The following is a 144,179-nucleotide window of genomic DNA, read 5'->3' on the forward strand; positions in this document are numbered from 1 at the left end:
GATATTTTCGTGTAATGGACTCTTTATTTTTTATTACAAACTATATTTATGTACTGTACAGGTAGCATCTATTTTCTACCTATTATGCTATTTGCAATTTATTTAAATTTTGCAATATACAGGGTGTTTCATTAATAATTGGAAATAATTTAATTGTAGATTCCTGGGCTCAAAATTTGTATTAAGATTTAATCAAAATCACCTAGTCTGAAAAAGGCGTCTTGTAATTCGCTTTTTTTTAAAATACCTTCAGAACGCTTCTATTTAGAGAAACCAAAACTGGTACGTCTGTTTAGCTTCATTTTTTATCTTTAACTTTTAAGCCTTTTTGACACTAGATTATTAAATTGTGAGACATTCTAGTAATAAAAGGTACTCTTGCTTCAAGTCGGTAGGATTAGGTTTTATAGAAATGTCGATTTAAAAATTTTGTGTTTTTTTTAATGTAAGAAAATTTTTCAGAAAAAACTGTGAAAACAAGAAATGAAAACTGGTACGTTTATTTCAGAGATGAATCGATTTCATCAATATTATTGCGAATTTCTAGTACTGGTCATATGCGTCCGTTCTGAGTAGGTCAACGGTTATTTTATCGCATTATTTTTTGTGTCTTTAATTTTGAAACATTTTTGACACTAGATTATTAAATTATAAGGTATTCTAGTACTAAAAGTTACTCTTGCTTTAGGTCGGTAATATATACTGATTTTTTGAAAATTTTGTTACATTTTGATCAAGTTCAAAGAACGAAAAAATTTCAAATAGATTTTTCTAGAAAACGGTGTATCCTACCGACTTAAAGTAAGAGTAACTTTTAGTACTAGAATACCACACAATTTAATAATCCAGTGTCAAAATTGCTTAAAAATTAAAGACAAAAAGACCGGTACTAGAAATTCGCAATTTATGAAATAGATTTATCTCTGGAAGATAAATAGCCGTACCAGTTTTAGTTTTTCTAAATAGATGTGTTCTGAAGGTATTTCAAAAAAACTAATTAAAAGACACCATCTTCAAAGACCTCCAGATCCCTTACGAAGACTTTTTGGAGTAGGTGATTTGGGTTAAACCGTAATATTTTGAGTCCAGCAATGAAACACCCTGTATTGTTTTGTTTTATTTCATTATCTTTTATTTTGTAGTAATATTGACGATTTCCGTAATTTCAGTAAACTGTATTTGTTGTTGTTTTTTCCTACTTTCTGTACCTACGTTTTGTCCATAAAATTGTAAAATTTTCAGTAACAGTAAAGTATATTTCTATTCTATGCTATGCACGCTTTTTTGCTGCTTTTGTTGAACATTTTTTAGCACTATTCCATATCATTCGTGGAAAAGGGCCCCGCGACAAACTTTGATAGGGGGCCCCTGTGGGGCTAGCTACGCCACTGGTGCAGTCAGCCAAGATACAGGCCAAGACCTACTCAGAACTGAAGTGCTACGAAAACAAGAAGAATAAGTACAGTGGAACCCCGATAAGTCGGCCTTAGATAACCCGAAAGTCCGGCTAACCCGGACCGATTTTCGTCAGACAACACAAACATTTTTTCACTTTGACTGAGTTTTTTACCAAGAAACAAACAATACTGTATACAACTGTATGTAATTTAAAATAGATGTACTAACTGTGCATGTGTATTTCATGTTTTTGCAATTTTAATGTGTATTTATTTATTATTTATATATATTTTATTAATTTTTACCATATTTTTTTGGCTAACCCGGATTTTCGATAACCCGGACCGGCCGCGGTCCTTATTAATCCGACTTATCGAGGTTCCACTGTATTTTAATACAATGAGTGAATGAGATTCTTTACTATTGATAGCTAGAGCTACTAAAGATTGTTAAAAGTTTGTCAAGGTAAGTATTGTTAAAAGTAATTCACATAAAATTAATAAAATCAATGATAAGCAACACCTGTTGAATGGTTTATTAATAAAACATAATTCATTTTAGGCCCTAATGAATTTTAATGAATACGCTGTATACCACAATGCATTACAACGTGAAATGAGCTTTAATTGGAGAACTCACTTTTGGTATTATGACAATCACCGTCCCTTCATATTGAATTACAACATATATATCTATTTCAACCGAATGGGGACACATTGATTCAGTGGTTGCCAAACTTCTTTTGGTTCTATATTTATGAAAAAATTGGTATATGTAATCCAACAATTTCCTTAACAACTTACTAACATTAAATCATAATACTTTTACTTACGTAATATTATAATATATTTAATGGACTAAAAAATAAATGTAATTTATTATAAGTAATAATAGTTTTAAGTGCAATAAAAACAGATCATATACATACATAAGATAAACGGAATACTTTAGCCATGCGTTATCAGTTTACGAGATGCATTACATACTCTTATTTCAGCATTATTGTTTTAAAATATTATACGCATTATATATAGAGTGGGTCAGTCAAAAGAGCCCACCCTGAGATTTAGCAATATTTTAAGTCGACTTTTATTCCGATGGGGCTTATTTTAACGATATAGGTAGACATCTCAATACCGCCCCCTCCAGTGTGTGTCGCATCATTAGACAGGTATTTCGCTGCAAAATTCTGCATAAGTATCTGATTTTTAAAAATTTAATGAATGTATTACAGCTCATTAACCTTTGTTGAATGGGTTGCATATGTGAGTTCATTTTAAATGAAGTAAAGAAACACAAACTTACTTACAATCATTTAATAATACTTCGACGACCGGTTTAGATCTCTACACTATTCAGATCATCTTCAGGTCGGCGTTACAAGTAGTTAAATGATGCCGTTACAAGGGATGCTTTGTAAGTTCATCGATAACATGTTTAAATGTCCAAATTATGCTAATAGGATAGCTAGGTGAGCGACTGGGTAAGCGGACAAGCTTCGTAGGTCAAAACACAGTGAATTGGAATGGATCCTGATTCCTGAAGGCAGATGTGTGTTGTGAAACAGAGACAGATGTATTAGTTATGAGAAAGACAACGTTCGGGTGGGAATGTAGCTGAGGTGGAAATAGACTTATTGTAAACACTTGTACCGGGTGTCCCAATAAGAATGGCTCTCGGCCATATCTCAGGAACCGTTTATAGTAGAGCTTTGAAATAAAATTTTTTTAACAAAAGTTGCCTCAGGAAAAGCCTGGAAATTATTTTCATAATTGTGGGTCCACCGCTAGAGGGCGTAATTGAATATCAAAAATAAAAAAATCTAAATTTTACAAAATTTTCCTAATGAAGGGGCACTGGAAATCCGATTATTGTATTCTTCGTGAAATTCTGCGCATATTTGATTTAACAAGTTTAACTCTACCTTTGCAAATAAGAGGTGGGGGTGAGTGGGAACCTTGTTATGAAAAAATGACTGTAAGTCCGGTTCTGCTAAATCAAATTTTGAAAACTGGGTCTTGTTGAAGACAGATCTTTTTCTTCAATGTAAGCGTGATAATTTTGAACCATCCTAATAAGTAATAAGCCAGCTGGGAGGCGTTATTTAATTTTTTTCAGAAATCTAGTTTTCTTTGGAAAATATTAAATACAAGTATGCATTTTTAATCATACTTTATAAAATTAGATTAAATTAGCAATAGAATAGCGAAAACCGCAGGTCGATACCTTTTTTCTATCTCAAGATATCTCGAGAAACGTGTAAATTTTATACATAACTGTTACTATCACCGGTAAGCTAAGTTAATGAAAAGTAGTGTGCTGTGGAAAAAAACAAAATAACGTTTTCCAGATGTCAACGTATAAAAATATAATTAATTAAAACAACAATATAAAGAGAAACAATACTATTAAAATTAAATAAAACACAGAAAAAAAAGAACTACTTAGTGACGACCTAAATATTCAAATTGTTGTCCATCATACACTACTCTAGAATACATTATTCAGAGAATAATAAACGCCATTCAAAGCATATCGAGAGCAGAAATTGAGACTGCTTTTCAATCTAATCTTGAAAGAGTAAATGTTTGCAACGAAAATGATGGGCAAAAATTTGAACGTTTATGTCATCACTAAATAGTTGTTTTTATTTCTTTGTAATAGGGCTTTTCAACGCTTCTCATTTGTTTCGAGCCTCTGTCATATGCCGTATAATCCGTGTATAATATTAATATACGAGATATGCACGAGGCTTGAAACAAATGAGAAGCGTTGAAAAGACCTAATATACGTTGACAGCTGGAAAATGTTTCTTTGTTGTTTCCATAGCACACTACTTTTAATGAATTTCGTTTACCGGTGACAGTAACAGTTATGTTTTTAAATTTACACGTTTTGTAAGATATCTCGAGATAGAAAAAAGGTATTAACATGCGGTTTTCGCTATTCTGTTGCTAATTTTGTCTAATTTTGTAATATGGTATTAAAAATGCATGTTTGTATTTAATATTTTCCAAGGAACACTAGATTTCTGAAAAAAATTAAATAACGCCTTCTAGCTGGCATATTACTGAGTAAGTTGGTTCGAAATCATAACTTTTACGTTGACGAAAAAGATCTGTCTTCAACAAGACCAAGTTTGCAAAATTTGATTAAGTAGAACCGGACTCACAGCCAGTTTTTCATAACAAGGTTCCCACTCACCCCCACCTCTTATTTCTAAAGGTAGACCTAAACTTGTTAAATCAAATATGCGTAGAATTTTATGAAGAATACGACGATCGGATTTCCAGTGCCCCTTCATTAGGAAAATTTTGTAAAATTTAGATTTTTTAATTTTTGATATTCAATTACGCCCTCTAGCGGCGGTCCCACAATTATGAAAATAATTTCCAGGCTTTTCCTGAGGCAACTTTTGTTATAAAATTTTTTATTTCAAAGCTCTACTATAAACGGTTCCTGAGATATAGCCGAGAGCCATTCTTATTGGGACACCCGGTACGATTGTGAAGGCCTTTGCTCTTAGGTGTTTTGAGCTATGGGCAAAGGTCGAAGTAAGGAAAATGACAAATAGGAATAAATATTCAAGTTTGTATTGTTTCCGGTCACAGGACTACGGGATATCAGTTATTATGTATCATTGTAGGTGCCTAACACTTGGAAATCTATGAAATGTAGAGGATTATACAATAATTAATTAGATAAAAAAGTTTGTCAAATTAAAAATTGGTTGAAAAACTGTAGAAAATTAAAGGTGATCTGAGAAAAGAAGGGGTTTGTTTAAGCTATTGTATGATAGTGTATGTTCAGAAAGAAATATTGAATAAATAATTAAGTACAGGGTGCAGCCACTTACATTGAGAAATTATTAAAATAAATAAATAAATTAACACAGAACACATAGGATTTTTATAACTACACAGATAAAACACCAAGTGGTTTAAATTTTGATGGGAAGTAGCACTACATTTGTAAAATTCACTGGAGGGGAATACCCCCTGTCGAAGGTGAAAAATATGCATTTAAAATAAGTCCGGAATTAGATAAAATGACCAATTCTAAGCAACTTTTGTTCTATAGAGTTTTTTCCCTAATTCAATACTTTTCGAGTTATTTACAAGTGAATATGTTCATTTTTAACAGAAAAAAACATGTTTTCGGGCGGTTTTTCGGAGACAACTCAAAAAGTAAGTATTTCAGCGAAAAAATATTCTTAGCAAAAATATAGCTTATAAAAAACTGACAAAAATGGTGTCTGCTTGAGGTCTGTAGACCCAGTAGAAGCAGAGTTGCAGCTGATGAAAAGTAGGTTCTTCTTCATCAAATTCCAAATCGAATATTTCAATGTGAAATAACCCAAAAACGGAGCACTTTTCGGGAAAACTTCATTTCAACTTTTCTAAAATATTTAAAAAAGTTTATTTTTGTTTTTTAAAAAAATTTGTAACATTAAAAGTAAGTGAGTTACGCTCAAAATATTGTTGGTCCCTTTTATTTTTTGGTAAAAAAATCGCGAAAATCACCCCCTAATTAGCATCACAAATAAATTTTATCATTACCACTTCACAAGTTACTTTGCGTATGTATTATTTATATGATCTGTAAGTTTCATCGATTCTAAGGGCTTATTTTTGAAAAATCTGTAGTTATAATGACTTGAACGAGTAACTAATCACGAGTTTAAGCAAATTTTGAACTGCCATAGCATAACCAATTTTTGTCTAACAAGAAAACAAAAAATAAAAAATATTCGGAAAAGCAAAACGTACATTTTATTACTCTTTAAGATTTTTGGTATTACTAATAATTTTTAAGTTAATTCCATGAACATTCCATTTTTTTTTTCAAAATAAAAAAAAAATGTTTTATTTTAGACCCAATTTTTTTTCAAAAATGAGCACTTTAAACCAATGAAACTTATAGATAATATAAATAATACATAAGTAAAGTAACTTGTAAAGCGGTAACGATTAATTTTATTTGGAAAGCTAATTAGGGGGTGATTTTCGCGATTTTTGTACCAAAAAATAAAAGGGACCAACAATATTTTGAGCGTAACTCACATATTTTTAATGTTAGAAGCTTTTTTAAAAAACAAAAATAAACCTTTTTTAAACACTTTAAAAAAGTCAAAATGAATTTTCCCCGAAAAATGCTCTGTTTTTTGGTTATTTCACATTGAAATATTCGATTTGGAATTTGACGAAGAAGAACTTATTTTCATTAGCTTCAACTCTGCTTCTACTCGGTCTACAGACCTCACGCGTACACCATTTTTTAAAATTTTTTATAAGCTATATTTTCACTAAGAATATTTTTTTCGCTAGAATACTTACTTTTTGAGTTATCTGCGAAAAACCGTCCAAAAACATGCTTTTTTTTTGTTAAAAATGAACATATTCACTCGAAAATAACTCGAAAAGTATTAACTTAGTGAAAAAACTCGATAGAACACAAGTTGCTTAGAATTAGTCATTTTATCCAATTTCGGGCCTATTTTTAACGTATATTTTTTTACTCCCGAGAAAATATTTTTCACCCCGTATTTCCCAATTTTTGTAAAATGGTGAGGATGTAGAATTGTAAACTTTTTCTTATATAATAATAGACAATTTCAACTACCTATTCCCAAATTTTCATCCTTCCTCTATTGTTTTGGAGGTTTTCGTAAAATTTTGTGTTCCCTAATCGGGCTATAATTCTTTTCGCATTTTTACGAGCATAAACTGGTTTTTGATGCTGAGACATAGTCTTGTAACGAGTAGAAAGATAGTAGGTAACGAGAACCTGCCAATCCATCAAGATATAGATGCCGCCAACGGTAACCGTCTACGCTCCAGCCGACCACCAATAAAAACAGCAAAGGTTGCTGTGGAGGGTGAGTTCAATTTAACGACAACGTGGACTCGAGAATGGATGGAACAACAAAATAGCAACTTACCCTGCATCACACAAAAACCACCAGGCTTTGACTTACCACGCAACACATGGTCTGTGCTGAACCGAATCAGAACCCAACACGGCAGATGTGGTTACATGATGCACAAATGGGGTAAACGACCATCCCCACTCTGTGACTGTGGACAACCACAAACCATCTATCACATCACAGAACAGTGTCCCACAAGATTATATCATGGCAGGTCAGAGGATTTCCTGATGGCGACTCCAGAGTCGATAGACTATGTAAATAAGTTAGATGTGCGTTTGTGAACCTATCTATTGTCTTATACAAAGTATATGTAAATGTAAATAAAAAAATAGTCTTGTAGCATGGGCTGCACCTTTTTCTGGTAATCCTCGTTTGTCCATGGTATTCTTTCAATAAGTGTTTTATCCTGGAAGTGGAGGGCCTTGATACTATTGTATTTAAATTTTGATAAACCAGAGCTTCGACGATATTTTCTTTGAATTCTATTATACCCAATTTCTTGTTATTAATTTTGTTATACAGATGCAGAACATTTACCATAGTTGTTGAAGTAGCAAAATGAAAAACGAGTCGCTTATACCACTTGATGGTTCTTCTCACGTATGGTGCATAAGATGCCATCTGGTTAGAAATGTCGGCAAAAGCTTTTCCTTTGGTGTAATCTACAGCCATCGCTGCTTTATGAACTTCTTGTCCTCTGCGATTTACTGTCACCATCGAGTCGTCATGTTTGGCACTGATCATTTTTACCTAAAACATCGTTTTGTTTTATTTTCTTTTTGTTGGGCCACGACTTCAACCTTTCAGAATTTAGCTTTTTCCACTCCTGGGGGATTATATTTTCTGTTTGTTGTTTAGGGTTTCCACTAAGGAAATGCGTGACCACTGGTGGACATTTGGTCCAACACTGCAAAATTAAAACCTGGAACGCGTGACTACCGGTGGACACTAAAAAAATCACAAAAACAAAACTGAAAAGAAAAAAGTGTGGTTTAAAATATAATAATAAACATTTAAAAAGCAGGTTTCTCGAAAAAAAAAAAAGGAATTTTTTATATTTGTTCCCAGGGAGTAAATAACCAATAATTACAGCGTGGCGCTAAATGTGTTCCACATAAAATAGTTTTTTCTACGAGCGTGCAAAAATGTCTACTTTCGCGCACGCGTTTTAGTTTAGAAAGTTTCACTTTTCCGCACGCGTTTTACTTTTCTGCACGCGTTTTACTTTTCCGCACGCGTGTAGATATTTTAATATGGCCTTAAAATAATTATTATAATACATGCTTTAAACTAATATTTAGATATTATTTACTATTTTATTTCAAATGTATCTTATTGTGTTCCTGTTTTAATGAAATTAACGTGATTATTTCATTCATAGGAGATTCTGACCAATAGAAAGCTACAGACATGCAAATTAAGGTGATAATTTTTGATAATCTCCCGTCGTTAAGCATATTACGTCAGATGCCCTTCGTTGCTACGAAAAAATACATTCAGTGACATTAATGACAAATGTTTTAAAAATTATAAAAGTGATGACTTTCAACCGTCAAATACATATTTATAACAACTGTGTGTTTAATTTCACTAATTGGTACTTACATATATAAATTACAATAAAATTTTGGTTTTGAACAGTTTTATTCATGAAATAATCGCAACAAATTGCACTCGAATTCTAAAATTAATATAGAATTTTTGCCCTCGTGACACTTTGACAAAATTTCACTCGCCTTCGGCTCGTGAAATTAAAACTGCCAAAGTGACACTCGGGAAAAATTCAATAATTTTAGAGCTCTTGTGCAATTACTACTGATAATTCGATGAAATAAAATTATTTTGACATAATATTCGAAAGTCAAATCGGTAGACAATAACAGTACAGTCGTTTTGAATCATCGTTATGGAAAACAAGATTGTCGTCATGCTAACTAATTATATTGAAAGTTTGGTTTTGACAACCTTATCAAAGACTTAATTTTTGTATGTATTTTCACTAGTAATACCACTAGAGGTCAAATTATTTCCGGAAATTTTTTTGAGATCATGAAATTTTCTAAAAATATTCATGATCAAAAAAAAATTTCCGGATATTAATTTGACTTCGCGTGGTATTCGGTAAGAAAATTCCACACCAAATTTGCATTTGAAAATCCAAAGCTGCATGAACAGATTAATAGCGCGCCATAGCTTTGTCAGCAATTATTTAGGCTTTCAAATTCGTAATTTCTACTCATTGTAGTTGCATGGGAATACCATTTCAAGATAGAAAATAGTATATTCTTCAATTTTACATAAGTTTTGAGTAACTACAAGTGATAGAAAATGAATCAAAACTAAATTATGTAAACAAATAAAAACCAGTCTGTCAAAAATGTTCTGTTATTGTAAACGTCAAAAAATTTCCACTATAATTCGCTGTTGGGTACCCCACGAGCAAAAAATTTCCGATAAAATACCTCCGTTGCCATGGTGATCTGTCAAAATAACGTATTTTGATTGGTTCAAAATTACAGGTGTGGAATTTTCATATTAATTAAATTAATTCATTAAGATTTGGTCCTTTTTTAAAGACTCGTAGAAAAAATATTGTTCCTAACTCTTGCAGAAAGTCTCTTTTCCGCACTCGACTGCTTGCGAACTCCCGCTTCGCGTCGTTTGGCAACTGCAGTTGCGTGCGGAAAAGTATGACTTTCTGCACTTGTTAGGAAAATAACTACACTTGAGAGCAAAATAATGGACTTGTATTCACTTGCTGAATAATTGTACAAGTGGAATTTCCTAAACCTGTTGTCCGATTTGAGTGATTTTTTTAGTATGTTATAGCCTTATTATTTAAGAAAATCGATGTAATATTATTGTTGCTATACAGGTAAAGGTCATTTTATACTGGGTGTAACAATCATACTGTGTTTTTTCTTAAAGTTCGGAACACGCTGTGGAGCATTCTAGCATATAAAAAATATTTAAATTAAAATTCAATTGTAGGCTTAGGCTTTATTAACATTTTCTTTTTTGACTCATTTGCTTATGTTGGTAATAAAAAAGTTAGCTACGTTTAAGAAAAAAAAAACACCCTATGATTGTTACACCTGGTATAAAATGACCTTTACCTGTCTAGCAATAATAATATTAGATCGATCTTCTTAAATAATAAGGCTGTAACATACTAAAAAAATCACTCGAATCGGACAACAGGTTTAGGAAATTCGAGACTTCTAACGTGTACAATTCAGGAAGTGAGTCCATTATTTTGTTCTCAAGTGTATTTTAAACTCTTATCAGAAAATAAGTGAATGCAGTTAATTGCTTTGCTGTCTGGAGATCAAAATCACTACATTTTTCAATCAGCATCTTATTTTCAAGCGTTTTTTATTCATATTTTGAATTGTCGAGATCTTGAGAGTAAAACAATAACTACTATAGATTAGTTACGTGCCAATAATATTTACTTCCTTTCATTTTCTTTGTAGAGGCGATTGTTAACACATTCTTTAAAAAGAGAGAAACTCAACTTATTACATACAAAAGTGGACATCAATCCCAAATAGACTACTTCATGATAAGGAAAGAAGACATACGTGAATGCAAGGACTGCAAGGTAATAGTTAGTGAGACAGTAAGCCAATACAACATAAGCTGCTTGTTCTGGACATCGAAGTAAAAAGCGAAACTAAACAAAAATATCGGAGAGGACCACAAAAAATCAAGTGGTGGCTGCTGAAAGATGAGAAAGAAGGTCTATTCAGGAGAAGAATAGTAGAAAAAATATGTTGGAACTGGAAGAAAGCCCTAATACAATTTGGAGAAAAATGGCCAGTAGTATTAGAGAGAATGCTATTGAAATACTTGGGAAAATATGAGGAAAATAGTTTGAGGATAAAGAGACTTGGTGGTGGTCAAACGAAGTACAAGGAAAAATAAAAGAGAAAAAAAAATTATATAAAAAGTGGCAAGAAACCAGATCCGACACAGATCTTCAAAACTATATGGTGTCGAAAAAGGAAGCGAAAGTAGCAGTAGCAAAAGCCAAAGTAGAAGCGTATTCAAACCTATATGATCAACTTGATACCAAGGAAGGGGAAACGAAGATATATAAAATAGCCAAACAGAGAGCAAAGAAAGCAAAAGATTTTAATCAGATTAGATGTATCCGAGATGAAAATAATAAAATACTAGTTCACGAAAGGGATGTCAAAAAGAGGTGGAGAAAGTACTTTGACAGCTTATTAAATGAAGAATTTGACAGACAGCCTGTAGAGTCAACGGAGACAGTAGCAGCAATGGTCACCAAAATAACCAACGAGAAAGTGGCTCAAGCGCTTCAAAAAATAAAGAAAGGCAAAGCGGTAGGACCAGATGATATTCCTGGGGAAGTATGGAGAGCATTGGGAGAGACAGGAACAAGGTGACTAGCAGGTCTATTTAATAGAATTATGGAAGTCGGACAAATGCCAGACGAATGGAGAAGCAGTATACTGGTACCTGTTTACAAAAACAAGGGAGATATACAACAATATACAAACTACAGGGCTATAAAACTGGCTAAGCCACACCATGAAAATATGGGAAAGAGTAATTGATAGACGGATACGTGAAGAGACCGAAATATCGGAGAATCAATTTGGCTTTATATTTAGGTAGATCAACAACATATGCAATTTTCATTATAAGGCAGTTGATGGAAAAATACAGGAGTAAAGAAACAAACGCTCATATGGTATTGATTGATCTTGAGAAAGCATATGATAGAGTTCCTCGAGAGATTGTGTGGTGGGCACTCAATAAGAAAGGAGTCCCTGGTGAATATGTAAAGATTGTGAGGGATATGTATGAGGGAGTAACGACTAGTGTAAGGACAGGTGTGGGAGAGACTGATAAATTTCATGTGAAAGTAGGATTGCACCAAGACTCTGTGTTTAGTCCGTATTTATTCTCATTAGTTTTGGACCAGATAACAGCGAAACTACAGGGTAACATTCCATGGTGCTTAATGTATGCTGATGATGTCGTGTTAGTAGGAAATAGTGAAAGAGACTTAGAACAAAAACTGGAACAGTGGAGACAAACTCTGGAGGAAAAAGGTTTAAAACTTAGTAGGACAAAAACATAGTATTTGGAATGTTCATTTAAAGATGGAGCTACTACAAATAAAATGGTATCTTTGGATGGTGAAATGATTGTGAAAAGCAAAAGTTTTAAGTACCTAGGATCGGTGTTACAGAGTAATGGAGAAATAGATGGAGATGCATGCAGTAGAATTAGGACTGGATGGATGAAGTGAAAAGAAGCGAGTGGTGTGTTGTGTGACAGAAAAATTCCAATGAAGCTGAAGGGAAAATTCTATAAAACAGCCATAAGACCGGCTATGATGTACGGAACTGAATGTTGGGCAGTGAAAAAGAAAGAGGAACAACGAATGCATGTGGCGGAAATGAGAATGCTTAGATGGATGAGTGGAGTGACAAAGAAGGATAAAATTAGAAATGAGTATATTAGGGGAAGTCTAGATGTGACACCAATTGATGCCAAAATGAGAGAGCATAGCTTAAGATGGTTTGGTGATGTTCAACGTCGAGACGTTAATCACCCAATACGAAGAATAGCTGAAGTGCAGATTCCTGGAAGGAGTAGGAGGGGAAGACCAAAGAAGACCTGGGGGGAGGCGATAAGGCAGGACATGTTGGTAAAGGGGATTAACATTGATATGACCTAAGATAGAATTGTGTGGAGAAATGCAATTAGGGAAGCCGACCCCGCATAGGGATAAAGCAAAAAGAATGATGATGATTTCATTTTCTTTGTAGAATATTTTTCAAACTTCAAACTTGCGCTCTTTTAAAGGATGCATCCGCAGTTTTGAAACCACTGTACTTCTCTTTTTAATTCAATTGTTTATGTTGAATATAATCCAAATATATTTAGTCGAATATAAATTGATATTTCCCGTCTCATATAGCACTTTAGCAATCTGCATAATATGACCCTTGCATTAGAAGATAAAACATTTTTAAAGCGACACGATCTGTGACCAAGTAACCCCAAAAGAATTATTGATATATGCAACAAAAGTCCTTGTTGTGTGATTGAAAAAGAAACTAAACGACTTTTATGGATAAAAGTTATCATTTGGGATAAATAATTCACTTAACATATATGTTATCATACGTTAATCTTTATTGGTGTATATTTTATCTATTGGAGTATCGACAATTATTTGAAGTTCACAATACACAAACTAAAAATATAGTTTTATTAGTTGGTTATTAGATTTTGACTGTGCAAATGTCATAACATTATGGCAGCAGTAAGTATGAATAAATTTATTTTTTTTTCTAAATAATATCTTTTCGTTATAAAATGACAATTTCTTAACAGAAGAATCTGGCTAGTGACATAAATACTGTTTTACTCTAACTTAAATATCAAATTATTGTCGCCTTTTTTCATTAGCCAAAAACTTATTTTTTTTTCTACTTGTTGCACTGCTGTTTTCCAGAGAATTAGTTTAGGAAAATGTTACCTTTAGGACCGCTGTAGGTATTCGATAAGTTTCCCATTAATATACATATAATATATACCTATACCTAGTAAGTAACCTATACCTAATAATATGATTTCTTTAGAAATCTCCTCGTAGTTTTATAGGTAATTATTAAACATTTAGTGCGAAACATGATTTTTCGAATTTTCGCTTATTAATAAAAATATATCTAGACTTAAAGTTTTATCTATTAAGTAATAGAAAAACCTTCAAAATAAGTTATTCTAAAATTTTCTAAATTAATTTATTATTCCAAAAACAGTTAAGTAAATTGTTTATGAATTTTGTAAAAATAACTTACATTTTTGTGATTGCTCAAATGGGGGCCTCATAATGCTTGAATCAAAAACGTCATTTTTGGTTTTTATTTTTTTGGTGGGATGCAATCAATTTTAAAATTTCAAAAAATTCTAACGGATATTTGAAGCTTTTACAAAACATGTCTCTTTTTTTATATACCCTTAATGATAATAGGGGTCGTGTTAATAATAATCCATTCAAATAATTCATTTCTCTATCAAGCAATATAAACATTAGCATAATTGTTTATAAAGAGGGTCCACATCTTTTTATATTAAATTAATTGACATAAAAAATAATCTGCGTTATTTATTAAATTGAAAATACATTTTACTGCTAACAGAAAACAGAAATAAAATGTTTATTTGACAAATAAACATTGCGTTTCACTTAAATTAAATTTTCGAACTGTCAAGACGCAGGTGGGTGAGAGCTTGAACATTTAATTTAAGCAAAAAGCACTGTTTTGTTGTCAATTTTTTTTCTCTTTATAGTGTAGGAAACAGAGGTTGAACCTCGCAAAATGGACACAAGTCAGGTTTTATTTTTTTTCTGGTATATCAAGGGGTGCTTATTATAAGACTAACATTGTCTTAAAAAATTTCGCCTTGGAACCCCCCTTTTCTTTCCTTTACAGGGGGTAATTTGTGGTTTTTGCAAAACGTAGCCCTTCCTGTACGTTTTGAAAAAAATTTACTTAATAGTAAAATACTATTTATTTCCTGTCAGCATATGTCTATCACCCTCCGTTTAGCGGGGTGGTGCCCCAAACTTAACAAGTTTTTAAAAAATAGGTTTTTAAAAAAAATTATTTTTCCTTAACTGTAATGAAACTTAAGAAGAAACCCTGGGGAGATTAATCACAAATAAGCAGCTGATTTTTTGGTATAGGCTTCATTTAGGAACAATTGCCCATTTTTTAATTACGGGGTGTTACATTTAAAAAAGCCCCTTTTTATACCATCTGAACCGCCTATGCTAGAGTAAAAAGACATTCAGCGATTATCCATATACTGGTGTTATTTACAAATTTCTATAATGTACCCCCTTTTTTCACCGAACCACCCCAGAAAAAAAAGAGAATTAATAAAGAAAGTGATTTTCTTGGAATCCTTCACACACCATGCCCTTTCTTAAAATGCTTCATATATCGTTTTTTCCACGTTCTTATTACCCATGCATGGACACCAAAAGCGATTTCTTAATGCAACTCCTGTAGCCAAAAAAAAATAAAGGGGGGTTTAACGATTCAAAATGTATGTTTGCAGTAGGTGGCCTACAATTCGAACATAATTGTAAATAATATTAATTAGTTAATTGTTATTTTTATGCATTTTTTCCCGTGTAGTTTTTGTTATTTGTATTTTTATTGTTTCCCATGTAACCGTGGGTATCTCACCTTTGATTTTAAAAAAATTAAGTTATTTAAAAGATTAAATTTAACGCGTTTGAATAGCCTTTGGAATTATCTTTCAAATCGTTTTTAGGTGAACCTAATATCTTAAAAATTATTAAAAAAAAAACGATAATATTTTTTGGAAAATTTTTTAAAAGATAAAGTTTGAAAAATTTTTGGCGTATAAATTTTAATGCCATCAACCTGTTCGGGATCTCATTTGATAGATATTTCTAAGTACTTTCACAAACATTTTATTCAGTTAATAAATATGATTATTTCATTCATAGGAGATTCTGACCAATAGAAAGCTACAGAAATCTAAATTAAACTGATAATTTTTGATCATTTTGATCAGTGGCATTAATGACAATTAATGTTTTAAAAATTATAAAAGTGATGACTTTAAACCGTCAAATATTTATAAAAACTGTGTGTTTAATTGTACTAATTTGTACTTACATAAATAAATTACAATAAAATTTTGGTTTTGAACAGTTTTATTCATGAAATAATCGCAACAAATTGCACTCGATCTCTAAAATTAATATGGAATTTTAGAGCTCTTGTGCAATTACTACTGATAATTTTTTCACTAATTATGTATTCAGTGATTGTAATAATTTATATACTGTACAACAAAAACTAATACTCAATCGAGAAAAGAGGAACAGTGTTGAAGTGATTTTTTAATAATACAGTCGAGCCCGCTTATTCGAGTACCGGTTATAGGAATATCCCGGTTTAAGGAATAGAAATTTGAGGTTCCGAAACGTTTCTATTTACTCTTTAATAAATTTATCCGCTTATAAGAATGCGTTTTAATGAATTAATATCGCTTAATCGAATGTTATTCAAGTGGACGAGCAACTTTTTATTCATATTTTCCAAAAAAATTAAAATTATGTCTGGTTTATTATATTTTCAGATAATAAATACTTTATTACGCACCAGTTGGACCCTTTTACGAAATACAACAGGCTATAAAATACCTACTTTTAGTTGTCTCACAAAGTAAAAATTTCTATTGCAGTTCTACCTCGTTGCAGTTATAAATTTTATTGGTTAATGGTTTATTGACTTCGACAATACAATGGCAGACAAGAATAGAAATGTTCTCTTTTATTGATAACCGCCCTGTCCATAAACCCGACATGAGTTTGAATATTTTAACAATCCGTTTTTGTCTGCCAATTCATCAAAACACAGAATTCGACAAAATAAAGGACGAATATTTTTAAAGGTTGTTTCTTTTGACGATAATTTATCGGTTTTCGAAGATACTGAAGATTTAGAACAAAACAATGAAACCACCCAACTCAATCTTAAAGCGAAAGATGAGGCAAAAGATGAAGATTTTTTCGATTTTGTGGATATTTCGCAAGTCCTAACCGTTTGTAATATTATAAGAAGATTTCTGGAGGGCCAATTCAATGTAATTTTTTCTAATTTGTATAACTTAAAGATTTTTCAAAAAAAATGAGAAGTAATTTTGGCGTATGCATTTTAAATAAGATAATATTATATACATGTTTACATATTGCACACATTTTATGCTTATTAATGGATTTATGCACAGAAGATGTAATTTGGTTCTTTAATAAAATAAGTTACACTGCTGTATCATTGACATAAACGAGCCTAAAACCATATAAATATAATGTAAATGTAGGTACATACATAGTATGTACTATTACTATGTAGGTCTATTCAGTAGGTACACTTATTTCTACCAGCCATCAATGATCGGGTATTAGAATATCCCGGTTATATGAATATTTTTGATTGGCACGAAGGCTATTCCAATAAGCGGGTTCGACTGTATATTGTTACTATGGAACGCTTACAATTTTGAACATCTTTAACAACAAAATACTTGGATCACAGAATCTGGTCAATTCTCTGCTTAGATCGTCCATAAATAACAAACAATTAGCTTTTTATTAAGTTCACGTCTTAAATTAATTATTTATCAAATACACTATCAATATTATTTAACCAACAACTGAAATTTATTATTCCCGATGCCATGTCAAATATTTAAAATTGTCACTGTCTTGTCATCATATTCTATTTGACTCAGTGCGTTGTATGACAAAGATAGCGAATGCTCGATTTGGAAAATATCCTGTAAAATCTAATAAATATTTTTACAAATATTCTCAAATTTCAATATGTTTTGACCTACGAAGCATGTGCGCTTACCCTGTCCCTCACCTAGCTATCCTATTAGCATAAGTTGGACGTTTAAACATGTTATCGATGAACTTGCAACGCATCCCTTGTAACGGCATGTAAGTGGATCAAAATGATATTATTATTTATTTTTTGAATTTTGAAAGCATTATTGATAGAAAAACTTGTAATAAGGTTTTTTAATAATTTTAATTGTTTTTTAAAATTTTTTTAAAATTTCAACTCGTTCAACAAATAGTCATAAACCGCATGCATCCATGTGCGTATGCATGCTTATGAGTATGTATCAGTTGTTCTGAAATGTCAACAGTTGCATACTTTTCAAATTTTGGCTTTTTATTAGAATTTGTACAACCAGACAATGTTCTAACTCTGGCTCTCTTTAATTGTAGCATTTAACTACTTGTAACGCCGACCTGAAGATGATCTGAATAGTGTAGAGATCGAAACCGGTCGTCAAAGTATTATTAAATGATTGTGAGTAAGTCTGTGTTTCTTTACTTCATTTAATATGGACTCACATATGCAACCCATTCAATATTTTTATTTTTTTAAAAATTTAAACGCAGAATGAAAGACTAAATTATACTCGAGGGTCGAAAGTCCCTTAGAATAAATAAAAAGTTTCTTTTGAACGAGATATTTGAAATTAAAAATCACACTACATTTTCTCTTAGTTTTTCACCCCTGCAACGTATTAAAATAATCATTACATAAGTTTTCAGGGACTGTTGGCCCTCGGTAAGAACGTAATATTTCATTCTGCGTTTAATTTTTTCAAAAATACTTATGTATTAGTTTTCTCAGGATTTGAAAAAAATTAATCCCATAAATAGCATAAAGTCGAAACTACGTACCCATCCCCTTAAGCTTTACGGCTTTCTTGATTAATTTAACAAATTAATTAATTTAACAAATTCTTAAATTTTGCTAGCAGTTGCCGCTAGGGCATCCCTGCCATTTCGTTCGTTGCAATCCGTGACTGCACGCCGGGGTTTGTCCTAGTTGGATCAGAGAGAGCAGCATATGCGCCTTCTGATGAGAGACTAAAAAGTTTCGAAACCGGTAGAGGTGCTTGCTGCACTCTCTGATTGAACTGGAATAATGATGCGGCTGTAGTTTCGTGCTGCAACGAAATTGAAAATGGTTATTCATTTTTGATTTACATGTTTACTCTGATTGCAGTACGAAGGAAACCATTCTCGTTGGAACTTTACCGCGCTGAGCAGATGGGATGTGAATTATAAATTGTAAAATTCCCTCATCTTCCTTAGTCTCAGCTTCCGTTATAGCTTGCAAATTGTAGAAGCCTCGGAGGTGTAACCAGAAAAGGTCCCCATTGTTTTCAGTCTGGTGGGATGTAGAGTAACATTATGTTGCTTTACATGCCATTATATCGAAAACTTAGTCTATTGCTAGCAGTTGCCGCTAGGACATCTCTGCCATTTCGTTCGTTGCAATCCGTGACTGCACGCTTACCAAAATTGAAGATAATAAAAAATTGAATACACTCTTCTTTTAAAGAACCAAACTTGTGTTAATTCAAAGTGAGTTGAATCTATATTTTTTTCGACGATTACTCAAATCTAAATATTCAAGCTTAAATAACGGAAAAACGATGCATTTTATAAAATATACCTGCTAAACACTTGTCAAAGTAATTCATAATACCTATCAAATGAGCTCCAGAAGAAGTTAATTGCATCAAAATTAAGCAAGTTATGTTCATAATAAGAGAACCCTTTCGAATTTTTTTAGGACAAAGTGAAAAATAACATACGCCATTTCCACAAAAATTAAAATGTATACTAAATCCTTACAAGAATTTCTTTGTACTAGCATAAGTAATGATTTCAACAATTTTTACCAGTTTAGAATATATAATAAAAAAAAGATATAATTTAAAAGAATCATAATTTTTAAAAGTATCGTCATTTTCATCTTCTTTTGATAATAACTCCAAAAATACTCAATATACCTAAAAAATTATATATAACCAAATGTTAATTTTCAAATATTCTTCCTTTTTTGCTATTTCTGTAGGGTGAAAAATAACCGAGATAGAAACGTTTAAAGCTTAAATTTTGCTGTGAGAACCATGTAACCGTGGGTATCTCACCTTTGATTTTAAAAAAATTAAGTTATTTAAAAGATTAAATTTAACGCGTTTGAATAGCCTTTGGAATTATCTTTCAAATCGTTTTTAGGTGAACCTAATATCTTAAAAATTATTAAAAAAAAACGATAATATTTTTTGGAAAATTTTTTAAAAGATAAAGTTTGAAAAATTTTTGGAGTATAAATTTTAATGCCATCAACCTGTTCGGGATCTCATTTGATAGATATTTCTAAGTACTTTCACGAACGTTTTATAAATTTATGTTATGAAATGTATCATTTTCCCGTAATTTAAACTTAAATACTTAGCTTTGGGTATTCGCCGAAAAAAATATACATTCAATTACCTATAACTCACTTTTAGTTAACATTAAAAGGTTTTTTAGTAAGGAGTTTATTTCGTTTTTTATCAGCTTCAATAATGGTAATGTTAACTTTTTTGTGAAAACTTATAGTTTTTGAGTTATTTATAAAAAATCGGTGAAAAACATTGATTTTTCTTATGAAAAATTAAAATTTTTGATCTTGAGTACTTAACTCAAAAAGTTTTGATTTATTTTAATAACTTTATATAACACATTTTGCTTAGAATTTGCCCCCCTATCTAATCATGGGGTTATTTTTAATAAAATAATTTTCACCCCCGAGAAGAAGTGACATCCACCCTTGGGGTAAAAGCGCAAGTTGGCATCATGTTACCTTTGTTTCTTGAGATATCTTCTAATCACTCACCAATTTTCATGCAAATCGATGAAGATTGAACGAAATCGGAGGTAATAGCTCATCCACCATCAGTGACTGCACTACATGTTATCATACATTATCTCTACATATTTGCGTAGGTAAATTTTATCGATTAGGATCGACAAATTATTTGCGGTAGGTCGAGTAGGTATATATTTTTAAATGCATTTAAAAAATATATTTTTTGGTTGGTTATTAGATTGTGAATATACAATAGCTGTAACATTATGGTAGACGTAAGTATCAATAAATTTATATTTTCTCTTCTAAACAACAATTCCTTATCGATTGAATTAGATTGAATTCATTTCAATATCATTGAATTCCTTTTTTTGCCTATTCCGGTATAAACCCTTATACCATCTTTTCAAGGTTTGTCCTACACTTCTTTTTCTGTTTGGTCTGTAATTTAATATTTAATACTTATTTGACATTCGTCAATATTGTTTCCAATTTGTTCTGTATTCTTATATTTTCTTATTGATCGGGTATACATTTAATTGTTGTTTTATGCCTTCTTAAATCTTGTAATTGTATTTCTAAGAAATATTATTTTGCTAGCTCGGATTCTATAGTGATCTCTTTACGTCCTTACTAAAAAAACATGCCAATTTGTGATAAATGTTACTAGGCCAAGCAAGTTAGGTTTTTACTTGACATAACGGAAAAGACGAGGTTTGACAGTCGAAATGTAGTACGAGATATTACAAAAAGACTACCTTGGGATTCATCAATTTTTTAGTGGAACAATTTTTAAATAAACAATCATAATGTCAAACTTAGTTTTTTGCTCATAACTTAAAAACTTGTTTATTTAGAGATTTGACGTCCACAGGTCACTTTTTTATAAAAAAAGATACATCGAATGAGATACACTAAATAAAAATCGGTTAATAAACAAAAAAGTTATTGCAAAACGGACGACAAAATCGCTGTTTTTGAATTGTTAATAACAATTTTACTGTTTATTAAAATATGTTTAAATATACCTAAACTTGAGGGCATTATGGTGTTTGAATGGTGAGCAAAAAATGGTCCAGATCTGTTAAATAGTTTTTGCAAAATTGAATTTGTTTATAAATTTTTTTTTTAAAACGAGCTAATTTCTGAGGCTGGTCCAGTTAATTTGGCTAAATGGATCTCAATAATTCGGAGCTCATTTACTTCGTCAAGATGTATACTAATAGCCTATGAAAAAAAAAGTAAAAAAAAATACATGTACGTACACAAAATTATTTGTTAATAAATAGCAGTTTTTAAGCTCATAAACAATTACAATAATTCCGTATAAATTAGATAAAATTAAATGGCAATAAAAATACGGAAAGCTGGTTAAAATACACAACCTACTAAAAAAAATTTTAGGTCCTACGACCCTTGGGGGCTTAGATGGCCCCTTTTTTTTTGAAAAAATCGCTGTTACGTTAATTAACAACACTAAGAGATGAAATTAGCCAATCTTTTATAAGAAAAGTCAAAGTTTTTAACAAAGTTTTTAGCAAGAAAAAATGTTAAAACTTGTTTAAACAGGACTGTTATAAACAAAGAGTATTTTGCGTTCCGACTAAAGTAAAAAATAGCGGGCGTAGTCGACTGACTGAATCGTGGGCGCGGCTGGCGAGCGCCAGCAACCACAAAAATCAACTTTAAGGTGAATGACAAATTTTCGGTCATTCCTTATGTTTTCGAGGTCTCTGAATCCGAATATGGAGTTTATTTTTTTCTAGAATTAGTGGAACATGTTCAAAATCAAATGTTATGCAAAAATGTGAAAAATAAATTTTGATGATTTTTCAATTTTACCTCGCTGTATTTTTGGTCGCTGTAAATATTTCTTTTTGAAAATTTTACTGTGTCATATTTGAACATTTAGATAACAATGAGATTTGTCCGAGATATTTAAACAAATTAAAGTTGTTAATTTTTAAACATTTTGTCGTCAGATTTCGTTAGTTTCATGTTTGCTTAAAAAAGTTGAGTGACAAACTTTTTAGTTTATAATTTTAATCAAAACAGCAATAAAATATAATTCATTAAGAAGTTTTTCAAAAAAATTTAATTCAAAATATGAAATAGAAAAAAATGTTATGTGACTTTATAGACAAGCGGCGCACTCCAAAAAAGCTTATTTCTCGAGATACTGACCACGGTGTGGTGAATGGCTAATTTTGGTCATACTTTATATTTTTGATGGTGCTGAAAACGAAATTTAGGGTTGTTTTGAATTTTACGTGGGAGAACATTGTCAAAATCGCAATTTTACCCTAAAAATAAAAAAAAATAAAATCACGTTTTTTGCGTTTAACTTGCTACAACTCTGTTCCATTTTAATATTTTTTTCTGAAATTTTTATAGTATATATTTCTCACCTTTCTGAAGACAATGGGACCAGCTTCAATCTTTTTGTCCTACTATAAAAAAAGTTATAAATTGTTTGAAGTAAAAGGTGCAGATTCTTGAATTGCAAAGTTTAATCGCACAAGTTGAGTGACAAAATTTGAAATTTAGCTGTTTAATCAAGTTACGTGACATGCAGAAAACTTCTTCATGACCTATGTTTTAATGCTGCGTTGATTAAAATTATAAACTAAACAATTTGTCACCCAACTTTTATAAGTAAACATGAAACTAATGAAATCTGACAAAAATTGTTTAAACAATTTTCCGACCGCGGTACCTCTTGGTACCATCTGGATTTGTTATAAGGATTTTTTTTTGAGTAAGTTTGTGCAAAAAATAAGAATCGGAATAATTTACCTAACGGGGTCGCCGATACAGCCTGGACTACACACGGATTCAAAATAGAGCGCCCGGAAAAAATAGCCTTTACCTATCGGGTTCTACTGTACCAAGTTTACTAATTTTTTTATCTATGGTACCAAATTAAAATAATAACGTTTATCTTATTTTCATCGCAAAATTATTCAAAACAAAGCAGCTAATGGGATGCATAAACCTTTTTTGAAATGGCCTCTTTATTGTTACTTTTTAAATTTATTTATTTCAAATATAATTCTACTAAATAAATGTGCAACAGAATAATATTCATAAAATTCAAGTCTCTACCAAATATAATATTAAGCTTCAAATCCGGTATACGGTCAATGTTAAAAATGAGCTGCAACGGTCTAGCGAATGGTAGTGCACGAATTTATTTTCATTCGGCTACGCCCCCTATTTTTTTACTTTAGTCGGAACGCAAAATACTTTTTTTTAAACCCTCCTGTTTAAACAATTTTTAACATTTTTTCTTGCCAAAAACTTTGTTAAAAACTTTGACTTTTCTTATAAAAGATTCGTTAGTTTCAGCTCTTAGTGTTGTTAATTAACGTAACAGTGATTTTTCCAAAAAAGGGGCCATCTCAGACCCCATGGGTCGTAGGACCTAAAAATTTTTTTTAGAAGTTGTGTATTTTAATCAGCTTTCCGTATTTTTATTGCCATTTAATTTGATCTAATTTCTACGAAATTATTGTAATTGTTTATAAGCTTAAAAACTGCTATTTATTAACAAATAATTTTGTGTACGTACATGTAATTTTTTGTACTTTTTTTTCATAGGCTATTAGTATACATCTTAACGAAGGAAATGAGCCCCGGATTATTGAGATACATTCAGCCAAATTAACTGGACCAGCCTCAGAAATTAGCTCGTTTTTCAAAAAATTTTATAAACAAATTCAATTTTGCAAAAACTATTTAACAGATCTGGACCATTTTTTGCACACCATTCAAACACCATAATGCCCCCAAGTTTAAGTATATTTAAACATATTTTAATAAACAATAAAATTCTTATTAACAATATTCAAAAACAGCGATTTTGTCGTCCGCCCGTTTTGCAATAACTTTTTTGTTTATTAACCGATTTTCATTTGGCGCATCTCATTCGATGTATCTTTTTTTCTAAAAAAGTTACCTGTGGACGTCAAATCTCTAAATAAACAAGTTTTTAAGTTATGATCACAAAACTAAGTTTGACGTTTTGATTGTTTTGTTTTGACTATATATCAAACACAACTGGTTAATTCTTTTACCTGTAACTAACTGAAATATAATGCGAAATTAGCAATACATGAGCGTTGCGAGTGAGGTTTATAATTACATCACCCCACCCTAAAAATCTACTTATCACAAAAGTTAGGAACACAACAAAACTAAATATTGCATTTCGAATTCAAAACGTTTTGGTTCTTTTCTAGATATTACTGGACATCTATGTGGGATGCCTGGCTCTTGGATAACATCACTATCATTTTGAGAGTCTAGCTGAGGCTCCCCACTTAGATTTCCTGTTGAGTTTGTAGCGGCTTGGATAACATTTTCCTCGTTATTTGGAATATCATTTTCCTCTGAACTATCGTGCATCCTCTCCGCAAATGTAATACCTTCTAAATTACTATTAAAAACTGTTTTAATTTGATTACAATGTCCTTTTCACGTAAGTTTACTACCTAACGGATTTACCAAATATGCTCTTCTACCTAAAATTTGCAAAATCTTTGCTTTGCACCACGACACCTTTGTGTTTCTATAATCTTTAACTAAAACGATATCCCCCACTACAAACTCTACCTGTCTCCTTCCTCTATAATATTTCTTATTATTTTCTTGCGCTTGCATCAAGTTATGTCTATTTTCTGTTAAATCAACTGGATTCGATTGTTGCTTTTGTAAATCATCAGGTTTAATTAAATCTAGACGCGTTCGCAACGGCCTTCCAAAAAATATCATAGCAGGAGAAGTACCTGTCGACAGGTGCACTGTGTTCCTATATGTTAATAAAAATTTAGACAATGATAAATTAATATTTATTTGATCAATATCTTTTAACAAAAAATGCTTTACTGTTTTAACGCTATTTTCAGCAGTACCGTTGCAATGTGTTTATATATATTGTTATAAGTTTAATACCATTAATTAAAGTAAAATAATTAAATTCTTGCGATGTTAGCTGCGGGCAGTTATCGCTGACAAGTACTTCCGGTAAACCATAACGAGCAAAACACTCCCTAAGTTTAGCAATCGTAGCCATTGAGGTGATTGAAGACATTGGACAAACTTCCACCCATTTAGAAAAAGCATCCAAAATTATAAGAAAATTAGTTTTTCGTGTTTCGGCAAAATCTATAGGCACGCGTGACCAAACATTTTGAGGAATGCTCCAGCCTTGCAAAGGAACCTTAGGTGGATCTGCCTACATGATCTGACAAGGAATGCAATTCTTGCTGAAAACTTCAATTTCTGTATTTAATGATGGCCACCAAATATAAGACCTAGCTAATAATTTCATCTTAACTATACCAAAGTGAGCTGAATGCAATTCATTCAGTAATTTATTTCGTAGTTTACTAGGAACAATTACTCTTTGTCCCCACAATAAGACGCCATCTTCAATAGATATTTCATTTCGTTTAAGGAAGTAGGGTTTAATTTCTAATTCAACATTTGTTTTTTATTTGGCCATAACATATTTAGTTACACGAGACAAAATCGGGTCTAATTCTGTTTCTTTCCTTATATCATTCACATTAATAGGAATTTCTTCGCTTTCTGCTAAATAATGTAAATTAACAGTTTCCTCTATATTAAACTTAGAAGAATTTAGCCTTATCGACTTATTTGAAGGCAATCTACTTAAAGAGTCAGCTACATTTTTTTGTGTCGATACATTTATATTAAAATTGAAACCACTTAAAAATAGGTACTGCATATTAGTCCAGAAAGCCACTGCGCATCCGCTAGGAAAAATATTCTAATTCGGATTTTTTGCGCAATCTTACTCGAAAAGGACTCCTTTTAACAAATTTGCATGTTGCCAGGACCAAAAGGTGGTCAAACATTTTTTAAACGTTTTTTTTTTGTTTTTTTCCTAAAATTATTTTTTTTGCATGGAAAAAAGTTTTTTAGGTTTTTTGGATCATTCCAAACAGAAAAGGTCTTTAGTAACTTTTCTCTAAAAATTATAGTTTTTGACATATAAGCGATTAAAAATTGAAAAATTGCGAAATCGGCCATTTTTAACCCTCAAAAACTATGTGAAAAACTAAAAATTTTAATGTTGCCGAGGTAGGCAGATATTCTTTAAACATCGATTGATGAAATGCCGAAGAGTTTTTTGCAATACAATATTCAAAACTCCTTTGTTTTTTAATTGCTAATCAAGCGTGCGCGACACTATTTTCCACCGACAGTATGGTGCAAATGAAAGGAATAAATTCGATATTTCGTAAACCGGCGATTTTAAGGAAAAATCCCGAAACAGGTCGATTTTTATTTTTAAATTATGATATTGTGGCATATATGGTATACTAGAGACGTCATCCATCTGGACGTGATGACGTAATCGATGATTTTTTTAAACGAGAATAGGGGTCGTATGCTAGCTCATTTGAAAGGTTCTTAAATTCTCTATTCAGTAATATAAACATTTACATAATTGTTTATACAGGGTGTCCAAAATTTTTTTATTAAATTTAATTATTTTACAAAAAAAGAGGTTGAACGACACCCTGTATAAATAATTATGTAAATGTTTACATTACTGAATAGAGAATTGAAGAACCTTTCAAATGAGCTACTACACGACCCCTATTCTCATTTAAAAATATCATCGATTACGTCATCACGCCCAGAGGGATGACGTCACTAGTATACCATATATGCCACAATATCATAACTTAAAAATAAAAATCGAACTGTTTCTGGATTTTTCCTTAAAGTCGCCGGTTCACGAAATAACGAATTTATTCCTTTCATTTGCACCATACTGTCGGTGGAAAATAGTGTCGCGCACGCTTGATTACCAATTAAAAAACAAAGGAGTTTTGAATATTGTATTGCAAAAAACTATTTGAGATTTCATCAATTGATGTTTAAAGAATATCTACCTACCTTGGAAACATTAAAATTTTCAGTTTTTCACATAGTTTTTGAGGGTTAAAAATGGCCGATTTGGCAATTTTTCAATTTTTAATCGCTTATATGTCAAAAACTATCATTTTTAGAGAAAAGTCACTAAATACCTTTTCTGTTTGGAATGATCCAAAAAATCTAAAAAAACTTTTTTCCATGCAAAAAAAATAATTTTAGGAAAAAAAAAACAAAAAAAAAAACGTTTAAAAAATTTTTGACCACCTTTTGGTCCTGGCAACATGCAAATTTGTTAAAAGGAGTCCTTTTTGAGTAAGATTGTGCAGAAAATCCGAATTAGAATATTTTTCCTAGCGGATGCGCAGTGGCTTTCTGGACTATATCGCTGCAATCTATTGGCCGCCGTAACCGGTATCCCATTTTTAGGGCCAAAAATGGATACTAACGCCTTGTTGTCTGTGATTAAATTGAACTTCTTCCCATATAAAAATTGGTAAAAACGTTTGATTTCCCACACTATGTATAGCCGTTGCTTCTTTATCTAGAGTCGAATAAGCTTTTTCGGCATCTCTGAGCGTTCTACTAGCAAAATATATTGGTTTTTCGCTACCATCTTTAAAACTATGTGAGAGAACAGCCCCGATCCCATAATCTGAACTATCAACCGTCAAATTTAATTCTAGGGTTGGGTCGTAATGAACTAATACTAGATCTGAAGCCAATGGCGGATCCAGCAACCTTGCAAGGAGGGTGCAATGAAATAAAAATTTTCTCGTCACTCGCGTACGCAGGATTCTCTTTCGGTATGGGCTGTTACTTTATTTTTCTTCATGTACCTACCATGTCCTTTCAGAACGTTGGTTATTATCATAGCTATCTTAATTTTATTCACTGCCACCCTAAATCAACCACGAAGTGCTTTTTCGTCCTGGACTGCGTTTGCCTTCTATTTTCACTTGCATAATATTTTGCAGCAACCTATATTTGAAACTTCTCATTACATGTCCAAAATATACTCCACTTTTCTCTTCTTGATGCCTTCTATAATCTCAGTAGTCTTGCTGAGACATTCTAGTATTGTGGAGTTTTGAATTTTCTTCACCCAAGATACTTTTTCTTCTATAGAACCACATTTCGAAAGCCTCAAGGCGATTTAGGTAAGTAGATCGATTTTATTCACAGTCCAAGACTCGACACCATACAGTAAGACCGAGAACACGTACTTTGGAGAAAGAATTCTGTTTTATGTTACATTCCGTTATTCAGTTGTCAACAGGACACAAAACTCACTATTTATTTTCAATCGTAATGATCTCTTTCTTAAAAAAAGGCGACACCAGGCGAAGTCTCAAGGAGGGGGCAATTGACCCCATTGACCCTCCTTGGATCCGCGCCTGTCTGAAGCTAACATTTGTTTAATAGTGTCAAAAGCTAATAGGGAACTTGCACTAAAAAATTTTTTGCATAAAATTGTTAATTTATGTTTTAAAATGTTATATTCAAAATATTACGTCTTAACAATGAATAATAGTATACGTACAACATCTAATCAAAGTTTCGCGCCTAAAATTTCCGTTTTAAACAACTTCAAAAGCGAGACCTGGGGTCTGACGTCACAGGCCACTCGTATCGTTTGCCCGTTCGGGGTGGGCTATTGTATTTAATGCAGTTTGCCCATAGATAAATAATATAGTTGAAATATCTTGTTTTACTCGGTGGCAAAAATGATTTATTCTGTGACAGGCAAAATATTAACATTTTATCTCTGTTGACATGTATCAAAAAGTTCTTTTTTATGAAATTACTTTTGTCGTTTCTTGTGTTGAAGAACAAAGAAGAAACAAGTAACTCAAAAATAAACAAAACTTTTAGTAATAAAAGTAAGAGTAATTAAAAAGTATTGGTGCTACTATAGTATGCCGTCTACAGTCGGGTTTCTACTATAGCTTGCGGTCTACCGACGGATGCGGTGTAAGTATAAGCTGAGATGATAAAGATATTAACTTGTAAAATTACAATAATGATTCTTCTTATTTATGCGTATTATTAACTTTGTAAAGAAGGATTTTGTTGGCTATGTACACGTTCTATCGGTACGTCTGCTAATCACCATAATATTTTCTCAGAAGGCTTTGAACACAATAATGAAAGGCTCCAGTAGGTACTAATAAACATTACAATAAAATATAATCTTTATTATAATGCAAATTACACCGTAATCTTTTCCAGGATATACGAAATCCTTCGATTAGAGGTAGGTAGATCAAACCCACGGGGTAAACCGTATACTATAATATAATGGTACCAAACTATTGTTATAAACGGTTTAAACATGCTTATTAATAACTCTTACTTATTTGCCTTGACACCTCGCATTTCTCCAATAGAATAGCTTTTACTACTTTTTACATGTTCAACAGGCGAACTTTGCACTCGCTAAACTTTACATACAAGATCATTAAAACAAAAACACCCAAGTATCTGTACAATAAATTAAACTTCAGTAATGAAATGCACCGAAGAAACTTGAGACCTACAACCTTACTTAGAACTCCCCAGCATAATATGCAAATCTTTAAGAAAATATTTTCTTATATCGCTCCATCACTTATTAATAAATATAAAATTTTTAATTATAATTTATCTCCTATTACTTTCAAAAAGAAAATTAAAGCTCTACTATTAAATTATCAGTAAAAAATGTGTAAACAGCTCTTTTCTTTCTTCTTCTCGTTTATTTTTCTCTTTCTCATCTTTTCTTTTCTTGTACTTTTCCTTTCCTTTTTTTCTTCTTCTTCCTTCTATGTGAATTTAGAATTAGATTTTTTCTTTTTGTTTAGGTTAGGTTATTAGATTAATTATTATTATAAAGTAACAATTTTTTTTATTTAGATAGTTGGCGTTCAACAGCCCTGTATTTTCTGGTAAAGTACAGATGCTGGTATCAAAACGCATTGTTCCTACCACATTTCAAATCTATGTTTTTTTTTGTAAATTTATATATTTTTTTTTTGGAACAATAAACGTCTTATTATTATTATTATTATTATTATAAAAGTTGCCACGATGAAGACATCAACGGTAGGTAAGTTAGTCAGATTGACCTTTTGAAAAACCCTCGTCCATCATATTATGCGTTTTAAACTCTACAAAGTAGCACTCAACTTTATTAATTTCAGTTTAAAACTAAGCTGATTGGGGAACTACTTATTACAATATATAAGATGAACATAAATAATACCTAGGAATTTTCCATTAAAGACGATTAAAATGTAATATACCCGTGATACCTACCCTAATCTTGTTGTTTCTGACTAGCTAGCCCGGTTGACGTCGAACCAATAGAAGGACGTTCAAGAGCCTGCTAAGATATTTGAATTTTATAGCATTTTCAAAGCGTCGTAATTAGCGTACGGGTTAAATTTGTTTTTTTCGCATGCAAGCATTTTAAGATCATGTTACCTTATGTTTTTTAATATCATTTTAATATTTAAAAATTTATGCAAGTGCCCTATTGACATTCTTCATCCCAGTGCCAAACTACATGTTGTTTTAAAAGCTTATATAAACAATGAAAAATGTTTGGGAGATTCGGAATGAATCGATTATAATTTATACTTCCCAAAAACGATTTTAGTTGTGTCACATTCGTAGGTTCCGGGATTTCCTCAATAGCGCGAATTTTATCTTGACTTTTATGCAAGCTCTTTTTATCGATTATAAATTCGAGATAAGATACTGATTCCGCGAAAAACGTACATTTTTCTTTTTTACTGTAAGACCACATTCTTGTAAAATCGCTAAAACTTTACACAAATTCTTAGTGTGTTCTTCCCTATTCCTTCCCGTAATTAGAATATCATCTAAAAAATAGATATACTTGGCATATTGAGAAATATTTGTTCCATAATACGTTGGAACTGGAATGGACCTAATACATTTCCGTACGGTAGACGATTAAATGCAAATAATCCCTTATGAGTACTAATAACCGTATATTTCCGAAAATCTGGATGAATCACAACTTGCTGATAAGCTTGACTCAGGTCAATTTTAGAAAACTCTTGACCTAAAGGATTGATAGTTATTTTGAAATCACCACAAATCCTAACACCTCCATCATTTTTTAAAATCGGTACTATGAGCGTTTCCCATTCCGAAAATTCAACTGCAGATATAATGCCCTCCTGGACCATTTTATTTAATTTCATCTCTATCTTGTTCTTTAAAGAAAAAGGAACCACTCTGGGTTTAAAAAATTTAGGTCTAGCATCTGGTTTAATATTAAATTTTAACTGAAATTTATTAAATGTGCCCAATTTGTCAGAAACTACAGTGGGAAAATCTTTCATTAACCACCCCATTATTTCATTATTTTTATCTGCTTCAATAAAATTTAGTTCCCTGAAACCCATATTATAACACCTAATAAAATTTCTACCTAGCAAGGCTGGAGTTTCTCGATGCATAACATAAAAATCTAAATTATTTGTTTGTTTTGAAAAAGTTACTGGTAAGTAAGTTAATTTTGCCCTTGGGATTAACCTTGCCTCCCGAAAAATTAACTAACGATACATTAACTTGAGATAATGGTTGTGTATTGAAATATTTGTTATATACACTAAAAGGTAGGACAGAAACCGCGGCGCCCGAATCTAATTCAAATTTAAACATTTTACCCATAATATTAATATCAATGTAAATTGGCGGATCATTATTTGATGATATAAATAATACAGGTGATTCAGTTCCTTCTTCCAATAAATTTAAAAATCTATTTCTACATACCAGTTTTAAGTGTCCTCGAACGTTACATAGACTGCTTAATAGCTTCCCTAATTATTTTACATCAAAAGTCATGAGAGAATACTTGTAGAGAATTAAAATCTGTATTAAAATCAAAAGTTAAAATTGTTCTACGATTTAAATGCATTCCAAAATTTTGAAAAATATGATACCTTTGCCACAATAGGTATGCGTGTAAAAACTAGGCCACACGTTACTATTTAACTGACAGTGCTCACACCATTGACTGAATAAAAAATCTTTATTCATAATACTTTCTCCGCAACTGAGGGTATCTTATCAACTGTATTGTTTTTAAACAATAGATGATAAAATAAAAATATTGACAGTTCAAAAATGTGAACATTATTGCATTGTGTGTGGCCTAAGTTTGGGCTGAAAACTAAAATGTATTACATTTTTACAAAATTTTGGAATATGTTTAATTACGTAGACCAATTTTAACAGTTGTTTTCAATACAGATTGCAATCCTCTACAAATAGTTTCTAATGTCTTTTGATGTAAAATAATTAGGGAAGCTGGAATTCAACAGTTTAGAATTTTACATTGAGTTAATACAAAATTTTGACGCATGCCAAAATTCTCAATGTGTTTTAATTGTATTCATTTTTTAATCAATAAATAAATAAATAATTAATTGTATTCATTCAATAAAGACTACATTATTAATGAGGGCCGAAAGTCCACGGAAACTTCTATAATGTTTATTTTAATAAGTTACAGGGCTGAAAATAAAAGAGAAGTGTGATATTTAATTTCAAATATTTTATTCAATAGAAACTGCTTGTTTATTCTAAGGGGCTTTCCGCCCTCGGTAATAATGTGATCTTTCATCCTGCGTTTAAATTTTTCTAAAATATTTGGTTTTCTCAGGATTCGAAAAAAATCATATTACGATTCAAATGACAGTACACTCTCGTGACGTAATCGCACCCTTAATGTTCATTGGTTAGTCGATCTAGGCAACCGTAGTAATGTCTAAGAACCGTGATCAAAAACAATAATTTTTATACACATAGGCGCGAAATGTTGCCAAGTCAGTGACGTCGGATTTCTTGTTATAAAAAAATTGATTTTTAGTAGTTCCAATGTGACCCAAAATCTAGGCACGGGATAAAAAAGTTTATTTGAAGAAAGTGTATTTTTTGTCTTTCTTAATGGCGGTACAGGCTCCTTTTTTCAATATTCTATTTAGTTATAGAGTAATTTCCACATATTAACATATTTCTGAAATTGGGCTCTGTACCGCCATTCTTTATTATATTACGAATATGTGTGCCAAATATCTCGACAAATATTCAAAATTAGAGCCGCAATCTTGGAACGAGTTTGTTGCTACCTGTTGATCGGTACTGTTTGCTCTTAACCAATTTCAGAAAGGCACCTTTAATTAATCTTTAAAGAAACTTTTACTGATACAGTTACTATTTTCCATTTAAATCAAATTGTAACAGCTTTGTGTATTCCTTTATATTCAAATGTATAATTACTTAGAAAAATGGGTGCTATTATGCGGTCTACCATCGTGTTTCTGCTATAGCTTGCGGTCTACCGAGAGAATTGGTGTGTAAGCTGTAATATTACTATGCCGATAAAAAAATGTTTCGAAATATTCAAAATGACATATGAGAGTTTTATCAGTATAGTGTTATTTTTAAACAATTTAATATCTTTGACATAGGTATATGGTATATCAATATAAAATACAATGTGATCACTATTTGCAAATACAATTTTTTTTTTCATTTTTTTAAGTGGTACACCCTGTATATTGTATATTAGTATTGCATTTTGTAGTAAATATTACAGGCTTTCTTTTAATATCAGGTTGTATGTACCTAGCATGTTTCGTTTTGTAGATATTTAAAAAAGAACTATACATTTTACGTTTTTGTGGATTTTTTATTACTAAACAGATACATTAAAATATTTTCCAACAAAATCTTTAATTTTCAACTAAACTTTTAGATAAGTAATTGTTAATCAATAATTAAATAACATGGTAATTTAAAAGCCATTTTTGTATAGATTATAATTCCAGAAGTCGATGGAAATTGAATGAATAGTTTAGTAACAATTGAATTGTTAATTAAAAATTTATGGTCGCTATAATAATGACAATAATTATGATACATAAGAATAATTATGATTTTTTCATAAAAAGATACTATACCTATCTAATGTACTTTACAAAATTGAAATTGGACTATTTAAGCGGCCTCAGGAATATTTTAAAATTATAAAGAATTTTTTGGCTTATAAACAAATAGAATATCTCGGGAAATATTAAACTAAATTAAATTATGAAAACGGTACTCGACAAACAGCGGAAGGACGCTTCTTCTAAAAGAAAAAACGTTTAATTACGACGAGTGGTTTCTGAGATACAACCGGTGAAAGTTGACTGGAATTTACGGCAAAGATATAAACAATAGGATCATAATTTTCAAACCATCACCTTTTTATTTTTGTCCTCTTTCTCCACACCAATTTTCATATCCTTAAAATACTCATAACATATATTATTATAATAAAAACTATCGATAATACGTGTGAAAATTGCCAAAAATAGCAAAATTCCAATCAAAAATTAGGTTGGAGAAAATGTAACCCTCAAAGTTCAAAATCGGTATACGTTAAAAAAATGCATTTTCTCGGTTTCCCATGGAGCAATTTCCTTCATTCTTTTTTTGTTCCCAAGTAACTCGAGTAGAGCCATCGAACTAATGCATTGTTAAATGTCAGACTTGCTTTTGTTTTGTTATAATAATTTAATTTATTTATTATAACACAAAATTTTAATTTGTTTAAATAAAAATTGTTTAAATAATTATACAGCTTTCAAATGAGAATATTTATGTTTTTAACTTTAAAAGGTACACTTGTAGTAAGTTTATCTAAAAAAAGCCTACAACTGGAAAAAATATGTAGTTTTCTGTTCTTATAAATAAATTAATCTATTATAACAAAACAAAAGCAAGTTTGACATTTAATAATGAGTTAGTTCGATGGCTCTACTCGAGTTATTAGGGAACAAAAAAAGAATGAAGGAAATTGCTCCATGGGAAGCAGAGAAAATGCATTTTTTTAACGTATACCGATTTTGAACTTTGAGGGTTACATTTTCTCCAACCTAATTTTTGATTGGAATTTAGCTATTTTTGGCAATTTTCACACGTATTATCGATAGTTTTTATTATAATAATATATGTTATGAGTATTTTAAGGATATGAAAATTGGTGTGGAGAAAGAGGACAAAAATAAAAAGGTGATGGTTTGAAAACTATGATCCTATTGTTTATATCTTTGCCGTAAATTCCGGTCAATTTTCACCGATTGTATCTCAGGAATCACTCGTCGTAATTAAACGTTTTTTCTTTTAAAAGAAGCGTCCTGCCGCTGTTTTCGAATACCGTTTTCACAATTTAATTTAGTTTAATATTTCCAGAGATATTCCATTTGTTTATAAGCCAAAAAATTGTTTATAATTTTAAAATATTCCTGAGGCCGCTTAAATAGTCCAATTTCAATTCTGTAAAGTACATTAGATAGGTATAGTGTTTTTTTATGAAAAAATGGTAGTTATTCTTATGCATCATAATTATTGTAGTTATTATAGCGACCGTAAATTTTTAATTAAAAATTCCATTGTTTCTAAACTGTTCATTCAATTTCCATCGGCTTCTGGAATTATAATCTATATGACAAGGTCTTTTATACTACCAAGTTATTTAATTATTGATTAACAATTACATATCTAAAATTTTAGTTGAAAATTAAAGATTTTGTTGGAAAAACCCGCTTTTTCCGGGGAAGGTTTTCGTCGAAGTGAATCGGGAAAAACACGTCTCTATGCAGAATTTAATTGCAGTGAATTTTTATTTGGGTATTTTTGGAGTAAAGTTAAAATATTTGGAGTTATAGAGCAAAAATTGAATAAAACACGATTTTCGGGCGCCATTTTGTTTATAAAAAAAGTAGCACACTATCTGCGGACTTTGCATACCTATATTATTAATACATACAATAATAAGATTCGATTCCAGCAATAAAATTGCTGGTAAATAACTTTTCCTTATATTTTGCTAATTAGCCCAGAGTAACGAATAAATGTAGTTAATATGCATAAATTAATTATTAAATTAAATAAACAACCAACTAATAAACAACCAATAAATAAATAAACAACCAATTTTAAAGTCTACCTTAGTAATTTTTCTACCCTAGCAGGTAGTGCCATCGGCAATCCGATCGCTGTCGATACAGTGGACGCAGTTTTAAAAATTAATCCGATGCGTACGATGCGTCCGATGCGTACAAAACTTTTTTATTATCAATTTTACGAAAAAAAAACTTATTCTTTATAAAATGCTCTGGATAGTCAAAAATTTAAAACTCAGCCGTCATATATCAAATTTTATCAATTTTATACGAGTTATGTCAAAAATATGAATTTCGTTAAAGAGTACCTTCATATTCCAGAATATCAAAAAATGCTATTAGGAAACGTTGTTTGAAATTAAAAACTATGTAAAAATAAAATAAAATTTTTATTTTTAATTCAGTTTCAATGTGAAGGCAAAACAATCTTACTTTTCAATTAGAATACGGAGCGCAGTCCAGTCTCTTGAATCGCGATTTTCGGCTCTTATTGGAGCTTCATCGGAAAGAACGTAGGCTTGTTCTCCATATCCAAATTGATCCGTACTGAGAGGTTTTTCCACCCATTGAAACTGAAGTGAAAATATTAGGTGACTAGCGTCATCTGGCAATTAAAAGATGAAGTTTTCGATCCTAATAGCATTATTAATAATATTTAGAAAATATTAAAATATTACTAAAAGATTTAAAAAAAAATCAATTGGGATATGGAGAACAAGACTACGTTCTTTCCGATGAGGCTCCAATAAGAGCCGAAAATCGCGATTCAAGGGACTGGACTGCGCTCCGTATTCTAATTGAAAAGTAAGATTGTTTTGCCTTCGCATTGCAACTGAATTAAAAATAAAATTTTTATTTTATTTTTATATTGGTCTTTACTCCTTCGAGTAACTAGGTCCATTTTCTGTTGGAATTTACCAGCTGAACAGACGGGGTCGTGAATTGTAAGTTTTTTGAATTCCCTCTTGTCTTCTTCGCTTCAGCATCCATTGGGCTTGCAAATTTTAGAAGCCTTGGAGGTGTTGCCAAGGAAATGGACCAATAAGTTTTCGATTTAAAAATCTTTTAGTAATATTTTAATATTTTCTAAATATTATTAATAACGCTATTAGGATCGAAAACTTCATCTTAAAAACTATGTTTTATTATACAATTACATCATTCTAATTGAAAAATTTTTTTTTCAATTTTTTTAAATTACTATTAAATACTAGTACTATACTACTACTACTCTCAAATAACTAGTTTATTATAAATTTTACGAAAAAAGTTATTCTTCAAAAAATGCTCTACCTGGTCTAAAATCTAAGATACAACAAACAGATATCAAACTTTTGCAATTTTATACGAGGTATGTAAAAAATGTGAATTTTACTTAAGAGTTAGTGCCTTTATTATTCACAATATTTTAATTAGAAGGATGTAATTGAACACTGAAACATATTTTTTAATTCCAAACAACTTTTCTTAATAACAATTTTCCAGATTGTGAAATATAAAGGTACTTTACTCTTGAGTGAAATTCATATTTTTTGACATACCTCGTATAAAATTAATAAAAGCTGACATTTGATGGTTGCTTCTTAGATTACATACGATGCAAAGTATTTTATAAAGAATAAATTTTTTTCGTAAAACTGATAATAAAAAAGTTATCAATAGGTTTCAAGTTACGCAGACATACTGTATGAGCTAAAAAAAATTTTTTGTTGAACAGTTATTATTGTCGAAGCTTATTATTAAATGTATTTTAGGTAAGTTTTATACAAAAAAGTTTTGATCACTTTGTATAAACATTTTTTTAACTGGTAATTTTCGGATTTTGTATTACATTTTTGTTATCTTTCTTAATTTTCTCAAAAAGAAATAGTGTATTTCATTTCTAAAGTAAAATAATTCAGTGCATTTCAAAGATTGCATCATAAGCTTTAAAAAAGCACCTATAAAACTGTAATAAATCTGTTCAAACTTGAGTAATACCGTCTTAAATTGGTGGCAATTCTGTAAAACTACGAAGTTTTCAAAAATTACATTTTTTGAGACGTCGTATCATTTGAATTAAATTTTTGAGAGAAACATCGTTTAGTGAGATGTCTGAAAGGTAAGCTGTGCAAAATTGAGAGTTTTATAAGAAAAATTGTATTAGTTACACATTTTTAAATCATTTTTAAACCAAATTCATGTAAGTCTCAATTTCCGTCCACACCATACTTATGCCCATACATTTTATTTCTTTGTATTACAACCATAAGATAGCTAAATTATTCTTTTTTCATAATCAATTTGTAAAATTTTATTTGATCCATTAGTTAAAGAATTACATTAAAATAACTCAACCCTGCACTTCGCCGTACGCTAGTTTACCAATGTTTGTGAGAAGGGTGACTTTAGAGTTATAAATAAAAAATTATAGAAGCTACAGATTTAATTTTAGAAAAATCTTTACAAAAGGTTTTTTTTGTAAAATTTTCTGAATTTTTCAACGGTCAATTCAGTTTTTTTCTACAATTTATATTTTCGGACTTATTTAAAAAACATCTAATTTCGCAGTTCATTTGTTTAATAAAAAATGAAGCACCCACTTCTCGAGTAGAACTTTTTAATATGTTGTTTATTAAACATTTCTTAATGAAATTACAAAAAGTTCTATCTTGTTTGATTTTTTCCGAAGTAAAAATCTATATGCACTCCCCTATACTAGGAGTTGTACATTTTAAAACGTTATATTTTTTGTACGCTCTTATGACGTTAAAAATTAAAAAATACGGCTTATACACATTATGTTTAGGAAAAATGTAAGTAAAATAACAATTTTACGTAGATATACCATTACCATATATTGGTAATACGTTGTGTACTTTGTGTTTTCTATATTTATTAACATATAAATGCACAAGTTTAATTATTAATAAAAAACATAAAAAATGAATAACGAAACCTACAGCCGTATTATACTTTAGTTCAATCAGAGAGGCCGCAAGCACCCTTACCGGTTTCGAAACTTATTAGTCTCTCGGAAGAGAGTGCATAAGCAGCCTTCTCTGACTGAATCAAAATAATCCTCGGCCTCCAGTCTCGGATTGCAACAAACCAAATGGCAGGAAGCGACATCTATTAGAAAAAAGTCCAAGTTTTAATCTACTGGCATATAAAATAAAATTTAAAATATTATATTATATTTCACCAGATTAACTAACATTACTCCTACTGAGTACGGGGATCCATCTTTCGTTGGAACTTTCCGCGCTGAGCAGATGGGACGGGATTTGCAAATTTTAGAAATCCCTTATCTTCTTTTGTCTCATCATCCGTTATGGCTTGCATTTTTAGAAGCCTCGAAGGAGTAACTAGAAATATTGTCCCAGTAGGTTTTAATCTGGTGGAATATAAAATAATATTTTTAATTTTATTTTATGTGCTATTTAATACAAACTTGATTAAGACTAAAAAAAAAAAACAATTTGCTTACACTAGCACACATACATTATTACGCGGGATAAACAATTACACTAAGGCTGCAATTCAAACAATTGCACTAGGCAGTCGACTACTAACGTTTTGTCATATAGTTTGGTCGGGACTTGTGTAGAGCTGACCCCGACAAGAATGGTCGGAGAATTCTGTGGTGTCAGGAGGTTAGTTAGGTCGGGATGTATGTAGGCCTTTTAAAATAACAGCTAATAGATTTGACATAATAATTGTCGTAAATTCTTTCTTTAACTTCATGTTCTGATTTATTTCTATTTTGTTTAAAAAAATTTCATTTTTTTAATATTTAATAATATTTTTTAGAATGATGTCAATATCAGACTTGTTCGTCCAGATGAACAGGAAGCAGTTCGAGATCATCTCAGAAAATTTTTCTACAGACAGGAACCTTGCAATGAATCTGTACAAATCATAACAGAAGAACGACCAATTTGCCACGATTTAGAGTCGTTTACGCTGCAATTTTTCAATAATGGTTTAAATCTTGTTGCAGAATATAATGAAAAGATTGTGGGAGTTTGCCTTAATGTAATGTTGGAAAGAGGTACTTTTTTTATTTAGATAGACATACACAGAGATATATCGAAACTAGAACTTAAGTTAGCTTCAAAAGAGTATTTTACATACCTATTAGTTATACAGTTGCTTATTACTTAGTTTTGACATAAAACATGCCCACACAAGAATATTTTAACCTTCTTCTTCTTCTGGTGCCACTCCTATCGGAGATTGGAAATCATCAAGGCTACCCTGATCTTGTTTACAGCTGACCTAAAAAGTTCATTAGTGGTGCAGTCAAACCACCCTCTCATATTCCGCAACCATGACATTCTTCTACGGCCTGGATTCCGTTTTCCTTCTATTTTTCCTTGCATTATATTTTGAAGTAATGTGTATTTATGACCTCTCATCAGTTGACCCAATTATTCGAGTTTTCTTCGTTTTATCGTTAACAAAATCTCTGGGTCTTTTCCTATCCTTCGTATTACTTTAAGGTTTGTGATTCTTTCAACCCAACTTATCTTCAGCATTCGACGGTAGCACCACATCTCGAAACTTTTAATATTTCTTATGTTGTTCTGTTTGAGAGTCCAGGCTCTACACCGTATAATAGCGTGTTAAATACGTAGCCTCTTAAGGAGCCCACGCACTGAATCGGCATAGAGCAGTGGGCTCGGAACGGTACGATCGGCAAAGTGTATCCGCACTGACTCGGTCACCTCGGCGTCCTCGGTATCGGCAGTTTCTCACCGCGACTGCAGTTTCGTCTCAGCAACAGTGTGATATAGACTTCAGTCATTTTAAAAATGAGTTCTAATAGTTCATCAGATTATGAAGAAGATGTTATGATTGTCTTAGAGTACAATGAATTACAAAAACGAAATCCAATGCGGCAAAATTTAGGTCCAATGCTTTTTAAATGCATCCATTTTTTGAATCCTGAGAAAACTAATAAGAATTTTTGAAAAAATTAAACGCAGAATGAAAGATTGCATTATTACCGAGGGCCGAAAGTCCCTAACAAATTCCATAACGTTTCATTTTAATAAGTTATAGAGATGAAAACGAAGAGAAAATTTAGCATGATTTTTAATTTCAAATATATTATTATAAATTTTTGTAATCAGTATTTCAAAAGCTTTTAAATGAGGTGTCACATGATGTACTTTCCTATTTAAAAAAATCAAAGTTATGACTGTCACCTGAAGAAGAATCGAGTAAAGTTCGAAACATTGATGCTATAATATACTATGATTATTTTAAAAATCGGCCTGTCTGAGCGTTTTGCTTATGTGCTAAAAATAAATAAGTTAATATGGAGGTATGTAGCACTTATTCTAGCGCACTGTATAAGTACAATAAAATTGGCACATTTTCAATTAATCAGTCAAACTTTGAAGTTAGATAAATGTATCTAGTACTAAGGGAACATCCATAAACTGGAATAAGGGGGAGGGGGACTTTGTTTATTACGACGGTGCACGTCGTATATTTTTATTATTTGTGGGATTGTCTGGTATATTTAAATTTAATTTAATTTAAACAAAAGGTTTACGGATATAATTATACCCAATTTTAGAATAAACAAGAATTTATATTACTTTTATCGCATACTTTTCATTGCGTTTCATATTTCCTTTTTATCAGTCACAGTCATAATGTTACCATATAGCACTTTTGTACCGAACGTCTGGCAGCAATAGATAAATATTAAACTATTGTTCATTTATTTACTGAATATTCTGTATGAAACAATTCTTAAAAGAATGAATAGAAATAAAATATTATATTCTATTTAGTTAGTAGGTACATACATTGTATTTCTATAATGAAAGAAATGGCGTTGTTATCAAAACAACATAAGTATCAAGATTTGTATGATGCAGTTAATAAAGCATAGGAATTTGCGTTTCTTAAAAATTATAGACGTGTACCTTGCGATGCATAAAACACTACTAAAACTAAAACATACACAACGGCGGCAACGGCATCGGATCATTCGGCGGGTTTTGCCTCTGCTATCATTCTCCGCCGAAGCCGAAGCGATCTGACCGTTCCGAGTCGAACGTTCGCGGTGGCTCATTTATTTCAATGGATAGCAAAGGCTGCCGATTGGCCTTAGCCGAGCCGATCGCTCTATGCCGATTCAGTGCGCGGCTTGCTTTAGCATTCTTAATCGTAGAGGGATGCTTATATCTCTGTTGCAGATGAATTTTATTATCTTTATGAAGGTGGCCCTGGCAATTTCGATACGCCTTTTTATTTCATTGTTTTGGTCTCCAGTTTCGTTTATTAAAGTTCCCAAGTATTTGTAACTTGATACTTTTTCAATTTGAATGCCGTTTATACTAATATGTGCTGGTTGTGTCATGATTTTACTGAAGACCATATACTTGTTTTTTTATGTTTTAATCTTTATGCCATAATTGTTGCAAGCAATATTTATGATTGTAATTAATCGTTGTAATTCTTCTGCTGTTCTTGCAACTAGTACAGTGTCGTCCGCGTATCGAATATTATTTACAACCTATCCATTGATTACGATTCTTTCATTTGCTTTCAAAAGGGCTTCCTGGCAGATGCTTTCACTATATACATTAAATAGCAATGGTGACAAAACGCATCACTGTCGTACTCCTCTACGACTTTCTATTTCTTTTGATATCTCATTTTCTATTTTGATGTTAGCTTTCTGATTCCAATATAAGTTGAGAATAAGTTGAGAATTAACTAATGAGACAATTAATTAATTTTAACCTAGTAGTTTAGAAAAGCAAATATGAGTTTATTAACACTAATGTTGTTACCTAATGTATCCAGTGTCACTACAGCCCAAGTCGGATCTTGGTCTTCTTCACTAAGCTTTTCCAAACCCAAGTAGCAATTTCACGACCTGAAATCAATTTTGTCCTAATGGGACGTTAAATTTAAGGACAACATTGGTTCACAATAAGCCTTAACCAAGGACAACGTTTGTTTTTCCTATGGACCAACGTTGCTGCTAATAAGTAATATAATCTGATGACCAACCGACATCGGGAATAACGACGTCAATTATTAGGATAAGGTTTGACGTTAAGCTGACGTCGGTCTTAACCTATCTGTAGTATAAGTGCAATTAAGTGGAATACATCAACGACTACTCAACGTCGGGAATTACAACGTATTTTTTAGGATAGATGCCAACGTTCAGAGGACGTTGGTGTTTTAACTTAAGTAAAGTTGTATACGTTAACCTGACGTCAAAGTTTTTTTATTCATAAAGGGATTTTTCATGAAGGGCTCCAATTCATGAAGGGACTTAATGTAAATGATTTTGAACGTTGGTTTCTGCGACATTATATAGCCAGAGCTTAGCTTCTATTTTTTATTAAATTTACTGTTGTTATTAAAAACTGGAAAATTAGTTTATTTTTGTTTATAAAAATCACAAAAGAAAATGCAAGTCACCCGTCAAATGTCAATCTCAAATCGTCCACCAGATTAAGGCGTGTTCACGACGACCGGTCGTCGTCAAGACCAGGTTGTTTGCGCTTACTTTAGGACGTATTAGGTATACCAATAGGTAAATTCGAGGTGTGCAAGGTAAAAATAGGTTATACTAAAGGTCGGTAGGGGTGTCGCGAGTCAAATCCGCCATTAATGAAAGATCGCCATGGTTCAGCCATTTTTTGAAACATAATATTTGGCAATTTTTTTGCTAGATTTTAGTGAATATTTGATTTTAATTAACGAATTTTGTTTATATATAAATCAAGGATAATTTTGTATGGGTCTAGACATAATAATATGTTTTTTTAATTACGATGGTTATTTCTATTTTTACCGTTTTTTTCGATTTAACCTGTAAATTTCTGAGGCGCTTTCAGTTTTTAGCAATTTTTATACCTAGTTTAACAGTACACTTCCTTGCTTTTGTAAATTTTCGTCCGCATTATGTAATGAGACAGATGATTAATAAAATAATTATACAAGTCACTTAGGTTATATTCTGAATAGAGTACGAACCTACTTAAATAAGTATCAACAGGCCGTCATGCATCTTAGTTTCTGATGATTTAATATCCTCCAAGATTATTAACCTATTTGGTAAAAATGAAGTGTGTCGGCCGTACTTTTGTGGTAGAGAATTTTATACTATTACTTTGCAAGACCAAAGTCCTAAATACTAACGTAATGTGACGATAAAATATCTCGAGCTGAGAAGTCGAGAGGGGGACGTCGCGGCAACCCGTATTTCTATTCCCCACTTAGGTGCAAATAGCGGTTTTCTGACCGTCGTCGCAACGTCGAGTATTAACGTTGGGGCATTTAATCCAACGTTAAGACGTCGTAATATTACGTCCAATTGCTTCTTGGGAAGATTTTTGACATATCATCATGTACTTCATTCTCCTATCTCTTTTTTGGTCTTCCAACAGGTGTTTTCTCTTACATTCTTGCGTTTAGTAATTTTCTGGAGATTATGGTCTGATGCATCCAGATCCAGCTGGAGATAGTATATGATAATGCGCCAAAAAATGACATCAAGATTATAATGGGTGATATGCATGCTAAAATAGGCAAGGAGCCGTAGTTCTATGGCACAATAGGAAAACACTCACTGCACAATGAAACAAGCGAGAATGGGGACTTTTTGATAAATTTTGCCACCAGTAAAAACATGGCTATAAGTTCCACATGCTTCCCACATAAAGACATACATAAAATGACATGAATTTCACCAGATGGAATCACAACCAATAAAACTGACCATGTGCTGATAGACAAAAGGGCAACCAGTAGTATCTCCGATGTGAGAACACGACGAGCAGCATGCTGTGGATCACACCATCTTTTACTACAAACAAAATTTAGATGCAGAGTTAACAGAGAAAGAAACGAAAGACAACAAACAACAAACAAACTGGACCTGAAAAAACTGAAGATCCAGGAATGTAAAGAGAAGTTCGAACAAGAAGTCGTTATGAGTTAAGGACGCTAGAACTGCACTCCATAGAGGGCAAATGGAGTAAGCAGTACTGACAGCAGCAGCGTCCACCCTGGGAAACAAGAAAAATAAGAGAAGAGGAGCATGGTTTGATGACGAGTGCAGACAAGCAATAGAGGAAAGAAATGAAGCACACAAAATGTACATAACAAGAAGAACACGGGAAAGACGAACATTATTTAAAGTCGCAAGACGGAATGCAGACAAGATATGTAGAAAGAAAAAGAGAGCCTATGAAAATGGGCAAATAGAAAAAATGGAAAAAATTTCAAAAACAACGAAATTAGAGGGGCATACGAATACCTTAAAGAGATAAGAAGTGGGTATAAACCTCAAACAAGTCTATGTAAAGATAAAAGTGGGCAAATAATCAGTGTGCAAAATCTGGAAGCATTATTTTCAGACCCTACTTGGAACACAAGTAGACATGGAAGATGAAATGGGTATGAACTACGTAGAAGAGAATTAAATAGATAATGGAGTAGAACCGCCAATTATAGAGGAAGTTTTCGAAACTATTAAGGCCGAGAAAAACCATAAAGCTCCTGAAGTTGACGAAATACCAGCAGAACTGTATAAACTATAACACAAGATCTGTAAAAACACAAACCAAAATGCTAGGTCTGGAAATTAACACAGAAAAACAAAAATAATGACTCAGACGAGAAGAAATATAGTTTCAAAAAACATTATACATGAAGATGACATTGAAACGGTTGGAAAGTTTACATACCTGGGAGTAGAAATATATGCCGACGGATCAGAAGATGGAGAAATACGGAAGAGAATAACGCAAGCAAACAGAGCTTATTTTGCTCTCTCCCATATATTTCGGTCTAATAGTGCCCACGGAAATACAAAGATGAGAATCTATAAAACTTTAATTCGACCAATAACAGGCTATGGTAGTGAAGCCTGGGTCCTAAAAGAAACATCCAAAAACAAACTCGACAGGACGTCGGGGTTTGTCCTAGTTGAGTCAAAGAGAGCAGCGTATGTGCCTCCTGATGAGAGACTAATAAGTTTCGAAACCGGTAGAGGTGCTTGCTGCACTCTCTGATTGAACTGGAATAATGATGCGGTTGTAGTTTCGTATTGCAATGAAATTGAAAATGGTTATTCATTTTTGATGAAAAATATGTTTCAAAAATATATCGAATGACACCAAACACGACCCCCCAACTCCATCTCCTGGAGGTGGGGTTTGAGGTAATTTTAAAAACTTAAATAGGAACCCACATTTTTATTGCAGATTTAGATTCCTTACATAAAAATCAGCAAATTTTATTTCAGACATTTATCGAATCGTGGATATATGGCGCTATAATCGCAAAAAACGGTTTATCAAAGTCCAACAGAGCAAGATTTTTTCGTGGATGGGTTGGCAGTAATTTTTTGTGCTGTGGTTCCAAACGAATATCAATTGCCATGTAATGTCTTCAACAGTTCTCTATTTACCGAGTAGTTCAGTTTTTTTATTATTTATTAAATTAACAATGCACCTAATCCTAAGACTAAACAGCATTTTACATTTAACTTAATCTACAGTCGGAAAAATGAAAGATTACCCATGAACGATGACATCAATCACTTATTTTGTATTTGCTGTCTTTTTCTATAAATTACAAACGTCTGTTATAGAAAAAGACAGCAAATACAAAATAAGTGATTGATGTGACCGTTCATGGGTAATCTTTCATTTTTACGACTGTACTACTGTATTGTCCTAGGTATTCCTAAAGGCGCATTTAAATCAAAGCGAACACGAACGAACGAACGAAGGAACGAATTCGTAGGTGTTCACTTGGTCATTCGTTCGCTACAAAGTAGGGCCATTTACATTGAAGCGAACGTTCGCATTCGTTGATGATCCGGAGTGCATATTGCCCGCAGATGTTTTTAAGATGGGCTGATGGGCCAGTGCCAGTCACACATTGTGTTTAAGTTTATTTTCGTGTTTCTTGCTGGGTAAATTTTAATACAATAATAGCTTACAAAAATAGCAGGTAGCAGGTATTATACGCTGTTTGAGGGAGCTTAGAAAATAACATATGTAATAAAGAACCAGCTCTCTTAAAATTCTTCCTCGAAAAAGTTACTTGCTCTTGATATTATGACTATAGTATGTTCAAATAATAAATTGTAAAATTGGTGTATCAAAATAAATTTGCTTTTAATTAATTTTAGCAATTAATTTGATTTGGTTACCTCATTAGTGTTTCTGGGTTGAAATTTATCCAATAAAAACATTAGGTTTTTAAAAGCAAACCACTTCGAACCCTTTTTTTGTCTTTCTCGTCTAAATGATGCCAGAAGCTAATTCATTTTTTTAGTTCAGAGACATCACAACCCATTCCTATAGAAATGTTAAAACAAGTATCAGTTTTTCTGTTCATTATTTTATATATCTTCGATTTTGGGTTTCATAGGCATATTCCATAATGCAAAATTATGTTTTCACAACTACACAATAAACAACCCTCTCAAACTAATGTTTGTAAATAAATTAAATCAGTACTTCTAAACGAATTCGTTCGCTACCGTCTACCCACTGTCCACATTGAACAACGATTTCCTTTGATGATTCGCTCACTTACCGACATCGGTTGGAACATGTGCGAATGCGAACGAATTCGTTCGGTCGTGCTCGATTCGCTGTACAAATACAATAAAGTTAACGAAAGAATTCGTTCGTTCGTTCGTGTTCGCTTTGATTTAAATGCGCCTTAATGGTTTACCTTAGAATTTAATAATAATAATTATATAGTGAGGACGTTTGAGTTGGAATAAATTCATTATCTCGAGAATGGACGAATCTAGAGAGACATCCTGAGACAGGGTGATTTTTATTTTTAAATTATGACTTTTTGGCATATATCTCATAATAATGACGTCATGCATCTGGGCGTGATGACGTAATCGATCATTTTTTTGTTGTGTGGTTGTGTGATAGCTCATTTGAAAGGTTATTTAAATCTCTATTCAGTAATATAAATGTTAACATAATACTTTATAGAGGATGTCAAGAAAAATTAATTTTGAATTAAATTAATTTAGACAAAAAGAAGAAGGTATGCAATTCATTGAATTTAAAATACATTTTAGTGCTGTCAGACAACAGAAAGAAATGTTGATTTCACAAATAAACATTGCTTTTCGCTTAAATTCAATGTTAAAGCTGCCACCCACCTGTCTCTTAGCAGTTTGAACATTGAATTTAAGCGAAAAGCAATGTTTATTTGTGAAATAAATATTTTTACCTGTTTTCTAACAGCAGTAAAATGCATTTTGAATTAAATAAATTGCTTTCATTCTTCTTTTTGTGTCAAATAATTTAATCAAAAAAAAATTTTTGGTCCACCCGTATAAATAATTAAGTTATTTTTTATATTAGTGAATAGGGAATTGAACAGCCTTTCAAATGAGCTATCACACAACCCTTACTCTGATTTAAAAAAATCATCGATTACGTCATCACGCCTAGATGGATGACATCACTTGTATGATATAGTATGCCAAAAAGTCCAAATTTAAAAATAAAAATCGACCTGTCTCAGGATTTTTTTCCAAATTCAGCCATTCTCGAGATAATGAATTTATTCCAACTCAAACAACGTCCTCACTGTAATGTCCAACTGGTATAGGTACATTCCATGTCAAATCACTCAGGCAAAAAATTTTGGATCTCCGATTTGTCTGAAAATTGGTATATAGCTTCTGCGGGACGTAAAAATAAGATATTTAAGGTCAAAAAATCTTCTTTTTCTTTTTTTCTCAAAATGTTATTTTATGCGATTTTACAGTGATTTGGTGTTTATTTAAACAAATTTGCATTTTCTGTCGTAAAGTATCAATGAAAAACATAATATTTTAATAGAAAGGACTCAAAAATGTCATTATATGGCATTATAACAAGTTATTTTGAATCAAAACAAGTTTTTGATCAAATTTTATAGTGTAAAAAACGTTAAAATACCGTTTTTTACATTTTCCTCCATTCCCAAAATACATCATCATCGATTTGGCTGAAAATTTGCCCACAGATAGCCAAAAGATAGGACTTTAAGTGGTTAGAAGGATTTGAATTATATTACAATACCAAAAAAGTTACATGTAGTAATATCAGACTCAAAAGTATATATTAGTCCAGTCGGAATAGCATTTGACCTTGAATGCCGAGCTGCCCAAAATTTTATTTTTCTGATCTTTAGGGAAGTCAATAGTAGCCTAAATTTAAAATCACGAATGAATTACTCCGTTACGTTAGCCGCCATCTTGATTTTAAAGGAGAACTTGTTTTGCTCAATATCTCCGCCATTTTTAACTTTTCGACAAAAATGGTAGGAACTGAAATTGTTCCAAATAAATCGTATTTACAATTATTACAATTTCTTTTTAACAATTTTTGTCGTGAGGTCGATATTTTCGAGTTAATTTTACGTACAGTAGACGCCTATATTTTTGAATATAATATTGCGTGTAACTTTTTTAGTATTGTAATATAATTCAAATTCTTCTCACCACTAAAAGTCCTATGTTTTGTCTATCTGTCGGCAAATTTTCAGCCAAATCAATTATGATGTATTTTGGGAATGAAGAAAAATGTAAAAAAACGGTATTTTAACGTTTTCTACACTATAAAATTTGATCAAAAGCTTGTTTTGAATCAAAGTAACTTGTTATAATGCCATATAATGACATTTTTGAGTCCCTTCTATTAAAATATGTTTTCCATTGATACTTTACGATAGAAAATGCAAATTTGTATAAATAAACACCAAATCACTGTAAAATCGCATAAAATAACATTTTGAGAAAAAAAAAGAAGAAGAAGATTTTTTGACCTTAAATATCTTATTTTTACGTCCCGCAGAAGCTATATAACAATTTTCAGACAAATCGGAGGTCCAAAATTTTTTTTGCTCCAAAATTGAGTGATTTGAAATGGAATGACGCTATATTATTTGACAAATAATGGCGTGATTTCGAAGTCAGTTAAATATGATATAATGCCATAGGACGTTATTTTGAAAAATAACGCCCTTGGGCGTTAAATTTAAAAAACTAGTTAAATACTGTCAAGTTGACAAATAAAACCCTAAGTAAAACGTAAAACTATGGATACCACAATTACGTTACGACTATTGCTGCTAAATGTACTTATTTAAAACTAATTCATTTAAATTTTTTGCATATAAAGAAGAATTTAGTCGAACATTAAACGTTGAAGGCACCACGGGTATTATAGAGAATAACGCTTTCGGTCAACGTATATACCTCAAGCGTTATTATCCTTATAATACCCTTGGTACTTTAATAACTATTGTTGCACACATCACTGTTGTGGGTAGATTTATTACCTGAACTTAATCTGACACTGACATTTATAGATTTATCACTATCACACAAGTTCAAAAGGTTTGGTGCGTTTGAGCCTGCGGACTAGGTGTTGATTATCTAAAAGTTCTAACACTTTGCTGTTTGTATGGTTGTGGAGTTGGTTTTCGTGACCCTTGACAATCTTCTTTATTTCTTCTTTGATTGTTGCTATACGAAGTTCCCGATGTAGGTCTTTGTTGCGGATATACCATGGAGCGTTGACTATGTTTCTTAATATTCGGTTTTGAACTCTTTGAAGGCAAGCATAGTTACTCTCACTATAGTACAGCCCCATAACTGTAAACTATAGGACCATACTGGTTGGTGCATTTGTTTGTAAACTAATACTTTGTTTTTGATTGTAAGTTGTGAGCTTCTATCTAATAACCAATATAACTTCTTGTACTTCAGTTTTAGTTCTTCAGTTTTTTCTGATATGTTCCTGTCACTTTAATTTGCTCTCCAAATGTAGCCCTAGATATTTAATTGTTTTCTTGTACGGAACGATTTTATTGTTTATTGTGACTGGGTGACTATTTATTTTCTTGTAAGTGAAATCGATATGGGCAGATTTCCCTTCATTGATTTTTATGCGCCAATTAGTATTCCAAGTGTTTATTTTGTTCACTGCATTTTGGAGGTATCTAGTTATTTCTTCGAATGTTTCAACAACTGCTAGTATTGCAGTGTCATCTGCAAATATTCCCAGTTTAATATTTTCTGTAACAGGGATGTCACAAGTATATAATAAATATAGTATGGGTCCCAGAACACTGCCCTGTGTGATTCCTGCTTTAATTGGTCGCGATTCTGAATATTCGCCTTCGTGTTTAAGTTTAGAAGGTCTGTCTTCCAAATATGATTGTATTAGATGTACATATTGGATGGGAAGATATCTATTTAATTTCAGTAACAAGCCTTTGTGCCACACTTTGTCAATGCTTTTGCTACGACTAGGAAAATAGCTGAGAATATTTTATTCTCTTCTAGAGATCTGTCTATAATATCTGTTATGCGATGTATTTGGTCTATTGTTGAATGTTTATTGCGAAATCCAAATTGGCAGGGATAAATAATTTCTTTGTGGTCGAGTATAGGTTATAGTTCAGTAGTTCAATAAGCAGAAAAATCGTAGTGACACCTTTGATAAATAGTGATGATAGTTTGAATTACTTTTATCTGTTTTATCTATTTCTCGCTGGTTTCTTGGTCATTGTAGTTTGACACTTCATATCTATTGAATATCGAAGTTTAACTGATATTACGTTGTTTTTGAAAGAGTCGGTTTAACATTTTGTTTCTTGTTTTTAAATAAATTAATGATCGGTAATTAATCAATTACTTTTAATATATTAAATATTTAATATAAAAAATACGTTATTTACTATAAAGAATATTTCATCCAGTTTCCAACTTACATATAAGTTATACTTGCCTACATAATTTATTTCCATTTTTAGACAAGTTTGAGTTCGAAGAATATCCTGTAAAGGACGAAAGATTTGTAAAAGTTGTACGATTGTTAGAGTATGCAGAAAGGAAAGTAGATCTCTTTAAGAGATATCCCGAAGTTAATAAAATACTCTCTATTTTTGTCTTATCGGTGGATGCGTCTCTTAGAGGCAAAGGAATTGCAAAGAAGCTTACCAATAAATCAAAGTAAGTACAGCATATTTACGTCGTAATGGTTATTTGTCTTTTTCTTTTTAGTATTATAATATATATGTTCCTAAGAAAAAATTCTAAGAAGAACGAGTCTCGGGAAAGAAGCTTCTTCTTTTTGCAGTACCGTCTCCTATCGGAGGTTGGCTACCATCACAGCAATCTTAACTTTGTTGGCTGCAGCTCTGAACAACTGTATTGAACTGCACCCATACCACTCCCTTAAATTTCGCAACCAGGAAATCCTCCTACGTCCCACATTTCTCTTTCCCTAGATTTTTCCTTGGATTATGAGTCTTAGCAGAGAGTACTTTTCTCCTCTCACTACGTGGAAAGAAGCTGCCAATGAATAAATACTTACCTAGAAGGAACCAGAAGCACAGAAAGCTGTAAATTGATGAAAAATTTGAGAAAATAAAACAAATAAGATATAATATAAAACATAAAACCTGAAGACTGGGAAGTATTTCAAAGAACTTTTGGTAGAGAATAAAGTCGAAATTCAAGAACGTGGAAACCAAGACCAAGACGGAATTGCAATAGTCGGCCTGCCAATAATATTAACAACACAAGAAATTAAAAATGTATGTAAACAGCTGAAGAGGAATAAAGCACCTGGACCAGGAGATATACCCGGAGAATTGTTTAAGTACAAATTGTTTAAGGGCGATAAATAAGATGTGAAAATTACCGAGGAATAGCTGTAACCGGATCTATTAGTCGAATATATGAAAAGGTTTAAAATAATCGAATCGAGAGAGAATACTTAGATTCTGAAGCAAAAGAACAAGCAGGATTTCATACGGGTCGATCCACTATTGACCACATTTTCTCCTCAACCCAGATAATAGAAAAAAGATGGCACGAAATCAAGAAATTCATATGTTGTTCGTCGATCTACGGAAAGCCTACGATAGCGTTCCACTGAAGAAGCTGTGGCAATCAATGGAAAGCACGAACATTAATAATGAATTAACAAAAGCCGTCAAACTGGTATACAATCAACCCATAACAACAATAAAAACAGGGACACAAATAACAACAGGATTTGTAACATCAAAGGATTAACGCAAGGACGTTGCCTGTCCCCCACTTTTTTAAAATGTACCTCGAAAGTGCTTTAAAAGATTGAAAGTCATGTACACATCTAATTCAACACATCTCCGTATAGTTTTTCCATATTACTTATCACGCACAAAATCCGCTCCCAGATCTTAGACTATTCTGCCCTGTAACAAGTCCATTCAGAGATTCCGTCCCGCATAGTTTAAGACAGGCACTGGAAACACGTTCATTATAGATAGCATATAAGAATGGATAATGGAAGTTCATACAGTATACTATAATAAAGCTGTTCCAATGCTATATATTTGTTTTCTATTTTTTTAAGTTTGTTTTTAGAAAATCTTTCAAATTATAGTCTGATAAAACTCCATCATTACTTAAACCATTTTTATATAGTTTACTTTCTTGTCTAAAAGCTTCAAAATAAGATTAATTTTTTTTAATAAGATTATCATTAGCTTTTCTCGTTATCAATAAATATTTGATCTTTTAGAGAACTTGCCAAAGAACACGGAGCCCAAATGGTGTTTCTGGAATGTACCAGTTTCTTTTCAGCCGCTGTGGCCAAATCTTTAGGATATGAGTTAGTATGGTCACTGGATTATGAAAACTACAAAGTTAATGGTGAAGTAGTATTAAAACCTGTCCATCCGCATAAGTCATTGCAACTTTTTGTGTACAAACTGTGATATATTTAATTTAAAGTTAGAAAGTCAAGTAGAATGTATTTTATAAAAAACTGAATATATATTTTATCAGTAACTGAAAAATATTAAATAATAAAAGAATATTCGAAATTTTCGTCAATTATTATTATCCAACAATTTGGATATTTTGGTATCTATAAAAAATAAGACTGATATTGAAAAGGGTTAAAAGGACGAATATGCAAACAGTTACTATTGCTAGAGAAAATATGTCAAATGATACCGTAAAAAAATAAATACATGGTCTATTAGAACAAAAAGTAAAGTTGACATCAATCAAAGAGGAAAGTACTGAGGAAAACTGAACGAGCATTAATGATATTAAAAACTGTTCGAGAAACAAAATTAAGTGCAGTAAAAACAAGAAGAAAACAAAGGTGGATGACAGAAGAAATACTGAGACTCATGAAACAAAGAAGAGGTCAGATATAAACTGAGTCACTCCATAATAAGGCAGAAGAGAAGATATGCGAAAACACAATTTCATAGTAGAAAATGTAATGAAGTTGAACACTATGAAAAAACGCAACTTATGCACAAGAAATTAAAAGAGATCACCGGAAACAGACGGAAACAATTATCCTAAAGTTTAGAAGAGAAAAACGGATACAGAATATTAGATATCAATAAACAGTTAAAATAATGAAAAAACTACATTTCTTAATTGTTTGAAGATGAAATAGTAGAATGCAGTCGTATAATTGAAAAATCACCTAGCTCTAGCTCCGAAGAAGTGAGTGCTGAAATATCAAAGTATTTGACAGAAATTGGAGTTAAAGCACTGTGTTGTCTCTTTAACAGAATTTACGACAGTGGGATATTACCAATTGATAAGTCGACCAAACAAGAGATAAACGTACCGATCTGATCAACAGATCTTCTTGTACCAGATATTTTATTAGAATAAATTGAGGCTTCTTTCTTTAATCTGTATGTACTCTTTGCGTACGTTACGAATATACAGTCTGTTCCAACGAAAATTTGACCCCCTCAGAAACCAAGAGCTTCTTCAAAATTTAAAAAAACACGTCAGTTTTTAATGGAAGGAGGACGAATTTTCATGCAAAATTCATGCCCTTAAATGTAACCCCCTACAGCCCCGCATCGACCGCCACTTTTTTTTTTAATAGCAAGTGTGGTCGAGTGGCACATCATTTAAAAAAGGTAATTTTTGAAGTTATACTTCTTTAGGCGCGATTGAGAGTAAAATTTCATAATTCTGCGCGCATGCGCACACAGACAGTATGGTATAAACGTTAAACGGGATCTGATTGGGTGTTAAAATCATCTGTCAATAATTGTTCAATATGGAGATTTTGGATAAACAAATTAATGTTGTGTATATTAGTTTTTATTGTTGTGATGGCAGAGAAAAATGCAAGTTTATAATATTGTAGTGACTTTTTAAATAGTTTTTAAAAACGACAGGTACGTAATAATTGTAAATGTTTCAGTATCCTAATAAAAAATTTCATAGGTTTGACCTACCTATTTGGAAAATTTAAAAAGAACCTACTAAAATAGTATGTAATGCTTTTATTTACATAATTTGATTACCATCAAAATTTCTATCAATATTCACCTAATATATTGTTTTCTTACTCTATGTTTTGTTGTATTCTAATATTTCTTTCAATTCTAAATAATTTCAATTCAAAATCAAAATAATTTGGTTAAATTCAGAACCGTCAAAAGTTTAATCAGTTTAGTTAGTTGATCTTCGCACATGATGACACATGGTCTCCGTGGGTAAAAGTTTAAAGTGAATGAATTTCAATACTAACTGCGCTGATAAGCGGGTTCGGACCCCAATGGAAACTTTAATTTTTTTACTTTTTGAAGTTATACTTCTTTACGATCGGGGTAAAATTTTATAATTCCCTGGCGCATGCGTAGACACACAGGGTCAGGGACAGGGACAGGGACAGACGCGTTGCTAATCTTTCAAATTATGTATGTATCAGCGCAAATAAGTCATTAAAAGAATATATTAGTGTTATTATTCTTCTTATTTTCTTCCTTCTTTTATGTAGGCTTTAAAGCCTGTTTCTTCTTCAATATTAACCTCCTAAGTTGTTTAAGATATCGCACCATCTTTTTCTTGGTCTGCCAGTACTTCTTCGTCTATTTGGTGACTTATCTCGTGGTATTTGTAATATCCTATCCTCTGCCATTCTACTAATGTGTTCGTTCCACTCCTGTTTCCGTTTTGTCACCCATCCATTTATGTCTTCTACATTGCATGATCTTATGTTTTCGCTTCTCTCCCTATCCAACAGACTTTTCCCTGATATTCGCCGAAGTATTTTCATCTCTGTTGTTTCTAGTAGTCGTCTCGTTTGAGATGTGTCAGGTCTTGTCTCCGACGTGTATGTCAATATAGGTCTAATTGCTGCTTTATAGATTCTTAGTAAATGTTCTTAGTATAGTGTTCTTAGTAAATGTATTATTTATTATAATTTTTGTGTCTTTAGATTTGTCTTCCTCGGGCGTAAGATAATAAAATATCTATTTTTATACTTCACTTTGATCTATTTGTCACCGTGATGTGTAATTATATCCGACACGTTATTAGCACAGGGCTTCATAGCTCGGTTGGTATAGCATTGGACCAGAGATCGAGAGATCGCGGGTTCGAATCCCGGATGATTCATATTCATATTCATTTTTTTTGGTATTGTCAAGTTTTGGTTAATTTTTGGTAATTATTGTTAATTTTTGGTATTGTAACTGTTAAGTATATTTATTTCGTTGAAATTATAAAATATGATAGAAGTATAACTTCGTACGTGCGTACAAAGTACACACACATTCTTTTTTCTCTAAACGACGCTCTATTTTTTTTATTTACGTAATACGTTTGAAGATCATTTTGGACTTTAATTTATTATAATTTATTATAAATTTATTATAAATTAGTTAAATCCAAAATTATCTTTAAAGTTATTCCGCAAATTAAAAAAATTAGAGGGTCCTGTAGAGAAAATAAACACCTTTCAAATAATGTGCCACTTGACTACACTTGATATTAAAAAAAACTGTGGTTGATGCGGGGTAGGGAAAGGGGGACGAATTTTGCATGAAAATTCGTCCCCCTTTCAATACAAATTGACATGTTTTTTTTAATTCTGAAGAAATTCGTGGTTTCTGAGTTTCTGGGGGAGGCGTCCAATTTTCGTTGAACACTCTGTATATATGTGTTTTGTTAATAAAGTTAATATTTAATTAATTATGGAAATTTTTTTACGATAATTTTAGCATGACTTTGTAGGCAATCATATAAGTGGATCATTTACACTTGAGTTTACAATAACTTTAATAAATTAACAATAATAAATAATTGATAATTGTTATGTTTTTCATAAAAATACAATTAATAGGTACTAGGTAAATCTTCTTTGTTGTTGATTTATTTTTTGGCCTCCACAACTCCAAGCAGACTGAATTGGAGCTCCGCATTTTGAGGCTTTGTCGACTGTTCATAGACAATATTTTACAAACTTCGTACATTAAAACTTCAGTCCTTAATATTTTAAATGCCGTTAATCAGTTTTCTTAATTTTTATGAATAAATAAGCTATGAATTTAAAAATAAGTGACTAACTTCTTTCCTAATTGCCATACGACAATTTTAAATTTTTTTTTAATTGTGTAAAAATGCCAGCTTTTCTAATATAAAAAAAAAAGAATGTGTGTGTACTTTGTACGCACTTAAGAAGTTATACTTCTATTATATGATTTCTTAAAAATAAATATACTTTAAACAGTTTGTTTTAATTTTTTTTAAACACCAAACTAATTTTTTGCTTACCGCTTTCAAAAAAAAAAAAAATAAACAAAGTATAGGATTGCACTGGATTCGAACTCAAGACCTCTCGATCTCTGGCCGAATGCTATACCAAACACGCTACGGCGATTGTGTCTGTATCGGTTCGGACGTACACTTCGCGTCATATTAAACTGGTACACTTTTATTTCCCAATGTAAATCTGTATTCAGACTGACAATTATTGTTCGTGAATCACTTCGTTGTTGCCATCACAGACAACGGAATTGCACTAAATCTAAATACAAAAAAATAACGTTTAAAATGTATATTTCCAATTGTAATACATATATTTAAATTCCACACTTGTTCACCGTAAAAGTTATTCATTTTGTATTAATTTCAAATTAAATTTTTAATTTTTCCAATGTGTTTTATTTATTCTACACAGCTTAATGCAGTTTTTCCTACAATTTACGAGAAACCAATCACACCTCTCGATTTGACATTAAACATAATAATTTAAAGTCATGTCAAGATTTATTATCTCTCATTATTTTTGAATTGAAATATTTTCATAAATTATAATAAAACACGAATCAATGTATGAATACTTAATTGAGATGACGGAAAATTACAATTGTATTAGTTTTTCGTATATTAAAAAATTCGGTCTGTCGCACAGCCCTGTTTTTACCTAGTTTGATATAATATTTTCGTTGAACTGGCAACGTTGCCCTAGAAATTAGAATGACACTTGTGACAAGATCAAATTACACAACTTGAAAAACACGATTTTCGGTTATAAGAGTTGTACCAGTTTTTTTTGACGCGAAGTGTACCTAATGACAATTCACGGTAACAAACAGACAAGGTAAATAAATATACAATAAAATGTTTTAATAATACTCATCTTACTCGTGAGGAAGACAAATCCAAAGACACAAAAATTATAATAAATATATTTACTAAAAACACTAATATATTCTTTTCACACCTTTTTTTGCACTGATATATTTATACATAACTTGAAAGATTCAGCAACTAAACGCCATACTGTCTGTGTGTGCATGCGCGCTGTATTATGAAATTTTACTCTCAATCGCGCCTAAAGAAGTATAACTTCAAAAATTATTTTTACAGATGTAACAGCAAAATTGTAAGCTTATTTCTCATTTGTGTAAAAATACAAGCTTTTTAAATTAAAAAAATATTTTTACAGGGCCAATAGCAAAAAAGTTATTTTAATTGTTTATAGGCAAAATCACTTTTTTATAAATTCTTTTGATATAATAACTCTTTGTCTTGCTTTTGATACACGTATTATGCTTGTAAGCTAATTTTTTCTAGCTCATATTATGGCAAAATAGTATATTGCACTACAAGTGTTTTTGATCTTGAATAACTCAAAAAGTTTTGATTTATTTTAATAACTTTAGATATAAAATTTTGCTTATAATTTGCCCCCTATCTAATTATGGGGTTATTTTTAATAAAATAATTTTCATCCCCCAGAAGGGGTGACATCCACCATTAAGGTAAAAGCGCAAGTTGGCATCATGTCACCTTTGTTTCTTGAGATATCTTTTAACCACTCACCAATTTTCATGCAAATCGACGAAGGTTGAACGAAATCGGAGGTAATAACTCATATCCACCTGCGACTGCACTACATGTTATCATACACTATCTCTATTTGCGTAGGTAAATTTTATCGATTAGTATCGACAAATTATTTGCGGTGGGTCGAGTAGGTATATATTTTCAAATACAATTAAAAAAATATTTTTTGGTTGGTTATTAGATTGTGAATATACAAGAGCTGTAACATTATGGTAGACGTAAGTATCAATAAATTTATATTTTCTTTTCTAAATAACAATTCCTTATCGATTGAATTAGATTGAATTCATTTCAATATTATTGAATTATTTTTTTGCTTATTCGGGTATAAACCCTTATACCATCTTTTCAAGGTTTGTCCTACACTTCTTTTTCTCTTTGGTCTGTAATTTAATATTTAATACTTATCTGACATTCGTCCATATTGTTTCCAATTTGTTCTGTATTCTTATATTTTCTTATTGATCGGGTATACATTTAATTGTTGTTTTATGCCTTCTTAAATCTTGTAATTGTATTTCTTCTTCTTCTTCTACGCCACTACAGCCCAAATTGAGCCTTGGCCTCCTTTATTTTTTGCCTCCACCCTTGCCTGTCTGTGGCTGCTCTTCTCCATACACGGACTCCTAAAAGGGCTTGTGCGTCGCTGTTTACTGTGTTTTCCCAGCGCTTTCGTGGCTTCCCAACCGGTCTCTTTCCTTGCATTCTAGCATTCAGTGCTCGTTTTGGTAGCCTATCCTCTCCCATTCTTATCACATGTCCGGCCCATTGCAATCTTTGTAATCTAATGAAATCTGACAGGGGCGTTTCCTTATAAAGTTGATAAAGCTCGTTGTTGTATCGACTTCTGAAGATTCCGTTTTCCCTCACAGGTCCTAGTATTCTCCTAAGTACTTTCCTTTCGAATGTGTCGAGTTTGTTTTTGGATGTTTCTTTCAGCACCCAGACTTCACTGCCATAGCATGTTATTGGTCGAATTAAGGTTTTATAGATTCTCATCTTTGTATTTCGGTGGACACTTTTTGACCGAAATATATGGGAGAGGGCAAAATAAGCTCTGTTTGCCTGCGTTATTCTCTTCCTTATTTCTCCATCTTCTGATCCGTCGGCATATATTTCTACTCCCAGGTATGTAAACTTTTCAACCGTTTCAATGTCATCTTCATGTATAATGTTTTCTGGGAATATATTTCTTCTCGTCTGAGTCATTATTTTTGTTTTTTCTGTGTTAATTTCCAGACCTAGCATTTTTGTTTGTGTTTTTAACTCTGCATATGTTTCCTGTGCTCCTGTTGATGTTCTACTCATAATATTAATATCATCAGCATAAGCGGCCAGTTGAACCGTTCGGTTGGTCAGTAGATTTCCTCGTCCAGTTTGCATTTGCCTAACCGCATACTCCAGTGCCAGGTTAAACAATGTTGGGGCCAGCCCATCTCCCTGTTTTAGTCCCTGCGAAATGTTAAAAAAGTCTGTCCGGTGGTTTTGTATTCGTACACATGCCTGAGTTTCATCCATTGTGGCTTTAATGAGTCTTATTAACTTGTGTGGTATTGCCAATTCAGCCAATATATAGTATAGTTTGTTCCTTTTGACTGAGTCGTATGCCTGTTTGAAGTCTACAAACACGTTGTGAACATCAATATTGTGTTCCCATGCTTTGCTCAAGATCTGTTTTACTGTGAATATTTGATCCAGTGTCGATCTTCCCCGTCGGAAGCCCGTCTGATACTCTCCAATAATATTTTCTGCTAGTGGTTGGAGCCGCTGGTTTATAATATACGTGAGGACTTTATATGCTGTACATAGTAGAGAGATTCCACGGTAGTTTTTGCACTGGAGTTTGTCTCCTTTTTTATAGATCGGGCATACTATACTTTTCTTCCAGTCGTCGGGTATTTTCTCTTCTTGTCATACGTCTCTGATGAGCGCGTGGATGTGACTTGCTAGGTGGTCGCCACCTACCTTATATAGTTCTGCTGGTATTTCATCAACTCCCGGAGCTTTATTGTTTTTCTGGGCCTTAATGGCTTCAAAAACTTCCTCTATGGTTGGAGCTTCTACTCCATTCTCTTCTACGTAGATCATACCCATTTCATCTTCCATGTCTACTTGAGTTCCAAGTAGTGCCTGAAAATAATGCTTCCAGGTTTCTGTGACTTTCTGTTGGTCACTGATTATTTGCCCACTTTCATCTTTACATAGACTTGTTTGAGGTTTATACCCACTTTTTATCTTTTTTAGGTATTCGTAAGCCCCGCTAATTTCGTTGTTTTTGAAATGTTCTTCCATTTTTTCTATTTGTCCATTTTCATAGGCTCTCTTTTTCTGAAATTGTATTTCTGGGAAATCTTATTTTGCTAGCTCGGATTCTATAGTGATCTCTTTACGTCCTTACTCAAAAAACCTGCCAATTTGTGATAAAATATTACTATCTTTTTAGTACGTTCTGCTTCCTCTTCTCGCCTATTCTAGTGTAAGAAAGCAAAATAAAAAAGTAGCGTATGACTATAACAAAGTAAATTAGACGTATCTGAAAGGAAAACAATAAAATACTAGCTTAAGTATGTAAGTATGTCAAAAAGCGATGGAAAAAGAAGTCCATGAACTGAAGAATTTGATGGAAAATTGGTCCAACCAAGGCAGTAACAACAATGGCCAAAAAATAACAAACAAGGAAGATGCTCAAGTACTTCAAAAAATAAAGACTAGTAAAGAAGTAAACGCAGAGTCTAACTGGATGCAGAGTCATATTTTGCGCCTACTACCCATGCACTATATTGAGATGCATGCAGTAGAGTTAGAGCGGAAAGTATAAAGGGAAAGGAAGCTATTTTTTGTAGTGGTGTGCTATCTAAGAGAAATATTTCAATGAAAGTGAAAGAAAAATTCTATAAAATTGCCATAAAGAGCGAAATTATGGGGCGGAAATAAGAAAGCTTGGATCAGATGAGTCAATTGGCAAAAAAGACAAATATTACAAAATTATTATACTCAGTAAATAAAGTAAGTCTAGGGATGGCACCAATTAGAAAGTTTCTGGAATTAACAAATTAGCAAAATTGGGAGAGGAAGCCTATATACATAGGTAAGACATGGAGGAAGATGTAACAATTGTTCATGTTGAAAACAGATGTTCATTTTGAAAATACAATGTTACATTTCTTGAAGTTCTAACCAATACAAATTATTTATTTTTCTTCTTTAGGTGCCGTGCCCGTATTGGCCGTCATCATGTTTACGATTTCTTGAAACCTGTCTCTATCGGCTGCTGAGAAAAATAATTCTTCTACTGTGGAACCACATCATTGTTGTCTAATATTACGCAACCATAAAAGTTTCATTCGACCAATCCATCTCTTTCCCTCCACTTTTACTTGTATTATAAGGAAAAGTAGATGGTATTTAATATTCGTAATATTAGACAATGGTGTTGTTCCACGGTAGAAGAATTATTTCGCGCAGCAGCAGATAGAGAAAGGGTTCAGAAACTTGTAAACATAATGACGGCCAATTTCTGAATCCGGACACGGCATTTAAAGAAGAAGAGATGGTATTTATATCCTTTAACTATATGGCCGAATAGACCAGGGCGCATCTGTAAAAATATTAGTAGGTACATTTGGATGTTGAGAGGTGACTCATATTTTTTTGCAAGAATTGCTTGAAAATAACTATATCATAATATTTGAGTTATCCTCCCACTCAAAAAGGTCCGGAACATTGTTTAAATAATCAAAATGTCAAAAAATGAACGAAAAATTCGATTTTGTTCTTCGTTTTTTAATTATAACTTTAAAAGTATTCATTTTCGAGAAAAGTTGTACTGACATAAAAGTTGCGTAATTAAATTTGCTACAATATAGGATTAGTTAAAAATTTTAAAAATTGTCACTATTGTTGCAAAATAGCAATAATTGCAAAAAAAGCATAAAAAAACAAGTATTCGCATTTTACGTTTTTCAACCGTTTATGCTACACTTAGGACCCTCATATTTTACCCAGAAAAACTTAAAGACATATTAAAATAATACTGTAAATTTTATTTATTTCCGTTAAATAGATTTCGCAAAATAAATTTTGAAATCCAGCTTTCGCAAAAAAATTCATTTTTTCAAAATGTTACAGGACTGAAAATAACGCAGACAGAAGTTAAATTTTTTTCACATACAGAAGAATATTGTACATTTCACTTGCAATTTGCAAAATTAAAATCAGTTAACTACCACGACGTCAGGATTTTTTTTAAATAAACATTAATTTTTGGTGCTACGCGCAGGACAGCGGATACGTTTGCTTTGATTGGGCATTTGGGACCTTTGATAATGATTGATAAATTTTAGTTTTTAGCACATTACGATATAAATAAATAAATTTGTTTATTGCAAAATAAAAACACATACTGTGTCCTTTGAAATAACACATTTTTAGCAAAAACTTTCTTTGTTCATATATTTTAACTTAGATTTCTTTTATTTTTAAACTTATGCAATTGTTTAAACAATATTTCACAAACAATTATCAAATTAGTTTGATTTTTGTGGAAATAAAATATTAAAATACAACAAAATATAGAGCAAGAAAATAATATATTAGATAAATATTGGAAAAATTTCTGGTGGAAATCAACTTCACTTTGGTGTGAATCGAACACCGCTGCCCTGCGCGTAGCACCAAAAATTAATGTTTATTTAAAAAAATTCCTGACGTCGGTGGTAGTTAACCGATTTTAATTTTGAATATTGCAAATGAAAGGTAAGGTATATTCTTTTAATTAATTATTTAAATTAATTTTTTTTGAGAACGCTGGATTGCAAAATTTATTTTGCAAAATTTGTTAAACCGATCTTAATAAAATTTACAGTATTGTTTTATTATATCAGAAAGTTTTTCTGGATAAAATATGAAGTTCCTAAGTGTAGAATAAAATTTATTCTACACTTAGGAACTTTTATCACTTATACACTTAGGAAATCATTTAATGATTGAAAAACGTAAAATGCGAATACTTGTTTTTTTTATGGTTTTTTCGCAATTATTGCTATTTTGCAACAAGGGTGACAATTTTTAAAATTTTTAACCAATCCTATATTGCAGGAAATTTAATTACGCAACTTTTATGTCAGTACAACTTTTCTTGGAAGTGAATACTTTTAAAGTTATACTTAATCAAAAAACGAAGAAAAAAATCGAATTTTTGTTTTATTTTTTGACATTTTGATTATTTAGACAATGTTCTGGACCTTCTTGAGTGAGAGGAAAACTCAATTATTATTATATGACTTAATTCTAAGCAATTTCTGCAAAAAATATTAGTCACCTCTCAACGTCTATTTTAAAACAGATCCGCCCTGGACTAGAAGTATTTTGTTTTTCTACTCTTTATGATGTTTATGAGCAGACGTTCTGAATTCATCATTATTGAAGAACATATTCATTGGAAGTATGCTAAACTCAAGATATCTTTAGGATTTGTCGATAGCACCACAATTCGAATCCTTCTAATTTGTCTGGCATTGTGATATTTAACGTAAATGTCTCATAACCATAAAATAATAAGATAGATCACATAATATTTCAGGACCGTCTTGCGAATATTCATCGACAGGTTTCTAGACAGTTTCATACAACTGGTTTCCAGGTCATAATAGCCTTATAGTCCAGAAAGCCAGTGCGCACCCGCTAGGGAAAATTTAGATTTTTTGCACAATCTTAATCAAAAAGGACCCCTTTTAACAAATTTGCATGTTGCCAGGTCCAAAAGTGGGTCAAAAATTTTTTAAACGTTTTTTTTATGTTTTTCCTAAAATTATTTTTTTGCATGGAATAGTTTTTTTAGGTTTTTTGGATCATTCCAAACAGAAAAGGTTTTTAGTGACTTTTCTCTAAAGCTGATAGTTTTTGACATATAAGCGATTAAAAATTGAAAAATTGCAAAATCGGCCATTTTTAACCCTCAAGAACTATGTGAAAAACTGAAAATTTGAATGTTGCCAAGGTAGGTGGATATTCTTTAAACATCGATTGATAAAATCCCGAAGAGTTTTTTGCAATACAATATTCAAAACTCCTTTGTTTTTAAATTGTTAATCAAGCGTGCGCGGCACTATTTTCCACCGTTGCATGTTTATACAGTATGGTGCAAATGAAAGGAATAAATTCGTTATTTCGTAAACCGGCGACTTTAAAGAAAAATCCCGAAACAGGTCGATTTTTATTTTTAAGTTGTGATATTGTGGCATATATGGAATACTAGTGACGACATCCATCTGGGCGTGATGACGTAATAGATGATTTTTGTAAATGTGAATAGGGGTCGTGTGCTAGCTCATTTGAAAGGTTCTTAAATTCTCTATTCAGTAATATAAACATTTACATAATTATTTATACAGGGTGTCCAAAAAATTTTATTAAATTAAATTATTTGACAAAAAAAGAAGAATGTATGTAATTTATTTAATTCAAAATAAAATTTACTGCCTTCACAAATCAGAAAACAATGTTTATTTCACAAATAAACATTGCTTTTCGCTTAAATTAAATGTTCAAACTTCCAAGAGGCAGGTGGCTGGCGGGAGCTGGCTTGAACATTGAATTTAATCGAAAAGCAATGTTTATTTGTGAAATAAACATTTTTTAGTTTTCGGGTAACAGTAAAATGTATTTTGAATTAAATAAGTTACATACATTCTTCTTTTTTTGTCAAATAATTTAATTAAATAAATTTTTTTTGGACACCCTGTATAAATAATTATGTAAATGTTTATATTATTGAATAGAGAGTTGAAGAACCTTTCAAATGAGCTAGCACGTGACCCCTATTCTTATTTAAAAAAATCATCGATTACGTCATCACGCCCAGATGGATGACGTCACTAGTATACCATATATTCCACAATATCATAACTTAAATATAAAAATCGACCTGTTTTGGGATTTATCCTTAAAGTCACCGGTTTACGAAATAACGAATTTATTCCTTTCATTTGCACCACACTGTATGCACATGCAACGGTGGAAAATAGTGTCGCGCACCCTTGATTAGCAATTAAAAAACAGTTTTTGAAGTTGTATGGCAACGAGTTGTATTGAAACAAGTTTTGAATATTGTATTGCAAAAAACTCTTCGAGATTTCATCAATAGATGTTTAAAGAATATCTACCTACCTAACATTTAAATTTTCAGTTTTTCACATAGTTTTTTAAATGGGTTAAAAATGGCCGATTTCGCAATTTTTCAATTTTCAATCTTATATGTCAAAAACTATCAACGTTAGAGAAAACTCACTAAAGACCTTTGTTCCATGAACCTAAAAAACTTTGTTCCATGCAAAAAAAAAATTTAGGAAAAAAACAAAAAAAAAAAAAAACGTTAAGAAAAATTTTGACCCACTTTTGGAGCTGGCAACATGCAAATTTGTTAAAGGGGGTCCTTTTTGAGTAAGATTTTGCAAAAAATCCGAATCGGAATATTTTTCCTAGCGGATGCGCAGTGGCTTTCTGGACTATTACGTGATATTTCGATCCTAAAAATTATTTATAACTTATCCTACAATTGCCGTAACTTATTTTTTTCATTTAAGAAAACATTTTTTTTATTAATATTTTTAGAAGGAAGATATCAAGATTAGACGGGCGCGTGCTGATGAAGAAAACGCAGTTCGAGATCGTCTTCGAGCATCCTTTTACAAACAAGAACCTACTTGTGCATCTCTTGGAGTAGTAACGGAAGAACGACCAATTTGTCCCGATTTGGAGTCGTATACACTACAGTATTTTAATAAAGGTTTAAATCTTATTGCAGAATATAATGGACGGATTGTGGGAGTTTGTCTTACTGCACTATTGGAAAAAGGTAACTTTCGATTTAGCTATACCGAAACTCGTAGATTTGGACACTAGAACAATGAGTATTTAGAATTTTGAGTCGCTCTCAAAAGATTTTTTTACATATTAGGTAGGTAGTTATTTAGTTGCGTACTATTTAATTACAATTTGAGAGTAGAATATTTAAGTATAATATGAGAGTAGTAAGATAGAAAGCAGAAAGCGGAATAGAGTACCGAAAGATCGCTTTTCCAAAGAGCTGGCTTTAAAATTTTCTGTTTGATTTTTAAACAAGCTATTGTTTTATTCGCCTTGGTTTGGAACCTTTAGCCACAACAAGCCATTGTTGGATAGTTAAGCAATTAGTATTATTTCATCATATATCGGTATTTACTATACAAAACATTTATTCCACTTTCACATATTTAGTTTCCCAGCATATAATATACTTCCATTTTTAGATAAATATGAGTTCGAAGAATACCCTGTAACGGACAAAAAATTTGAAAAAATCTTACGAATGTTAGAGTACGCAGAAAGGAAAGGTGATCTCTTCAACAGATTTCCCGAAGTTAATAAAATACTCTCTATTGTTGTCCTATCTGTTGATGCATCTCTTAGAGGCAAAGGAATTGCAAAGAAGCTTACCAATGAATCAAAGTAAGTCCAAAGCTGATGATTATTTCCAATTTTATTATTTTTGTGTGTAAATATATATCGGGTTTATAGTGTCTTAACCCTTTGCGGTCGAACGAAATGACAAGAAAAGTGCCGTACAAGTCGTTAGCATGTACTACATGCTTACTGAACTAAGGGTCTCTCTTTGACATATGAAAGTACACTGAGGTCGTCGTGGCCATTTGATCAATCCAATATTTCTGACATTATGTAAAATAACTTTATCTTTTTCTATTTATTCTAAAGTATTCGCATTTGGTGGTACTGAACAAAACATATTAAACAAACTTCTTCTTCTTGTGCCGTCTTCTTAACGAAAGTTGGCGATCACTTTTTTAAACGCTTCTCTGTCTTTTACAACGTAAAATATCTGCTCGACACTGAGGTTAGTCCAATCTCTGACATTCCTCAGCCAAGATTTTTTTCTTTCTTCCCAAGCCTTTTTTTCCCTCTACTCTTCCTTGCATGATGACGTGTAGCAGAGAGTTATTATCGTTACGAAGTATGTAGCCCAGACACGATGTTTTTCTTATTTTAATTGTGCTCATAAGCTTTCTGCCACGTCCAATTCGTCTTAACACTTCTTCGTTTGAGACTTCTACAGTTCAAGGAATTTTCAGAATACGCTTATATAGCCCCATTCGAATGCCTCCAATTTTTTTACGGATTGAGCTTTTAGAGTCTAAGCTTCTACACATGGTAATTGCGACCAAACATAACATTCGAAGACCTCAATCAAATGGCCATACTCAATTTCTTATTTGTAAACATTGACTTGTATTTTATAAATCCTTTTCGAGCTATTTCTATTCTGACTTTTATCTCCTTAATTGTAAGTTTATAGTTGCTCCGGGGTATTTATACTTGTCGACCCTCTCTAGCGGTTTACCCTCCAATATCAGATGTATATTGTCAAAAGGGTTTTTTGAGATCACCATGTACCTATTTGGTTTTATTTATATTCATTGTTATAGTCGGAGAGATAGAAGCGGATTTTGTGCGTGATAAGTAATATGGAAAAACTATACGGGGCTATGTTGAATTAGTTGTGTACAAGTCTTTCACCAATGGACGGAAACCAGAGTTGGGGCCGAGGGTAGTTATAAGGGGTCAAATTCGCGGTTTTTATTATTTTTTTTGTGACGCTCATGATCGAGATAGTGCACCAAAATTTGGGAATAAGTAGGTCATGACGTAATTAAGTAAAATCTCTAGGGGCGGAACGCTGCGTGTCCGACAAAGGAGTGGGGGTAGGGGTGAATATAAAAAATATAAAGGGTTTTTTGCGACGTTCGTGATTGAGATAGTGGACCAAAATTTGGGAATAAGTAGACCATAACATTACTAAGTAAAATACCCAGAGCCGGAAACCAGAGTGGGGGACGAGGGTCGTTATAAGGGGTCAAAATCACCGTATTTATTATTTTTTTTTGTGACGCTCATGATCGAGATAGTGTACCAAAATTTAGGAATAAGTAGATCATAACGTAACTAAGTAAAATCTCCAGGGGTGGCACGCTGCGTGGCCGAGAAAGGGGTGGGGCAGGGGTGAATGCAAAAAATATAAGGGGTTTTTTGCGACGTTCGTGATTGAGTGCACCAAAATTTGGGAATAAGTAGACCATGACAAAGCTAAGTAAAATCCTGAGAGCCGAAAACCAGAGGTGGGGGACGAGGGTAGTTATAAGGGGACAAAGTTGCCGTTTTTATAATTTTTTTTTGTGACGCTCATGATCGAGACGACGCACCAAAATTTGGGAATAAGTAGGTCATGAGGTAACTAAGTGTAATCTCCAGGGGCGGAACGCTGCGTGGCCGATAAAGGGGTGGGGCTAGGTGTGAATATAAAAAATATAAGGGGTTCTTTGCGACGTTCTAGATTGAGATAGTGCACCAAAATTTGGGAATAAGTAGACCATGACTAAGCTAAGTAAAATCCCCAGAGCCGGAAACCAGAGTTGAAGACGAGGGCAGTTTTAAGGGCTCAAAGTCGCAGTGTGTATTATTTTTTTTGACCTTGCACAACATTTGTCGTCCACGCAGCGTTCCGCCCCTGGAGTTTTTGATTAGTAATATCATGATCTACTTATTCCCAAATTTTGGTGTACTATCTCGATCACGAACGGCAAAAAAACCCCCATATATTTTTATACTCACCCCTGCCTACCACCCCTCTATACCCCAAGCAGCGTTCCGCCCCTGTAGATTTTACTTAGTTACGTCATGACCTACTTACTCCCAAATTTTGGTGCACTATCTCCATCGTGTGCGTCACAAAAAAAATAATAAAAACTGCGAATTTTACTCCTTATAACTACCCTCGTCCGCCACTCTCGTTTCCGCCTCTGGGGATATTACTTAGTTATGTCATGGTCTACGTATTCCCAAATTTTGGTGCACTATCTCAATCACGAACGTCGCAAAAAACCCCTTACATTTTTTTATATTCACCCCTGCCCCACCCTTTTGTCGGCCACGCAGCGTTCCGCCCCTGGAGTTTTTGATTAGTAATATCATGATATACTTATTCCCAAATTTTGGTGTACTATCTCGATCACAAACGGCAAAAAAACCCCCATATATTTTTATACTCACCCCTGCCTACCACCCCTCTGTACCCCAAGCAGCGTTCCGCCCCTGTAGATTTTGCTTAGTTACGTCATGACCTACTTATTCCCAAATTTTGGTGCACTATTTCGATCATGAGCGTCACAAAAAAAATAATAAAAAAAGGGAATTTGACCCCTTATAACTACCTTCCTTCCCCACTCTGGTTTCCGGGTCTGGGGATTTTACTTACTTATATCATGGTCTACTTATATCCAAATTTTGGTGTACTATCTCAATCACGAACGTCGCAAAAAGAACCTTATATTTTTTATATTCACCCCTACCCCCACCCCTTTGTCGGCCACACAGCGTTGCGCCCCTAGAGATTTTACTTAGGTACGTGATGACCTACTTTTTTCCAAATTTTGGTGCACTATCTCTATCATTAGCGTCACAAAAAAAAATAATAAAAACCGCGATTTTGACCCCTTATAACTACCCTCGGCCCCAACTCTGGTTTCCGGCCATTGGTGAAAGACTTGTACACAACTAATTCAACATATCCCCGTATAGTTTTTCCATATTACTTATCACGCACAAAATCCACTCCTAGCTCTTAGACTATTAGTCTCATCTTTTTGCTTTAGGACATTTGCGAGCATACGTGTATAAAGCAAACTCTCATTATTTTTTTTATGCAGAATTACCCCTTAAGGTTTATCATACTTATTTTAAAACCCCCTATATTGTTAAGAAACATGGCTAAATAGTTGTTAAAGTATGTACTTAACTTTTTTATTATCCAAGATAAGCGAATAAATAAAAAAAACACAATGTTAAGATAACCTGAAGCTATAGTTGGGCTTTAATTTCAGTATTTTATAAATGCTCCAATATTCCAAGGCTGTTGCGAACATTGAGAAAAAACACAGTGATTGGTACACCCGGTATACAATGACAATTTTCCTGTCTAGCAACAACATTATTACAGGGACGTTCTTAAAGAATAATATCACTTAAATCTGACAATAGGTTTAGACAATTCGAGACATCAAAAATTACCGATTTTTACGGTGGTGCGTTAATTTCTTGGAGAAGTGTATATACTAGAATATTACAATTAAGAGTAGAAATTGAAAAAAACCTAGAAGAACTAGCTGACTTCAGACAACAAAGATAAACAAGAGATCATATTTTTGTAATGAGAAACACAGAGAGAAAATGGAGACAGGGGAGGAACTAACTAGGTACTAGAATTCGTAGACTTATGTAATATCTGCAACTGACATAATAGAAAAATATTTGACAAATGTTTAAAAAAGCTAAAAACCCAGAGAAAACTAATGCAAGTAGTAAAATCAATATAAAAAACACTAAAGCGAAAATACAAATCACGGAAGAAAGATCAGAAGAGGTCTTTTTAGAAACAAGAGTGAAATAAGAAGATAGCCTGAACCCTCTACAATTAATAATAATCATAGATTAAAAAAGAATACAAGTTTTAGAACGAAGACCATAACCAACAGTTTGAAACAATCGACTACCCTTAAACCAATCGCAGACGACAAAGTTCTTAAAAACAAAATAAGTTCTCAATCCAGTAGCACAGAAAAAGACAATAAATATCGTTCTCATATCACTAGATTGACAACAGGTGGAAGTTCTCTGGTTACTACCCCCTTGACTTTCAAAAATTATAAGCCATACGGGTGCCGAGACGAACATTAAGATGAGGGAATTTTAAATAATTCACGTCCCATCTGCTCAGCGTGGTAAAGTGCCAACGAGAAAGCTTCCTAAGTACTCCACAAAAGAGTAAATAAATTAATAATGTATAAACATTTTCAATTTCTTTGCAATCCGAAAATGTTGGAGCATTATATTTTAGTTAAATCGGAGAGTGCAGGAAGAGTCTATACCGGTTTCGGGGATTTTTTCCCCTCATCAGTAGGCCCATACCCTCTTCTCTCCAATTCAACCAAGTACCTTGCTTTAAGCCTTTCCGGAGTGCAAAGAAAGAAATGCCACTGATATCGTAGAGACATCTACCAAGAAATAAAATAAGTTACCAATCCAGTAGCACAGAAAACGACAATAAATATCGTTCCCATACCACTAGATGGAAGTTCTCTGGTTACTACTCACGTGACTTTAAGAAATCATAAGCCATACGGGTACTGAGACGAACATTAAGATGAGGGAATTTTAAATAATTCACGTCCCATCTGCTCAGCGTGGTAAAGTGCCAACTAGAACAACAAAGTTCTTATTAGTGCACAATCACAACAAGATGCAAAAATGAGTAAACATAATATTGAGACATAATAATGAGTAACATAATGAGATAAAAATTTGAATTGAAAGTATTAAGGAAAATAACACGCAGCACCAGGAAAGACAGAATCAAGACACAATCCATAACATTTAAAAGAAAAGAAAGACAGAAAGACACAATCTATAATAAGTAAAATAACCAGAAAAAAATTGGAATGGTTTGGGCAAGTAGAGAGGCAGAGAATATTAGAAACTAAAAGAATAAAAAAAACGAAGGACGGACGAAGTGAGGACGGCCAAGAAAAAGTTGGATAAATGAAATTATAAAAGCAGATAAAGCCAGAGGGATGAACTACACAGAAATGAAAATGATATCGAGAAATAAAGAAAAACGTAAAATAGAATATACACCAACACAACAAATTCCTCACCCTAAGGGTGACGAATAAGGAGTTCAGAGAAGAAGAGAAGAAAAAGGTTGCTCCTACAAATATTAAAAGAAGAAATCAGTAATATATCGAGGATATAACATGTAAGTTTTAAAGTCTTCTTCTTCTTTAAGTGCCGTCTCCCAATCGGAGGTTGGATATCATCATCACTATCTACAGGGTGATTGATTAGTGGAATTAAGCTCAATAGATTCGCTATAGTAATAGATAGCAATAAAAGTTAATAACAAAAATTGTAGCCGACTTTGAGCTTCACATTACAAAATTAGTAAGAATGTTACAGGGTATTCGATAACACAGTGGCAGACCAAACTTATGTTTTTTTAAATGGAACACCCTGTATTTTATGTTATATTCGAAATCTTCTTAACTTCTCCATTATAAAAATATAAAGGTTTGTTATGTTACACAGGGTATTTACAAAGTTATAACCAATTTTGTATTAAAATCGTAACAAGTTCAACTCCCTGTATAAATAAAAATAGGTAAAACAGCAATGGTTAATTAATGCCTTTTTTATTTATTGTCAAAATTTTCAAGAATTATTGACATTGCTAATTTTCTTTATATCAAATACAGGGTGAGTCAAAACGCAAGTACATTATTTTCTCAGTAATGTTAAATGAAACACCCTGTATTTTATATCATTATTGAAAAGTAACATTACCGTACTTAATTTTTATGTAACATTCTCTATGTCCAAATTTATTAGTTTTCGAGATATTTTCAATTCTCAGAGTTTTAGGTGTCTAAATTTATCTAAATTTTAAGTAAGCCATAACTGAATTGACAATTGACCATTACTGATTATCAATCCGGTATCAGTGTAACAATGTAGCAAATAAAGAAATAAAAATAATTTATTAGTAATACATTTTACAAAAACAAAACACAATCACCACATGCAACATTTTTGAAACAATTAAAAACTACTTTTTTATGTAAATGTAACAAATAAAGAAAGAAAATTAGTGATAAATTTTACAAAAAACACACAAACATAAAATACAACATTTTGTGAAGACAATTAAACACTACTTTTGTATGTAAATGTAACAATGTAACAAATAAAGAACGAACAATAATTTATCAGTAATACATTTTGCAAAAAAACATGTTTAAAAAAATTAGGAGCTACTTTTAATAAAATATTTTTAATATTAAATTACATAAGGTGTTCAAAATTACCTCCTAACACATTTATGCACGCCTAAAAACGATTATTGAATAAGCTACTTACTCTACGAAATATTTGTAATTTAACACATCGAAATAAACGTTGTATTCTATTTTTCATCTCATCCCTTGTTGTTGAAGGTATTTTACAGACTTCATTATTAACGTAACCCCAAAAAAATCGGTCCGGTTTATTAAATTCTGGTGATTTGGGTGGCCACGCTATTGATCCATTGAAAAATGAAAATATCTCGAAAACTAATAAATTTAGACATAGGAACTGTTATCTAAAAATTAAAGTACGGTAATGGTACTTTTCAATAGTGATAGTGGCATAAAATACAGGGTGTTCCATTTAAAATTACTGAGAAAATAATGTACTTGCGTTTTGACTCACCCTGTATTTGATATAAAGAAAATTAGCAATATCAATAATTCTTGAAAATTTTGATAATACGAAAAAAATATGGCATTAATAAACCATTGCTGTTTTGCTTATTTTTTTGTATATGGAGTTGAACTTTTTACGATTTTCATATAAAATTGGTTATAACTTTGTAAATACCCTGTATACCATAACAAACCTTTATATCTTTGTCATGGAGAAGTTACCAGGATTTCGAATTTAAAATAAAATACAGTCGAACCCGCTTATTGGAATAGCCTTTGTACCAGGCAAAAATATTCTTATAACCGGGATATTCTAATAACTGATCATTGGTGGCTAGTCGAAATAAGTGTACCGAATATACGTAATAATATTATTTACATACTATGCCAATGTGTAGTTTTACATACTATGCCAATATGTAGTTTTACATACTATGCCAATATGTATATCATATATATACCTACATAATCAGTATATGTAAATGTTTTTAGGTCTTTTTACGTCAATAATACAGTAGTGTAACATATTCTTATCTATATATGTGTTAAATAGCAAATTACATTATATTATGTATGTGAATAAATACAGTAGCAGTAGGTAATTAATATAAAATGTATGCAATATGTAGATATGTAAATATTTTCTTATTAAAATGCATATAACAAAATTACTTATTTTTTCTTGAGAAATTATCGGTAATTATAGTTTTTTATTGTTAATCCATGTGGTCATCCTTAATCCATTGGTTGAATGGAACTTTTATTGGCGGCAAGAAATGGATGAATTTAACAAAGCCATAATTCACATCTTGCAAACAAGTAGGTAAATACTCTCTGGGTGAATTCTAAATAAACTGCTTCTAACAATTTTATAGCAGGCAACAGTGCCTTTGTGTCGACAAATAAAAACTACTTTATGACCCATGCATTTTGCACCCGGCTAAAGATCGAATTGGTAGGTACTCGTAACAAAGTAATAAATATTTATTACCCTAATAATATCTAATCCAGCACTACAGGCCTTGACGACTGACCATAATACCAAACATAATTTAAATTTTTAGTAAATAGTGTAGGAAACAGAGGTTGAACCTTGCAAAATGGACACAAGTCCGGTTTTATTTTTTTTCTGGCATATCAAGGGGTGCTTATTATAAGACAAACTTTTTCTGAAAAAATTTCGCCCCGGAACCCCCCTTTTCACCCCTTTAAAGGGGGTAATTTATGGTTTTTGCAGAACGTAGCCCTTCCTGTACCTTTTACAAAAAATTTCTTTTATAGAAATATGAGGAGGACTATATTTTCTACGATTTATTTCCGACAGCATCTCTCTATCATCCGACGTTTAGCAAGGGTGGCGCCCCAAAGTTGACAAGTTTTTAAGAAAGATGTTTTTAAAAAATATATATTTTTCCCTAACTGCAACGGAAATTAAAAAGAAATGCTGCGGAGATTATTCACAAATAGATGATTGATTTTTTGGTATAGGTTTCACTTAAGGGTAATTGCCCTTTTTTTAATTACAGGGTGTTACATTTTAAAAAACCCCTCTTTATACCATCTGAACCGTTTATGCTAGAGTAAAAAGACTTTCAGCGATTACCCATGTACTGGTGTTATTTACAAATTTGTATAATGCACCCCATTTTTTCCCCGGAACCACCCAAACAAAAAGAAGAATTAATAAATAAAGTGATTTTCTTGGAATCCTTCACACACAATGCCCTTCATTAATATGCTTCATATATCATTTTGTGCAAGTTATTATTACCCATGCATGGACACTAAAAGCGATTTCCTAGTGCAACCACTGTAGCCAAAAACAATAAATAAAATGGGGGGTTGAAATTTTTTCTTTGTTTTTTGCTTTTTGATCCATATGGGCATATGCTTCATCAATAGTGCTTTTCAAAAATATATATGGTTATTGCAACATCCCTGCGCAAACCACCCCTATCCTTGAAAATATACTGCAGAAACTACCCCTATACCTTATCCAGCATGTTTTTACGATTTTCTCATTACCTATTCATTTTTTTTTTAAAAAACTTATACAAGGTTAAAGACCACTATTTACTCTAAAAATTAGGTCCTATTCATTTTTTTCGTTTAAGCAACCGTTACGGCACAGTGGCGCCGTAAACCTCATATATGCTTTGACTGGCTCCAGTTTTTGTTGATTTTTTCGTCATCTGTTTGTTTTATTGATAAAGTACTTATGTAAAATAAAACAACACAGTGTAACCTACAAATCATGACCTATGCACATTTTACATTCTTTGCTCCCCAAAGCTACAGTGGTGGCCCAAAATAAATTTTTTCATATTTTCGCCACCTACACGCATTTTATTGCGTTAATGCTACCTTAATAGCACAATATTCACCCCTAAGTGGTCGCTAAGCAGTGGCGGATCCAGGGAGGGGTGATGGGGGCGATCACCCCCACCGCTCTCAAACCAAGTGATATTATATTTGAAGATTATAAAAATATTCATTTATTTTTATAGAAATACTTATATTATATTAATATTATTTTTATAAGAATGACTTTTTATGCTTTAGCGACAGTGGCGGATCCAGCATCGTTAAGAGGGGGGTGCCAATGGGTTAAATTTCTATAAAAATAAATGAATATTTTTATAATCTTTGAATATAATATCACTTGGTTTGAGAGGGGGGGAGGTGATCACCCCCATCACCCCTCCCTGGATCCGCCACTGCGTAGCGACCACCTAAGGGTAAACATTGTGCTGTTAAGGTAGCATTAATGCAATAAAATGCATGTAGGTGGCGAAAATATGCAAAAATTTATTTTGGGCCACCACTGTGGCTTTGGGGAGCAAAGAATGTAAAATGTGCATAAGTCATAATTTGTAGGTTACACTGTGTTGTTTTATTTTGCATAAGTACTTTATCAATAAAACGAACAGATGACGAAAAAAAAACAAAAACTGGAGCCCGCCAAAGCATATATGAGGTTTACGGCGCCACTGTGCTGTAACGGTTGCTTATACGAAAAAATGAATAGGACATAATTTTTAGAGTAAATAGTGGTCTTTAACCCTGTATAAGTTTTGTTTAAAAAGAACACATAGGTAATAAGAAAATCGTAAAAACATGCTCGTCAAGGGATAGGGGTAGTTTCTGCAGTATATTTTCAAGGATAGGGGTGGTTTTCGCAGAGATGTTGCAATAACCATATATATTTTTGAAAAGCACTATTGATGAAGCATGTGCCCATATGGATCGAAAAAGCAAAAAACAAAAAAAAAATTTCAATCCCCCATTTTATTTATTTTTTTTGCTACAGGGGTTGCACTAGGAAATTGCTTTTGGTGTCCATGCATGGGTAATAATAACGTCCACAAAATGATATATTAAGCATATTAATAAAGGGCAATGTGTGTGAAGGATTCCAAGAAAATCAATTTATTTATTAATTCTTCTTTTTTTTGGGGTGGTTCCAGGGAAAAATTGGGGGTGCATTATACAAATTTATAAATAGCACCAGTACATGGGTAATCGCTGAAAGTCTTTTTACTCTAGCATAAACGGTTCAGATGGTATAAAAAGAGGTTTTTTAAAATGTAACACCCTGTAATTAAAAAACGGGCAATTACCCTTAAGTAAAAGCTATACCAAAAATCAGTCAATTATTTGTGAATAATTGTCGCAGGATTTCTTCCTAATTTCCGTTAAAGTTAGGGAAAAATATATTTTTTTTAAAAACATCTTTTTTAAAAACTTGTCAACTTTAGGGCGCCACCCCTGCTAAACGGTGGATGGTAGAGAGATGCTGTTGAAAATAAATCGTAGAAAATATAGTCTTCTTCATATTTCTCTAAAAGAAATTTTTTGTAAAAGTTACAGGAAGGGCTACGTTCCGCAAAAACCACAAATTACCCCCTTTAAAGGGGTGAAAAGGGAGGTTCCGGGGCGAAATTTTTTCAGAAAAAGTTAGTCTTATAATAAGCACCCCTTGATATACCAGAAAAAAAATAAAACCGGACTTGTGTCCATTTTGCAAGGTTCAACCTTTGTTTCCTACACTAAAATTGTAAAAAAAAATATTCGTTGACCTGCAAAATATGCTAATAAGCGGTATTATTTAATTAAAACCTATTCCAATAAAAGGATAAATTTATTAAGGAGTAAATCGAAACGTTTCGGGAACTCGAATTTATATTCCATTAACCGGAATATTCCTATAATAGGGATTCTAATAAGCGGGTTCGACTGTATAGGGTGTTCCATTTAAAAAAACATAACTTTGGTCTGCCACTGTGTCATCGAACACCCTGTAACATTCTAACTAATTTTGTAATGTGAAGCTCAAAGGTGGCTAAAATTTTTGTTATTAACTTTTATTGCTATCTATTACTATAGCGCATCTATTGAGCTTTACCCCACTAATCAATCACCCTGTAGACTCTATCTACCGTTGCTCTGAAGAGTTCCATAGAACTGCATTTAAACCAGTCCCTTAAATTTTTCAACTGTGACACTCTCCTTCTTCCTATACTCCTTCCTCCTCTTATCTTTCCCTGTATTATCAGTCTTAACATGTCATATCGCCGTCCTCTCATTATGGTAGGGGAGCCCAAGCGGGGATTTTTGCAGTTACTCGAGCGCGTCAGATTAGCATATGGGGAGAAACCTGGTACCCTGCAGATGTACCTCTACCATATATTGGCTCTTAACACAGGGGAGTTCGTTAAGGGGGGCCCGAAAAAAAAAATTATCCTTAAAAAAAACTCGAAATTGTCAGATTAAGATAAGGTAAGTTAAGTACCTGCAAAAGAGTGTATATTTCAAAAATCTGACGATTTGAGCCGGGCGTAAGGAAATGGGTGAGTCCCAAAGTTTCACAGAAAAAAAAAGGGAATATTTCGCGAAATGAATGACAGATCGAAAAACTAAAAAATATGTGCCCAATATTTTTTAAAAATCTATCGAATGATACCAAACACGACTTCCCACGGAGAGGGGTGGGGGGTAAATTTAATATTTTAAATACTAATCCCACGATATTTCGCAAAATGAACATCAGATCGAAAAAGTGTAAAATACACTTATTCAATATTTTTGAAAAATATATCGAATGGCACCAAACACGTCCCCCGTAGATGTGGGGTGGGGGGTTACTTTAAAATCTTAAATAGGAGGCCTCATTTTTTATTGCAGATTTGGATTCCTTACGTAAAAATAAGTAACTTTTATTCGAAACATTTTTTCGAATTATGGATAGATGGCGTTATAATCGGAAAAAACGATTATTGAAAATGGAAAATTAAATTAAAAAATGACAAGCGCCCACTATAATGGAAAATTTTACTTAACTTTTTTTGGTTTTAGGACCTACTCTTCACCACCCAGAAGGTCCCCAAAGCGCTCGAGTGACTGCACATTTAGCATACTTTGCTCCCCTACCATTACGTGTCCCAGATATTGTAACTTTCTTATTTTTATTGTGTCTATTATTTCGTAGTCTTTGATCATTTCTCGCAATATTTCCGTGTTCGTTTTCTTCTGTGTCCATGCTATTCTAAGCATCCTTCTGTAACACCACATTTGAAATGACTGTAGCTTATTTATGTGTTCTTGTTTCAATGTCCAGCTTTAAGGTTCATATTGCTGTATCGAAAACACCTAGCTAAAATAACAACAAATAAACAGTTTTGAGTCCCTTCTCTAAATGGTAAATTGTCATCATCATCATCATTGGCGCTACAACTCTTCGTGAGTCTTTGCCGCGTTAACTATTGCCTTCCATGTTTGTCGGTCTTGTGCCACTAATTCCCATTGTTGCACTCCCATTTTCTCTAGATCTTCTTTGACTGCATCTTTCCACCTTTTTCTAGGCCGCCCTACAGACCTTCTTCCATCTGGCCTTTCTCAGAACAAATTGTTTATAAGGCGATTGTCGTTACTGCGTATCACATGCCCTGTCCATCTGAGTCTATTAGCCTTTATATATCTGACCAGATTTTCTTTTCCAAATAGAGACTCTAGCTCGTTATTGTATCTGCGCCTCCATTCGTTTGTCACGCTGTCTCTGCAAAGGCCATAAAACAATTGAAGGATTTTACGTTCCCACATCAGCAATTTATTTACTTCTCTTTTTGTTAGCGTTTATGTTTCGCTTCCATACGCGACTGCTGGTCGTATTATGGTCTTATATATCTGGATTTTTGCACCTCGTGAAAGAAGTTTTGACTTCATTAGATGTTTCATTGCAAAGAAAGATCTGTTTCCTGCCATTATTCGCGTTTCAACTTCTCGCTCTAATTTGTTGTCATTTGTGATTGTTGCTCCTAGATATTTAAATTCTTTAACCACTTCGAAGTTATGATCGTTTATAGTAATATTTTGCCTTATTCGCCGTCGTTCTTGTTTTGAGACGACCATGTATTTTGTTTTGTCTTCATTTGTTTTTAGACCGATGTTTAATGCAGCTTCTTCAAAACTCGAGAAAATATCCTCAATTTCTAATGTTGATTGTGCTACTGCGTCTACGTCATCGGCAAAGGCGAGTATGATTTTGCACCCCGAGCAGTTATGTCTGGTTTGATTTTTGGATACATTTTTCGCATGACATATTCTAAGGCCAGGTTAAACAACAATGGGGAAAACGGATCTCCCTGTCTCAGTCCAGAATTTACGCAGAAATCATTTGATATTTTACCCCTATTCTAACTTGTGCAAAGTAGTTACTTACACACATTTGTGTTACCGCAGCTAGTTTCTTGGGTACGCCATAGGCGTAACCAGGATGATCCTAAGGGGGGGGGTTAAACTACCTGAAAGGGGGGGGGGTTACAACTACTGGAAGGTCTCTGAGGGCTATGGTGTTAAGCGTATAGAGCTCAAAGTACATCTCAATGGGGTTACAACCCCCAAAACCCCCCCTGGTTACGCCTATGGGGTACGCCGTCCTTCCATAATGTTGCACGATTAATTTAATCATAAGCCTGTTTGAAGTCTATAAAGATCTGATGAACGTCCTGATTATATTCCCAATACTTTTCAAGCATTTGTCGTATTGTAAATATTTGATCAATAGTCGATCTGCCAGGCCTGAAACCACACTGGTAGTCACCAACTATTTCTTCGGCGTATGGTACTAATCTTTTTAATAATATCGAAGTCAATATTTTGACTTCGAAATGGTAAATTGATACTTAACATATTGTACATGCAATATTGCATTCTATTGTAAAGATTTTAAAAATGTGTAAAATCGTGTAAAGTTGTTTAAATAGCTTAGGTAAATTAAACCACAAGAACAGAAAGTATTTCCGAGAATTTTATTAGATAATAATAGTTACTAAACATGGTAATTTCATCTTGTATATCTTTCATTAAGTTACAATAATTAGTGAACGTTTTTCTTCTATATAATTTGTATCTATTGGTGGTAAAATATAGGTAATAAATGCATATAAGGAAATATTTTATCACGCATGGATTTTATTACTTCAAATTAATTGTTTTATATTAATACAATATTCCATCTTATTTATTTCTCTTTCAATGTTTACATTGTTTTCACTTTCTGCCAAATGTATTGACTTCAGTTCCTCTGCGGAAATAAGAATTATCTCCTAAATTTTATGTCCATTAGATTGTTAAGATGTAAAAGTTGATTAATTAATCTGATACAATTGTTCGAACGCTAATCAACAATGATCATTATCAAATATTTAATTACTGTCACCAACTGTCAATGTCAACTTTGTTTGGGTTGCTGGAAACATAATTGATTACAATTATGAAACTACTTAATCAATTATGTTAATAATTGTTATGTTAATTGATTAACTAATCTCATAATTACAGGGTGTTTCATTAATAATTGTCCATACAGTAACTGGAGAAACCTTAGCACAAAATACGAAGATTTAACCTAAAACACTTAAATAAAATGTGGTTCCTTACTGAGTTACAGGGTGTTTTTTATAAAAATTTAAAAATTATTTTTGCTCAGAATTTTAAAACTATTCGACGTATCTTTTTCATACTTGGCAGAAAGTATAGGTACGGTACAAACTACTAAATTACGTTAAACAAACGTTTCTGGCTATTACCAGAGGCGTACGACGTGGGAAAGTGAATGGTTGAACCTTTCCAAATTCTACGCCACTGGCGGAATTGCTATTTTAGTTAAATTTTTGGATTCTCCAATACTTTCTATGAAAATAATATACTCTTCATTCGTAACGATAAAGTCATTAGTTTTCGAGATCTTTGAAGTTAAAAATGAAACGACACGGTTATTTTGATTAATGTATTGTGTCGCTTCATTTTTGATTTCAAATATCTCGAAAACTAATCATTTTATCGTTACGAATGAAGAGTATATTATTTACATAAAAAGTATTGGAAAATCAAAAAATTACACTAAAATAGCAATTTCGTCAGTTGCGTAGAATTTGGGAAGGGTCAACCAGGCACTATCCCCTGTCGTACGCCTCTGGTAGTAGCTAGAAACGTTTATTTATCTTAATTTAGTAGGGTGTACAGTGCCTACACTTTCTGTCAAGTATGATAAGGATACGCCAAATAGTTTTAAAGTACTGGGTACAAATCATTTTTAAATTTTAATCATATGAATCATATCATAAATTAATTAAAATAACTGCGCCGTTTCATATTTAACTTCAAATATCTCGAAAACTAATAACTTTATCGTTACCAACGAAGACTATATTATTTACATAGAAAGTATTGGAGAATCTAAAAATGGAACTAAAATAGTAATTCCTCCAGTGGCGTAGAATTTGAGAAGGGTCAACCATTCTCTATCCCCTGTCGTACGCCTCTGGTAGTAGCTAGAAACCTTTGTTTATCACAATTTAGTAACTTGTATAGTGTCTATACTTCCTGACAAGTATGAAAACGATACGTCGAATAGTTTTAAAATGCTGAGCAAAAACAGTTTTTAAATTTTTAGATAAAACACCCTGTGTTATATCCTGTAACTCAGTAAGGAACCACATTTTATTTAAGTGTTTTAGGTTAAACCTTCGTATTTTGTGCTAAGGTTTCTCCAGTTACTATGGACAATTATTAATGAAACACCCTGTATAATCAATTATCTTTTCAGCAACCCAATAAAAGTTGACATTGACAGTTTTGGTGACAGTAATTAAATATTTGATAGTGATCATTGTTGATTAGCGTTCGAACAACCGGCCCTAGTCTCTTTTAATTTAAGTAGGTACAACAAATTTGAGAATATCATGAAATAAATTACATATTTCCAATTGTATGAAATAATACTGTTATAACTGTTTTCCCGTGTCATATCAATTTCTTGAAATATTTGGAGTAAACTATATAGTCCAAGAGGCAGCGCTGAAAAATGTCTTTGAATTTACTAAAGCTAGATTTTTCACAGTTGATTACTGTGATTGTGCAGAGAAACATACGGCAGTCGGTCAAGCTAAACGTAGAACAGGATTTACTGATAGGGTATCAAAGTTGTTTTCCTACGAAGGTAATTAACTCCATTTACTAAGGCTGAAAATCAGTACACACATTCTAAATTAAATATAAATGAAAGTTATTATAGTCAGTTAGCTGTATGACGGGACAGAGGCGGTCGGTCGGCCCCAGTGAATGTACAGGGTTATTCACTATATTTTGACCCCCTTGTAAACTGTTTTATTTACAGAATTAGAAAAAAATGTAAACTATAAAAGTTATTTTCGATTTTTAAATTATTATTTTTTGACATATATCGTACTAGTGACGTCATCCATTTGGGTGTGATGACGTAATCGACTATTTTTTTAAATGGGAATAGGGGTCGAGTGCTAGCTCATTTGAAAGGTTATTCAATTCCCTATTCAGTAATATAAACATTAACATGATTAATTTTACAGGGTGTCCAAAATTTTTTTTTAATTAAATTAATTGTTTAATTAATAATTCAAAAAATTTTTTTGGACACCCTGTATAAGTAATGATCTTAATGTTTACAGTACTGTATAGAGAATTGAACAACCTTTCAAATGAGTTAGCACACGACCCCTATTCTCATTTAAAAAAATAGTCGATTACGTCATCATATATACGTCAATAAATCATAATTAAAAAATAGAATAACTTTTGTATTTTACATTTTTTTCTAATTCTGTAAATAAAGCAGTTTACAAGGGGGTCAAAATATAGTGAATAACCCTGTACATTCATTGGGGCCGACCGACCGGCTCTGTCCCGTCATACAGCTGACCGACTATAATAACTATTATTTATATTCAATTTAGAATGTGTGTACTGATTTTGAGCCTTAGTAAATGGATTTAATTACCTTCGTAGGAAAGCAGCTTTGATACCCTCTCAGTAACCCCTGTTCTACGATTCGCTTGACCGATCGCAGTATGTTTCTCTACACAATCACAGTAATCAACTGTGAAAAATTTAGCTTTAGTAAATTCAAAGAGATTTTTTAGCGCTGCCTCTCCGTCTAATACTAAGCTGCAAAATTAACGGAACACCTTAAAATGGGACATGTTAAATGGCTCGAATTTCCCAAACATGTTGTCCGATATTAAAGTCGGTTCGCTAAACTCAGACACCAACGTGGCTAGTGATTTTAATAAGTAATTTTGCCAATTTGGTAAAAGTGGCAAAAAAATAATTACTAAATAGTTAATAATTACTAAATAGTTAGTAATTTTGCCAATTTTGGCAAAATTGGTCAGAAACAAAAAAATTACCTGCTAAAATCCCTAGCCTGTTGTTTCTGAGTTTAGCGAACCGACATAGTGATTTTTTTAGTACGTTACAGCCTTATTATTTAAGAAAATCGATGTAAATGCTAGACAGGTAAATGCCAATTTATACTGAGTGTAACAATCATACTGTGTTTATTCCTTAAAGTTAGGAACACCCTGTGGAATATTCTAGCATATAAAATATTTAAATTAAAACTCAATTGTTGCCTTAGCCTACGGCCAAACAAGCGACAATTACAGCACTGTAGGAGCAGTAAAATGAAGCTCGAAAAATGGGTCCCACGGTGAGTGTAGTGGAGGGCCAAACATCGCTGTAAATATCGCTGCAGCGATCTACTTTACTCACTGAGGACCCATTTTCGAGCTTCATTTTACTGCTTTTACAGCACCGTAATTGTCGCTTGTCTGGCCATAGCCTTAGGATTTACCAACTTTATTATTTCTTTTTTGACTCATTTACTAATGTTGGATAATAAAAAAAGCAATCTCACCAATTCACCGAGTAATCTCACCATATTTTGCAAAAAAGCAATTCACCGAATGATTGCCGGTATAAGCAATCCCCCCACTTACTGACCAACGGCTTCGGGCGGATGAGTTGGTAAGTGGCAGGGCACTCTTTTGTCCTGAGACTGAGAAATCGGTCTCGAAGGCGGATGAACCCTACAGAATGGTCAACGGTATAAGGATGCAGAAGGCAACGGGAAACCACTGCATTAAAGACTCATGGAGTATCCCTAGAAATCGTCATGGCTCACAGAAATGACAACCAACAACCTACTAATCATGGTTCTCGGATGCCAAGATTCGGCAGGGGAAGAAACAACAGTAACGACAGGGCTTCCCAGGCCGTTAGTCAGCGAAATCCCTGTTCACTAAATATATACAAATCCACCTACAAAATCGCTACATGGAATGTAAGAAGTATGTATGAACCTGGGAAACTGAAGAATATACAGCAAGAGATGATGCGACTAGATATCGATATATTAGGAATAAGCGATACAAGATGGGTCAGCTCTGGCGAACTCAATACAGACAATGGACGAATCTATTACTCTGGAAGCAGCGACACCCAACACAGATATGGAGTTGCTATGATCCTCAGCGAAAAAGTAACGAGATCAGTAACAGGCTTCGTTCCGATGTCCGAAAGAATAATAATGTGGCAGTTATTGACAACCCATGGAAAAATGAACCTAATCCAGATTTATGCGCCAACTGCTGACAAAAATGAAGAAGAAATAGAAAACTTTTATAGCGAACTCCAGAAAACATTACATCTCACAGCATCTAGAGACATAACAGTGATCATGGGTGATTTCAACGCAAAAATTGGCGAAGGAAAATGCTACCCTAATGTAGGATCATATGGGCTTGGCGAACGAAACGACATAGGAGATCGCCTAATAGAATTTTGCCAGGAGCATAATGTTATAGCCGCAAATACATTCTTTAAATTACCTAAGCGACGCCTGTATACATGGAAATCACCAGCTGACAAAGAGCACAAAATTGTCAGAAATCAAATTGACTACATCCTAATAAAGCACAGATATCGAAACTCAATTCAGGCAGTAAAGGCATATCCAGGAGCAGACGTATCCTCTGATCACAGTCTTCTTATTGCTAGGTTTCAACTTCAACTAAAAAAGACCCAAAAAAGCCGCAACAACAATAAACTTAACATACAGAAACTAAAGTCAGAAGAAACAAAAGAAAATCTGAAACACGAAATCAACACAAATCTAGACAGAAACCCAGGAAATAATTGCAACGTAGAACAGCAGTGGCAATTCTTCAAAACCTCTATATTAGAACCAAGTAAGAAAGTACTTACTACAACCAAATGTAAGAAAGAAGAATGGATGACGGAGGAAATTCTAGACTTGATGAATGAAAGAAGAAAAAACAAAACCATTAATAAGACTCGCTATAAACAGCTTCAAAACCAAATAAGAAGAAAAATTAGGGAGGCTAAAGAAACCTACTTCTCTGAAAAATGTAAAGAAATAGAAGAACTGCAAAACACATATGACAACTTCAACCTACATAAAAAAGTCAAAGAACTAGCCGGAATAGGAAATAGAAGAACCTCAAATATATTGCTCGACAAAAATGGAAATATTATAATGGAGACAAAACGAAAACTACGACGATGGAAAGAGTATATCGAGGAACTATTTCATGACCAGAGAGAAGCTAGTACATCCGTAGATAGCCAAACGGGAGATGTAGGCCCAGAGATAACCAAATCAGAGGTTAGTCAGGCAATAAACTCTATGAAAACCAATAAATCTGCTGGTCCAGATGAATTGCCTAGCGAGCTGATAAAGTTGGTCAACGAGAAAAACCTGGACATAATAGTAGAACTGTTCAACGCTATCTATACTACTGGAATCATCCCTAGAGAAATGTTGACATCAGCCTTTGTGTGTTTGCCAAAGAAGGTGAATGCAAAAGAATGCAGTGACTACCGAACCATAAGCTTAATGTCACATACCTTGAAAATTCTATTGAAAATTATCCACGCCAGAATACACTCTAAACTGGAGCTGGATATTAGTGACACTCAATATGGGTTCCGCAATGGTATGGGTACCAGAGAGGCATTATTCTCCTTCAACGTGCTGACACAGAGATGTTTGGATGTTAACCATCCTCTTTACGTCTGTTTTATAGACTACAATAAGGCGTTTGATAAAGTAAAACATGATCGACTCATGGAAATCCTAAAAAATAAAAACCTAGATGAAAGAGATTTAAGACTAATAACACACCTCTATTACAATCAGCGAGCAATAGTAAGAATTGAAAAAAGAAACATCTGAAGAAATGGAAATAAAGAGAGGAGTCAGGCAAGGCTGCATACTATCACCTCTATTATTTAACGCTTATTCTGAAGAGGTAATGCGAGAAACTCTGGAAGATGAAACAGTCGGCATAAGAGTAAATGGAGTCTTAGTTAACAACATCAGATATGCAGATGATACAGTAATAATAGCCGATAGTTTACAAGACCTGCAAAGACTCATGAGTAAAATAGTAAGGTGTAATAGGGAGTACGGACTCTCTCTCAATATCAAAAAGACGAAGTTTATGAAAATTAGTAAAAACAACCATAATACTAACGAAATCTTGATAGTAGAGGGCCAGCAGATCGAAAGAGTAAAAAAGTACACTTACCTAGGAACACTTATAACAGAAAATAATGACTACACTGCAGAAATAAAAGTCAGAATCGAAAAAGCACGTTCTAATTTTATAAAAATGAAAAAGGTCCTATGTAGCAAAGATTTATCATTAGCTCTTAAAGTACGCCTAACAAAATGTTACGTCTACAGTGTTCTATACTATGGAGTGGAATCATGGACGTTAAATATAGAGACAATGAGACGACTTAACGCCTTTGAAATGTGGACCTATAGAAAAATTATGAGGGTTTCCTGGGTAGATAGAGTTACAAACAATGAAGTACTGAGAAGAATAGGTAAAGAAAAGGAAGTTGAACTTACAATTAAAGAAAAGAAGCTACAGTATCTCGGACATGTGATGCGGGGCGAGAAGTATGGTATCCTACGACTCATAATGCAGGGAAAGATAGATGGCAGAAGAAGCATCGGAAGAAGACGAATTTCATGGTTGAAGAACCTGAGAGAGTGGTTTGGATGCAGCTCGAAACAACTATTTAGAGCTACTGCCTCAAAAATTAAAATAGCTATGATGATTGCCAACCTCCGTAGCGGAGATGGCACCTGAAGAAGAAGAATAAAAAAAGTTAGGTACGTTAACAACTAGCCATGTTTTTCATCAATAAATACTCATTTTCTCCTTAGTTTAATTAACAATTCTGAAGTAGGCAATAAGAAATTAATAGATCTCAAATTGTTAACAGTCCAAATGTGTCTGTTTTTTTGTGAAAATTAGTAGATGAATTATTTAAAGTTTAAATTAACTCCGTATTTTTTGTTGTTGTTTGGTGGAAATGGAACTTAATTCGCGGAAGGAATTTAATTCGCGATTAGTGTGTTCAAGCAGTGATCTTACATAGCGAAAGACTTAGCTACCATGCTATCGGCTCCTTATATTGGTAACAATTTTTTGCTAATGCACGATAAAACAAGACCTCACGTTCACGAACTACAACCGAATATTTACAATAGGTTAATCTTCGGACTTTGAATTGGCCATCACGTAGTCCAGATCTTAACCTGATTGATCATTTGTGGGACATAATTGGCAAAAGATTACAACAGCGTTTGCCACCTTCTATGACCTTACAAGAGGTAGAAACAGTAGCTCTCGAGACTTGGAATGATATTGATCAATACCAAGTAGCATTACATTTGTAATATAAAAGTAGGTACATATTCCTTTTATTATCTAACATAAGCGAATGAATCAACAAGCAAAATGTTAAGAAAGCCTAAGGCTACAATTGAGTTTAAATTTTCATATTTTATATATATGCTAGAATATTTCACAGAGTGTTACACCAGGTATGAAATGACATTTACCTGTCTAGCAACAATATTATTAAATTGATTTTTTTAATAAGGCTATAACATACTAAAAAAATCACTCAAATCGGGCAATAGGTTTAGGAAATTTGAGACATCTAACATGTTCCATTTTTAAGGTGTTCCGTTAATTTTGCTGCTTAGTAGTATACAATGGATTCAACGAACAAACAATATATTATAAAAAACTGTTAAACCAAAAACTGCATAAGAAAGTCCTGACATTAGTCTTTCTACTACCAGAGAAACAACCTAGTACCTTTTGCTCGATTACATAAAATCAACAAATAACAGTTAAACACAAAAAAGGAAGGAAAAACGCCAGATTTCAGAACAAACAATGACTTTCAGAACAAACAATAAGCAAATATATTAAGAACAACAACAGCCATAAGAAAAAGCACTTACACAGTGGTCTATACACAAACTTATGCTGGTTACTGCCACTGCTCAATACAACGGTCAAACTGGTAAAATCTTAAAAAAAAAACAGAAAACCAAAGTAGTGATGCAGACCAAATAGCAGACTGCTTTTTTTAACTGCTATCAGGTTCGTAAGTAGTAACTGACACGAGCCGAGGCTGATCTTCAAGTCAGGTGGGTTTCAGTAATTTCGACTATTTTAAGTTCTGCGAACTGCTATTTTGATCGACTATGACTATGGCTATGACATCGCGAACGGTGTGAGTGAACAGTAATTCAGGTTTTTGCCAATTAAATGATTAATAATTTTAAACTGACAACTTTCGACAACTGTATGTCTTATTGTAGGAGAGCAAAATATGCTAAATGTGCAGTCACTCAAGCGTTATGGGGACCCATTGGGTTGTGAAGAGTAGGTCCTAAAAGCAAAAAAAGTTAAGTAAAGTTTTCCATTTTAGTGGGGACTTTCCATTTTTAATTTATTTTTCCATTTCCCACAATTGTTTTTTTAGATTATAGCGCCATCTATCCACAATTCGAAAAAATGTCTCGAATAAAAGTTACTTATTTTTTACCTAAGGAATCCAAATCTGCAATAAAAATGGGGGCTCCCATTTAAGATTTTAAAGTAACCCCTTATCCCTCCTCCGTGGTGGGTCTAATTTGATGCCATTTGATAGATTTTTCAAAAATATTGAATAAGTGTATTTTTCAGTTTTTCGATCTGATGTTCATTTCGCGAAATATCGCGGGATTAATAATTAAAATTTTAAATTTACCCCCCACCCCTCTGCGTGGTGGGTAAACTCACCCATTTCCTTACGCCCCGCTCAAATCGTCAGATATTTGAAATATATACTGTTTTGCATGTACTTAACTTTATCTTAATCTGACGATTTCGAGTTTTTCTAAGGATAGCTTTTGCTTTCGGCCCCCCTTAACGAACTCCCCTGCATTAAGAGCCAATATATGATAGAGGTACATTTTCAGGGTACAAGGTTTCTCCCTATGGAATAATCTGACGCGCTCGAGTAACTGCAAAGATCCCCGCTTGGGCTCCCATACCATCATACTTTTGCAGTACTATTTTACTTGCTGTTTATTGGGAAAATGCAGAGCATTTCTATACAGGGTGTCCCGAAAAGATTGGTCATAACTTATACCACAGATTCTGGTGTCAAAAATAGGTTGATTGAACCTCACTTACCTATATTCAATAGTGCACACAAAAAAAGTTACAGCCCTTTGAAGTTACAAAATGAAAATCAATTTTTTTTTTCATATATCGAAAACTCTTAGAGATTTTTCATTGAAAATGGACATGTGCCATTCTTATGGCAGCAACATATTAAATAAAAATAAAAGTAAAACTTGTGTACCCCATAAAAATTTTGGACATCTTCGATATTAGTGCACCCTAATATGTCTGTGTAGATTTGGCATTGGATCCGACCATCACATGTAACACCGTTGCCGTATCCTCTATTTTTTCATAATATCATATTACAATTTTTTGTGATATTATATTTTTGTGTGTGAAATGTATCATTTGTGTATTTTAGGTATGTTCTAATATGTTATGTAAAGATAGGTTTTTACTTGATTATTTTAAAACATTGTGAAGTTTAACTTACTAGAAACCTTGTAATATTGTGTAATGTGTTAAAAATAAGTAGTTTTGAAACACCAATTAAGTAAAGTTTATTATGTTGTTGTTTTCACCAATTTTGAAAAAATGTGGAAATATTGAATTATCCACGTCCGTCTGTCCGTCCGTCCATTTGTGGTATTATAATATCACCCTGTACAAAATATGTTTAAAACTCATTCAAAGTCATTAATCCATGTAGTATCTGTTCTTGTATCAATAACCGCAAGTAACATTGAATTGTCATGTTTTGTTATTATTTAAATGTGTATATAAACATTAACTCGGTGGAGAAAGATTATTGTACTCAGTATTTAATTATTGTACTAGGTCGTTACTGTTATATGTAAACACGTTGTTATAGTTAGTCATTGATGGAGTTGCGTGTAAATATAATGTATCTGAACCAAGAAAGAGAGTTTTAATTAGTTTGGACCTAAAAGGCATTATACATCACACTATTTAATACATGGCGATCCTGCAGACTAGAGGAGGTCTTCTGAAAGGAGCAGGGATGGCGGCACCAGCTTGGAAACGGAGACGGCGAAGATGGACCAGGACGATACAGGAAACCCAGTGAAAAAAAGACAAAAGTGGAAATAAAATGTAAGTAAGAATGTCTATCTTTATTAAAAATGCTTCCCTCGTTTTTATATTATTATTGAACATTGAATATTTATCTTTGCTGATTTTTGAATAATTTATGAAGTATCGATTTTTTTTTAAGAATATCTATAAATTTTGAAATATGAAGTGATCTTTGAATTGAATATTTTTATCGAAGTTTATTATATATGCTATTCTTGAATTTTTATTGAATTTTGAATCTTTATTGAATTTATTTGAAAAATCTCTATCCGATTTCGATTTTTAGTACGGGTATTTTTGAATATTCTATGGAATATCGAATTTTTTTTTCAAAAATTTCTATCGAATTTTGAGATATAAACTTATTTTGAATATTTTTATCTAACTTTTGCATATGCTATTTTTGAATTTTTATCGAATTTTTGTCGAATATGTATACTATTATTGAATTTTTAGCCAGTTGTTTTTATTATTGATATTTATTGATTCTATAGATACATTTTAATCGATTTTGTGTTAAATTTTGTATGATATGAACCTGAATTAATATTTTTTGAGTGATAAATGATATTTTTTTAATAACTAATGATTAGTGATGACATACGATAAACATTGCTATAAGCAAGATATATATTTTTAACGAACCGACCTGATGAGTCGAGATAAGGAATTTCAAGAAGAACTATATAGATTAGAAGAAGAACTAACAATATTATAAGCTAAATATTATGAGGCAACTAGAGAAAATAAGAAACCCACTGCTCTTGTCAAATTAGGAGGGTACTAATACTAAGTGATTTATAGAAGCTTGAAAGCTTATTAGAGACCCACTCTGTGTTTTGAGAGTACCTATTTTATTCATGATTATTCGTGAATAAACAACGGCCTCAAAGCAAGGGATTGAGGTTGTGAAATTTGTAAAAGAATTTGATCTAGCCAACGATGTTATACCCGCTTCTGTTAAGGTAGATTGTAGAGGTTTCGTGGCTAGTATTGAGTATTATGATTGTTATATGGAATATGTAGAAGAATTGGAACTTTTCTCTCGAGTAAAGCCACTTTGATTAGTCGAACGTAGGCATTGAGGGATAAGTAAAGGAAGTGATTATTATGATGTTATATTATGAAATGATATATTGATGATTAAATGACAAATGATTGTTATATGAAGATGAATTATGTACACTGTAGAAGTGTTATTATGTGGAGAAAATGAAGAAATATAGTTGTAGTACCAGACAAGAAGAAGAAGAGAAAAAAAAAGATAATTTTTTTATTAAAATATGTGGGAAAAATGAAAGAAGACACATAAAAATTGCAAGAAAAGAAGCAAAATTAAGAATAATATCAAATAAGTAGCTAATCATTGAATTATGTCTAAGAATTAAAGCTGTAAATTTTTTTTTCTCTAAAGTAATGTTAATTATAAATAACTTATTTTTAAATGTAGATAATGAATTCAGGTTAAATTTTCGCGGAAAATGGAAGTGTTTGAATTAAGGATAGATAATATCTTACAATAGTGTTAGTAGATAGTAAGTAAAGGGACACAAAAAGTGAAGTTCTTAGAGAGATTAAATCTTTATTATAGGTACAAGAGAGTTATTAGAAGTTTTTAGAGACACATTAGAAGTTTTTTAGAGAGATTACATTTCTATTATAGGTACAATATTTTAAAGTTAGTAAGGCGTATATAAATAAATCAAAATAAGACTGAAATAATAAGATGAAATAGTAAAGTAAGGTTAAATTCTTTTTTTTATATACCATTTAATAGAAGTTTAGGTAATATTTAGCTTAGCTTAGGAAGTATTAAAGTCGAGATTTTATTACAATTAGATTAGTTACGGCTTATAGGCACTAAAAGACTATTTAAAAGTTAGGATCAACTTCATTCACTGTGGACACTGTTTTGATGAAGTGAATTAGTGAACGAAAAAAAAAAGGACGAAAAGACACGACGTGAAAGTACGTGAACTAGTAATAGGTTATAAAATACCAGTTTTAGTAAAGGGAAAATATGAACTTTTGTGTAAAATAGGAAAAAGAATATACATGTTTAGGGAAAAATCGATTGATCTGAAATGTACCATGTTACAGTTAGTTAGGATAGTTAGGAAATTTAATTTTTGAAAATAGTATTAGGTAATCATAAACACTCTGTGAAAGGGAAAGAGGGATATACACTCAGATATTCTTCTTCTCTTCTTAGGACTTTCTTTTTTTTTTAAAAAACGGCGATGATAGACAATCAATCTTATTTTAAAAATATGTAATTTTAACAAAACGGGGAGGTGTGGTATTATAATATCACCCTGTACAAAATATGTTTAAAACTCATTCAAAGTCATTAATCCATGTAGTATCTGTTCTTGTATCAATAACCGCAAGTAACATTGAATTGTCATGTTTTGTTATTATTTAAATGTGTATATAAACATTAACTCGGTGGAGAAAGATTATTGTACTCAGTATTTAATTATTGTACTAGGTCGTTACTGTTATATGTAAACACGTTGTTATAGTTAGTCATTGATGGAGTTGAGTGTAAATATAATGTATCTGAACCAAGAAAGAGAGTTTTAATTAGTTTGGACCTAAAAGGCATTATACATCACACTATTTAATACACATTCTTATTCTATTATTCTTGTAGGTACATTTAACAGTGATTGAAATTATGAAAGAAATAAACAGCACGGCAACACTGTGACGCACAAACATAAGATTCAGCTGTGGCTTACATAGGGTGCACCAATAACCATGATGTCCAAAATTTTATGGGGGTTGTGTTCCCTTAAACCCCCCAAACTTGTGTGTACGTTCCAATTTAATTATTAGTGTGGCACCATTAGTTAAACACACTGTTTTTAAAATATTTTTGCTTTTTAGGACTTTTTCGATAAGCCAGTATTTATCGAGATATTTTGAATATTTATGGAATCCACCATATATTTGCATATGGGGCAGTCAATGAGGGTATTTGGCTCCGAATTCCATCCTACTACATCGATTTACTTGATATTTTCACAGTAAGTAGGGAAGAGCTCAAGAAACAAAGTCTACCCTATGCCGAAGTGCACTTTTATCTTGGGGGTGGTTCCCACCCCTTCTCGGGGGTGAAAAATGTTTTGTTTAAAATAGCCACGGAAGAGCTAGAGAACCTAATTTTAAGCAAAAACTGTTCTATAATTATTTTTTTAAAACTCAATACTTTTGGAGTTTTCGTGGTTGAAAATTGGCCATTTTCATTGAAAAATTACACCTTTTAGGACGGATTTTTGAGAATACCTTAAAAACTATGCATCTAACAAAAAAACTATATAAAATATTTCTGTAGGTTATAAACAAACAAAGAGATTTGTTCCTTCATAAATCTTCTAGTTAAAATATAAAGAGGGGTATGGTAGGTAAGAAGAGTTTGTTTTTTTGCTGCATGCTCAAATCGGATTATTCAACTTGAAATAACAGAGAAACTGTCGATTTTAGGTGTATAATGGTACTAATATCTTTTGTAGGGCTTGAAAAGACCTTTAAAATGATCCATACTAAATGTGGATCACATTCAAACTAAGTGAGATATTCTGCAAAAAAGTTGATGACTAATATATTTTAAGAGGAAATGAGAAGTATATTTAACCCCTCATCCATCAAAACTTAAATACACGGTTTTTCTTCTACAATACTTTTTATTATAGTGTTGTTTCTATGCTCAAAAAGTTGGATTTTATTAAAATGAACGGTTTTTGAAAAAAATGAGCTTAAATTATAGAGCGCATTTTTAAATTTTCTTAAAAATCCTCCTTTTCCTCCATGTAACTCGAAAAAATAAGAGATACGAAAAAAAGATACAAAAAATGTAGGGAATTTTCAGATATAAATTTTCTTTTTATTTTTCATTACTGTATCTCTTATCATTTTCAAGCTACATGGAGAAAAAGAAGATTTTTAGGAAAATTTAAAAATGCGCTTTATAATTTGATCTTTTTTTTTTTTTCAAAAACCATTCATTTTAAACCCGTGCAACTTTTTGAACATAGAAATAACACTATAATAAAAGGTATTGCAGAAGGAAAACGATGCATTACATTTTGGTGGATGGGGGTTAAAATTACTTCTCATTTTTTCTTAAAATACATTAGTTATCAATTTTGTTTGCAGCATATCTCGCTTAGTTTTAACGTAATGGACTTTTAATATAGCTCATTCATTTTAAAGGTCTTTTCAAGAACTACAAAAGGTATTAGTAGCATTATATACCTAAAGTTGACCGTTTCTCTGTTATTTCAAGTTGAATACGCCAATTTGAGAATGTACCAACAAACAAAGTATTTTCACCTACCATATCTCTTTTTGTATTATAACTAGAAGATTTTTATGAAGGCAAGTGTCTTTGTTTTTTTATAACCTACAAAAATGCTTAATAGAGTTTTTTTAGTTAGATGCATAGTTTTTAAGGTATTCGCAAAAAACCGTTCGAAAAGGTATTATGTTTCAATGAAAATGGCCAATTTTCAACCACGAATATCTCAAAAAGTATTGAGTTTTCAAAAAAAAATTATAGAACAGTTTTTGCTTAGAATTAGGTTCTCTAGCGAATTCCGTGGTAATTTTAACCAAAAATTTTTCCACCCCTAAGAAGGGGTGTGAACCACCCCCAAGATAAAAGCACACTTTGGCATAGGGTAGACTTTGAATTAGGAGATAAGTAGAGGCTATTCCCAAAATTTCATTAAAATCCATGCAGTAGGATAGAATTCGGAGGTAATATCCTTATTCTTGCTCCCATTGACTGGCGTAATATGGTTAAGTAAACGAAGCCACCTCTCGATAAAAGGTGACATCAAAAAGACTAAAAGACAAAAAGTTTTAAAAACACTGTGTTTAACTAATGGTACCACAATAATAGTTTAATTGGAACGTACACAAACATTTGGGGGGTTTAAAGGAACACAACTCCCATAAAATTTTTATGTAAATATATTAAAAAAGAAGCCACATCTCTATAAAAACTCGCTTATCGAAAAAATACTAAGAGACAAAAAAGTTTTAAATACGTTGTGTCTAACTAATGGTATCACAATAATGAATTAATTGGAATGTACAGATAAGTTTGGGGGGTTTAAGGGATCAAAATACCCATAAAATTTTTATGGGGTGGACAAATCTCACGATAATCTTGTTTTAGATGATCCTGCCATAAGAATGATACATGTCCGTTTTCAATAAAAAATATTTAATAGTTTTCGATATATTGACAAAAATCGATTTTAATTTTGTAACTTTTTTTATGAGCACATTTGTACTAAGGTAAGTTAGGTTCAATGGAACTATTTTTGACTCCTGAATGTGTGGTATAATTTATGACCAATCTTTTCGGGACACCCTGTATATTTCGTTTGAAACGATTTCCGAGGTGAAAATCAAAACGCCAAATAAATTTAATTTCTAACTAATATTTTGGCTTATTCCCCGTTAAAATAGTAAATGTAAATAAATTCTATCAGTTACAACCATCATCCATGTATTTTGTTACAATTTTTTTTGTTATTTAAGAAAATGTCCGTACTTAGATGTATAATTTTAGCAACAATTATTAGATATTTATATGTTCACATTAAATACAACGAAAATGCTTTCTGAAATACAAACAAATATGATTACTTTTTTTTATATCATCATGAAAGCGTTGAAAAAGCAACTGCTGTTAAAATAACAGGTGTTTTTAACTGCTATTTTCATTTAGCAGTAGTAGAAGCAACTGTTATATCAGTTTACCGCTGAATATTTCACACCTACTAAGCTTCAACACCAAAACTATTAATGATATTATCATACAATTTCTTAAAGATTCTAAAATAAAAATTTAATATGACATCTTCAATCTTCAACTTTCAAATATCTGTGGCAAAAAGTTTATCTAATGCCATCCCCTCTTGATGAACACACACACCTCCTCCTCCTCAGTCCTTTCCTCATTGCTGAGTGTCGTGATTCCCTATAATACGAGCAACTATCTCTTTCCATCGGCTTCTGTCCTGAGCTTTCCTCATGGATTCAGAGAATGTTTTTCCACTGGTTTTCTGTACTTGATCCGTCCATCGAGTAGGTGAGCGACCTCTACTTCTGCGCCCTTCAACGTTTCCCGAAATTTTAAGTCTCTTAAGATTATCATCACTTCTTCTTGCAATATGGCCGAAAAATTTTAACACGGTGGAGAGGCAAATAGAGGAAAGTCGAGTCTGAATATAAAGCTCTTGGAGGATTGAGTGATTTGTTTTGTGTTCCGTCCATGAGATCCGAAGCATTCTTCCCCAGCACCACATTTCAAAGGTTTTTCTGTCGTCCGATTTAATTGTCCATGTTTCGGATCCGTAATTAAATATGGGAAAAATTAAGGCACGTACTAATCTTATTTTGGTGTTCTTCGACAAAGAGCGATCTTTCCAGATTTTCGATAATCGACTCGTAGCGTTTTGGGCCATGTCTATTCTCCTACGTATTTCTGTTTCACAAGATCCTGTATTACTGATATAGGATCCTAGATAATTGAACTCGTTAACCACTTCAAACTGGTCTAAGGCTCCTGTTGTCTGAAGTGAATTTGAATAATCTTCTATGATAATTTTTGTTTTTTGTTTATTGATCTTGAGACCACATCTATTGCTTTCGGCTTCCACTAGCTGCAGCAGGCTGGACATTTTTTCTTCGCATGCAGTTATTAATGTTGAATCATCTGCAAATCTGAGATTGGAGAGATCTTATTTCCTGCGACAGAAATACCGCCATTCCATTTGTCGAGTGCTTTTCTCATTATATATTCCCCATAGAAATTAAAAAGACTTGGAGATAGAATACATCCTTGTCGGACTCCTCTACCTATTTTAAAAGGATCGGACTTACGGTTTTCAATTCTTATTCTGGTTTCACTGTTCTCATATAGGATTTTCACCAAAGCTGACAGATGATCGGGAACCACCATCTCATGTAGAACTTTCCACAAAACTGTTCAGTTTACACAGTCAAATGACTTCTAATAATCCAACAAGCAGATTTTGAATTCTCGTGGTTTCTCAATGAGTTGTCGCATATTAAGAATTTGCTCACTTGTGCCTTTACCCTTCACGAAGCCTGCCTGTTCTTGTGGTATTTGTCTATCCAGGAAATGGTTCGGTAGTTACTACATTTTGTGGTTACGCCTTTCTTATGAATAAGAGTAAATAGTTCGGTACACCAATCACTGGGCCATTTGCCGATTCTCCATACATGATTGCACAGTCTCTACATTAATTGGAGACCATGTTCACCCATGTTCTATAAAACTTCTGCCGTGATGTCATCGCAACCAGGTGATTTATTTCTTTTAAGGTGTTTTATGGCTTCATCGACTTCAAACCTTAGAATATCTGGTTCTAGGGTTGTTGTTGAGACTTGCAGTGCTGTTATATGATTAATGTTAGAGGTTTCAGCTTTATAGAGTTCTGTGCAGTATTTCTTCCAAGTCTCCAGAACCGCATCCATATCGCTTACCATATTACCTGTCTCATCCTTTATAGCGTAATTTCTGGGTTTGAATTCCCGAGCCAGTAACTTTACTTTCTGAAAGAGATCTCTTGTTTCATTTCGATGTAAGTGGATTTCTACTTCCTGGCAAATGTTACACAAATATTTGTCTTTATCTTTCCGGCAATTTCTTTGGATTTCTCTTGATAAGCTTCGATAGTCGTTTAAATCAAAACTGCCAACTTTAAGTTGACTTCTTTGTTCTATAATTTTCCATGTTTGGTCAGTGATCTATGGTTTACTACTGTTGTTTTTTATGGGTTGGCGACTTTTCTTAGCTGTATCTAATATATCTCTTTTAAAACCTCCCCAGAAAATCTCGATATCATCTATGGGGGTAGTACTTGTCTCAGTTAACACTGGGTTTATTCTTTCTTTGAAAGTTAAAAGTTCAGTCTCTGTAAACCTGGGAGTTCTAGGAGTGGGGTTGTGTTTGTTTCTAAAATGTATTCGGAATACAGCTACAAGGAGTTGGTGATTGCTTCCACAATCTGCAGCTAGGTAAGTTTTTGCGTACTTAACTGAGGACTTCCACCTTGAATTTATCATTATGAAATCTATCTGATTTCTTGTTCTGTCGCCCGGGGATTTCCAAGTGTAGAGACTTCGTGGGTGGTGTTGGAAGTAGGTATTCATTACAGAGAATTTTCTTTGGCCACAGAACTCTATTAATCTATCGCCTCGTTCATTTCTTTCCCCAAGACCAAAAGGACCCAAGGTGAATCTTATATGATGATCAAGCTGAGTTCGACCAATTTTGGCATTGAAGTCGCCTATTATCATTACAATGTCTTTGTTTGATATTTCTATATCAAAATAGAGGGTCGGACACATCTCTAAACCAAAGGGCTGTCAACAAGAGAGAACAATATTGTCAGTATTTTTTTTACATTCCAGGGTCTCCTTCTATTAAACAAATAATATATAGTTATAACATATAATTATTGGTATTTATTAGTACAACCCATTCAATTAAAAAATGTAGTATTTTTGACTGTCAGTTTCTATTTTCTTCAACTATTGATGCGTTTTTTCGTGATTTTCAATTTTATCCAAATAAAATATATTAAAATAAAGAGAATTACACCTTTAGAGTAACTTTATTGTAACGTTAGCTTTTCTTTGTACCAATATATGTTTTATATTTTAGACAACTGGCCAAAGAACATGGAGCCCAAATGATGTTTCTGGAATGCAGTAGTTTCTTTTCAGCTGCTGTGGCCAAATCTTTGGGATACGAGTTAATATGGTCAATGGATTACGAAAACTACAAAGTTAATGGTGAAGTAGTACTAAAGCCTGCTCATCCCCATAAAGCAGTGCAACTATTTGTGTATAAACTGTAATATAATTAATTTAAAGTGGGGGAAGTCAAGCCGAATGTCAATAATGTAAAATATTTACTGAAAAAGTAATAAATAATAAAAAAACTATTTTAAATTTTTGTAAAATGAAGTCCAACATATTGATATATCGCACCATATCGCATCAATATATCGCACCCCGACTTCGTTAGTACCTTAATTCCGAAATAGCAAAATTTTCAGGAGAACAAAAACAATATTTTATGTGAACTCTTCATTTTTTTACTTTACAACTTCACAATCTAAGTTAACGAAATGCTTCAGTCATGTTGATTATCTGTAGTTAACTAATGCTAGTATCTATAGACATTGCTTTACCCTGAAATTCACCCTTAAGAGGCTACATCACTGCCTCATCAAAACAGAAAACGCATTCCAAAATTGCAGCTTTAATTTTGAATATTTTGTCGAGATATTTGGCACACATATTCGTAATATAGTAAAAAATGCGGTTCAGAGCACAATTTGAGAAATGTGTTAGTATGCGGAAATTACTCTACAGTTAAATAAAATATTACAAAAACGAGCCTGTACTGACATTAAGAAGAAAAAAAACACATTATTCAAAAAAACTTTTTTATCCCATGCCTAGATTTTGTGCCTCATTAGAACTACTAAAATTGATTATCTATAACAAGAAATCTAATATGTGATGAGCGCGCTAATAACCGGCAAAATATCGCAAAAATGGAAAACATAATACATTGTAAGGTAAAAAAAAATGAAACTAGTAGAGGGGGAAATTATCGATATAAACGTATAAATTAACATTACATTTCATAGTTTCCCATCTTAAGACGTATCGGAGGAGTATGACAATTGTCACTGTCACAGGCGAATTTCATAAAATACTCCTGTCACATACGTTTTAAGGTGGGAAAACAATTAATGTAATGTTAATTTGTACTGTTATTTATACTATATTAATATTAATGGCAAACAAATGCATTACCAGCAGCCTACCGTAGAATGATACATAGACTGACAGAAATTCCCATGTCAAAAAATAACTTCGAAATATAACTGAACATCATTAATAGCCTAATAAAATAAAAAAAGTCAATACGTAAATTCGTACAGGTTAAAACAAATTTTATATCAAAGGTTAGGTGGGTACAAAAGATATTTTTAAGAAAGTATCCAAATAATATAAGGGGATCATTGTTTAAATAATTAAAAAGGGGTAATTTTTGAAAAAAAAAATACTTTTTTAACTGCTGAGGTTATTCAATTACTAATGAAGGTCTATAGGATTTTTTCCTGCAAAGTTGAAGGGTAAATCCTTCAAATAGGACTTACTAAATTAAATTTGACCCCCTATTTATTTTAATAATTATACATAAAACTTTAAAAACAAATTTGCAAAAAATTATTTTTAGCATTTTAAATAAGCACTACAAAATATCTTATTTTACAGACTAAGTTGCGCTATGTTACCATTATTAACCAAAAAAATTGGTCGAAAAATATTTAATATTTTTTGAGATATTGAATTTGTTTTTTAAATGTTACTATATTTTCAATTGCAAAAACGCGGTTGTTGCCAATGGAATATTCACCTGCTTAAAATCTCATTATTTTTATTTTTATGTATATTTTCGATAAATTTATTGATAAATTCAAATTTCAGTTAAACTCCCCCCTAAAATGGCATTTGAAAATTATTCAAATTTGTTTATAATTTGTTTTTTTTTTGATAACGTCGCGGGGGTTAATTATTTTAAAATGCCGTTTCAATAATTGGATTCCTGGGAATTTTTTACTAATTAACAAAAATTTTTTGTCGTTTTTTCTTTTTCTTTTTTTTCTTGGAGGTATATTACTACGGGCCCTTTTAGGGTTAAATTTTATTAAGAATGTCGAAACTCTGAGTTGTAGATTCTATACCTAAAAATATTAAGATTTAACTAAAATCTCTTAAATAAAATGTGGCTACTTACTGATTTACAGGGTGTTTTATTTAAAAATTTAGAAATTAGTTTTACCAAGTACTTTAAAACTATTTGACGTATCCTTATCATACTTGGCATAAAGTGTGGCTATTATACATATTATAAATTGTGATTAATAAACGCGTCTAGCTAGTGCCAGAGGCGTACGACAGGGGATAGTGAATGATTGACCCTTCCCAAATTCTACGCCACTGAGTGAATTACTATTGTAGCGAAATTTTTCGATTGTCCAATACTTTGTATGTAAATAACTTTATTGGTATCGATAAAGTTATCAGTTTGAGAGATATTGGAAGTTTAAAATGAATGAATGAATCAATCAAAATAACAATGCCGTTTCATTTTTAACGTCCAATATCTCGAAAACTAATGACTTAATCGTTATCAGTAAAGAGTATATTATTTACATAGAAAGTATTGGAGAATCGAAAAATTTCGCTAAAATAGTAATTACCTCAGTGGCGTAGAATTTGGGAAGCGTCAACCATTAACTGGCCCCTGTCGTACGCCTCTGGTGGTAGATAGAAACTTTTATTTATCACAATTTAGTAGATTGTATAGTACCCACACTTTCTTGCAAGTATGATAAGGATAGGTCAAATAGTTTGAAAGTACTTGGTAAAAATAATTTTTAAATAAAACACCCTGTAACTCAGTAAGTAGCCACAATTTATTTAAGTGATTTTAGACCAATCTTAATATTTTTAGGTCTAGAATCTACAACTTAGAGATTCGATATTCTTAATGAAACTTAACCCAAAAAGGGCCCGTAATAATATAATGCCAAGAAAAAAAAAGAAGAGGAAAAAAAGACAAAAAAAATTTGTTAATTAGTGAAAAATTCCCAGAAACCCAATTATCGAAACAACCTTTCAAAATATTAAATCCCCGTGAAGTTATTAAAAAAACAAATTATAAACAAATTTGAATTATTTTCAAATGCCATTTCAGGGGGAAGTTTAATTCAAATTTGAATTTATCAATACATTTATCAAAAATATACATAAAAATAAAAATAATGAGATTTAATACAGGTGAATATTTCTTTGGCAACAACCGCGTTTTTGCAATTGAAAATAGAGTAACATTTAATAAACAAATTCAATATCTCAAAAAATATTAAATATTTTTTGACCAATTTTATTTTATTAATACTGATAACATAGCGTAACTTATCCTGTAAAATAAGATATTTTATAGTGCTTATTTAAAACGCTAAAAATAATTTTTTGCAAATTTGTTTTTAAAGTTTTATGTATAATTATTTAAATAAAAGGGGGGTCAAATTTAATTTAGTAAGTTTTATGTGAAATATTTACCCTTCAACTTTACAGAAAACAATCCTATAGACCTTCATTAGTAATTGAATGACCTCAGCAGTTAAAAAAGTAATTTTATTTTGAACCAAAAATTCCATAAGAAAGCCCTTAAATTAGTCTCTCCACCCCCCACAGAAAGAACCCAATACCTTCTCCTCTATCACACATACTGACAGGATAACAACAAAAATAGCCAGATACATAAAAAAGAAAGGAATAACACCAGCTCTAACAAAAACTTAAGCAAATATATTAAGAACAATAAGAGCCGAAAGAGAAAACAACTACAGAGTGATGTCTACAAACTAACTTGTGGTGACTTTCCGAAAACTTACATCGGTCAAACTGGCAGAACCTTTGACAAACGGATAGCAGAGCGCAAAAGGGCTTTCAACAATAGAAAAACAGACACTTCTACATACGCACTTCACCTTCTAGATCATAATCATTCTATTAATGAAGAGTTTCAAATTCTGCATATTCAAAATAAAGGCCTTAAGCTATCTTTATTAGAATCTATGAAAATTAATAAATTAAAAAATACAGATATAATTCTGAATGACCAACTCGAGACAAGCAGCTCCCCACTCCTCAACTTCCTCAGTTAAAGACTTTAAAAAGGCAAACCCACAGTAAACTAAATCACTTGAGAAAGGCACTCTGCCGAAACAGCTGTAGTCACATAGTTATAATAAATTTTGTGGAAGTATAGAAAACAAACGTTTTCAGTGTTTTATTGTTAAATGCATTATCATAATATGTGATGGCAACATTCAATAATCGATACTTATCACACATCAACTCTCGACCACAGTGTGACGCAAAATGGTTTGTTGAGGGCTTGCTAAGGCTGGAATTGCTGGGAGCGCCAAAACCGGAAAAGGTTATAACGAAACAGACGCCATATCTAGATTTTAGATAAATAAATTCTATGACATTATTGAACAATGAAGACAAAGCCTAAAGGAACCTGTTAGGCGAAAAAATCAATTTTTTTTAGGGTTATCTCACTAACGAAAGTCGAGTGCGATGTGGTCAACGTCTTCTTCCGCTCTGTATGTTATTTATTTATCTAAAACATTTATTTTGTCTTCATTGTATTTTTGTTAATTTTTCTTATTTCTTTTTTCTTTTTGGTGGTTAGCCCAAGATCAGACTATAAATTATTAATGTCTTTATACCTTGGTGCGTTTCACCGCGTACACTGCAAGTTAATCTAGTTAGTGTAATTACTTCTACCACTACTTGAATATCTCTTAGGTACCCAAAATGTACCATAAAAAAATGAATGAAATGGGCAGTGGTACATATTTTGTACCGCATTTGCATTTATTTTATCTAATCTTGACCACTTAAGGTAAAAATTGCTGTAACATTTCTGCCCCTGAATTAAGCTAGTTGTTTATTTAGTCTAGTTGCTAAACAGTTATTGACTCTACTTGACTCTATCAATAGTTAAATATTATCTCTTTACGCTACTTTTTAGCAGTCCTCTATTTCTTTAGGACTTCCTAAGATTTTACTTATTCTTTTGAACCCAGAACTCGACAAGTAACCCAGTCTATATAGACATTTAAAATAACAAAAATTGCCGGAGAGGCAAATTTTGGTAGAGAGCTAGGGTATACCATAACCAATAAAGTATTAAAAGTCCCCATCGATCCCATGTGTGCAACAAAAGTTATTCGGGGTCAAAGGTCAAAATTTGAGATTTTTTGGATTTCTTTCGAAAACGGTAAGTTTTATCAAAAAAGAATATTAAACCAAAGTTGTAGATCTTAAAATTCTCTACAAAAATGGTTCTTACTATTTTTTTCCTAAGAGTTGCCATTCCTGAGATATCGCGATTCTAAGAGTCACATTATACATGATATGCACACGTTTCCACACCACCTGTGAGGTAGTGTACTCGGCGCGTTTTTTTTACCTTGGTTTCCCCTGTAGGCCTACTCTACTAACTGTTTTGACAATTTTAGGATAATTTAAGGAAACAATACCGATGAAGTTCTAGATATTACCTTATTATTGATATTGATTATTGATATTGCTATTGATTATTAGGTTAACTTTTGTTTTGATTTCTTTAGATATTTTAATGAGATTCATATTCTTGAAAGTCTACTTCAACAGTCAAGTTTTCTTCGATTTCATCTTCTTCCTCTTCCTCTTGCTGGATGTTCAAAAATTGTTCAAATGTGACTGAGTCATTGGTCTCTTCATTAAAATCACAGAAGTCTTCCTCTGTTGTACTAAACTGGACATTTGAGTAAGACTGACCTTGGCAGTTGGTACAAGCTGAACACAGCAACCCGACTTTTTTACATCCACATTTGGCACTACAACTTTTTTTGCAATTACAAAAAATAGTGTTAAGGAGTTTTTCTGGAGCAGGTGGGAGTAAGGTTTTAATCGGTTCCAGAGTATTATCTCTTAATTTCAAACCCTCTGGATTCAGTTCATTGCCTAGCCATGTTTGAACTTGATAATATACTCGATACAAATGTTGAAAAGCAGATGCTGATATTGGAGGAAGGCATGATAGTTTAGTCCTGTCGCCAGGGGGGTATAACGGCCTCCTTAATTCAGATGGACTTACCCAAGTTTTTTTATGTATTTTGACCCGCAGAACACGAATTTTTTGGGTAACAGTTGATCAGGATGTCGATAAGATTGTTATAAACAAAGAACTTGAGGAATCACATAACAGCGATTTTTCTTAAAACAAAACATTTTTTTGTATTTTTTGGGTGATTCTCAGCAAAACATGTCTTACAAGTTTTTTCGTAGGATGCATAGTTTTCGAGATAAACGCGGTTGAACTTTCAAAAAATCGAAAAAGTGCAATTTTTGAACCCGAATAACTTTTGATTAAAAAATAAAATAGCAATTCTGCATACTGCATTTGAAAGTTCAAGTCAAATTCTATCGGTTTTGATTATTTGCATTGCTAAAAATTAAGTTTTTATTTGTTAAACAAAGCCATAAACACATACTGTTTCAAGTGCCCAATGCATGCGTTTTAATGTACGTAATCTACGTAGAAATTGTCTATATTACGCCTACTCGTTCGATTTCAAATGAGAAATGCATTGAAAACATCATTCAATCACTATGTGTTGATAGCTTTGTTTAACAATAAAAAAAATTAATTTTTAGCAATGAAAGTAATCAAAACCCATATAATTTGATTTGAACTTTCAAATGCAGTATGCAGAATTGCTATTTTATTTTTTAATCAAAAGTTATTCGGGTTCAAAAATTGCACTTTTTCGATTTTTTAAAAGTTCAACCGCGTTTATCTCGAAAACTATGCATCCTACGAAAAAACTTGTAAGACATGTTTTGCTGAGAATCATCCAAAAAATACAAAAAAATGTTTTGTTTTGCGAAAAATCGCTGTTATGTGATTCATCAAGTTCTTTGTTTATAACAATCTTATCGACATCCGGATCGACTGTTACCCAAAAAATTCGTGTTCTACGGGTCAAAATACATAAAAAAAACTTGGGTAAGTCCATCTGAATTAAGGAGGCCGTTGTACCCCTACTGGCGACAGGACTATTGTACTTGTTTCTTGTTTCGCGTATTTTTTACAAAAGTTAAGTATCGGTATTTATCAAGACAACTAATTTTTTTTGAGCTCCATAAACCGCAAGAAGAAAGCGAATTCCTTCCATAATTATTGTTTACGGTGTGGAATCAAGTTCTGTAAAAATTTTACAGCAGTCAGTCAAATCTTTTTTCTTCGAATAATTTAAGTACTGACGTTTTGCCCCTTCTGTACATGACGTAGTATCGCAGCAGGTTATCGCTTGTAAAAATACAATGTACTTTTGGCATTTGGGATAAGCCGATAAACTTTTCGAAGAATATATCTCTGTTCGCTGTTGAGCCTTTCCATGTTTCAGAAAATAAATAACTTTATCTACTGGAGTCCTTGTAATAAGCAGTACTAACAAATCAACATCTTCAACAACTACAATTGTTGTGTTTGTTGCCTTAAATTTTTCAATTGCTGTCTCAATTAAAAGGAAATCTGCGTCATTTTTAGCTTGTTTCACTCTAATATTCGCAGCTGTTAATTTGTCAGTTAACATGGAATGAAACGAGATTTATTATTAATGTTAGCGAAAAATTGTTGTTGATTCGCTGGAACAGTTATATTTTCATCAAAGATAATTTTGATGATGTTTTTGTAGTTCGACGACGTTGTTCTGCAGCTTTAATATTCTTTGTCAAGTCACTGTAGCCGTCAAATACCACTGTCACTGTAAGCCCGTAATGTCTGCTAAATGGTAGACGCTTGTAATAAGCACGTATATTCACTTGAACTGAACCTTTAGCACTAAAAGAAACAGATAATAATGAACAAGACCTACGGACAATACTGTAGCCATTGTTTACAATAAACCATCTGTTCTTTTTTAAACAATGGTGTAATGTTTGTTCTAGCAAACAGTCAAACTAGTAAGAAACCGTCAGCAAACAGTTGGTCAGTGAGGGAACATAATACAGTCACCAGTGCTATCCCCTCTACTCGCGCTGGTCCACTATTCGCTGATGGTTTCAAACTGTTTGAAACTGATGCAAGAACAAACCTATTGCCAAATGTTTTTCAAGGCCACGTGGATAGAGGAAATTCAGTTTGGGAGTGATTATCTTTTGAAGAAATATTTTCAGAATATTGTAATATATTATATAAAAGAGACACAAATAGGCATTTATACTTGTCTTAAGTGCCTGATATGTATATACGTGGCTTATATGTGCATATCATGTATAATGTAACTTTTAAAATCGCGATATCTCAGGAATGGTAACTCTTAATAAAAAAAAATGCAAGGACTATTTTTGTAGAGAATGTTAAGATCTACAACTTTTTTGATGTTAATTTTTGATAAAACTTACCGTTTTCGAGAAAAATCCAAAAATCTCAAATTTTGACCTTTGACCCCGAATAACTTTTGTTGCACGCATGGGATCGATGGGCACTTTTAAAACTTTATTTGTTATGGTAAACTCTAGTTCTCCACCAAAATTTGGCTCTCCGGCAATTTTTGTTATTTGCCAACTGTTTTGATGTCTAAGTTGACCGGATTAAAGATGATGTACGAAGATTTATAGATTTAAAATCCACAAGGAAGGATGTCCTGTAGCTGGCTGTATACCATTAATTACAAAAACTTGAATATTTATTTATTAATAAATATACCTTTTATGCAGAAAAATTTTCTTCAAATTTTTTTATTTAAAGATTTGGCGATAATTTCTCGGTTTTCGAAGATACTGAAGATCTACAGCCAAACAATGAAACTAATCTAATTCTTATAATTTAGAGTGACTAATATTTTATATAACAAAAGATCAGGCTAAGATTACCTATTATTTATCAAGAAAAAATAAGTAATTCTGTTGTATATATTTTTTTTATTTAGCTTAATGCCTCGACAACTTATAGTCTGGGCTGATTATCGGAGAATAGGCCATTTTTGGAAAAAGTTATTTACCAGCAATTTTATTGCTGGAATCGAATCTTATGATTGTATATATTAATAATATAGGTATACAAAGTCCGCAGATAGTGTGCTACTTTTTTTATAAACAAAATGGCGCCCGAAAATCGTGTTTTTTTCAATTTTGGCTCTATATCTCCAAAGATTTTAACTTTACACCAAAAACACTCAAATAAAAATTCACCGCAATTAAATTCTGCATAGAGACGTGTTTTTTCCGATTTACTTCGACGAAAACTTTCCCCGGAAAAAGCGGGTTTTTTCAACAAAATCTTTAATCTTAAACTAAACTTTTAGATAAGTAATTGTTAATCAGTAATTAAATAACTTAGTAATGTAAAAGCCCTTTCTGTATAGATTATAATTCCAGAAGCTGATGGAAATTTAATGAACAGTTTAGCAACAATTGAATTGTTAATTAAAAATTTACGGTCGCTATAATAACGATAATTATTATGATGCATAAGTATAACTATGATTTTTTCATAAAAAGACACTATACCTATATAATGTACTTTACAGAATTGAAATTTGACTATTTAAGCGGCCTCAGGAATATTTTAAATTTAAAAAGAATTTTTTGGCTTATAAACAAATTGAATATCTGGGGAAATATTAAACTAAATTAAATTGTGAAAACGGTATTCGAAAAACAGTGGCAGGATGCTTCTTTTAAAAGAAAAACGTTTAATTGTGATGAATAGTTCCTGAGATACAACCGGTCAAAGTTGACCGGAATTTTAAACCATCATCTTTTTATTTTTGTCCTCTTTCTCTACACCATAACATATATTATTATAATAAAAACTATCGATAATACGTGTGAAAATTGCCAAAAATAGCAAAATTCCAATCAAAAATTAGGTTGGAGAAAATGTAACCCTCAAAGTTCAAAATCGGTATACGTTAAAAAAATGCATTTTCTCGGCTTCCCATGGAGCAATTTCCTTCATTCTTTTTTTGTTCCCAAGTAACTAGAGTAGAGCCATCGAACTAACGCATTGCTAAATGTCAGACTTGCTTTTGTTTTGTTATAATAAATTAATTTATTTTTTATAACACAAAATTTTAATTTGTTTAAATAAAAATTGTTTAAATAAATATACAGCTTTATAATGAGAATATATATGTTTTTAACTTTAAAAGGTACACTTGTAGTAAGTTTATCTAAAAAAAAGCCTACAACTGGAAAAAATATGTAGTTTTCTGTTCTTATAAATAAATTAATCTATTATAACAAAACAAAAGCAAGTTTGACATTTAATAATGCGTTAGTTCGATGGCTCTACTCGAGTTATTAGGGAACAAAAAAAGAATGAAGGAAATTTCTCCATGGGAAGCCGAGAAAATGCATTTTTTTTTAACGTATACCGGTTTTGAACTTTGAGGGTTACATTTTCTCCAACCTAATTTTTGATTGAAATTTTGCTATTTTTGGCAATTTTCACACGTATTATCGATAGTTTTTATTATAATAATATATGTTATGAGCATTTTAAAGATATGAAAATTGGTGTGGAGAAAGAGGACAAAAATAAAAAGGTGATGGTTTGAAAATTATGATCCTATTTTTTATATCTTTGCCGTAAATTCCGGTCAACTTTCACCGGTTGTATCTCAGGAACCACTCGTCGTAATTAAATGTTTTTTCTTTTGAAAGAAGCGTCCTGCCGCTGTTTTTCGAATACCGTTTTCACAATTTAATTTAGTTTAATATTTCCCGAGATATTCTCTTTGTTTATAAGCCAAAAAATTGTTTATAATTTTAAAATATTCCTGAGGCCGCTTAAATAGTCCAATTTCAATTCTTTAAAGTACATTAGATAGGTATAGTGTCTTTTTATACAAAAATCATAGTTATTCTTATGCACCATAATTATTGTCGTTATTATGGAGACCGTAAATTTTTAATTAACAATTCAATTGTTGCTAAACCGTTCATTCAATTTCCATCGGCTTCTGGAATTATAATCTATACGAAAAGGGCTTTTACATTACCAGGTTATTTAATTATTGTTTAACAATTACTTATCTAAAATTTTAGTTGAAAATTAAAGATTTTGTTGGAAAAACCCGCTTTTTCCGGGGAAAGTTTTCGTCGAAGTGAATCGAACCACACTATCTGCGGACTTTGCATACCTATATTATTAATACATACAATAATAAGATTCGATTCCAGCAATAAAATTGCTGGTAAATAACTTTTCCTTGTATTTTGCTAATTAGCCCAGAGTATTATGGCCATTGGCATGGTATAGTAGATTTATGCAATCGGTACCTAGTGTAATGTGTAGTGTGTGTGTTGAGCAAATGTCTTGTTACTTAGCAAATTCGACGTCATTGTCTTTACAAAGAGACGCTAATGTCGCCATTTGTATACCAACGTCTGCGGTCCCTCCGGTGAGTACCGATCCCACAAGGATATAAACATAGGCGTAACCAGGATGATCCTAAGGGGGGGTTACAACTACTGGAAGGTCTCTGAGGACTATGGTATTAAGCGTATAGAGCTCAAAGTACATCCCAATGGGGGGGTTATAAGCCCCAAAACCCCCCCTGGTTACGCCTATGGATATAAACTATTTTCATTTATAGAGGAGTAAACAGAGAACGAAAACATGTAGACTAACATGGGTTTGGCTAGATAAATAAGTTCGAAAAATCACTGTAAACAAATCGCGAAAATTCTTAAAACGGAGGTGAAAATAAAATGTAAAGACCATACCAAGTGGTACCTAAAGACAACAGTGAAGTGTACATCAAAATTCCGAGTGAAACAAACATTTTTAAGTGAATAAAACCTGCAGAGCAAGTGCAAGTCAAAAAACAAGGTTAGCTATAAATAAACAAAACAATTAATTATTTAATTCCATAAGAAGGTAACCGCTGAACAATTTTTGACGGTGTTGCCAAATCTGAAAAAAGCACTGAGAAATAGGGAAGGAGAAAATAAATACCCTTTTAAATAGGCCAGTCTAAGAAGGGCAAAAATCTCCGCGAGGTCTAATCGGATTTTTGCACTTACCGCAGACAGCCAAATTATTCGCGTGTAAAAATATACTTTAGTATCTAATTGACTACGATTGAATACCCAGAGTCGGTTCTAGGAGGATACGAAAAAATAAAAGAAAAAGAGAGAACGAAGCAAGTCAAGCTAGCTTCCGTACGGGCTGAGGGCTGAATTGCAGCAGGTTTTCGGCGGTAACAGTGCGGGAGACGCAAACTTTATGGAAATTCTCCCTAAAGCCACAGTGAAATAGTAACAACATGGAAGAATTCATAAAAGATTTGCGAGAAAAATTGGACAGAATGGAAGCAAGGGATACGAGGATAGAGCAAAAATTGGATGGAATCCAAGAAGAGCTTAAAGAATTAAGAAATCAAAACCAGGAGCTCAAAAGAGAAAATATGCTACTAAAGCAAGAAATAAACCAACAGAGAAATAGAATGGAGAAAATCGAGAGAGAGAGAGAGAGAGATTAAGAGAAAAAACTTAATTATATACGGTCTTGAAGAAACAGAAAATGAAGATACCCAAATGTTGTCAAACAAAGTGCAGGAAGTCATGAACAAAATGGAAGTACATTGCAGAGCAGACCAAGAGACAACAGAAATTAGAAGATTAGGCGGTAAAACTAACAACTCGGAAAGACCGGTCCTTGTTGAGCTAACAAGTGGAAGTAAAAAAATGGAAATCCTAAAGGCAAGCGGGAAATTAAAAGGGACAAAATGGTTCGTAAATGAGGATTAACAAAAAACCATCTTGGAACAAAGAAAAATACTTTTAAAGCACATGAAAGAAGCAAGAACAAAAGGATATAATGCGAAGATTAAATATGACAAGCTAATAATAAACGGAGATGAATACGGAATAGAAGAAGTCAAAACATGGCCAACGGATGAACAAAGAAAGGAAAATATTACAGAAACTCCCATAGATAAAACTAGAGCCAGAACAATGAGTGATAGATCTCCACACAGCGAAAATGACCAAAGAGAAAAAATGATGAAAGTAACCCATCCAGCAAAAAACTAAGATTAAAACCAGAACAACATACGGAGACAACATCGCGCGAAATGGATATGAGTATGGTTTTGCAAACAGACAAGGTGGGGAGAAATAGGGTAAATAGCAAGAAAAAAGAAAAAGAAACAAAACTTGGAAATCAATAGAAGGAGAAATTGATACAAGGTAAAACATATTTATAGGTTGTTGGAATGTACGAACAATGGCGGAAATAAGTAAAGCACATCAGATAGCAACAGAAATGGGTAGATACAACATAAGCATACTAGGGATCAGTGAAACTAGATGGAATGGGTCAGGACGAATCCAATTACAGTGTGGAACTACTGTCATCTATTCTGGCAAAGATATAAACTCAGACAAAGAAAAAGGGGTGGCATTAATGTTAAATAAAGCATCGGCCCAAGCATTGGTGGAGTGGGAGAATGTCTCTGAGAGAATTATATGGGGAAGATTTCAAAGCAAATTTAGAAACTTAATAATAATTAATGTGTATGCTCCAACAAATCAACAAGAAGATGAAACAAAGGAAGAGTTCTACGACCAGATGTATATGTTGCTAGCAAAAATACAAAAAACATATAAACGGGATATAAAAACCGTTTTGGGGGATTGGAACGCCAAAGTAGGATCTAATAATAGTGGAAAGGAACATGTAATGGGGATTCATGGCATGGGAGAAAGGAATGAAAATGGCACGAGATTAATAGAACTTTGCTCGACAAACGATATGATGATTGGGGGAACATTATTCCAACATAAAGATATCCATAAAACAACATGGACGTCACCAGGAGGAAAATTTAAGAACCAAATTGACCACATTCTCATTGAAAACAAGTGGAAAAATTCCTTACAAGATGTGAGAGCAATGAGAGGAGCCGACTGTGCATCAGACCACGAATTAGTGAGAGCAAAAATAAAAATTAGCCTCAAGGCTAATTATAAATCAAACAAAAAACATAGAAAATTCAATACAAATAAATTAAGAGACTCTAGCATAACAAACAAATACCAACAAACGTTGGAGAGGCATGTGGGGAACTTGGAACAAGTAGGAAAATCTAGCATTGAAGGTATATGGGAAATATATAAAAACGTGTACATGGAAGCAGGGAAAGAGATATTAGGGTGCAAGGAGAAAGCTGATCAACCATGGATAACGCTGGACACTAAAACAAAAATCAAGGAAAGAAGAGCAATCAAAACTGAATTGATCAAAACAACAAACCCGATAAAACAAAAAGAAATGCAGGAAAAATACACAGAAAAAAATAAAGAAGTTAAAAAACAAGCCAGAACAGATAAAAGGCTGTATATTGAACAAATGGCAGAAAAAGCAGAGGAAGCAGCGATAATACATGACACAAGGACACTTTACTCAATAACCAAAGAAATTAAAGGGGGCAAGAGCCAGCAAAGAACGAAACTAATGGGGAAAGAAGGAGAAACACTCACAACTCAAAAAGAAATTGCCCAAAGATGGACACAATTCTTCGCAGAACTCTATGAAGAAGGAATTGAATCACAAATAGAGATGGAAGAAACAGAGAGAAACGAAACATTAATCGTAAGAAACGACGAATTTACGAAGGACGAAATAAGGTATGCTATAAACCTTTTAAAAAACGACAAAGCGGCTGGTGTTGATGGAATTCCCGCAGAACTGATAAAATCACACTTAAACTTCTCAGTGGATATGTACTACTTACCATTTAAAAAAATTTGGATCAAGGAAAAGATACCAAAAGATTGGGGTGAAGGAGTTATAATAAAGCTACCAAAGAAAGGAAATCTTACACTATGCGAAAACTGGAGACCAATCACTCTTCTCACTGTAGCTACCAAAATAATGGCCAGAATAATATTGGAGAGAATTAAAGATCCCATAAATGAAAAATTAAGAATTAACCAAATAGGATTCAGACCGAACAGTTCCTGTATTGACCATATAAATACCCTAAGAATCATCCTGGAATAATTAGCGGAAATGAATCAGGAAGTTTATATCAACTTTGTAGACTTCGAAAAAGCGTTTGATTCAATAAATCGTAATATGATGTGGAGGATATTAAAACTCTATGAAATACCAGACAAATATATAAGAGTAATAAGGCTTTTCTACGACGAATGTTTTGCCAGAGTTGAACATGAAGGGGAACTATCCCAACAAATAAGCATCAAAAAAGGAGTAAGACAGGGCTGTGTCTTGTCACCGACATTGTTTATAATAGTCATAGATTGGATAATGAAACAAACTGAAGATAAAAAAACAGGTATACAATGGTCACCATTTACAAAACTAGAGGATCTAGAGTTCGCTGACGACATATGTCTCATAACATCAAACAGACAACACATGCAAAACAAAATCACCAGATTGAACAACATAGCAAAAACAACCGGCTTAAAAATAAATCCCAAAAAAACGAAAATACTATCAAATGGGGAAACGAACGGAAACAATATATATTTGGAAGGGAAACAAATAGAAGAAGTAAAAGATTTCTGTTATTTGGGCAGTCTGCTAAACACAACAGGAGGCACAGAAAAGGACATAACACAAAGAATAAGCTTCGCACAAAACGCTTTTAACTCTTTGCGCAAGATATGGGCCTCGACAAACATCAGCAGAAGAACAAAGCTACGATTATTTGAAACTAATGTAAAGTCTGTCCTGTTATATGGAGCAGAAACATGGAAACACCATAAAAAATTCTTTCAGAAAATACAATCCTTCATTAATAGGTGCCTACGTATTATACTGAGAATATTTTGGCCAAACAAAATTACTAATGACGAATTGTGGAGAATAACAAATGAAGAAAGGATAGAACATACAATAAAAAAACGGAAATAGAAGTGGATAGGACACACCTTACGAAAACCAGCAACAAATATTGCTAGACAAGCTCTACATTACAATGCTCAAGGCAAAAGAAGAATGGGTAGACCATCTTATACGTGCAAAAGAACAATAGAGAAAGAACTCAAAGAAAATAATTTAACATGGAACGATGCAAAAAAGATAGCAAAAAACAGAAGAGAATGGAGAAAACTAGTAAACAAAATTGGACGGAACTCAACAGATGATGCGTGGGACTAGCAACCTCACCATCATTCCTCATGCTACTTGAAACACCGCAAGGTGCCCTTTGCTCCACTTGGAGATGTATGATTATGATGATGATACCTTTTATGCAGAAGAATTTTCTTCAAATTTTTTTTATTTAAAGATTTGGCGATAATTTCTCGGTTTTCGAAGATACTGAAGATCTACAGTCAAACAATGAAACTAATCTAATTCTTATAATTTAGAGTGACTAATATTTTATATAACAAAAAGATCAGGCTAAGATTACCTATTATTTATCAAGAAAAAATAAGTAATTCTGTTGTATGTATTTTTTTTATTTAGCTTAATGCCTCGATAACTTATGGCCATTGGCATGGTATAGTAGATTTATGCAATCGGTACCTAGTGTAATGTGTAGTGTGTGTGTTCAGCAAATGTCTTGTTACTTAGCAAATTCGATTTCATTGTCTTTACAAAGAGACGCTAATGTCGCCATTTGTATACCAACGTCTGCGGTCCCTCCGGTGAGTACCGATCCCATAAGGATATAAACATAGGCGTAACCAGGATGATCCTAAGGGGGGGGGGTTACAACTACTGGAAGGTCTCTGAGGACTATGGTGTTAAGCGTATAGAGCTCAAAGTACATCCCAATGGGGGGGTTATAACCCCCAAAACCCCCCTGGTTACGCCTATGGATATAAACTATTTTCATTTATAGAGGAGCAAACAGAGAACGAAAACATGTATTGTTTCGGAAAAAATCAAACAAGCTTATATTTTTCTAAAACTTTTTTTGTTAGTTTATATACATGTTAAGGTAAAAAGTTCTACTCACAGATTTAGCCGCTAATTGTTTATTAATTGTTTAAAAAGTAACAATTTTTTTGTATAAATAATTATAAAAATATCGTTGAACATGGCATTAAAATTTGAAAATTCAAAAATTTTGAGCTCTTATACAGTTTGTCTGCGTAACTAGGAACCATATGAAGGGTACAGGCAAAGAAGGTGCTATGTCAAAATAATAAGTTTCGAGAAAAATGGTTTTAAAGATTAAGACTCTCTGGTGTTTGTTTATTATTTATGCACTGACGAAAACCAGTTTATTTACTAAATTTGCTGGAATTGCAGCGATGGCATCAACCTATGTGTACAACATGACATAGCACTTTTTTCGCCGGGACAGCGCGGACTTGTCACTTTCTTCCCTGACTAGAGAAATTAAAATAAATTGTTATTCCTGACTCAACACGTTCATAGCCGGTGAATGATTTATAGAATATTAGTCGATATCGCTGTAGAAACTCATTTTCTACAAAAATTGTCATAGTCAAAATTCTTTGCCTGTAGCGTTCATATGGGAAACCTTTTTATTATCAATTTTACAAAAAATAGTTATTCTTCATAAAATGCTCTGCATAATCTAAAATCTAAAACTAACCATCAGATATCCCATTTTATCAATTTTATACCAGGTATGTCAAAAATATGCAGCTCGTTAAAGAGAAAAATAAATAGCTTCACAACAACATTGAGAAAAGTACCTTTATATTTCAGAATATCAAGACTAGTTATTATGAAAAATTATTTGGAATTAAAAACTGTGTTTTAATATGCAATTACATCCTTCTAGGGGACAGGAGGGCAAAATGGAAAGATAGGGCAAGATGGAAATTACCTATAAAACCCGAACTGCGCAATGAAGCGCCCGGACCCACACTCACACAGATGCAGGTGAACCTCTTCCATTTACAAACGACGGCTCAGTCAGTTCAGGGCCTAGATTCTGTGCACTGTAATATCTACATGTCGCTTTCTATCGATATTTGAATATCAAAATATATAAATTTTTAGCTTTAATTGAATTATTTTCTAGTTTTGCTCTAGTTTATCAATTAGAGTATAACCTAGCAAAACTAGAAAATAATTCAATTAAAGCTAAAAATTCAAATATTTTGATATTCAAATATCGATAGAAAGCGACATGTAGATATCTACAGTGCACGGAATCTAGGCCCAGGTCAGCTAAGTGTACTGTACACGCTTCCTTCTTATTGTCGCAGTTAAATATTACGCAATTAGTGAATTTTTGTGATACGATTATTTAAACAAGGTGTATAATTTTATTATTATGCATTTATACACAGTATCTATTAGGTACAGGTTATCTGAATTGATATTTAAATAAGAGAAATAATAAAGCATTTTTAAAATATTGATATTATTATTGGAAAGGGGCATATGGGCAAGATGGAAAATTGCAACTTAGGGCAAGTTGGAAGATAATAGTTGAGCAAAAATAAAAGCAAGGAAATAGAAACCTGCGAGAATAAAAGAAAAGGTAAAGGAAAAGGGACAAAAACAGAAAAAGTTAAAAATATTGTACAACATTTAGAACAGTCTTCACAAAATGATGTGTTCTGTGTATGTGGTGAACGTTATGTGGAACCGCCCACAGAGGACTGGGTACAATGTCCTGTATGTAATGGTTGGGCACATGAATTGTGTACCGACATAGAAGATGGCAGTTTTATGTGTGTAAAGTGTAAAATGTAGTGCTTTCCTCTACATTCCATTTTGCCCGAACAAGCTTTCCATCCTGCTCTCAGGGTAAGGGCAAGATGGAATTTTTGACATTATTTTTAATTACTCATAAAAAAATTCTACTTATTATTAATAATATTTAATGGCTGACTTTTGTAACTGTATAAGGTCTCTTTCAAGAATGATTAAAATGAAAGTTTTGTATTACGTTGTTTTATTTTTTTACACATTATAAAGTTAAGCTAATTAAAAAAAAATGCAAGTTTTTCTCAAATTACGGATACCCAACATCATTTTATTAAAATGATGATAACTATTTTATTATAAATTTTACGAAAAAAAGTTATTTTTCATAAAATAGATCAAGTTAACAGATCATTGTTAACCCTGGAGTAGTCACGCTCACTTCTGTAACGCGAATAGTCGCGTGTTAGATTCTATCTCAAAATACGAATTTAAATACGAATTTACAACAAATTTTTATTTTTTAGTATTTTTGTACTTGTTATGTTAGAAATATTATTTCTAACAATTATTAAAGTTAATTGGCTCTTCCCAAAGCCATAAATTCCACAAAAAGAAGAAGAAAAAAAAAACAAAAAAAATTCTACGCATTACGACACCCTTCCTCGAGGCACTCACGAAATTTGGCAAGTTATCGAGAAAAAGGATAAAATGTGAGATTCTATCTAACGGCGCGACTACTCGCGGGTTAATAGATCATATTAACAAATTTTGTGCTTGCTATTAATCAACTTTTTTTGGTACGCGGGATCCAGGCCTGTAACTTTTTTATTATCCAACATAAGCGAATGAATAAAAAAACACCCGTGTTGAGCTGCCCCCCCCCCCACTTGCAAAAATTAAAAAACAAATAGCCCTGATTTATGAGCTTTCATATTCCGCACACTAAAAATTTTGAGCTCGTTCCACTGAGCAGGAATTTAATACTTTAGGGGACCCCACTACTTAAAAATAGGAATATTGAATCGGTTTTTGCAGCAGAATTACGAGCTATTTATGAGCTCTTGGAATTATATAGTTTCGATTGTTGAGCTCATCCCCTTCACCCCCAAACAACCTTTAATTGATTTAACTTAAGGGAAAAATGCTGAGAAAACTTAAAATATATCGTATTGCGGATATAATTCCTATAGATTATATACTCTAAGAATAAACTATTAAATCACGTGCATTTCGATTATTGAGCTACAACCCCTTCGCAAGAAAACCACCCTATCTTCCCGGCTTAAGAGAAAGTTGTACTTAAATGCATTAAATTAATTATTTGGCGACTACATACCATATAATAATTTATAAGCTTCCAAATTACGTGCATTTAGATCAGTAAATTGCAATTTATTTTGTATAATGCAGTCACTGAAGGTAAAAATCAACGATTACCTTCAATTTCGGTGAACCTTCACGAGTTTCACGAAAATTGGTCAGTGGTTAGAGGATACCTCAAGAAACAAAGGTGACACGATACCACCTTGCGCCTTTACCCTGAGGGTGGATACCGCCCCTTCTCGGGGGTGAAAATTATTTTATAAAAAATAATTGCATAAATCTATAAAAGAACAAATTATAAGCAAAATTTATTATATAAAGTTATTAAAATAAGTCAATACTTTTTAAGTTATTAAAGATCAAAAATTTTAATTATTCGTGAAAAAAAAATGCATGTTTTGACCGCTTCAGGTTTTTCGTAAATCACTGAAAAACTGTAAGTTTTTACAAAAAAGTTAATAGTAGTTTAATTCGTATAGCTTATATTCTAAGACTAAACTCTTAAATCACGCGCCTTTCGATTATTGAGCTACAACCCCTTCGCAAGAAAACCATCCCATATTCCCGGCTTAAGAGTGAGTTGTACTTGAAATAATTTAAATTAATTATTTGGCGACTAGATATCGTTTAATAATTTATGAGCTCGCAAAATATACGCATCTCAATTATTGAATTGCCAGTTTCTTTCTATAGTGCAGTCACTGAAGGTAAAAATCAACTATGACCTTTAATTTCGGTAAATCTCCATTTATTTTCACGAAAATTGGTGAGCGGATTTTGATGCTATCAACTTTTTCTGGAGCTCGTTTTTGATAGGTATTTCTAAGTACTTTGACAAGTATTTAGTACCTAAGTGTTATAAAATGCATCTCTTTCCCGTTATTTAAGCTTGAATCCTTAGATTTGAACAGTAGCAGAAAAAAATATACATTTAATTACCAATAACTTACTTTAAATTAATATTAAAGGGTTTTTCCAAGTAAGCAATTTATTATATTTTTTATTAGCTTCAATTTTAGTAATAAAAACTTTTTTGTAAAAACTTACAGTTTTTGAGTTATTTATGAAGAATTGCTTTAAAGCATGCATTTTATTTCACAAAAATTAAAATATTTGATCTTTAATAACTCAAAAAGTATTGATTTATTAATAACATTATAAACAAATTTTGCTTACAATTTGTCCCTCTCTTGATTTGTGAAGTTATTTTTAATAAAGTAATTTTCATCCCCGAGAAGGGGTGACATATACCCCAGGCTAAAACCGCAAGTTGTTATTGTCAATTCGTGAAAATGAATGGATATTTACCGAAATCGAAGGTCATAGTTGATTTTTACCTTCAGTGACTGCACTATAGAAAGAAAATGGCAATTCAATAATTGAAATGCGTATATTTGGCGACCTCATAAATTATTAAACGATATGTAGTCGCCAAATAATTAATTTAAATTATTTTAAGTACAACTCTCTCTTAAGCCGGGAATATGGGATGGTTTTCTTGCGAAGGGGTTGTAGCTCTATAGTCGAAAGGCGCGTGATTTAAGAGTTTATTCTTAGAATATAAGCTATCCGAATTAAACTACTATTAACCTTTTTGTAAAAACTTACAATTTTTCAGTGATTTACGAAAAACCGCTTCAAAACATGCATTTTTTTTTCACGAATAATTAAAATCTTTGATCTTTAATAACTTAAAAAGAATTGACTTATTTTAATAACTTTATATAATAAATTTTGCTTTTAATTTGTTCTTTTATTGATTTGTGCAGTTATTTTTTATAAAATAAATTTCACCCCCGAGAAGGGGCGGTATCCACCCTCAGGGTAAAGGCGCAAGGTGGTACCATGTCACCTTGGTTTCTTGACGTATCCTCTAACCACTGACCAATTTTCGTGAAAATAGATGAAGGTTCACCGAAATTGAAGGTAATCGCTAATTTTTACCTTTAGTGACTGCACTATACAAAATAAATTGCAATTTACTGATCTAAATGCGCGTAATTTTGAAGCTTATAAATTATTAAATGATATGTAGTCGCCAAATAATTAATTTAATGCATTTTAAGTATAACTTTCTCTTAAGCCGGGAAGATAGGGTGGTTTTCTTGCGAAGGGGTTGTAGCTCAATAATCGAAATGCACGTGATTTGATAGTTTATTCTTAGAGTATATAAGCTATAGGAATTATATCCGCAATACGATATATTTTAAGTTTTCTCAGCATTTTTCTCTTAAGTTAAATCAATTAAAGGGTTGTTTGGGGGTGAAGGGGATGAGCTCAAAAATCCAAACTATATAATTCCAAGAGCTCATAAATAGCTCGTAATTCTGCCGCAAAAACCGATTCAATATTCCTATTTTTAAGTAGGGGTCAGGGGGCTGACTCAGCCCCCCACTAAAGTATTAAATTCCTGCCCAGTGGAACAAGCTCAAAATTTTTAGTTTGCGGAATATGAAAGCTCATAAATAGCTCATAAATCGAGGCTATTTGTTTTTTGATTTTTGCAAGTGGAGAAGGCCAGCTCAACACGGGTTCAAAAAACAAAATGTTAAGAAAACCTTTGGGTTTTAATTTTAGTATTTTATAAAGCTAGAATATTTCACAGGCTGTTGCAAACTTTGAGAAAAAAAAACACAGTTTGATTGATACACCCGGTGTACAGTGACAAATTAGCTGTCAAATTTAAGTTAATTTCTTGGAGAAGGGTAGGTACACTAGTGCCCGGTTATTTTTGTTGGTCCGTGTAGTATGTATTATTATTACGCATATTTGGTACACTTATTAGAATATCCCGGTTATACTAATATTTTTTGCTTGACACGAAGGCTACTCCAATAAGCGGGTTCGATTGTGTTACGTATTATCATATTGTTAGTTGTTCTCCTATTTTTTCACTCTGTTCATTTTATGATTTCATTTATAATCTAGTTAACGTTTATAGTCAAGTTTTGTTATTAATAACCCAGGGAAAAAATGTGTCATATGTGTTATATTGAAAGAAAAATTGAAAGCGGCATTTTACAACTATTTTAATTTACAATTAATATACATGTGAATTTTAATTTTTACAGCTGACATATTTATTAGTTCATTTAAATACGGTATGCTATAAAAGAGATATTAGAATCGATATTATCACTACATTGACATAGCAGCATATGACAGGTAGCAATTTTTGATCAATTTCTAATACAGGTTCGAATACTTTATGATAGGTATGTAAATAACTTTTTATCTCTTTGATTTGATTTTGAAAGATATAAAAATATTCAAGGTACTTTAAATATCAGAGGTAACTCATAACTGCATGTATATATTTTAAATAAGTTTATAATATAATACATACGTATACAATTCACAATAGACTACACTATGGTGCAAATGTATGGAATAAATTCGTTATTTCGTAAGCCAGTGACTTTCAGGAAAAATACCGAAACAGGTCGATTTTTATTTTTAAATTATGATTTTTTTAACATCTCTTTTTTATCTCGTGACGTCACTAAAACTAGTGACGTCTTCCATCTGGGCGTGATGATGTAATCGATGAATTTTTTAAATGAGAATAGGGGTCGTCTGCTTGCTGATTTTAAAGTTTATTTAATTCTATAAGTATATTAATATAAATTTTGTAATTATTTATACAGGCTGTCTAAAAAAACTTTTTTTAACATAATTAAATTAACACAAAAAGAAGAATGTATGTAATTTATTTAATTCAAAATATATTTTACCGCTGACAGAAAACATAAAAAAAGTTTATTTCACAAATAAACATTGCTTTTCGCTTAAGTTAAATTAGAGCAGATAAAACTGCCAAGAGGCAGGTGGGTGGCAGCTTGAACATTGAAATTAAGCGAAAAGCAATGTTTATTTGTCAAATTAACATTTTTTTTTATGTTTTCTGATAGCAGCAAAATTTATTTTGAATTAAATCAATTACATATATTCTTCTTCTTTTGTCAATTATTTTAATTTAAGAATAATTGGAGACCCTGTATAAATAAGTGTGTTAATGTTTATATTATTGAATAGATAATTAAATATCCTTGAGATAGCTTGATAAATGAGCTGGCACACGGCCCCTTTTCTCATTTAAAGAAATCATCGATTACGTCATAAAATACAGATGGATGGCGTCACTAGAATTACATGTATACCAAAAAATCATAATTTAAAAATAAAAATCGACCTGTTTGAAGTGAAAAAAAACCCGCGAGTGGTCGCTATATGAGATTTTCTCTCACGGTTTCAGAAAATTGCGCACAACTTTTTTTCTGGGAAATTATACGCGCTGTAGTTCCATCTAGTCTCCTAACTATCCTCCCTCGACAATCTCATAGACTTGTCCGCTCAGATAGTGACTCAGTTTACTTAGTATCACCATATTGTTGAGTCAGTGCGCTTCATGTGAGAGATTCTCTCATCAAGCGACCACCGGCGTCACCAACTGTGTATAAAAATTAATTTTATTTTTCCCCTTAAAACCTAAAATAATATCCTTTTATGATGTAATAAAAGGCGCCGTAGATGTGGTCGATGATATGAAAATCCTATATTCTGTTTCACGGGTTAGTTGTAGATGGTCACTTACCATATATTTTTCAATGTTAAATATTGGCGGCATCTATAGTCACATTTTATATAAAGATAATAATAATAAAACAGAAAAACGTCTTGTCTTTTTAAAGCAAATGGCTTTATCGTTGATGAAACCTCATCATTTTTGTAAAATTTTGTAAAGAAAGGCAAAAGTTGGATATGTGAGAGAAAATCTCACGCGCGACCACTCGCGTAACAACCTACCTAGCGACCCATGCCGGGTTAAGGAGTTTTCCTTAAAAGACGCCTGCTTACGAAATACCCAATTTATTCCAAACATTTGCAGCATTCTGTACAAGAATAAAAAACCGCTAAACGCCGTAAAAATGAGTGACGCATACAATATTCCAGCTACAAAAGATCATCTGATATGAATATTACGTGGCGCGAAAATGTATTTTCATTTTGATGCAAAACAAAATTCTAGTTTTATTTTAAAAGATTTTTTCATAATATTTGCTCAATTTGAAGTAAAACGCGCCATAAGAGAGTAACTTTGATACAGTTTGAATTTTGAAACTCTTTTGTGGCGCGTTTACTTCAAATTTAACAAATATTATGGAAAAATCTTTTAAAATAAAACCAGAATTTTGTTCTGCATCAAAATTAAAAAACATTTTCGTGCCACGTAATATTCATATCAGATCTTTTGTAGCTGGAATATTGTATTCGGCACTCATTTTTACGGCGTTTAGCGGTTTTTTATTCTTTTATCAGGAGTTTTTTAGTTAATTATAAATTGTTTAGTTATTTATAAATTAAATGTATGAAGTTAAATGCAATATCTCTCGATTACACGTTAAGCTTTATAAATGGTCGCCTTTGTCGCATTACCTCCCAAATGATCTAGTGTCCATCGAATGTACACTAGATTTTTTTTCTATTCGAAAAAGATTGAAAAAAAAAATATTGGGATGGCCGGTAAATAAACTCGGATTGCCCGTTGCCAGATCAAATTTAGCGTCGTAACCACTACAACTACATAAACCATTTCGGGAATAATCGTTAACTGGATTATACTTTTGTAGCTTAATAACCTCTAAACGGCTTAACCGATTTTGGTCACTAAACTACTAAACATGAGTTTGAAACGTATTGACAAGTAGTCTCTGATGCATCTAAGGTCAAGTATGATAACTGAAGCTGTTACAGGAATGATTGAGCTTGAGAAACCGTTTTTCCCCATAGATAATAGATTTGATCATACTTATGAAGCCTATAACTTAAAAATTCGAATTTTCCCGGATATGAGGTATACACCGTTAAATTCGTCTAGAGTCCTTCTACAAACTCTCAGTTATTGGCGCAATTCGTAGGTTGAAATTTTGAGTAATTGTCGAAAAACCAAAATTTTCAAAGTTTAGTTTTTCAGTTTTTCAGCTATACTGAGCCGTGTGTATGTCTGATCCTGACGGTTTAAATACCATTTGAAGGCTTAACTCAACGCTATTGTGTGTGTGTGTGTGTGTGTGTGTGTGTGTGTGTGTGTGTGTGTGTGTGTGTGTGTGTGTGTGTGTGTGTGTGTGTGTGTGGTGTGTGTGTGTGTGTGTGTGTGTGTGTGTGTGTGTGTGTGTGTGTGTGTGTGTGGTGTGTGTGTGTGTGTGTGTGTGTGTGTGTGTGTGTGTGTGTGTGTGTGTGTGTGTGTGTGTGTGTGTGTGTGTGTGTGTGTGTGTGTGTGTGTGTGTGTGTGTGTGTGTGTGTGTGTGTGTGTGTGTGTGTGTGTGTGTGTGTGTGTGTGTGTGTGTGTGTGTGTGTGTGTGTGTGTGTGTGTGTGTGTGTGTGTGTGTGTGTGTGTGTGTGTGTGTGTGTGTGTGTGTGTGTGTGTGTGTGTGTGTGTGTGTGTGTGTGTGTGTGTGTGTGTGTGTGTGTGTGTGTGTGTGTGTGTGTGTGTGTGTGTGTGTGTGTGTGTGTGTGTGTGTGTGTGTGTGTGTGTGTGTGTGTGTGTGTGTGTGTGTGTGTGTGTGTGTGTGTGTGTGTGTGTGTGTGTGTGTGTGTGTGTGTGTGTGTGTGTGTGTGTGTGTGTGTGTGTGTGTGTGTGTGTGTGTGTGTGTGTGTGTGTGTGTGTGTGTGTGTGTGTGTGTGTGTGTGTGTGTGTGTGTGTGTGTGTGTGTGTGTGTGTGTGTGTGTGTGTGTGTGTGTGTGTGTGTGTGTGTGTGTGTGTGTGTGTGTGTGTGTGTGTGTGTGTGTGTGTGTGTGTGTGTGTGTGTGTGTGTGTGTGTGTGTGTGTGTGTGTGTGTGTGTGTGTGTGTGTGTGTGTGTGTGTGTGTGTGTGTGTGTGTGTGTGTGTGTGTGTGTGTGTGTGTGTGTGTGTGTGTGTGTGTGTGTGTGTGTGTGTGTGTGTGTGTGTGTGTGTGTGTGTGTGTGTGTGTGTGTGTGTGTGTGTGTGTGTGTGTGTGTGTGTGTGTGTGTGTGTGTGTGTGTGTGTGTGTGTGTGTGTGTGTGTGTGTGTGTGTGTGTGTGTGTGTGTGCGTGTGTGTGTGTGTGTGTGGGTGGGTGTGGGTGTGTGTGTGGGTGTGTGTGTGTGTGTGTTGCCACAGATTTTTTTTATGTCATACTTATCAAGATAATTATGTACGATAATAAAATAAAATCATATTATAAACATTTATAAATATATATTATTACTTTTGAGAAAACTAACTAGCAGATTTAATATGTTCATATCAGTGGTACAGACAACATTATGGATATGGTAAGGTGGTAAATAATTCTTTTGAATAAGTGATTGTATTAGGATTTTTGTATTTAAGTTATAATTATTGCAATTAAAAAATATATGATTTAAGTCTCCGAAAGACCCACAGCTACATAATGCATTTTGTGTTATACCTAATTTGGATAAATGAGCAGGAAATTTGCCATGGTTTGTTTTAATACGAAATAACAGGCGGAAAATAATTTAGAGTGTGTGTGCATTAATTTAAAATAAGAAGAACCTGGGCCCAGAGCACGCCAAATAGAATTCTATTTTGCTGACGTCACAAAATAGAATTTCATAATGGGAGAATCGACGGTTGCTAGGCAACGTGACGTCACTAAAATAGAATTCTATTTGGCGTGCTCCCGCACCTGGCAATTTTGGATGAATACTAAAGTATGGGTTGAATGATGAATTTGCTAGATTAATATATTGATTTTCCCATTGCGACTGGATGTTAAATTGTATAATATTTTTGTTATCTCTTTCAGTAATTATATTACAGAATTCTCCCTCTGTAATTGCAAGTTTAGCCAATTGATCAGCTTTTTCATTACCCATTATCCCTATATGTCCTTTTACCCAAACAAAAGATACATCAATATTTTGAAGGTATCTTTTAATGTCGCATAATATTGGATATTTTAGCGTCTCGAATTTGGTACTTTGAATAGACATCAATGAAGATTGAGAATCTGACATAATAACTGCTTGTTCAATATTTTTTGATATTAACCAACTTATGGCTTTTTGAATAGCAAATAACTCTGCAGTGTATATACTGCTATGTTTTGGGAGCTGATACAATAATGATTGGTTGGAGGTTTGAATAAAAACGGCACAACCGACGCCATTTATCGTCCTAGATCCATCAGTGTAAAGAGTAGTTATGTCTTTGTCTACAAAATCTTCTAGTACGGAATTTAGTATTGCTTTGTTGATTTGTTTGGACTCTGTATACTTCGGTATTATGACTCTATGTTTTTTAATTAATTGCATATAATTTATGTTAAACATTGGTAGTTTTTTATAATTGCCGTAAGTAACGGAAAGGTGTTTGGTATCAATAACAGCTTCTGCTAGTGGTGGACTGTTTTTAATTTTCCAATATTTATTGGTTAGGTCTTCGATTGCTAATTTGTTTACCTTGTCTATCATTGTACACTCCCGAGTTTTTAGTTTAATAATATATTTTTGGGCAAGCAGTTTTCTACGGAACCGTAATGGTTGTTCATTACATTCAGCTAATATAGCATTCACAGGTGTTGATTTCATTGCCCCCATACAAGTCCTAAGACATTTGTACTGGAGTCTATCAATATATAATAGATTTGTGTTACTCGCGGATCCGTAGAGACAACATCCGTAATCCATAATAGATCGTATATAGGCTCTGTAAAACATAACTGCAATATCTGGAGTGGCGCCCCATTTACAATTTGTGACATACCTTAATAAATTAAAACCTTTGTCACATTTACTGTTGACGTACTGTATATGTTTAGTCCATAATAATTTAGTATCTAGAATTATGCCCAAATATTTATATTCATTTACCACTGCTATGGTACGCCCACACAAGGCTAGGTTCCTCGGCGAGCGCAGCCTGTGCCTGGTAAAGAAGAGAACTGAGCATATTTCTGTTGATAATGTCATACCAGTATCGTCAGTCCACTTAATTGCAGTTTGCATCATGGTTTCCAAAGCCCCCACACAACCATCATAGGTTTGTTGGATGGAATATATACAGATATCATCCGCAAATTGAATGCAGTGAATTCCGTGAATTTTGTTAACCAAGGAGTGTATATCAGCTGAATATATATTAAAAAGTGTAAGACTTAATATAGAACCCTGAGGTATACCTTGATAGACAGTTCTGGGGCCATGTAATACGTTATTATGATCCCTAATGTAAATATTGCGCGAGTGATAAATCTGCACTATAGCATGAAAAGCATTATTACTGAGACCAATATTTATCATTTTATTTTTTAGTAAATTTAAATCCACGGAGTCATATGCACCTTTTATATCAAGAAATAGACTAACTAAATATTTATTTTCTGAGAGTGTCATCTGAATATCATTAACTAAATGGGTAACTGCATCTAAACTACTACAACCCCTACGAAAACCATATTGATTTTGCGGCAATAAGGCATTTCGTTCAATAAACCACTCAACATGTGTTTTGATCATTCTTTCAAAAGTTTTTGTTAGACAAGACATAAGGGATATAGGACGATAAGAAGTTGCCATGTTCTTATCTTTTTTCGGTTTTAAAATGAGACAAATAGTTATTTCTTTTAGTTGGTTAATATAATTTGCATTAACCCACCAATCATTATATATTTCCAACAAGATATTTTTAGCTTCACTCGATAGATTATTAATTATTTCGTACGTAATGAAATCTTTTCCAGGGGCCGTACTCGGCCCATTTTTTATTGCAGCTTCTAATTCTATGATATCAAACGGGTTTTCAATTTCATATATTCTTTGATCTGTATGAAAGTTATAAGGAATGTTCGGAGCAAGACTTGGAGATATTATATCGAAAATTTGATTGATATAATGGATTCTGAAATAGGTGGTTTTTTTGAAAAAGAATTTTTATTTGAAATTTTTTTTGCAAAGGACCAAATTTTCGATATTGGTGTATTTTTATTCAATCCATTAACAAATTTTATCCAACTGCCCTGTTGTTTTGTCTTAAACAATCTTTTCGTCTTGGCCTGAACATGTTTAAGGTTGATGTAGTTATGAAAGTTTGACAATTGATTGTAATCAATCAATGCCGATTTTCGTTCTGAAACCATTCGGGTACATTCTTCGTCCCACCAAATTGGTTTTTTGTGATTAATTACTTTGCAGGTACGAGATTTTATAGAATTAGAAGCTGCAATATTTATAGCATTTGTAAGTAATTGAAAATTATTATTTTGTTTTTTATCTTCCCTATTGCTTATTATATATTCATTTACCAGGTTTTGAAAAAGCTGCCAATCGGCAGTAGATTCAATCCATTTCCTAGTTAAGTTAGGAGAAGGAGAATGTTGGTTCCTACCTATAGAAATAACAATTGGAAAATGTAAGGTACCGAAATCATCATCTAATGGGTTCCATTCACATTGGCTTATTAAGCTTCCGGAGGCAAGAGTAAGGCCTATAGCTGATGGTCTTTCATTAGGACGACTTAGTTTAGTTGGCCTACCATCATTTAATATAGTTAATTTAGTCTCTTCGATTGCATCTGACAACTTGTTCCCTTGTGTACTGTTTAGTGCGGATCCCCAATTGGTGTGATGGGCATTGAAATCACCACATATCAATGCATCACCATGTAGTTGTGAAAATATTGATAACCAATCATTTGTAGTAGCCTTTACGTTAGGAGGTTTGTAAATACAAACCAGAGAAATTTTGAAAGTATTAAGTTTTATTCCGCAAAGTTCAATATCACTGTTATAATTTTTTATTAAATTTAACTCCGAAAAACATAAGTTGTCTTTAATAAGTATACCAACCCCTCCGTAACCATCTTGTCTATCCACATGAACAAAATTAAATCCACTAAGAGAAAAAGTTCTTTTCTTGGATAACCAAGTCTCATTTAAAATAATAATATCAAATGATAAGCTAGAAGAATTTAAGAAATATTGTAAGTTAGCTTTATTTTTAATAATTGAGTTACAATTCCATTGAAGTATATGTAACATTTTAACTATAGTTATCGTCTTCGCTATCACTAATTGATATTGAGTTTAATATGTATTTTACTTCGTTTTGTGTTTCATAAAACAATTGTTTATTTGGTACCGTCATTTCAAATTTTTTGAAAATATTTTCAAAGATTTTGGGTATTTTCTCTAAAATTCCTAGTTGAAGTTTTTCTTTATATTGTTGAAATTCGTCTCTATAAGGATTGGGTAAAATGGTTTTAGAAGTAGATGGTCGGGTAATTGCTTTAGGTGTGAAAGTAGGTGCATTTCTAACTTCTATGGGTGAGTTGGCTTTACGCTTTTTAGGAAAATGATGTACTGGCTTAGGTACCCAATTTTTAGCCGATGAATTACTATCCTCATTATGTTGAAGAGAAGGAAAATTTTCTTTATTGTTCAATAAATCGTATCTATTATTAAGAAATATTTTAGAATAAGTTGGATTTTTTTCTAGTGTTTCTGCTTCTTTGAAGGTTATATTTTTTTCTGACATTATTTTTTTAATATTGTGTTGAGTTTGATATTTTGGACACTTTTTTGAAATAGATTGATGTCCAGTTTTATTACAATGAATGCAGAATTCTACATTATTACATTGAAAATTCTCGTCACTATGCTCTTGGCTGCATCTCTTACATTTAAAGTTTGTACTCCTGCAGTACTTTGCCGTGTGTCCAAATCTAAAGCATTTGAAACACTGAACTACCGGATAAATATACGGCTCTACCGTAAAAGGAACCAAATTAATTTTTACTGTTTGCGGTAGGCTGTTTCCTAAAAAGTTAACTATAATCATTTGCCTAGGAACTAACTGTACTTCTTTATCTGAATCAATAATTTTGCGCTTCATTCTCTTTACTTCAACAACTTTCCTATTGCTTTCAATGTGTTCTAATAGATATTTTTCGTCAAAGAATGTATCCACTTGGCGTATTATGGCTCTTTTGTGGTTGAAAAAAAGAGGAATGTACGCTATTAATTTATTTGAATTTATTATTTCATGACCAATAATTGAATTAGCAACATTAAAACTTTTAAAAATAATTTTAACTTTGTCCTTCCCTACATTTTTAATATCTAAAACGTCATTTTTAAATGTATTATTATTAAAAAGATAGAAACCCATTTTTACCGCTGACAAACGGTTTGTTTTTTCTTTTGGTCCTACAGTAATATAATAGGGACCAATATCATTTTCTGAATATTTGTTATCCAAATTATATTGTAGCGGAAGAGAAATCTTGGCCGATCCCCGTATAACAGTAAACACCTCGAGAATGACGTAATCGGATGTGCTAGGCCTCGCCGGAGAATTCTGGAAGGTACGTCACGTAGGCGGAACAAGCCGATAGCTCGAGATGGGAGTCGATTGTTCCAGAATAACAACTGGGTATAAATACAGGCATATTTTGTAAATGAGTTTTAGTGTATAAGATAAATTCGTCTGTAACTTGTATAAATAAAGTCGTATATAAATTACGAACCGCTAGTTTTATTGTAATTAGAAGTAATTACACTAATCACGCTACAGTTGGTGTCGGTGTTCGGTAAACTTAGTGCGATATAAATAAGTGAATTACAGAGAGACTTTAAAAGACTTTTGAACTTTATTCGTCGGGAATAACCGGAGTGCGTTGATTGTTCGGTATTCGGAAAGACTTAAAAGACATTGTGAAAAGTACGTGTGTGCCGACTAAAGATGTTGCTAGAAGAACTCTCGCTAAAACAGCTCCGTGAACAATTAGAAGAGTACGAGCAAGATGCCAGTGGGTCCAAGAAAGTCCTGAAAGCACGACTCGACGAGGTCCTCAAGAAGAATGGAGAGGACCCAAAGACGTTCCACTTCCAGACAGCAGAACAAGCGATCTTATCGAAATTTGAAAGTGTTTCTCAAGTAATTAAAGAAGTTAGTAGACAGAACAACGAGAAACTTGAAGAAGTTAGTAGAAAAAGCGACGAGAAATTCGAAAACGTTGCTAAAAGATTCGACGAGACTTCTAAAAAGATTGAAGAAATTTTAAAGAGGTCTGTAGGCAAAACAACGAAAAACTTGAAGAAGTTTGTAAACAGAACAATGAGAAATTTGAAGAAGTTTCTAGAACATTCGATAAGATACAGAAAAGTGTAGACGACAATAAAGAAATGTTAGAAGAGAAGATCAAACAACTAGAGACTATGGTAACCAATACGAAAGTTCTACCTTCAGTTAATGCAGTAGTTTTGTCCGTAGAAGAGAAGATCAAAGAATTAGAGAGCATGATAACCGATACAAAAGTGCAACCGTCAGTTAATGCAGTAGCTTTAGATCCTGTAGTGAAAGATGAACTACCGAGAGACGAAACGTCGCATAATATGAGATTCAAATTACCACCATTCGATGGAAAGTCCTCTTGGTCCATATATCTTAGACAATTTGAAGCTATTGCGACCGCCAATCATTGGACCGAACAGGAAAAGGCTGTTTCCTTGACTGCTGCTTTGCGAGGTGATGCTGCAGATATATTAAGATCAATTCCTAAGGGTCAAGAAAATTGTTACCAGACCTTGTTCACTCGTCTAGAAAAACGCTATGGAAATGCCCATCTACAACAAGTATACAAAGCACAACTGCGAAGTAGAAGTCAACGAGCAAGTGAAAATCTGCAAGAATTTGAAGCAGATGTGGCTCGTGTGGTGCGGTTGGCTTATCCAGAGGTGCCAGACAGCGTTTTAGAAGAAATTGCAGTAGATACCTTCGTCAATGGGCTGAAAGATAATGAACTACAGAAAGCTTTACGACTAGCAAGGCCGAAAGTTTTAGATGAAGCACTTGCTATTGCATTGGAACATGAAACGGCTAGTCAAACTTCACGAGGCCATAGAGTAAGAACCATTGAAGAAAGTGACGAACACAACGATGAACGTCTGGAGGAAATGATACGGAGAGTATTAAGTAATCAGATGCCAAAGAGACGCGAGCCTAGATGTTGGAATTGTGGAGACGTAGGCCACATTCGTCGTAATTGTAAGAAGATCGTACAGCCGTCGGAAAACTAGAGCGGGTCGACACCAAGGGGCAACTGCCGACCTCGAGAACTAGAGCCCCCATAGTAACTGTCAACCTCACGTCCTCCGGTGGAATCCACAACTTATACATCGAAGGTCGTATCAGTAATAGATGTAGATCATTTTTGGTGGATACAGGTGCAACGAGAACTATCGCACGTCCAGATGTAGTACGAGACCATAATAAATTATCACCTGCAACAGTAAAGCTTAGAACAGCGACTGGTCAGCTAATTAATACATATGGCGAGGCTAATATGTCAGTATCCATTGGCCAGACCACAGTTGAACATCAAGTATTAATTGCCGAGATCTCCGACGAATTCATATTGGGGATGGACGTACTAAGGAAAGTGGGGGCAATATTGGATGTTCAAAATGGAGTTCTCAAGATCAATGGTGAAGAGTTGCCTTTTCACGACGACAAAGAAGATGTCATCCGCTTACTTACTACATGCGACGTAACCATACCCGGTAATAGTGAGAAAATTCTGATGACCATGCTTGATGGACACTGCCGAGAGGGAAGTTTAAGGATGGTCGAAGATGTGGATAATGTCGAGTTCCTAACGGCGAAAACTTTGGTAAAAGTTCGAGATGTGATCCCTGTAAGAGTTATGAATTTAAGGGAAACTGCTATCAAGTTAAGTAGAGGAGCTTTGATCGGGCAGTGTGTTCCCGTGGCTTCAATTTGCTCTGTGAATACCAATGAGAAATCATCGAAGGCGAAGTATCCAAAGGAGCTTGTTGAGATGATCATTGAAAGATGCCAAGATCTTGATCATGAACGAACGGAAAAAGTGACGTCTATGCTGATAGAGTATCAAGATGTTTTTGCTATTGACACGAAGGATAAGGGAAAAACAAGCATAGTGACGCATAAAATAAATACCGGAGACGCTCAGCCAATCAGACAACGGCCTAGACGACTTCCATTCGCGAAAAGAGATGAAGCCGAAGAGATTATCAAGGATATGGACAAACAAGGGGTAATTGAACCATCGAACAGTCCATGGACATCACCAGTAGTTCTGGTAAAGAAGAAAGATGGTTCAACGCGTTTTTGTATCGACTACCGCCAGCTCAATGCGGTAACAAAAAAAGATAGTTATCCTTTGCCCAGAATAGACGATACATTGGATACTCTCTCCGGTTCTCGTTGGTTTTCCACACTCGATTTAAAAAGTGGATATTGGCAAGTAGACATGGAGCCAGCCGATCGGGAGAAAACCGCATTTTCGATAGGATCAGGGCTTTGGCAGTTTACGGCTATGCCGTTTGGTTTATGTAATGCCCCTGCCACATTTGAAAGATTAATGGAGGCAGTTTTAAGAAGTCTAACATGGAAAACATGCCTGGTTTACTTGGATGATGTAATTGTGGTTGGAAGGTCCTTTGATGAACATGCCAAGAATCTAATAGAAGTCTTTCAACGATTGAGGGCAGCGAACTTGAAGTTAAGTCCGAAGAAATGTCACATGTTTCGACGAGAAGTTAAGTATTTGGGACATATTGTATCGAGTAATGGTGTAACAGCTGATCCTGAAAAGATTGAAGCAATTAAAGATTGGCCAGTACCAAAAGATAAACACGAAATTAGAAGTTTCCTTGGCCTATGTACATATTACCGACGATTTGTCAAAGGATTTGCCAATATCTCCAAGCCCCTAACAAAGTTGACGGAGGAGGGCAAAGAATATACATGGAGTGAGGAGTGTCAAAAAGCTTTCGAACAACTACAAAGGGCTCTGGTCAGTGCACCGATATTAAGCTACCCGGGACAGGCAGGAAAATTTGTTTTGGATACCGATGCTAGCAACAGTGCCATAGGAGCTGTTCTCTCACAAATCCAGGATGGACAGGAAAAAGTCATCGCTTATTTCAGCAAAGTCCTGTCGAAACCAGAAAGAAACTATTGCGTTACCAGAAGAGAACTGCTGGGTGTAGTGAAGGCTTGCGAACATTTCCATAAATACTTGTACGGCAGAAAGTTCCTTCTTCGAACAGATCACGCTGCTCTAAAATGGCTCATACAATTCCGTAATCCAGAGGGCCAGATGGCAAGATGGTTAGAACGACTGCAAGAATATGATTATGAGATAGAACACAGGGCCGGAAGAGTTCATTCAAATGCTGATGCCCTTTCGAGACGACCATGCAGTGCAAATTGTAATCACTGTGCCAAATTAGAGGAACGATTTTGCCCCGTGAGACGAACCACCGTAGTTAATGAGCAATGGCAGCCCCAACAGTTACAAAACGCCCAAGAAGATGATCCATGTATAAAAAGAGTATTGGATTGGATGCGGCAAGGTGAAAGACCTAGTTGGCAGAACATTAGTGCATGTAGTCCAGAAGTCAAGGCCTACTGGAGCCAATGGAATTGTCTGGTACTAAAAGATGATCTTCTGTACAGAACCTTTGAGAACGATGATGGTACAGAATCTAAGCTTCAGTTAATTGTACCTAAAAGTAAAGTGTCAGAAGTATTGCGTCAGTTGCATGACGGTACATCAGGTGGACACTTTGGTATTACGAAGACTCTGCAAAAGGTTCGAGAACGGTTCTATTGGGTGAACTGTAAAGATGATGTAAGAAGATGGTGCCGAAAATGTGAACTGTGTGCATCCGGTAATGGTCCGGTTGGTAAAAAGAGAGCACCCATGAGACAGTACAATGTTGGAAGTCCTATGGAAAGAGTAGCTATCGACATTGCAGGTCCATTTCCAGAAACCGATGCTGGAAATAAATACATCCTGGTAGCCATGGATTATTTTACAAAATGGACTGAGGCCTATGCATTACCAAATCAAGAAGCTGCTACCGTTGCAGAGGTACTTGTTAAAGAATTCTTTAGCCGATTTGGTGTTCCCTTGGAGATCCACTCCGACCAAGGGCGAAACTTTGAGTCAGCTCTTTTCCAAAACGTTTGTAAATTGATTGGTGCCAATAAGACCAGAACAACACCCCTGCATCCTCAATCAGATGGGATGGTCGAGAGGATGAACCGAACGATGGGTAAACACTTGTCCAAAGTTGTATCTGAACATCAGCGAGATTGGGACCAACACATTCATTTATTCCTGATGGCCTACCGCTCGGCCGTAAATGAAACTACAGGTCAAACACCAACCTGCCTGATGTTGGGTCGTGAAGTTCGGTTGCCCTGCGACCTAGAGTTTGGCTGCGGACCTTCCGAGGAACATGTTGCAGGCGAAGACTACGTTGACCGCCTGAAATTACGAATGAACAACATTCATGAACTTGCCCGACAACACATCCAGATAGCCAGTGACAGAATGAAAGATCAATATGATTCTCGATGCAAGAATGAAAGCTTCGAAGTAGGTGATCTTGTCTGGCTTTATAATCCGCAACGTCGTCGAGGCTTATGTCCTAAACTGCAAAGACAATGGGAAGGTCCATATGAAGTTAAGAAGAAAATAAATGACGTAATATATAGAATTAAGAAGTTGCCAAACGGTAAACCAAAAGTTATTCACATAAATCGTCTTGCACCATATGCTGGCTCAAATGAAACAGAAGAAGCACGAGTCCTCCAACAGGAGATGAAAGATGTCGCACAGCCAAGTTTTAATCAATTTATGTCAAATTACGCAGCGAGAAAGAGTGCTAGATTCGGCGTGACCACAGAAGTTCAGCAAGATCTGTTTGGTGTTCCAGAAAACGTCTCTCTGGCCCACTGTGTTGCCCAAGACCTCGAGATGACTAAAGGAATATCGTCCGTATTCAATAGAAAGTTCGGCCGCCTGGACGAGTTAAGAAATCAGCAGCCTAAAATTGGAAGAGTACTGCGATTGGAAGATGGTCCTCGATCTTTGCTGTATATGGTGACCAGAAAGTCTTATACGGACACGCCAAGCTACGAGAACATATGGCGTGCTCTAACTAATTTGAAGAAAATCGTGTGTAATTATGACATCAAAAATTTGGCTTTACCAAAAATAGGCCATGCAGTAGAAAATCTGGATTGGAAGATTGTGAGAAGCATGCTTGAAGTGGTCTTCAGAGGAACTGGTGTACAAATCACTGTGTGTTGCATGAACCCGAAGATGTCGTACCCTTCAAAGACAGTAGACTGTTATTTCTTCTTGAAGGGTGTATGCAGAGCTGGAGAGTCGTGTAGATTCCGCCATCCTGGGCCTTCATTTAGAGTTGCTGATCGAGACGCTCAGATCTTAAGAGGGGAGCAGTGTAGCGGAAGAGAAATCTTGGCCGATCCCCGTATAACAGTAAACACCTCGAGAATGACGTAATCGGATGTGCTAGGCCTCGCCGGAGAATTCTGGAAGGTACGTCACGTAGGCGGAACAAGCCGATAGCTCGAGATGGGAGTCGATTGTTCCAGAATAACAACTGGGTATAAATACGGGCATATTTTGTAAATGAGTTTTAGTGTATAAGATAAATTCGTCTGTAACTTGTATAAATAAAGTCGTATATAAATTACGAACCGCTAGTTTTATTGTAATTAGAAGTAATTACACTAATCACGCTACAATATTTACCTATGTCATTTTCCTCAATAATCATATCATCTGGGGGTTTATTACCCCCATCAGATGTAACGCTCATTGGAAAATAAATATATTAAAATCTCTTACCTTTATACAGTTTGTTAAAACTATAATCTAAATATACAACCTTAATCGTAAAAGTAATTACACTAAAAACTTATCACTAATTGCTATGCGGAGCAGGTATTCGATATGTTTACTGTTCAGAGATCCGAACTAGAATGCAACGCTATTGATTTATTTTATTTGCGGTTCTCCTGTCTCTTCTTGAACCGAAGATATATACCCCCCAAAAATATGCCGTTTTGTACCTACTAAGTCCTACAGCTGGCTTATGGGTGGTCAAAAGTCACAAACTGCACCGGTTCTGAATCAACCCTGATCTCCTCTTCAAATATAGAAGAAAAAAATCAGATCGGTTTAACTTTTCCACACACACACATACATACATACATGTACATACATACATCATATCCACAAATATTTCCCCTTTTTTAAATAGACATTGAGTTATATTTCTGAGTTCGGTAACTTTTGAATGGTATAACCGATTTTTAAAATTGGACATGCGTTGGAAAGGTAATGATCAGTACTATTAAAAGCCGCAAAGGTCGGACTTAAATTTTGAAGTTTTTGAATGTTTTGGGGACGAGAACGAAAAACAGACCCAAAATAGGAAGGGCCGTAAAATCCACACCCTTGGACCAAAATAGATGATTGACATATGAATAGGTGAGTCTTTTCCTGAACTTTAAGACGGGAATTGGCCCAATTTTCAATTCAGTCAGATTTAGAAAGTCGAAAATTTCGTGTAGGTGGTGTAGGTATATATAGGGTGAGGCAGATAACTGGCCTATTACAAATATCTCGAGAACTAAAGGCAACAGAATCATGAAAATTGGAGTAAGGGGGTTTTGAAGGATGATCTATTAAATGAAAATATTTTCATCTCTTTGCAACTTCCGGTTATACCGGAAGTTGCTTATAACTTCGTTTTTTTAAATGGGACACCCTGTATATTTTTACATTTTTGGATTCTCTTCGATGTCTTCTTTCTTCAAATATGAGGTTTTGTAATATTATACTAGGTATTTTAAAAGATAATTACGTTTTTTTTATCAATTTCGTAGCAATATTCACACCCTGTAGAATTGTAGTAGTTTGACATCTAAAACTCTACTTACGTTCAAATGATTTTTAATATACTCTACTACTGTTAAGAATCATTAGTATAGCTAAATTTTTAATTTTAGTATACAGGGTTGGTCGAAACTCGAAATGAGTATTTTCTGAGTTTTCTTAAATAGAACACCCTGTATTTTTGTATTGTAGTGGAATGATATTTTATAGTGCTTTTTTATTTCTTAAGCATTCCCTATACCTAACTGCTTTAATTGGTGAGTTATTGGTGATTCAAGCTAAACATTAATTGCAAAAAAATACGTGAAATTTTATTAGGTTGGCCGTGAAAATACTCAATCCCAAATAATTTTTCAGAAATAAATACATATTAATCCAGACTGGTCCTTAAAATTACCAATAATGGTTTAGCTATCAAAATACCTACGTAGTTAAGATTGTTGGTGCGATTAAAAATTAAGCACAAATTAAAGCAGTTAGCTATAGGGAATGTTTAGGAAATAAAAAAGTACCACAAAATATCATTTCATTTCATACAGGGTGTTCCTTTTAAGAAAACTCAGAAAATACTCATTCCGAGTTTCGACCAACCCTGTATACTAAAATTAAAAATTTAGCTATACTAATGATTCTTAACAATAGTAGAGTATATTAAAAATCATTTGAACGTAAGTAGAGTTTTAGATGTCAAACTACTACAATTCTATAGGGTGTTAATTTTGCTACGAAATTAATAAAAAAACGTAATTTTCTTTTAAAATACCCTGTATAATATTACGAAACCTGATATTTTAAAAAAGAAGACATCAAATAAAATCCAAAAATGTAAAAATATACAGGGTGTCCCATTTAAAAAAAAACGAAGTTATAAGCGACTTCCGGTATAGCCGGAAGTTGCAAAGAGATGAAAATATTTTCATTTGATAGATCATCCTTCAAAACCCCTTTATTCCAATTTTCATGATTCTGTTGCCTTTAGTTCTCGAGATATTTCTAATAGGCCCTTTATTTGCCTCACCCTGTATAGTGTCGCGTGAAGAGAGGTGTAGGTGTGCGCCAATGGCGAGAACTGATGTTCTCTGGTAATAACTTTTAGTAGGAACCTATAACAAAAAACTTATACTAAACCTGTTAAATAAATTATTGAACTAAATAATCTTGGTATTGCACTTACACTTATATTCATCCAAGCGTGCGTCGTCTCACGCTTCATACATAAATTATATTTTTCGGTTAACTTTCCCTCCGATGTTTTGTTTCAGCTTTTTTTTTCTTCTAGTGAATGACGAGAAGACATTTTTTTTTATTAAAACATTAAAAAACCAAGAGCCATAAAACCAAGACAATTTGGCCAAGAGCCAAGACATAAAACTTTATGATTGGCAAAAATGGTTTAAGACATAATATGCTTAGTGTGACCAACTCCAATTCAGTCGAATTCGGGACAAGGCAAAAAAAAATACCTAAAATCCGGGATATTCCCATTAGTCATGTCGCCAGGGGGGTACAACGGCCTCCTTAATTCAGATGGACTTACCCAAGTTTTTTTTTTATATATTTTGACCCGCAGAATACGAATTTTTTGGATAACAGTTGATCCGGATGTCGATAAGATTGTTATAGACAAAGAACTTGAGGAATTACATAACAGCGATTTCTCGCAAAACAAAACATCTTTTTGAATTTTTTGGGTCATTTTAAGCAAAAAATATTCCTATAAGTTTTTTCGTAGAATGCATAGTTTTCGAGATAACCGCGGTTGAACTTTCAAAAAATCGAAAAATTGTAATTTTTGAACCCGAATAACTTTTGATTAAAAAATAAAGTAGCAATTCTGCTTACCGCATTTGAAAGTTTAAGTCAAATTATATCGGTTTTGATTATTTGCATTGCTAAAAATTTATTACTTTATTGTTAAACAAAGCTATAAACACCTAGTATGTGAGTGATGTTTTCTATGATTTCTCATTTAAAATCGAACGAGTAGGTAGAGTACTACAAGTGCAAGCGAGGCATTTTCTACGTAGCATGCGTTAAAACGCATGTATTAGGCACGGGAAACACTATGTGTTTATAGATTAGATTAACAATAAAAAAAATAATTTTTAGCAATGAAAATAATCAAAACCGATATAACTTGACTTAAACTTTCAAATGCGGTTAGCAGAATTGCTACTTTATTTTTTAATCAAAAGTTATTCGGGTTCAAAAATTGCAATTTTTCGATTTTTTGAAAGTTCAACCGCGGTTATCTCGAAAACTATGCATTCTACGAAAAAACTTGTAGGAATATTTTTTGCTTAAAATGACCCAAAAAATACAAAAAGATGTTTTGTTTTGCGAGAAATCGCTGTTATGTAATTCCTCAAGTTCTTTGTCTATAACAATCTTATCGACATCCGGATCAACTGTTACCCAAAAAATTCGTATTCTACGGGTCAAAATATATAAAAAAAACTTGGGTAAGTCCATCTGAATTAAGGAGGCCGTTGTACCCCCCCTGGCGACAGGACTACATGCAAATCGGGCCATTTTTTTTAAATATAGAACTGTAATCATTATATTGATAATGTTGAAAAAAAAATTTTTATAGGATGGGTTGTAATGATAATCATACTTTTGTTAGTTTTTGACGTCTCGGATTTCAATCCGGAAATTGTTCTCAAAGAAGGAAAAATTAGAATATCAACTGATGTTGGACTTCAATGTAAATAGAACCTTAGGTTAATATAAAAATATAATTATCATGACTACATTGTCATGATTTTAAATCGTTTTTTCGGAAGACGATACTTAAAATACAGAAACGGAAAAAACCCAGAGTTTGAGTTTTGGTAGAACTATAGTAGCACGAAATAAA

The 144,179-nt window shown here is 32.9% G+C and overlaps 2 protein-coding genes across 3 annotated transcripts; both read left to right on the forward strand.

The window, feature by feature from the left end:
- Positions 1–13,360: 13,360 nt before the first annotated feature.
- On the forward strand, positions 13,361–54,356 carry LOC114331349 (arylalkylamine N-acetyltransferase 1). Its single transcript, XM_028280892.2, has 4 exons — positions 13,361–13,640; positions 40,266–40,506; positions 52,293–52,491; positions 54,053–54,356. Exons 1-4 carry the CDS (start codon positions 13,632–13,634, stop codon positions 54,246–54,248), a joined length of 645 nt encoding a protein of 214 aa, XP_028136693.1. The 5' UTR covers positions 13,361–13,631; the 3' UTR covers positions 54,249–54,356.
- LOC114331348 (arylalkylamine N-acetyltransferase 1) lies at positions 20,802–101,916 on the forward strand. 2 transcript variants are annotated; one of them, XM_050658527.1, is made up of 4 exons: positions 20,802–20,867; positions 67,267–67,510; positions 67,944–68,142; positions 101,634–101,916. In XM_050658527.1, exons 1-4 carry the CDS (start codon positions 20,859–20,861, stop codon positions 101,827–101,829), a joined length of 648 nt encoding a protein of 215 aa, XP_050514484.1. In that variant the 5' UTR covers positions 20,802–20,858; the 3' UTR covers positions 101,830–101,916. The 2 variants fall into 2 exon arrangements, with proteins under 2 accessions (XP_050514484.1, XP_028136692.1); XM_028280891.2 differs by lacking the exon at positions 20,802–20,867 and adding an exon at positions 59,708–59,873.
- Positions 101,917–144,179: the final 42,263 nt, after the last annotated feature.

Source organism: Diabrotica virgifera, chromosome 1 (assembly GCF_917563875.1).
Source record: "Diabrotica virgifera virgifera chromosome 1, PGI_DIABVI_V3a".
Classification (NCBI taxonomy): Eukaryota; Metazoa; Arthropoda; class Insecta; order Coleoptera; family Chrysomelidae; genus Diabrotica; species Diabrotica virgifera.

Excerpts from the sequence above, each read along its gene's own strand:
- LOC114331348 (XM_050658527.1), top strand. Across the intron at positions 67,511-67,943 it reads TACTGCACTATTGGAAAAAG|ATAAATATGAGTTCGAAGAA; the intron begins GTAACTTTCGAT and ends TTCCATTTTTAG. Across the intron at positions 68,143-101,633 it reads AAGCTTACCAATGAATCAAA|ACAACTGGCCAAAGAACATG; the intron begins GTAAGTCCAAAG and ends TTTATATTTTAG.
- LOC114331349 (XM_028280892.2), top strand. Across the intron at positions 40,507-52,292 it reads TAATGTAATGTTGGAAAGAG|ACAAGTTTGAGTTCGAAGAA; the intron begins GTACTTTTTTTA and ends TTCCATTTTTAG. Across the intron at positions 52,492-54,052 it reads AAGCTTACCAATAAATCAAA|AGAACTTGCCAAAGAACACG; the intron begins GTAAGTACAGCA and ends TTGATCTTTTAG.